General features: G+C 42.2%; 1 protein-coding gene across 13 annotated transcripts; it reads right to left on the reverse strand.

Moving 5' to 3' along the window:
• Nucleotides 1-6,408: 6,408 nt before the first annotated feature.
• mef2cb (myocyte enhancer factor 2cb) lies at nucleotides 6,409-82,840 on the reverse strand. 13 transcript variants are annotated; one of them, XM_037778238.1, is made up of 12 exons: nucleotides 82,586-82,840; nucleotides 73,248-73,380; nucleotides 48,393-48,621; nucleotides 37,961-38,164; nucleotides 22,552-22,695; nucleotides 22,238-22,375; nucleotides 19,644-19,830; nucleotides 18,791-18,838; nucleotides 12,980-13,152; nucleotides 11,472-11,601; nucleotides 10,472-10,607; nucleotides 6,409-10,216 (listed from the first exon to the last, which is right to left on the reverse strand). In XM_037778238.1, the coding sequence occupies exons 3-12, from the start codon at nucleotides 48,444-48,446 to the stop codon at nucleotides 9,874-9,876; spliced, it is 1,557 nt and encodes a 518-aa protein (XP_037634166.1). In that variant the 5' UTR covers nucleotides 48,447-48,621; nucleotides 73,248-73,380; nucleotides 82,586-82,840; the 3' UTR covers nucleotides 6,409-9,873. The 13 variants fall into 13 exon arrangements, with proteins under 13 accessions (XP_037634166.1, XP_037634163.1, XP_037634168.1 ...); XM_037778235.1 differs by having other exon boundaries at nucleotides 19,644-19,833; XM_037778240.1 differs by having other exon boundaries at nucleotides 19,653-19,830; nucleotides 82,586-82,839.
• Between the last annotated feature and the right edge of the window lie 61,339 nt (nucleotides 82,841-144,179).

Genomic DNA, 144,179 nt, shown 5'->3' on the forward strand with positions numbered 1-144,179 from the left:
CTTTGACAAACGGAACGCATTTACCGGTTTTCAGACAGAGGGGGGAAATGATTTGCTACATGCGATTCCCAAACTAAGTCTGGAATGAGGTCTATAATAAAAAGAAAAAAGAGGTTGGAAACACACACACAGCGCTTTTTAAACTTCATTCAAAAATGTTTGGATTGGTGTACACAGTATATATAGGCCCATATTGGACTCTTATGAATTTAACCTTGCTCCCAGTGGCCTAATAATCTTATAAGACTCCCAAAGTGGACTTACACACACACACACACACACACACACACACACACGCACACACAGCATAGAGAGAGAGAGAGAGAAGGGAAAAAGAAAGATAAGAGAAACACACAAAAAAAGTTAGAATGAGGTGACCTACTTGTCAGTATAGCCTACCAGTAGCCAGCTGTGTCTTCAGCTAATTCTCTTGGTGATGACGTACTTTTTTTTTGTTTTTGTGAATATGTTATAAAGATTTTTTTTTTGCAAAACGAGTTGGAGAGCTTTACTCTGCAAGAATACCACTTCTCTCTCTCTGTGTCTTTGGTGCAAGCAAATGCATCAGGCTATATACACCTGCTCTGTTATTTTCCACAATTTTCAGATATTAGAAAAAAAAATCCCTTTTTTTATTATTAAATGTTATTTATCAGAATGTCTCAGGAAAAAAAAAAAAATCATCATGTGACTGCAAAGCATCCTCTCTCTTATTATTACTCCCCCCTCCTTCTCTCTCTCTCTTTGCCTAATTGCAGGCGTATCCATTTAGATTCAACCGGATTCACGTTTTTTAGTTTAACAGCGAGGGCACGTTCAATGACGTAGACAAGCATATCAGGCTACGTGCAGCCATATTTAAATACATCAAGGCAATTAGCGCATCAAAATATGCAAATCCAGCTTACTACATAGTCCTGTCGGCTGCAGTCGGAGTAAATTCACCCCCACAGCACAGCCGGCTCTCGGGTGTTTGATTTTTACCGTTTTGAAAGCCAAAACACAACCTTGTTTGTGTTTTTTTTTCCAAAGAGGCTTCGTTAATGTGAACGGGACAGACTGGAGGAGAGAGATGAAGAGAAGAAGAAACCGCCCATGCGTAATGAGACGACTCCAGCTCCGCCATTCTCTCAATTCTCTCCGACGCCGTTGGCTGTGGTGTGCGTATTATTTTTAATATTGATGCATATTCAGTGGATAGATTTGCATTATCGCTCAGTGTTTTTATTTTAGATTTTGCGTTTAGACATGCTTGTTTATCCTGTTATAACGATGATATTTTATTCCCTACAATCTCAGACTTCATATTCAAATTGCATCTATAGGCTTAATGTGATGTTGTGACTGCAGTGATATCGGCGCGTAATTGTTAAGATTTTTCCTTAATCTGAATAATGTAAAGGCTCTGAATAGGCATATTTACAGCATGCATGCATGAACAAAGAGCTCTCTGGTGGTGCAAACAATAGAGGAGACTCAGAGGTATAACCCTGAGGAAGAGGAGGAGATGATATACTTTAAGATGGAGACAGGAGGCTGCTGGCTCATATAACAAGAGAATGACACAAAACTAATAACCAAAAAGTCTCCAGCCCCAGTTTGGTAAGAAATCCAGTGACGCAGCGCTGACATTTAGGCTGTCTCCTTGTGGTGTCCGTGCACGCGCCACAGGGACGAGCGTGCGCATGCAAGTGCAGTGCGTCTCAGAGAAATAGATCTACAATAACCAACATGATGTAAAAACAGAATTTCCATTCAAGTTTGTCATATTTTTTCTTTCTTTCTGTTTGACAAATTAAAGTCGCACTTATACTGCATCTGCAGAGAAAGTCCTCAATCAATCAACTTACCTCCAATTAACAAAAATCCACCGGTGCTGCTTGCGGTGATTGGTATAGCCTATAACTCACGTGCGACGTTGTCTGTCAAGTTGCTGGGACGTTTTTCCAGGAGGGTAAACTTTCTGGCATCATCAGCCAAGAAAGCAGATGCAGAAGTCCCCTATAGGCTACTCCCATCGTCATTGAACCTTGCTCTTAAACTGCTCGTGGTTCAGCACCATGTGGTCAGACTGGATAAAGATATTCAAAAGCCACAGGAGTCCGTTACCCATGTACCTATGCTGCAGCTCCTCACTCCAAAAAAAAAGTCATATTTACGCACACTTGTTGTGAAATATTAGAATATTACTCATAGGTCGCATCATCCTCTGTTGTTATATCACCCACGTTTTCATCACCACCTTAGAAAAAATACACACCTTCTTTTACCTTCAAAGTTAAGCCAAGCTCATAATGTGTTAAGAGTGTGCACTTTTGGATAAAATCAAACTATAATTCTTCCAATAAGATATATAGATATATATTTGTATTTTAAGAGGTCGATGAGAGGAGTTTTATTTATAGGAAGGGATCGGGAAATGTTTAACAAAACTAATGTAGCCTCTTCTTTCGATCATCTTCTCATTAAATAAAGAATCAATTCGTTAACATTCTGGGAAAAGGTGGACCTTCAACATTAGCAGAGGTCTTTACTCACCTTTTATTCTTTAAAACCCATTATATTTCTCTTGACCATATGACTGGACATGTCCAGAGTCTGTGATGGAGTTATAGAGAGGAGAGCAGTGCGCTGTTTTTCCAGTGATCCTCATCTGAATCATGAATAGAGACACAATTTATTATGGACATTCTCTGTGTTCCTGTTGATTAAACGTCTTGGTTGCAATTAGTAGCCTTTTGTGAAAGCGTTTTGTGACAATAGACAGCCACCAGGCCGCGTGTTCGAGTCCAAGAAAAAAAGATTCCAAACAGATGAGTTGAAAACAGCTGGACAAACAAATAAAACTGATTTTTTTTTTTTTTTACATTTCTATATTAAAATGCTCTAATTATGAAGATGTAATGTGAGCCAATAATTCGGCTACATATTTCATTTAAAACGAGGCAAGCAGAATAAAGCGTGGGCGGTCATTTTCTTTCCAGAAATCACCACAGTGAGGCAAAAAAACATATGTTAAAATACAATTTTTCCCCCCCAATTTGTCCAATCTGGAAATAGTATTTTGAAATTGGCGTAATGATACACCTCCAAATTAAAGAAGCAGCCATGCTATTTTTTTCCAACCTGTAGTAAAGGTGTGAGGTGTCTCCTGTACCATGCACTGATGAACACTTTTTTTTCCTTTTTAGGATCATTATTATTATTATTATTATTATTATTATTATTATTATTATTATTATTTCACTGTTTTTTTTTTTACTTCACATGACAGAGTAGCCTTCTTTTTACAATCGGATCTTAAACAATAATGTTGTAGATTTAAATGAGCAGGGAGGAATATTCTATATATATATATAGCACACTGACACCACAAATATTTGTGAATCAGTTGGTGAGTAGAGAGTACACACAGGCTTATTTATGTCTGTTCGATCTACATGGAAACAGAGATGTGAGGATGAGGAGGGTGAAGGTTAGGTGGGGTTCGACTAGACGACTCAATGGTGACATCTAGTGGTGAACTTGGAGACTGTTGATGATGGAAATGTGGCCATCAGGCTGCAGGTTCAGAATCAGAATCAGAATCAGAATCAGAATCAGAATCAGAATCAGAATCAGAATCAGAATGGTGTTTATTGTCAGGTGTTAGAAGTGAACACTAGGAATTTGCTTTGGTTTTGTTGGTGCAAGTTAAACAGTATAATAACAAAAGAATAGATAAATTCTGAAGTAAATTCATGTCTGAAGTAATTCAATGAAGTACATTGTACACCTGCTGACACACCCCACCCAAATTAATACGAGTAAAATTCCATAAAGAGTGCATGCATCTTAAAATACAGATGTGTTTTTTTTTTTTTTTGCTGAAAGCCTAAATTGCCACAGCCCAGTCATATAACATGTTATACCTGATCCTGCAGAATGCCGCACTAAAACTGGGACATATTCCTGCATGGCTATACTTCTATTACAGTTTAGGTTAAAACATTATTTATTTATTTTATTTTTATTATTAGTTAATTCAAATATGCTGTCTTGTTTTAAAAAAAAAAGAGATATTTAGATAAAGACTTTATTGTGCTTGTTTCTTTCACATTCTCTGATCTTCCTTATGTTTTTGATTTGCCTCGCATCTGTACATGCGTTTATTAACAAGAACTTGATCAGATTTAAGCGACCTGTTTGCCAGTTCAAACGGTGACGTATTTTTTTGCATCAGTCTGACCTTTTGAGAAACTGTGAGAACTGTTGTCACAATCGATTATTTCAGACAGATAATAAATTATTTTGTGCCTTCCAGTGACTTTTATCAGCCTTCTTCACCACAGGCGACTGGAATTAACCCTTCAAATTCACTAGAATCGTAATGCAGCCTATAATAAAGCAGTGGAGGGACTTCATGGAGTGAGGCCTAATTAAAAACCTGCAAAAAAACGAATTATAGTAGCCTAGTCCACCAAGACAGTTAAAAAGAATTTATATACTGCAGGAATATTGACGAGATAAAAAAAAAAATACTATAAACTCTAAACCATAAAACTCACTGCTTATAGCAGCATAGACACACAGATCCCTATCGGAATATTGCTGTAATACAGCAAATAAATATACACCGTTACAGTGATGTCATATAAACTAACAAATGAGTGTTGTAAATCTAGTATTATAAAGCGTTTTTAAGAGAATACTTTCTCCATTACAGCCTGCTCTAAACTGTAAAAATGATTTAACTGGAATTATGATTTCGTTATCTTCGATTTTGTGCACAATTACAATGATAAAGGTGCGTGTTTGTGTCTGTCGTTACATTACATGTGAGATAAAAAAAATAAATGTAAATTGTGTTTAATCTGCTTTTTTGAGGCAACAAACGTTATATCACATTGTTTTCTGTTTTGCGTGATTTTAAAAAGAAAATAATCGAATTCAATTAATATAATAAGATACTGAAAATGTACATAGGACTATTAAGGTTTCTTTCTGATGGAAAATCTCAATCCCAAATTAATAATTTAATAGGAAGAGACGCAAACACACCAAATAAAGCTGGAGTTTAATTGTGATTCATTTCGAACGAATTGCAGTTCTGTGTTGCTTTTACAACTAAAATTGAAATGAATCATTGATAATGAAACATGAACGTGTTTAAATGTACTTCATCCTACAGGTATAGGCCTACTTTTACAGGTACTTTCCATAAACACACCATAGCACACTTTTTTCTTTTAAAATAATTTAATGTAGCCTAATTGATGATTCAATTAAAGCGGACACACACACACACACACACACACACACACCGAGTTCATAAACATGTGTCCGAAACTGAAATTAATTTAGAAGATGAACGCATCTTCACTTGAAGCTCGGTTTGTCTTCTGAGGAGTCAACATGACACAATAAAGATTTGATTTGAGTCGCACCTGTTAATCACGTGAGCCTGCTTTTTCAAAACACATATGACGTATCAAAGATGCTAACGAAAAACAAAACAATTATCCCATAAAAATCATAGATATTATACAAATAAGTTGCAATAGGGATACTTTGGAGGAAAAAAACAGGACAGGCTCGAAAAGCTCCAAACATATAGCCTATTTTTGTTTTGCTTGCATTTTAATTTTTTTTTTTATCAGCTATAAATGATAAAGAAAAAGAAACACTTGATAATTTTTAGGTGAAGAAAAAATATCTAAACGCGAGCCATGCAGTCTAATTTTTATAATCAGTGTTTTCGTGTTGACAACGTAGTTAAATCACACCATCACCTCTTAATAAATGTGTAACTGTTGTTACTGATTATTGTATTTTCAGAAGCCAGAAGTGCGTCATCCACCGTCATTATTCTTTAATACGCAGTTCTGAACAGCTCCACTAGTTTCTGTGCGTCAGATTGAGATTGTTAAAGCTTCTTCTTCTTCTTCTCCTCCTCCTCCTCCTTCTCCTCCTTCTTCTTCTCATCATCTTATATGAGCAGATCACTGTGTTTGCATTGTTTATGAACATGTGTTTTTTCCCCTGTGAATGTAAGGTCCATGCATATTGTCTATATGGCATAATGATGTATCACTGAGAGAGAGATGATGCAACTGTAATGATAAGTGAGATAAACCTTGGCTTTAAATGTCAAATAAATGTCTTCAGTATGAATACTTATGTCAGAATGCCACATTTGTTAAATCTAAATGGAAAAGAAGCAAATGTGAAAATGATGCCTTTGTCATTATTTCAATGTCTTGTCTTAAAGTGGAGCTGCTTTATGGACACCATGCACTGATGGAAGATTTTCATGTTGATGTGTTTCTGTTTTTTGCTTTTTTGAAGTCTGCTCAATATGAAAGTATCCACCGTTTGGAGTTTGCATGCAGAAACAAGTCAAACACAATGAAATCACACCAAGTCACATCAGGATAACTAAGAAAGCCAGTAACTTTACTGAAATCTCTGCAAAATACAAATAGCCTTCCCCTCCAGTAGAGGAGACTTTTTATTTCATCCTCATACGTTTTTCACTACATACAGCTGAATCAAGTCCCTTGAGTTACAGAGATGTGGATTTAATTTAATACCATCTTAGTCTCAAGAGGCGACAAAGGCCAGCTTATGCCGCTGAAAGCCGCTGTCGCGTTCCAGAAAACATTAGTTCCAAACCTTCCCCCGTTTTCAGGTTTATACAAGCTACATTTGATACTACAGACTGACTTTTTAAGCATTTTTTAACATATTACTCTTTTTAAAAAATGTCTTTTTCAGCTTTTGAATACAACTTAAATAAACCACAAACACGGTGGAGCAACAGAGAATCCCATATGTGAATGTAGGGACCTTAAGCAATGGTATTACATGGTTATTACACATGGCTGTACAGGTGTATGGTCTCCCCTTTTCACTGTTATCAAAACATCAGCTGAGGTACTGCTTGGGTCAAATTTTGAGGTACCAACATTTAGTCTATTATAATAATGACAAAGAACAACTGATCAACAGGTGATGAAAAAGAACGCCTTCAAATTTAACAAACACAAGAAGAAGAAGAAGAAGAAGAAAAAAAACAAATATGAAGACAAGTTTTCTCTGTGTCTTTGGTTCAAATTGTTGTCAAAACTACACTCTAATCAACCGTCAGGACATGTTGGCATTATTTCAATCAGTGAGCATGATAATTACTGTGTGTGGTGGGCTTTGATCAAGTGGACAGCAAGAATGCGTCTCACATGATCAGGCCTGAATGATTCTACAAATTGTAAATACCAAATACGTTTTCCAATGCACAGGGAGACAAATGAGCAACAAAACAGGTGAATTACTGTGGTTTGGTGTTGACATCCGAAGCTACATTTGACTGACTGAAATTGAAATGTGAAACCAATTGTACATTTTTGAGCAAATTCTTTTTATTGTCTTGTTTCAATGCTTGCAAAAACCATAAAATGAATGTGAAAATAAAAGTTGAATTTTACAACACAGAAATGCCACTGGCTTTGGTTTTCTCCACACTTATGCCGCCTGAAACATCATGTTTATTTTTTTTTTCTCAACCTTTTTGTATTGAATTAAAAAAAAAAAAAAAAGAAGAAGAGAAGAACACCATTATAGAGGCTCTGCCCCTGTTTGACTACACAGACTGTATACAGTAACAACATAGTGAACCTGCATGAAATATGCACACAGAAATATTATAACACTTAAGTGACAGCAGATACGGGAGTGGGAGGCAGAGAGATATGTGGCTAGTTTCATTGTTTTAAAAAAGAGTAAATCAAAAACAGCTATTTATTGAAAATAAAACAATTGTGCTTCTTTCATACCAGCATGATCAATTTGTCCTTTTTGTATCTGACGCCAAACTGTCATGTGACATGTGGTTAAATGATTTGGAACCCTGTTTTTGAAGAGTGGAACATGAGGACGACGCCGAATCGAATTAGGTTTGCAAATGATTGGGGATAATTAATCACAATGCACTTAAATTACATTACATAAATATGATTCAAAAGAAAAATTGTATAGATTGGGCTTGTGCTAAGATTGTGGTGAAGATTTGAAATGGAACTGAACGATGCTAATGTCAAAAACAGGTTTTATGAGATTAACTATACAGTATTAAATTAGATAATTAAGGTTAAGAATGAAATATCTGATGCATTCAAATGCATCTAGATGTGGATTGGAGGGACAGTCATATTTCCTCATCAGTATGACAACCGTGTACATCATGTGTCAACATTTATTTCCGTGTCATCCCCAGTTCCAGTCTCATGACATTTTCCCACTAACAGGATGTGTTTTCCGCATTCAGGCCTGTCTTTTCCTCCGTCACACACAAACACACCTGGCAATGCTTTCCAGCTGGTTTTTAAGGTTAGACTAAATACACGCCCGAACAGCACCGCTCAGGGCTCAAATGAAACAAACCAGACAACATGTGCAACTGCACATAGAAACTCCACTAAGAAACCAACAAAAAAAAAATCATTAGTATATATATTTATATATTAGAAAGCTATACACAAGCATGTTAATTTCACAGATTTTTTTTTTAAAGAATCTTAATATTACCATTATTATATATAATTAGAAATACACGTTTAAAAACAAACCTCTACAAAGATAAAACAGTTCAGCAAAGCATTGGATCTCAGTCTGTTTTTCATGGCTTAGGGCTGCGACGCCCTTTCATTTCCCCCCTCTGGGTGAACTATCCGTCTCTTATTAGCAAAGCTATCAAAAAACACATTCTGGCTTATAGAAACTACAAAAAGCCACAAAAATGCTTTGCATTGTATTCCTTTCATATGAAAATATAAGCAAGTGTATCGTACAATTGTTTTTTATTTTTCCTTTTTTTTGTTTATTAATACTTGAATATTAATACTAGATCCAGAGTTTTTCTTGATTACACTAACGCAGCTCTCAGATCAAAGGGTGGTCCTCGCTCAGCTCCGTTCTTTAAGGTTGAGCGCTAAAATCATCAAAAGGTTCCACGCCTCTATAGCATCGGGTCGGCCTGTTTTACCTGTACAATCCTTCAAATGTTGCATAATAGCTTTTTCATTTAGTGAGTAAATAAATCTTGTAATGTCTGGCAACTTTTGACCCCTGACCCTCCCCCCCTTGACCCTCTATTTACATAAATACGTTGAACCTGCAACATGACATCATCTAATGTTAACACACATTTTTGCAAGGGAGAACTGCAGAGAAGGTATATAGCAATGAAACCGACACTGTACACATGTATTGTTTGTCCAACTCAAGTGCTAAGGTGTTTTCCATTGGACACACACACACTCTCATGTTAATGTTTTTTTTTTCTTTTTTTTGTCTCTAGTCACTGATATACCGCTGAGGCAAAGTGTAAGTACGTTTTATGAAACAGAGTACCTGACTATTTTTTTTGTTTATTTGTTGATATGCATATATGTACACATACACACACGTGTAAATATATATGCATACGTGATTCTTTTTATCCACACACGATACATATTTATGCATAGTTCCCCAACAAAAATACCCCCAGATCCCGAACCCAACCGACACCCACCCTCCCAAACCCCCCATTACAACACCCCACTGGTTTATATAATGTCAATATGTATAGCACACACACTCAGCAAAAAGAAAATAAAAAAAAAATGAAATTACAAACATATTTTTGAAAAGGGCTGTCCCTTTTTCTTTCCTTCAGCGTTAAAGAGATAAAAGGAGAGAGGCCATGGGGTCGGGGCGGTGAGGGACTCGTGATATCGAGTGAGAGGAGGAGGAGGACGGGAGCTGACTTTGGGGGTGGGGGGCATCGTAACGCTGCGTTGTCGGGTGGGGGCTCAGGGTAACTCGGGGGGCACTGCCGGGGAGAGGATGGAGCTATCATGTCGCCCATCCTTCTGAGAGCCGCACCCGTTTGATGGAGGGGCTCTCGCGCTCGTCCAGGGTGGGCCGGCCCAGTCCCAGAGGTGAGTGGAACTCGTTCCTGTGCTCGTCGCGGTCGCTGCCCTCGTGAGAGCTGCTACAACTGCTCAGGCTATCGACGGGGGAGCGTCCCGAGTCCTGGCGGGACGAGGGGTTCTGGGGTTGCGGTACTCCGCCGTAGCCCCCCGTGCTGCTGGTGCGATCTCTAGGAGGAGAAACAGGTTCGGACTTGATGTGCAGGCTTTGAGCAGAGGGCAGGGAGAGATTTGAACCCTGACATAAGTGAGAGCTAGAGCAATTTCTGTAGGAGGGAAAGGAAACGCAAAAAGGGGGTTACAGAGTTACAGAGCAAGAAGTGATTTTAAAGTCACACGCAAACATGCATGCAAGCATACACACACACTCATATTCATGAAAACAGGGAGGTGTGATATTTGTGTCGGACCTTGCAAGTGAAAGTTGAAAAAGGACTCAACAAATAATCTCTTGTGATTCGTGTGCCACATCATGCGTTTCACAACAACACAACACCTCAAATTAAGTTCAGTGCACTCACCCTAGCTGGCCGAGGGCTGAATGCTGCATGTTCTGAAGGTGTTGCTGCTGCCACCCGCTCATTGAGCCGAGGTGAAGGGAGCTGCCGCTGTTGAAGCCAGACAGGGAGGACAGGTCTGCACTATTCAGGGAATACTCTGTGTGCAAAACACACGGGGAAGAAAAGGAAGAGGAGGATGAAGATTAGAGGTCATTCACAGAAGTTGAAGCAAAGTGGCAAAGAGAAGGCAGCTCGGATAAATGCTGCTGTGATGTTACATGAATGTGTTTGTTGGTGTGGTGATAGCACCCTCTGGTGTTAGACCGTTGTATAACACTTACATTTGGGAAGTAGATTTCAAAAGAAACACTTCAAACGAGTCAAATAATAATTTTTACACTTGATTTGTTGTGTTATTTGGGTATAGTGCAGTGTAACTGAAACTATACTACGCTACATTATCTTAAACATATAGAACGTAATTAGCATATGTTATTGAATAGTACAAAGTAGGGATGCACTGATAGTGAATCGGATATTGGGCCAATACTGATGTATACTGATCAGGTATTGGTGACAATGGGGCTGATCTATTCAATTCAATTCTATGTTTATATACTATATACATTATATACTGACATTTAAATTCCTGTTTACTTTTTGACCAATTTGTTGCTGCAAAAAAAGGTTTACACTTGAATTGTAATTCCTGTTAATTTTAAAGATTTTACCAGCATGCTGGTATTTTAATAATAAATAAAAATTCAAAGAATGTATATCGATGTATTTACAGTGTAACATTTTGTTTTACAAAGTTTGTAAAGCAATGCTTAAGTCAAGCCTGATGTTGCCTGACACATAAAATAATGATCCCAGTCACTTCAACACAGTGAGGCATACAGCTTATTAATTAAACGCTATCGGATCGGTACTCCGTATCGCTCGATACCCAAAGACCAGGTATCGGGACTGAAAAGGTCTGATCGGTTCATCCCTAGTATAAAGATCACACAGTACGTACCGGTACCATAAGAAGTAGAGATGGCAGATGGGTAGCCGCCCATGCCTTGTCCTGGAAGAGTGGGAGTTGCTACTGAGACCACTGGGGTGGCCAATGACTGAGCAGACTGGGAGTTGTTTATTCTCTGGTTCTGTGACAGAGGAAAGGAAAGACACAGAGAGCAAGAGAGAGAACATGAAATCAACTCCCAGACAAAACAAACAAAAAACTGCAATAAACCAAGAAAGTTTTTTTTTTTTTTCTTTCATTTTCTTTCTTTCACTCAACAGATGCTGAGAGAATGAATGTGATGCCAACTTCTGGGGAAATTAATCACTTGACATGCGGCACGGCTGAACCCTGCCAACCCTATCATTTACCACCCTTTCCGAGGGCCCACTGTCGCTATAGTAACACCATCGGTCTCCAAGGCAACGCAGGGTAGCGACGGCAAGGGAGAGGCACTTTACTGTAGCCGAAGAGGGGAGGGTTTGGCAGAAAAATAATGCCGTTTTGATGCAAAATTAAAGAGTAGCCTACTCTTTTGTTGCCCTTCGTTTCTACATTCTGAGTAACAAACACTGCGATCTGTACGTGAGTGGCGTGAGAAGAAAAGATAAAAGGAAGGAAGGGTGGAGTAGATACACAAGGGCTGAGGCAGAAAAAGAGGCCAGGCTGCTTTTGCTCTGACACACCACTGGATGGCACTACGTGCCCTCACAAAATGTCACGAGAGGTGACATTGGAGCCTTCAGCAGAGTCAGCAACAATAAAGGTGAAAGTTACTCTGGAGTCGGGACCGCTTTTCTCAAAAATCGAGCTGTAATAATCTCAGTAGTGATGGAAAAAATGAATGCAAATTAAGACGTCAGACGTTCTACAAGGCACATTTTGACAACTATCTTAACCAGTTTCTTTTTAGTAAACCTTTCAAGTTTCAGATTTTAAGGCCCTTTTAAGGTTGTTTTGATTTCTAAATCAGAGTGGCAGTCTGACTTACCAATAGCAGATCGACATCCTCAGACTGACGGCATTAAAAGGGGGAGGGTAATAAATTCAAATTAGTAAGAATATAGAAGTGGTGGATCTAGGGATGGAGCTGCTGTAGGACTGAGCCAACGGACACAGAACTAAAAAAGAGGACGCTAAGAACTATTTTAACTCTACTAACTTAACGCACCTTAGAAAGAGAGGAGAAAGAAATATCAGGGCCTATAAGCGCCCACCTACGCACACACACACACACACACACACACACACACAGCAGAGGAAATATATCTGACAGTATATCAGACTTGGGCGAGAAGTAAATTTTTAAGAAGATGCCGAGGCACATGGGAAAACAACAAAAAAAATGTCATGTACCAAAAGTCACGCGTATCGCAAACATAACCTCATCAACCCAAGTCTGATACGGAGAGATGAAAGCAGGAGATGGGACATGAAAGGAAATCAACAATAGCAAACACACACACACCCATAGATAGGAAGATATACAGTAGGGAGATGGAAAGAGAAAGATTACTCACGATGGAGGGCATGTTGTTCTTGACGCCGGGGGGGATGAGCACACGTAGGTCAGGTTTGCGGTTGTTCATGCCTAAGTTCATGGGCGGGGGAGACTTGGCCTGCATGTTCTTGTTCATGCCACCCGGAGAGACCAGCAGACCTGGCGAGTTGCGATGGTTCCCATATCCATTTCCTGGGAGAACAGAGAAAAGGAACAGAGAAATATTAAATATACTTGAATATGTGATTAAACCTGCTTCTGAAATCCTGCTGTTCATGACAGTGGAGCCTAATGAAGAACTACAGGAATCCATTTGCTCTCATCTCTACTTCCTGCGGTAGACATTTTATTACTTCACCAGTCTGAAGACATATATAAATGGTGTTTTATGCACACTGGCGGGGGCAGATAGTCAAACAAGCGCACAGTTTTTTCGCCTTGATGATCACCACTGTTTGCTTGGCAGCCGTACAATGAAGGCAGGCACCCACTTGAGAGGACCTCACCCTCCACCTCTGTCACTGTCAGTTAAGGCTACATGTGCCCTGCAACAGCCAGCGAATCGTGTAAAAACATCTAATTACGGGTAGCAAAACCACAGAGGGATGGGACCCATCATTTGGCCATCAGAGCTAAACACATGTGTGGTTCTTCCAGACAAAGACCCTGCTTTGGGATTGCCACCAGATCTGCAGTCCCCTAAATATGGAGGGGCCAAGTGCGGCACCCGTTTCCTCCTCGAAAAACACGGTGGGGCGAAATCCCAGCAACATCATTAAAAAAAAAAAAAAAACGGAGAGTGGAGCATTCTTGCAAGCAACATAGTCTTTGTTTCTAACCCAATCCCGCAGGCTGTTTTTCCCCTTACTTCTCCTTCCTTCTTCTTCCAAGGGGTAGAACACAGGGCACTGTGTGGACGTTCCCACTTGAAAGACGGGCAGGAATTATACGTTAGACATAAATGAATTTCCTAATCATATACTCCGGGGGAAAATGAGTCGCAGATGTCTTCCTGGGCAATTTCCCTGCGCTGATCTTTGTTTAATTTGAGAGCGAGGTTTTTGTTGTTTGGAAATGAAAAGTCTCAAAAGCTCAATTTGAACAATCTGAAGAGTAAACGGCCGCTAGCGGTGAGAGAAAATGAGAAAAACAGTGTGTGTGAGACTGCCGGAGTGTGGATGTGTTTGTGCCTCTGCTGGCATGATGTGTGAGCATGTACAAGTTGATGTTAACAACGTAGACTTTGTGCGTTATTGTATGTTTTGCTGTATATAATTCTGCATGTGCATGATTTTGCATGAGCACCATTTTTCTGTCACTCTCAGTGTACATAAGCACAGTGCGACTTGTACGTTCGAGCCATGCATATGGATGCACGTGTGTGTTTTGTATTGGACCCTCTTAGTTCCAGTGTCAGTCTCACATTAGCAAAGAGGCAGCTGCCTCTTCAGTTTTCCCGCTCTCTCATTCTCATGGCTGGCCCTTTGTGAGATTGAGTGGGTGCATGTGGAGACAGATGAATGAGACCTCACACACACATAAAACACGCAGACACGCCGCACATATGCACACTTTGGTAAATAACCCAGCAGGAAGTACATCAGTGTTTCTCTACAGATGAATAAAAAAAAAAAACAGAGCTATAGAGAGACATTAATACACACTTTGGTCAAGATGACACAGACTTCATCTCGGTGACAGTTAATCAGACATCTGTGTATTGCCACCCTGTGGAGATGGCTGCAGTCCAGTCAATTATCTGCTAGACGGCTATGATCATGAGTGGCACAGGCCTGTCCTTAAGCACTTCAAAAGTAAAATCATTGGCTAATTAAGCTAATGAAGCCAGGGCTGTGACTCAAATCTTTCTATTCCGCAGCTCGATCACACTGATTTTAGGACAGTTGCATTCAATAGGGACACGTTGGCTCGACCATCATATCAGCCGAAGACATCCAGAGTTCATTTTCGACTCTCTTCTTCTAATGCTACTTTGCACGGTCGAGCTGCGGCACAGGCTGGCGTCAACCGTTTACAGGAAGCACCAAAATTAAACATAGCCCAGCCAGGAGGCTGTTTTGCTGCTCACACATTCATAGAGAACAACATCTGATCTGAGATGCAGATAAACAGCTTTTTGCTATTTCTGAGGTGTGAAGGGGACAGCTGAGGTCAAAGCTGAAGGATTGCAATCTGTCTCTGTAGGTGCCATGGTTACAAGTTAGCGTACTTGGAGATACATGTGTTTGACAAGCCACCCCTAGAGTCTTCATTCTCTCTCTCTCTCTCTCTCTCTGTGTCACACACACACACACACACACACACACACACACACAGACACACACAGACACAAAGGAGAGGTGTGGTTAAACTCATGTACATTTTACTGTTACTGAACAAATTTCTGATGTCCTGTTGTGGTCTAACAGGCGCGCTCCGTTCTATTCCCCATACACACACACTCTTCCGTTGCGGTTTGGCCAAATGTGCATTCAACCCTGAATTCTCCAACTGAACCAAGGTGTCACGCTCGCGCTTGCAACTTGTACAGTTGGTGCCAAGATTGAGACACACATTGTTTGATCTGCTGAACCTGACTCCTTGTCAGTTCTTGTACGTATGCTTTTTAGCTCGTGTTTCTGTGTGTTTTTGACCAGAGATGTCTTCGAGATGGAGCTTGTATGCAACTCGTTTGCGGGAGTAATTGGTGCGAGAGGTGACAAGAGTTTCCCGTTAATTCTTCGCAGCGAGCGAAGTGCTGATCGGAGCATATAGATGACAGCTACATAATTGCACAAATGGGAGGTGGGAGGTTTTTACAAGCTGGGGCCTCGGTCCGGAGCTCCCACCATCAGCTCCCTTTCTACCCCTTCACTCACGTTCTGTATCTCTCCTCACCTCGCGCTCTCTCCTAGCCAAACAAAGGAGTTGACAGATTGAACACATACGGTTTATAAATGAGCGAATGTACGCACGCACGTACACACTTCGCACAATATTTCACATAGAAGAGACATGATGACTCAGCCTTTTCTGTAACATGCCCTATTTGCACTGGACTAGAATTACCTGGGGATCTCGTGTGATTTAGACTTCACCCCCATGTCTGGGTTTCACGCTGCATTTGCACAGGATGAACAAAAAGCCTGTGTTTCAATTCAATTTAGAAGCCAAATCCCACTGATTATCTCCAGATATGATTGAAACATCTTCATGCTAATGCTGCAAAGAACAGGAACTCTTAAGTTTGTATCTTCTACAAGGGAAGTCAAGTACATGATATACTTGCAGTTCAAGTAGTTTAAAGTCATCACAACAGTGTTGCTAGGCAACTAACAACAAAAAATGGACTTCGCCTTGTTCCCTTAAAAAATAGAGAAGGATTTTATGCTTATTGCAACTTTTTAATTATTATAAACAATATACAAAAGAAGAAAATGAAAGTAACTATGACAACTATAGCTATGACATTTTTAAAAATGTCAGTTTGTGTCATGACTTGTGAAGCAGCCTGTTCAAATGGACTATTCTCATAAAGGTGGAAACCATGGAAATCACATACTAAGCACTACATACCCAACAGGCGTACTATCGTTCAACATACTTTTGTGTGTATAAATCTTTTCGGACGCACTGAACTGTAATTTACGTCGTCGCTTCCTGAGAGCCTCCTTGCCGGTTGGAGACGAGTAACCATGGTAATCCGAACCTCATGTGACCAAAACGCCTATTTGTGAGAATCAAAGTCTGAACCAATTTTAAATATATATTACGCCTAACAAAGTGAAATCTTACACTTACAGTTAAACTGAAGTGTTATTGATGTTACAGAGCTGTCCGCCAACGTCTGTTATGAACTTTGCATGTCACTACTGCATTGCATTGTGGGATATTTATGCCGCCATAGTGTCCAGCGTTGCATACTGTAATATTTCACAGTAAATAGTATGCAATTTGCGTACCATCGGTTTCATACTAAGGTTTTGGACATCTCACACACTGTTTTAATGTACTAATTATCATGTTAGTATGGAATTTCGGAGGCAACCCATGACTCCATGGCACCACACAGTATATAGCTACACAAGCCTACTGAATTTCCTCTAAATAAACTATCAAATCTCTTATTTCCACTTTTACCTGCATCATTGTTAGCCCGGAAAAGGAAGAAAGGAATCTTTTGTGAAAAGAAAAAATATATAAAACTGAGACAATTTACTGAGATGACTGTTGTTTGGTAAAATGTAAATAATCAGCGGTGGAATTATAACTTTACAGATTGAGGACACGGCAGATTCTCATGGGATTAAGACAAACTTCCTTCTAAACTACAGGTAATGCTAATTCCATGTGACTTGGGCTTCAGAAGCTGTCATTTTCTTTCTTTACAGACAGTGGAACCATGACATCTGAGGTACTAAGGAAGTGTTGTGTTTATGTGTATGCCTGAACCACACACACATCCACACACACACTCACAAGGCACCTCCTATGTGACTTAGGCCACTCATGAACGGGCCAGACAGCTACTTGTACAATCAGCTTATCAAAACTCACCGTGAGCAGAAGAGGAACATTAAACCCGTCTTTGTGGTGCCACAGCGGCTGGGCCACCTCACACTGAGTCACTTAGAGGAACATCATTAAAATGGCTGACCAAGTTCACAGAACACTTCCATCTGTGTTCCCCCCACTGTTTCTCCTTTGCACACATGCTTCCACCATCAGTGGATATTCATCACTGGGGTTCCCCCCCTCCCAACACACACACATACGCTCTTTCTCTCTCCCCTCTCGATGAGATTTAAGAGAGCTTTTGAATGGAATCTTTTAGCTCCCACATGACTCTCTCTCTCCACGTCGTGTTTTTCGCTGCTGCCGAGCGACGCGCGGCTCTCACAGAGCGCCTCTGTTCCTTTCGCCGCGGTGACACAAAGGCTACATTTGAAGCATGCTCTGCAGCACGCCGTCGTCGGAACACACGCCACAACAAATGGTCCTGTTGTGTGTGTGTGTGTGTGAGATGAGTGACCAGACAGAGAAACCAGGCATTGACCCTTTGTGATGTAGCCCTAGGGTCCAGACAAGGCTGCCCAGCTGTACCCCTCTGACCCCCCCCCCGCCCCACCACTCTCCATTTTACACTGTATGTCAAGGCTTTAAAATTTAACCCTTTAAAAGGGAGCCATAAACTTGGGCCTGACATGTCCTCAGGGACAAATCCATTGACACACAGAAGCTAACACATAAGATTCCTTACACATGTTCCTCAGACTGCTCCACTCTCCGCGGGATCATTATGGCATGGTGAGCCTCTCCAAACATTGAATTAATTTAGTTGCAGACATATGATAGCAGTTAGTGTGTGTGTGTGTGTATGTGTGTGTGTGCTCCAAATGGGAGCTTTGGGTGTTGTCATTTTGAATTTACATCCAAATCCAAGAGGCGGTAGACATAAAGAGATGGCTCATCATACAAGAAACAGACAAAAATCCAGCATCTCTTCTGACTGCCCGTCAGTCAATCTGCTGCTTCAGTATTTAGTGCGACTTTATTTCTGTTTCCCCACACTTGTTCTAGCGTTTTATAGCTGAACGCGGGCAGGATGTGTCACAGCCCCGGCACTGGGCAAACATTCCCAGATGAACTCCACGACCACTAACATCAACACATCATGGACAAAATCTCCACTCGGGTTTGGGTTACTATTAGTCATGCATTTTATGGCCCAGAGTGGGTGAGTGGGTGCCATGTATGTGTGTGTGTATGTGTGGGTGTATGTGTGTGTGTTCGCAGACAACTGTGAGCGAGAAGAGGAGGCCATTCTTACCAGCACTGGAGCCTGCGCCAGTGGTGAGGTCAGCACCCATGAGGCCACCTGAAAGATGAAAGAGAGCAAAAGAGAGAAAACCATTAGAGCACAGACACCCACGTTAACATCCACTCTGCCTCCTGTCTCTTACCTCGCTGGCCTTTCAGAAGCTAACTCGATTTAATCACAATCCACTGTGTGTGTGTGTGTGTGTGTGTGTGTGTCAGTGCATCATATGTGTACTGATACTAGAAGTAATACTGCGTCCCACTCTGAGCAACTGGACACTGCGAGTGGCTACATTAAAGCCAAGAAAAATGACACATTATTATTTTTAAGCCATGCGAGGTGGAAGAGAGGGAGGGTCCAGAGAGCGCGCGGTTTGGTGTGGATGCTGAGAGCGCCAAAACTCATATTTAGTTTGTGCTAGCGCTTCTAGCATCCAGTTGTAATGACAGGGTGAGGGTGTGGGCAGCAGCCTTTCAGACCAGAGGGACAGAAAAAGGACTTTGGACAACAATAACAAACCAACAGGCCTGATTTGCTTATGTCACCAGCAGCTCGAAGCCTATACATAGGGCCAGACATCCCATGTGAACAGCCTCACACTAAATCAAGCAGACTGTGGGCTGGGATTTAATATGATATTAAATCTTACTTTGGACAAAATACTGAGCAGGCAATATGTGAATATATATGAGAGGGACTTTAGATTCATTCACTGCTTTTAGGTGGAATACTGCGGGTGGTGGTCATAAAATAAATAATTTGATGTGTGTGTCTATTAGCATGATGTACACACACAGTTGAGAGGACAGACAGATGGGATGACAGCGTGTGCATGGGTGCTTGTGTGCGTGTGAGGAACTACCTGTGTTACCTGCACTGGGGGGTCTGTGTGTGACTCCGGGAGACATGCTGTTTCTCTGTAGGCCGTGGTGCGCCAGTGGCAACAGGTTGTGGTTGCCTAGGGAACCACCAGGATGGCTGTAAATGAGATTGTTCTGGTTGCTAACGGGAATGGACACAGACATGTCGTAGTTCGATGGGGGCACGGCCTGCTGGGAGAGAGAGAGAGAGAGACACAGACAGGAGTTTGATTAGACTAAAGATACGAGCGATAGCAGTGGGCGAAGAAACAGAAACAAGGAATGAACACAGAAAGAGGGAAAGAGAGAGAAACACTCCAGGAACACAAAGGAATTTAAAACTATCTATAGTCAAAGTAGTCAAACACAAAAGAAACGAGACAAGCCAAGTTCAAAAGTACAAATGGACAACTAACAATAGACAGCCATGCGTAGATGAATGGTACAGAGAACAAACTTAAGACTAAAAATACAAGACAGTATGGACGGTGGAGGGGAGCACTGAAATTAAAGGGTAAGCGTCTAGAAAACTCCTCTTAGAGTCGCTCAAATTGCCCTCAAGATGATGGGTTAGGTATCTTTCTGAAAAGGCCTCAGATTTTGCCGCTGACATGTTGGGACATTTGTCATAATGAAGGCAAAAAGTTGACCTTAGGAAATATTATATTGTGGCCACTCATTTATATTCCTGGTTTATTACATTAAATAAATAAGAAGGCTCTGGTTAACTGGGAGGAAAGCCAATGGCATCCCACTGTTCTAAAAGAGCTAAATAACTCAGTCTGTCTTTACTTCACTAATAAAAAAAAAAAAGTCTGCAATATTTCTTGCAAAACTAGCTTCGAGACCGGAGAACTGAATGCAATTAGGAATAATTTATTTGTCTGTCACATGGAGCGAATGCAAAGTGTTATTAAGGGGTAGACTCGGATCAGTCAGCAGTCTCATCAGGAACATGAGTAGAGGTAGCCTGTCGGCCCCAGGCGTCTAGTTTGTCATGTTTATTGTGTCACTTGGCAGAGGGGCTTAACCTTGGGAGTGCCCTGGAAGTGGTTGATCCTGCATGTTAGCTTTAGGAAGTAGAAAATAGGGCCCTAAATTACTGCCATGTGTCTCAGAGCGCATGGAGGGAGCGCATCAGGGGGATCATCAGCCTGGCTTACGTGGAAGTGGGATATGTGCCTTAGCGCTGCGTCGTCTTCTTCAGTTTTCTCCCTTTTGCTAATGTTCTTTTTTTGCAGGCCAAATATTATTTCATTGCGGGCCTCTGAACGTTTCGCTTTTACTGCAACTTTTACACAGCAGTGGGCTCGCCAAAAGCTATGGAAGCTTCCTTTTATAACCAGTGGAGGGGCTTGGTTTTATTTTTTGAAGACTTTCACTAATTTCTTCCATCTCGGATTCCTTGTCGGAGTTTTTATACCTCAAGACTTCCCTATATGCGGTATATTTTCTAAGAGTGGGGGAGCTGTCTCAATGTGCTGTTCACATTTTGCGTGCACACACACATCCCTTCGCTGTGGGTGTAAGGGCCCCGTCTGTAAGCTGTCCTTTAACTGGTGCCATCCTTCCTGTTTTCACTCATCTTCCCCCTCCGCCTCTCCCCCACAGACTCCTCAACAGTCCCCTGCAATCCAGAGGCCCAGTGCTTGGCAGCCACCCTGACCACACACTGAACTGCCACTTGTTGTGTGCAGATCCCCCCCCCCACTGCTGTTTCACCCCCATCCCCACCCAGCTCCGATCCCAAACCCACCCTACACCGCCAACGCCATCCCAGCTCACCAACCCCTGCTTTGCTTCTAACCACATCTCCCCCTGCTCCACACGGCCGAGACACTACTGTTCGTCTCTAAATGATCTACCATGGAATTATCTCTTTCTCTGTAAGGCCTAACCATTCCAATATGGTGCTTTCTGAGTGAAGGGCAGGCTCAGTTTACATAGAGCCTTTATTTTGTGGTTTCTGGCGGCTGGCTATAGATTAGATTCTTCTGTAAAAATAACACAATATAATATAAATCCAGCATGTCTTGACACATCTATTAACAAAGATGCTGTTAGATTACTGAAGAGGAGGCGAGATAATTGAGTTTAGTGAGGTACGGAGATATGCTTATAAGAGTTTTTTGAATGTCTGCTGCTGTTTCACTGCAACAATGCCTGTCCTTGTTGTCACGGGCGACTGAGCGCTGTGTTTTGGTGCAGGAAAAGGAAAAGCGCATGCAGACCACACCTCCCCCGAGAGCCAGGCAAGGCATTATGGGTAACGGGTTCAAGGAGGGAGCCCAGTAAGGTTAAAATTTGTCATGGGAGAAAGTCTGCAATTACTCCAGCAAAAATGCCTGCTAGTTATGGTTACAGTTATGTCAAATTAGAGGACCGCTCCTCAACTGTAATCAAGCAAAATCAAAGAGCTGTCATTCTTTTTCACTGTAAGTATACAATATCACTCTCGTCTTACTCTCACTCTCACTTTGTGTATTTAGTCTAGTGGCAAACAACGGTGGTTAGCTGGGTTAGCTCAACAGTCACCGGCCAGTCAGCATTCTGTTAGCCTGCCGAGGATGCGGCATAGCGTCAACCCAGTACTTACAGGTAGGTTATGAGTTTTGATCATGTGATCAAACTCCTCGTTAATCTGTTTGTATTTCTCCTCAGTGCGTGGGGTGAGGATGAGAGTAGACTCGAGCTCCGGGCTTTCGCCGCCTTTGTTCTCCTTCTTGCTTAACGCCTGCCAGGTTCCCACAACCACAGAGACGGACGGAAGGGGAGACACAGATGAAGGGACGGAGAGACAGATGACGAAAACACGGGGAGACGAAGACGAAGCGACAGAGGGGAGAAAAAAGGGGAAAGAGAGGAAAGAAAGGTGAGAGGAAGGTTCGGGATTTAACAAGAGGTACTTACACACAGTCTCTGTCTGCTGATCATCAGATCAATGTCCTCGTTTATTTTCCTGTACTTGTCCTCGGACTCGGGGCTGTGGCCGACCGAGTCGTCTGCGTCGGGGTCTGGGCTGTCACAGCCGTTTAGGCCCTTCTTTCTCAATGTCTGCAAACAGAGCAGTTGCACAACATAGTTGAAGGGCGTTGGGTTGAGGAACAGTGACCCAGGTGAACAGCTTGGGAGAGACACATGATGATGACCTGTGAGGAGGTACCCTTTAGAATCGATCCTGACAAAAGAGCAATTAGAGGAAGTTTGGAAAACCATTCAGATAAGTATATCTTGATTTAATTCAAATGAATAGATTTCCAAATGCACTTTTTCCTCTATGTTTCTGAGAAATTAATCATTTTGGCAGGCTCCATTCTAACCTCCATCAACACGGGGTGACACGAGGATACACTGGCTGCTTTGTGAACAGGAAAACATGCAGCTAAACATTCAAGATGGCACAAAGGATTTAATCGAATCCAATAACATAGACGTAACAAGTGATCGAGCTCTCGACCAAAAAATGACAAATCATGGGACCTTGAAACCTCATAATTACACAGGAAAAAGGAAAAGTCATAAAAGTTAAACATTTTATAGCCATAATCATCAGTGTGTCGTGAAATAGAATTAAAATACAGTTGAGGTGCTTGAGTTCACGACTGTGGTAAATAGCTGTGCTATTAAATGTGGCAGTTTCTGTTTTGGCCACCTGATGGCCACCTGCCCCCATTAGAGTGGCCAGAAAACAGCAGACAGGCAGAAAAGCACTGGCTCACCACCACTCCCTCTGAGCGGAGGAGAGACGCAGACAAAGAGAGCGAGAGCGAGAGAGAGAGCTGCCTCTGTCCCTTTTTTAGATATTGTTGACAACCATAACAACAGGGATAAGTTTCAGAGGACATTACTGTGTGTGATAGCACGAGGGTATGTTTGTTTGAGCAAGCAGGCGAGCGCCGATAGGTGCTGCGTTCGTTTGCCTCGTAAAGTGAGAGACAAAGACAGAGCGGAAGAGAAGAAAAAGTACAGTAGCTGACAGTTAGAGATCTCATCAAAGGCACCCCCCCCTTCCCTCCTCCTCTCCACCCCGCTTTCACTCTCCTCCTCCCACCCCTCCTTCCCTCTCTCCTCCTGGCTTTAATAAAGGGAGATTAGTCTACAGGAGGAATATCACGGGCCTGCTCCTGTCTGTGCAGTCGTCGCTTCACACTGCGCTCTCCTACTTTCATCTGAAGCTCCATATCAGACAGACGTAATTAAATTTACTTTAGCACACCCTGTATTTGATGCTGATCAAGTGTGTGTGTGCGTCTCTCTGTATATGTTGTAGTGTGTGTGTGTGTGGGAGGGGAAAGAGGGGAATGAGTCTGTGCATGTGTGTGTGCATGTGTGGGTGTGCGAGAGTGGGTGTTAGCGTCAAGAAAAAAAGAAAGAGAGACTGAGCAGGAGCAAGGAGGAAGATAGATGCTAAGATAAGTTAATCTCGGTGAACTTCTTCCTCTCATTTGTTTGTCTCCGTCAGCACTCACTCACGGTAGAGATACACGAGCGCCAGCTACTCCATCACAACCAGCGGCAGAAGTGACAGGGAGCGATCTGCCTGCTTAGAAAACAAATAACAATCCAGTCATCTCTCATGTCAGCACAACAAAGGCCTGTTTTGAGTGTGGTTTTAGTGAACTTAGAGGGCTCCTTTTGTGCTGCGCGATAGCTGTTTGATTCCTGAGGCGTCTCGTGGCGAGGCGAGCTACTGTAAGCGTGTCAACATTCGCTGGCTCTCCTCTTCTCTCTCTGAATCCTCGCTCGGCCCCCAGAGTGGAAATCTGGAATTCTGAATTTGAAAGCGTCTCTCACATCTCTGACAGTCTTCAGGAAATCACACCAAACAAATCAACCGCGGCGGTGCAGGAGATCTGACTTCTAACAGACCCACAGTGAATCAGGCACTCTTGCTCTATCAGAGGTGGATGAGTCAAAAGAACAAAGGGGTTGCAGAGGTTTAGCACGCTGTCTTTTTTGGCAAAGGCGTGAGATGTAAAACTTTTTTGCTGTTTCTTTTGTGTAGCTTCATTCTGGCCTTGGCGATGCATCATATCGAACTGACAAGAGCTGAACCGCTGGCCTTTTTCTGTTCACATGAGAATGCACGCAAGGAGGGAAAAAAAAACAACGTTTCTTCCTACTTGCACAGATTTCCACCACCTACTGCCGCCAGCACATGAGAGATTCACTTCCATTCTTGGAAGAACAGCGGCGGGGCATTGCTGGGAGAGGAGAACGAGGGCTGGGGTAAAGGTGACACCCATATGGGGTAACTGAGCTTGTGGTCTGGCAGGGGGTTGGGCAGCGGTTGCGTTGGGTGTTGATTGGGTGAGTGTTATATGACTTTGAAGCATGTGGCCCAGGCTTAGCTTTCCAACGGGGCTCAGCACATTGAGGGTGCGGTACAAGGACGGTATGCCACTCATCCAAGTTATGCCCACCTGTTTAAAGACATCACACCTGTTGCCAAAGGCTGACACACAACCCAACAACCAATCGGATCCGTCGGACCGCTCGCATAGCCATAGAAGGACCTCTCGCTCTGGCACTCTCCACCCTACCGCCCTACTCTCGTCATCCTATATATTTTCCCCCTTCTCTAATAGCCCCATTGCTTAATCTGTGCCCCGAATTCATTATGTGTTTCATGGCTCGGCGCCACAGAGTCATCGACTGCTGCTCCAAACAAGGCTTTGAGTCTCTTGTTCAGTGACATCATCACTATATAAGATGCATCAAAAGACGTACGTTTCAAAATGACGGAGAGAATAATGATCATTGGGAAAAGGAGCTGCTACCCTTACATTGAAAGCCACAGGAGTATGGGTACGAAGAGCTGGCATGGAAATAGAGTCTTTGGGGAATATGCTAATAGGATGAGGATTAAGCAAAAACACTTTGGTGCAGTTCACTTGTGCCAAGAATTCTATGCACACAATATTCACCCAAATGATCGTTCTCATATTGAAATTATTCAATTTCACAAGTAACTGAGATTTTCAGTTTCATAAAGAAATGCTCATTATTTTAGTCTAGCAAAATGGCTGCTGGCAGAAAAGGAAAACTTTTCAGAGAGCATTACTTAAGTTTATGGCAATTTTGTTGCCTGTTTAAAAAAGTAAAATTGTCACCGTTAATTAATTAATCATTTATTTTGTTATATATATCTTGATCAGACAATCAGATTATTTAAAACAAAAAAAACTAAGAACCAAACACAATTTCCTGTACTCCTGTTACAGTTTAACACAACAGAATAATGTGGATATGCTATGACGTGAGAAACCGGCTCATAAGAGAGAAAGATTGATGGAGAAAAAGGCTACAAACATCTACAATGTGAACAGTCAGCGGGCATGTTACAGAGAGTGAGTACAGTAAATGTGAGAAAAGAAGAGGGAAGGAGAAAAAAGACTGCAAAAAAGCTGTGTATGCTTGCTTGGCTCTGTGTCTTTCTCTGTGGCCCCTTTGGAGGCTTGCTCCTAATTAAACTCCTTCTTCATGACGCTCCCTCATGACTCGACTTGTCACAGGGCCTGCATGAAGCAGGCACAGCATAGACACGGCGTCCTACATATTTAGACACCCGTCTCATCGGTACCCTTCAGCCGGCCTAGACTGGGCTGGCCTAAGACGGGCTAGAGGACTACAGTGAGCGAGGCGACCTGGGCTAGATTGAGATAATCGGAGGTTAAGTGAAGCAGGCGTTGAGCTACGGGGGAACTGAATCATATTGTATATTGCTCTGTGTTAGTACATCTGTCAAAGATTTGCGTTCTCTGATGTTTTAATTGCAGGAAAAAAATCCAGCCTTGCACTCATTTCATAGTTTAGGGTGTGGGTAATAACTTCATGTTGCTCTTGAGAGGAACTGTGGAGGGTATTTGGGTGTGAATTCTGGGTGGCCCCAGGGGGTCTGCTAGGGACAGCTGACGCCTGCCCAGAGCTCCTGCCATATACCAGGATCCGTCTGCTCGGCATTCTGCCACCCTGCTCACCCTCTCTATCCCCCTATCCATCTTTCTGCCCCCATCTTTCTGTCTCAGTCTGCTGCTCAGTCTGTCTCCGTCTCTGTCCTCTTCCCCTCAGTTTCTGCGATTTCTACCGCGTCTCAACAGAAGCTGAGTCACAACATTGTTGGCTCGACGGGTGCATCTTTATTTCTGATAGATACGGGCTGGTTGATGGGTTGTGTTTGGAAAGAGCTTCACTGCTGACCATTCCCCTCTGCAGTTATCTTGGCAGTGGCTGAAGGGTACGACACACTCAATATTGTGTTTATGGCTATTGGCGACAGCCAGGCCACTGAATGTTTCTCAATGTCTTCAACCAAATGGCTGACAGCATCGGTGAAAAAAAACGCTCTGCAAAAACAGCCAGTTTATAATAGGCCTTTTATATCTGTGCCAACACTGTATGGTCTTCAGAATACACATAACTATTGTAAGCAAAACCCAAGACTTATGAAAGAAGATAGTATAGTAGCCGAGCACAAAGAGTTCCCCCCAATAAATGCAGCAGTTTATGGTTCACAGTATATTTCAGCAGTCGATGGAAAACAAGTCGCTGACAGAGGAGCACAATATAAAAGCATTAGTAACTGCGCCACTTATGGTTAATCATGTTTGATGTGCTGTTAAAATGTAATAAAATTGTACTGGTATAAACAGCTTTGCCTAGCAGGGTCTCAGCCTCTGTTTGTCACAATGTTAAGAACAGATTGATTCACTCTGACTACCAGAGACACTCCTTGACAGTATGCAAATTATACAGACCTGCCTTCAGAATGTGTGAGAATGTGTGTAGGCTGAGTGTGACCACAGAGTGCACCTACAGTATACAGTCTTTACAGCGACTGGTTTAGCACCTCAAAGTGAATCACAATGGAATTAAAAAGGGCTTCCAAATAATCTGCAAGAAAATGTCATCTAAAGCTAGGGGCTACAGTAATAAAGGCTTTTTAAAATCACACAATGTACAAACGTCTGAATGGAATACAGCAGGTTTAAAGTGGCAATCTTGAAGATTTTAATTTAAATAAATGCATATTAAGTCACTATCTATCACCAAATGAGGTAACGCAATGGTGATTGAGCCTATAGCCCACCGATGAAAGGATTGCAATATTTATATATTTGCAGTATTATGAACTGGGACTTTATCCAAAATTGCATAATACGCACTCCATTCCCAATATGTGTATCGTTCAACATACTTTTGTGTGAATAACCAGTAATATGCATCTTTTTGGACGCACTGAACAGTAATTTCCATCGTCACTTCCTGAGAGCCTTCTTGTCAGTTGGAGACGTGTAACCATGGTAACCCGAGCCAACCTCGTGTTACCAAAACAATTGTTTGTGAGACTGAATTAATTTTCAATATATATTACGCCTAGAAAAGTAAAATCTTATCCTTACAGTTAAATTGAAGCGTTATTGATGTTACAGAGCTGTCCGTCAACGTCTGTTATGAACGTTGTCGTCACTATCGCATTGCATTGTGGGATATGTATGCCGTTGTAGTGTCCACCGTTTGCATACTATAATATTTCATCGGAAATAGGATGCGATTCGCGTATCATTGGTTTCATACTAAGGTTTTGGACATACTAACAAATCTCACATACAGTTTTAGTTTACTAAATCTACTACTGCATACTAACATGCGTACTAAACGCATGTTAGTATGGTATTTCAGATGCAACCTGGGTGTCTGTGGTGACATTCCCGGAAAAATGATGTTGTATACACACAACAAATGGAACTATGCACACAACTCTGAAAACTTGAAGCTCATGTACATAGAAATATAATTTTAATATTCTATTTCTAAGCTCATGTATCAAGAAAAAAACTCAAGACTAAAGCTAAGCTATCTCTAGGCACTATTCCATGGTTTTTACTCAAATAGAAATTCTAAATCAATCATGACTGAAATCTTAAGCATTGTCACTTTAACCTAAAAAAAACATACAGTACATTTCCTTTGGCTGCACTAACTTACAAACCCAAGGCTTAGATTGTGACTGTTTTAGGGGGAAAAAGGTGACAAAAAGAGGAAAAGTTTGGAAAACCACAGGACAACAGGGAGCTCCCTTTTTTTTTTTACCAATTGACAAACTCAATTTCGTCAGAGCAGATTGGTAAAGAGCAATGTGGCTTAGTGTCAGTAGGGGTGAGGCAGTGGGGAGAAACGTTGTCCCTTCCCATCACAAATAACAAGATGGAGGTGGTCATGAAGTGGACCCGCTGTGGATTAAGACCCCCCAGCACCGCTGCACAATAAGCGCACTCGGGGTGGCCTTGCTGGCGGCACAGATGGGGGTAATAGCATGTTTGAGATGTGCTCTCGTTCTCCTTATTTCTATTTCTTTTTCTGTCTGTCTGGCTCACTCTTACTTGCTCTCGTTTTTGTCTCTCTCCCCCTCACTCTCTCTGTCTGTCTCTCTCGCTCACTCTTTCTTTCTCTCGGCTTTTCAGAGTGGAGGGAACATCAGAGGGATCAGGCTGGCTTAGCTTATTGGAAGCAGATGGCAGACCAAAGGCAAGAAGGCCACAGTTTCATGAAGCGTGGTTTGAACATGCCAGGACCATGTCGAGGGGCATGCCCATGGATGATGGCTACATGGTGTGTGTGAGGAGTGAGCATTTGGGGAGGGGAGATGGTTGATTTTGTAGGTTACCAATCTGAGGAATGGGACCCCCAAATCACAGCCTGTCCCTGCCTGTTTTTTTCCTTTTCAGTCATCATCTGTGCATCCCTATGCACTGGTTGAGGCGGCGTTTGAAAAACTATGCCTCAATGACTTGGTGGCTTTGAAGCCCCTTACTCCTGGTGCCCTGCTGCACTATAATCAGGAATCAAAGGCTGGCGTCTGGGATCCATCATCCCTGGCAAAGTGGTCGTGTGTTCAGTAATAACGCTGGCTAACTGTGGATGTAATTACTAGCTGTCTAGGGATTACTAGATTGACTAAACATTAAAAAAGGGAGCGAGAAGTAGAGCAAAAAATTAGAAAGAAGTGTTAAGAGAGACAGAAAGGGCTACTGTAAATCCACATTTCTCCAAACTGTGGCATTGCGATGGTGCATGTGCTAAAATCACCACTAAGAAGAGCCCGCTGCAGACGAGAGCCCACTCACAGACAGACAGTCTTAGCTAGCCAGTACGCGGCACAATACCAGATGGTGCAGTGTTTCCCATATGGAATAGACAAACACTAAGCACATGTCAGAATCCAACACTGTTTGCTACAGCAGCATCCCGGCCCCGGGAACAAAGTGGTCATTCACACTAGTCACTACACTGTATAATTACCCAGATAGACATTATGCGACACAATGCCAGCTCAGTGAAACTGGATAAAGAGGGCACTCATGTCTGCACCCTCAGCCTACCCATCTTCCATCCTGTCTACGCTCCAGTTGCATAATTCGCCACTATTCAAATGAGAGAAATGTCTATATGTATTTCTGATTCAACATAAAATCAATTTGTCGAGGCTAAATTGTGTGTGGAAAAACACTCTTATACTTGCTTTATATACTGTGATGCTATATGAGCAGTTTTTTTCAGTTATTCACACATGTCAGGCACTGTGACATTATCAATGAAGCCTTCAATTACATACTTTAAGTCATCATCAGATATTAAGAGCTCGGGAAAATGACTCCAGTTTTCTTAGGGTGGGTAAAAACTTCAAGTCCCCCGCCTCCAGCGCCCCTCTATTCCTTCTTTGTCCCCCCTCCAATCGTCACTTATCGTCTTTTGTCTCTCTGTCTCTTATCGCGTGGTGCCACAGCAGGAAGAGAGAGCCTGAGGGAGGCCTCGAGCAACAATGACCAGCCGGTTGACCTCTATACTGTGACCTTGAGTTTCCACACCCTGTCCAAAGCTGCAATCATGGCAGGGCAGGGGAGGGGTTTGAGGCCGGGGGGGGAAGCTCCAGGCAGGGCAGGGAATGCCATCTATAAAAATAGATCTTCATTATTCTGAATTTTCCACAAATAGTTTCAAAGAACAAGGCATCATTTCATCTTAATGGCTGGCGTGAATTGTTTTGGGCTGTGTAATGGAAAAGCCTTGCCTTTTTGGCAGCGCGGCCTCAGAAGTGGCCTGCCTTTTTCACCGCTCCACACCACAGGGACCACATATTGGCACATTTCAAACAGTCTATTTTTAAAACCCCCTTCTTGTTGTTGTGTGCGAGTACCTCAGACTTCCGCTTCAGCGTATTGACCTTAAAAAACACCTCTGACAGAGATCCAAGTGCTACTTAGTTTCTTGTCTGAGGTTCTGCTTTTCTGGGCAGCGGGCGTCTGATGTGGAATAAAACGCTGAGCCTGTAGATCATATGCATTATCTGTCATCTTGCTTTTAGCCACTCTTAAGAAGTGGAAGAGGCATATAGTCTATAAAATAGGAACTCAGTAAACTCGCTCTCTTTATGTCTGAGGCTGGCGCCGCACACAGATGTGCTCTAGTGTGCCAGCCTACAACTTGGAGCAGACAATGTTCAGCTGTGTGAGGAGATTATGACCCCTCTCACGGTTTATCAATGGTATCATCGGCTGATTAAAATGCACTTAATTCCATTGACATAGATAATATAGCTTTTCCAGGAATGTATTTTCACTTTAATAAAAAAAGTTGCTGAAAACAACCAGACAGGAAGCGTCTGTTTGGTAAAATGTGAGGGTAGAAAAACAAGTGAATTAAATAATAGACTTCTTTATCCAAGGGATCAAATGTTTACAGGCGCAGCGGGGTCTCAGATCAATGGTCTTATGCATGTGGTCGCTGAGGGGCAACTTCTTCATGGTCGGTCCTCCGAAAGGGAGACAGAGGCTGAATGAATACTCTGACACTTTGCTTACTCACTCCTCTGTTTCAAAAACAACCCCCACCCACCCTTTTTCAAACATGAGGCGGGGGGAGAGAAAGAGAGAGAGAGAGAGAGAGAGAGAGAGAGAGAGATTCCATGCCTATTCTTCTACCCTCTCCCAGCAAGGACCGCCAGCTAGGCAACTATTTTTAGCTTCACCACACACTATTTTTAGACCACTACCACTTTTTGAGGCATTTATTAGAAAAAAAAAGTACATCAAATAAGAGAGAACGTTGGTTGTGGTTGTTTTGAGGGCGCTGCTTTATTTTGACCATCTAACGAACTAGTTTTTATGTGGAAGTGTGAAGGAAATGGAGTGACTACACATGGATACGTTTCTGCTTTGTGTCTCGCCGCCCTTTTCTATGCATTAGAACAAACAATCTATGTGAAAGTCCAAACAGAACGACAGAGGACGTAGACGGGGTGTAGACGGGAAAAGGAGGGACAAAGGCGCGCCTCTGTTTGTGGAATTCACCACACTTTGAACACCGGAAAGATGTTTCACATATATATAAAATATGTGGTAGCTTGTTTATTTCCTCCACACCAACCTTAGAGCTTGTTTGCAACTCTGCCAAAGACTCCCAGAGCCAACTTTACCATTGTTGTTAACACTAAATATAAAGTATGAACTGAAGGTAGAGGTGTGTGAAAAGTTATTCACAGTTAAATAATTTCTCTCGCCCTCTCTTCAACACGTAATTCTCAACGTTGGCATATACTAACTCGCATCTTATTTCTTATTCTTGAAGATGTGCTGGGGCGTGTACGCACACTGTCATCAGTCTTTGTTTTAACGAATTGTGATACTGTTAGCTTTCCAATGTCACAAGGTTAATTTACTTAGTCAGTCAAAGAAGCTTCAGACCTTAATCCTCAGCTCATCAGGAAAAACAAGCCATGTTGCCGATCTCTCCGTCACTAGTAAACACTGTGGCACTGTGATCTCTGTGACAACCCCACCCCTTACCTCCAACCCCATGTTGCACCACATGCCCCCTATCCTAAAATCCTCAAAACGACTCCGCACCGAAATGACCGTGGAGATGTGATACGACTCCCTTATTTCTCTTGGATGCTGACACATGTCAAAGTCGCGCAGGATAAATTAGCGAGGGCATTCAAGCCAGAGTAATTATACAGCATTTGAGAGCCATGAGAAGAAGTCATTCAGTGGGGCCGATCAACACAGAAAAACTCCTTAAGGCTAATGTTCTCCACGCTGTTTAGAAACCAAATAAGCACACAGAATAGCACACATGCTGGAAAATATTTTCACAGGAGCGAGGCAGAACATGAGCACACTGGCACTTCAGAGAGGGGAGATCACATGTCCTGTTGACTTGCGAGAATATTATGAGAAAGCAGAGGAAAAAAGATGTTTGAATTAATAACGACGGGAATTTTTGAGGTAAACGACGGTGAAATCCGCCAAATTAGTCTCTGTAGTATTGAGAATATGTGGAGAATCGTGTTTTATTGCCAAGTGAAACATTGTGCGAGGCATGCAGCGAACTGGTGTGGATGTGCTACATTGCTCGTTTTCTTTTTTTTGCCATCTCCCAGACATACCTGCTTGATTTCTCTTTATGTTTCTTCATTTCCACTCCACCCCCTCTTGCTTTCCCCTCCCTATCCTCCCTCCCTCCCTCCCTCCCTCCAGTGGACTGTCACTGGGCTGAAATCACACCTGTGCTTCTCACACATCTCGGCACACGGGTGAAACATACGCAGGGTGAAACATGGCGAGGGAGCTTTGCTGAATCTCATTAGCCAAGCGGGTAGTCATTAACAGAATGACCTTTGGAAATAATTACCAGCCTTCCTCCCTCCATCCCTCTTTCCCTCCCTCCTTCCCTCCTCGCACTCATCCATCCCTCTGTCCCTCCCCTTCCCCCTCCCATTCAATAGTTCCTCCTAGGTGAGGACAGAGGGAGAGAAAGGAGTCGAGGATGGGTGGCGAGGCAGCTCCCTGCTGCTGCTGCTGCTGCTGCTGCTGTTTAAGATTACAGGGTGAGCTGAACTTTCAGATTAGGTTAATCTGCTGGAAATGAGATTGGCCAACGGCCTTTCCTCTGGCAAGTAGGCAGGTCAGCTCAGCACCAAGAGGCATGTGCCACTCCATGTGATACTTGAGCCAATGGCATCAGAGTGTGCTGTGCTGGCTGAGGTCATCACAATGCCGTCAGCTCCGCAGGGTTCGAGCCAATTGTCACCGTGTATGTACACACGCACACACCCATGCAGAGCAGCCGTTGCGAGCACACAACAGGCCAAACACTTTTTGTGCATGTGCACAATAGCTGGTATGTGCACATATGGTACACACAAATATTATAGCACTATCCAGGCATTGAGGGGATATAGCTGCCTCACAGCTCGCTCACTAACCCTTCAGTTGTTTCACAAACCTGTGTTCTTTGTTTCAACAGAGGGGAAAACAAACACATTGTGGAACGGGGATTTGGCACAGCCCAAGAAGTGTGCTGTTGGATTTGGGGCCGTTCAATCACAGCGAGAACCAGCCAGCGCCGCTTAGGTTTGGGCTTGATCTGCGATCATGGGGAGGGGGAAAGAAAGGAGTCTTTCATGTGCTATTGCAATTAACAACCCCCACACCGGCATAATAAATCACCAATAAGAGCTGAAAGTGATTGTTCTTAAGCAGGAATAAAAAAAAAGGGAGAGATGGATCTATTCTCTTTGTCATTTCCCAACACGGCTTCCCATTTCTCCTCTAATACCGTTCGCATGTCCAGGAAACCGGCCTGGCAGACAGCGAGTATAGGAAATCTATCTGCGTGTTTGACTGTTTTATCTGGAGCCAGACTCAGAGTGTACTGTAGACCTGCCAGGACGACACATTTGGACCCCGCTTGGACATCCAGCGACGGGAGGATCCGCCTCTGTGTTTGCTTTCATCGAGCTACGAGAGCCTCGATGAGCTTACATGTCTCTTTGAACAATTAGCATTAATTAAGTGGACCTCCCCGCTTGTTTATGTAACAGCTGATAACAGCGTGTAGTACATTTTTTATTACAGTCTCACGGGGGAGTTTAGATACCGCTGTATCCTGCATGACAAACGTGTGGTTTTGGATTAAATGAAGGATTAAAAAAAAAAAACAGGTTTGTTTCAGATTTGATAATTATGGGTTCCTGGGGTGTCACGTGTTGTGAATGTGACAATAATAACTTGTAGCCATTTTGATTAGCAACGCTTCTTTTGTTTTTACCACTTGTGCTCCGAAGAGGGTTCGCTTTGGTTTCTTGGTCTTTTGCTTTCACAGATATTTGTGGAAGTGTCATTCCCAGCTGAGACTGTTTTCAAGTGAGTCATCAAGACCTTCTTTACCACTCCTCTCTCTCTCTCTCCCTCTATCTCTATCTCTCTTTCTTTCAATCCCCCTATTTCGGTCTCTCACATACATACTCCCATTGACCCATCCATAGATTCGACCTAATGCGAAAGAAAACATCTTAGAGATTATGTATGTTCAAGGGAAAAACTGGATAAAAGAGAAGAAGAAAAGGCGTGAGAGGTAGAGATAGAAAAAAAGCCCTCCAGCCTCTTGTAAACATGCTGTAGCTAGAGAGGCTGTGCAACGCTCTCAGTGCCACTCTCTCAACAACGCTAATTATCAACCAAAGACATGCTAATTACATAGAGCTTTATTGCTAATGTAGCAGGCCTCTATGCCAGCCGCCCACACTCTGAGCTCCGCTCCCCTACCTCTGCCTCTCCTCCCACTACACCTTCAGGCACAGCAGCAACACAGGGAGAGAGAGATGCACGCAGTTTGTGTACTTCTAAAGACAACGGCTTTCTGCAAATTAAATATGTCACATATCAGATGTCATATTTAAGGCCTTATTGATCCTCCGTAGGGGGGGAACCTAGATTGCATCTACACCCGATAATCCAGCCCTTTCATCTTGTTCTTGACCTCCTCCTCATCATCCTGCCATCTCAACAGGAAGTCCGCTTCGCTCCTGCCTCTCCACCCCCCCCCCCCAAACTCAACAAACCACCCACGTTCCTGCACCTGTGACGTAGCCTAGCAGCGGCACACACATGGCTCGGCGGGAGAGATCCAACCCCCCCTCCTTCCTCCCACCCATGCTAAACGTGCTAGTGTCAGCCCTGTGGCCAATCCCGTTAGCACGCCACGGCTAAGGCTGAAGGCCTCTTCAGATCGATTTCTCCCGCTGCGACTCGCTCAGAGTCCTCCAGGGATCTCAGTGTAGGTAGCGCTCCACAGCACTCTCCCCCCACTAGGCTCTTTAGCGTCTTCCCCTGACACGGCTGTTTACACGTTAGCCATCCTCTGCTCTCTAATGGAGACACAGTTAAAGAGAGAGAGAGAGAGCTTCAAAGCAGGGAGCTCTCGTCACAGGCACTTGCTGAAACATGTGACAACTCTCTTCATGGGTTCAGCCGGGGCAGGGTGATACACCGACTATACGGTGGCTGAAGGGCTCGGTGCATAAAAGGATATCAGTGCTCACGGGCACACTAGGGATATGAGTGGATGCTAAATGGGTTAATGTAAATGATATAATGCACAGAGGATTATTTCTATCCCTTCTGATATACTTGGATATGATTAATTTTGCGCAAACTGTGCCAATTCATATGGATTTCTAATGGGGACACAACATAGATGTAAACATCTAGATTTCATGATTTAAAGTTGCACATCATACTATAACTATGACAAAACTGTCATGTTGTAAAAACGAAATCTAAGCTTACAAAGTTATAGCATCCGCCACATTAACAATTTAAAAAAGAGGCTCAATAATATGAGTTATAGGAAGGCAATAAGAGCGCATACTGCACTGCAAAAAAAGAATAAGCTGTCTCTAGTGTGGATTTATTTGTGCCTCTAAATACTGTCCAGGATAATGCACCCGGTCCATTCTCTTTGTTTTCGTCATTAAGGTCAGCCATACGTTGAGTGCTGCATCCCGTGATGTATGAGATACATTAACACACTACATATTTGACTGCACCAAATGGAAACGGTGATGGAACAAAAGCAATAATGACGACAGCAATCCACATTTATTTATGCTGTTTTTTTTTACCTTCAAACGTGACGTGAAGGAAGAAGTAATTATATAAAGGATGGAAAATAATGTAAGGCGAAATTCAAAAGGTTTGGAGTCAGGTGCAGAGTGCCATCTGGAATAGCAGGACTGGGCCTGTACACCCGTGGGCGGGCAACAAGCCCAAAAACACCCATATGAATGAAGATAAAAACATGCTGTTTGATCCTGTGTTAGACTGGCGAGCCAGCTAAGGGTTTACATTCATTATATCTCACTGGGTCCCCACTTTTCCTTTCAATCTTTTTAAATTCGGCAGATTATAGTGTTAGTCGATCGAACAAATTAACATTATGCTGCCATCAGGTGCCTGTTGAATTACAAACTGAGCATGCAAACACAATAAAAACAAGGGAGAACATATGGACACAGTCGGGGTTTTGAACTCTAAGCTGCCAAAATTCCACATGTTGGATATATTATTATTATTGGTTATTTATTACCATATATAGCCAACTGTAAAAACAAAACACGCAAAAAAAAACTCCCATTTAATGTAATGTTGCAAGGATGAAAAATGCCATCTGGATTTGCACATTTAACACAATAAGAGCATCATATTGCTTTAAAAATGTGTGTAACAAGCACACAAAGAATATACTGTATGTGATATTTTCATACAGTTGAAAAATATGATTCACTTTGTGGGACAGGTGCAGTGTAAATGTGTGTGCGCAAGAGAAAGGGATAAACTCTGCATGAATGCATGCATGTCTGCGTGTGTGTGGCCCACCGGGTTTGCCGGAGCTACAGTGTGAATGTTGCATAACAGGTTCACGTTGAGAGCTTAAGGATCCTGGAGGGTGCCAGCGTCATTTCCTGCTTGATCTACCTGCCTATTGGCTGGCCCGACAGCACTGTTTAACGTCGCTTTGAGCCACGCTAGCGACATGTGGCCAAAGCAAGTCAGATCAACATCCTCGTGTTAAGAGGCACATCAATGGTGACAAGACACCGCAGGGAATGGTCTGAAAGGTCCAGATCAATAATAGGCTACCACTTTTTTTTGTTAGAAAGTACACACAACACAAGGAGGCAATTTAAATAAACATATTCTCTTAAAAAATTAGTGATATACTGTGAGTCTTATAATAACTTTTTTCTTTAAAAAAAAAAGAAAAGTGATTGATATTGGGACCGAACCCTTGGGGAAGACTGACAAACTATGGGAGCAATTATTTCTTACACTATGTTAGGTGTGAAGACCAAAAGAGAGAAGTAAGGGTTGCTGAATGAGTCACAAATGCTGTAACCATCTGTCTGTTCGTGCGTTTCTGTGTGTTTGCATGCATGTGTCTGTGCGAGTGCCGTCTGCGTTTTCTTGCGACTCACCTCCACAATGTCGGAGTTGGTCCTGCTCTCGTGGGGCTCGTTGTACTCGGTGTATTTAAGCAGGACCTTGTCCATGTCTGTGCTGGCGTACTGGAACAGCTTGTTGGTGCTGTTGAAGATGATCAGGGCAATCTCACAGTCACACAGCACACTCAGCTCATACGCCTTCTTCATCAGGCCAAACTTTCGCTTTGTAAATGTCACCTAAAAGAAGGAGATAAGAAAAAACATATTCACAGTGAGGCATTGAATGTTCACACATACAGTGTCACGGAACTGACTCACCTATAATCACATCAATCTATTTTTCTGACTAGTAGTCATTATTTAATTATAGCAAAAAAAGTCCCCCGCCCTCAACACACTCACTCTGTAATGAGGGAATAAAAAGGGATCTGACATAACAACGTTTTCTCTTTAAAATTAGTAAATCTCGGGGAAACTGAATTAAAGGAAAGTGAAGTCTGCTGATGGTTCAACACCCCCGGACTGTAACAGTCCATCCACTATACCAGGAAAAAAAAAGAAGAAGAAAAAAAGAAGCTGGGCTTGTGTTTAAGGAACTGAAAATACTCTGTCTCAGACAGATAACGGTAAAGAACATCAGTTATTGCTTGTACATCAAAGCGCTCAGGGGTCCATCATGGAACATGTGTCGCTGTTAAATCGTCTCCTGAATGTGCTCGCTCTCCTGCTTTTACACAAAAGAAATACACATAACTATTTGAATCTAAAAAAAAATAGCTGAGGCATACTATTTATTTTTCTCACAGTGACATTAACACACATTGTTCAGTTGTTTTGTTGCCCAATTAACCGCCTCTCGTGGCGAATAACAAGCCATTGATATAAATAACAGACGGGTTCCCTGACTGTGCTTGAAGCTATTTGTGAGTGCTCAAATAATGACAATGCACTCAACTTAAACCACAAAAATGATCTTCTCTAATGGGGCTTTTTCTCTCTCTCTCTCTGGGTATGTGTGTGTGTTTGTGTGTGTGAGGCCCAAGACTGGTAACTTTAATAACACACGCATACAAGTGCCCACATTGTCAAAATAGAGCAGCCTCTATTCCTCTATTGTTTGGATCAAAACTAGAGCAGTGAAAGTGAGTTAATTTCAGTGAGCTGCACCTGGTTTCTCTTCCAAGCCATGTGTGTGCGAGCTCTCCGGCTGTATGGGAAAACGAGAAAAATGTGCCACACCGCCAGCTTCCTTCTCTGAGCAACACTGCTTTATTTTTTGTATTGAACTTTCTTTCATTTCCTTCTGTGACTGTGTGTATTATTTACATTGGAGATCTGTATTGACAAAGCTTTTTTTTTTTTAACCGAGAGGAAACAGTGCCAGAGCTGTGCCCAGCTGGTAGCTAATGATCTCAGTTTGTTGATTAACTGCATGTTTGTCTATTCTCTTCTGACACTTAAGTGGGCCAAAAAACACAGAATGAAAACCTCCCAACACTCAGTTAAACATGCTCTAGTTATAAAAGGCTTTAACCGTAGGCTATAAAAACCTTTACAAAGAGAGCCTTTATGCAAAGAAGAGATCTCTGTGTGTGGTACATCGGGGTAATGCATGAATAGATTTGCAGCATAAATCCATCATGCGTTGCCCTTCACGTTTTCTCTTTACAACTCCGAGGCCTGAAAGAGGAGATAGGGCTGAATGGATATTGATAGATAGTTTTGGATTTCCTGAAATCATATCTCCCAGGATGCACCAGGGAAATTGAATATCAAACTATCCCTCGCCTCCACCCTGTCTTTCTCCCTGTCTCCCTCTCCGCTGAAAACCTCGCATGAACCGCCGTATCCTGGACCAGCTCTAAAGTTTTCCAGTGATGTCATCGCGTCACGCCGAGATGAAAGGGACTGAAACCAGAGACACGGACGGCATTCTAGCTCCTTACAAACCGGTGTGTGCAATGTCAGGTTCTGTACCTCGGCACAAACACGCATCTGATTCACCGACGTTATCAGGAGAGAAAACTCCCCTGGGCTCTAAATACCATGCTGACATTTACACAGTCATACTGAAATGTGAATAAAAAAAACAAGCCTCGTTCTTAACGCCGTGAGATCAAAAGGCATCTTGTGACAATAAGATTAATTGTCATATCCAACCCAGTCTGAGATTGTAGCGTCCAAAACTGAAACGTAAAGCGCGCCCTAAAGGGGGGTCTGCCACCCTTACAACCGCAGTACAAACGAGCGAGCGAATAAGATGTCAGGACTGTAGGACAGAAGGTCAAAGCAGATTATTCAGGAACAGGACATGTAGAGTGTTGTCTTCCCCTGGTGTTTCGATGCAAAGGGGCACCGGGGGCAAACGCAGGACACAGTTAGCTGCCGGCCCCAGCTCCGTTATCACCCACTCGCTCAGCCACACGCTCTACTGGGGCCATTAATGTTTCAAAAGGTGGCACGTGGTGCACACACAGTGGGCTGGGTGTGAGTCCCAGAGGTCCAGAGCTAGCTGGTCTCAAAGGGGAGGTCCGCACACGCTGGCTCGGATCGCTCGCATATTAGCGGACCACTTGCAAACATCAGCACAACCACACACACATAGATGCATACAAACACAGCAGTGTTTAAGTTTTACACGGAAGACTCATTTCAACATGTAAAAAAAAAAAGCAGAGTCCCATCAAAGTTGTCTTTAAACGAGGAACTGTGCGCACATTTTTCCCACATATTCTCACATAGACTGACTTTAACAACACCACAGGAAGAGAGTGAGTGTGATTATGAAAAGCCTTAACTGACCAAACAATAACACCTACAGAAATATCACACCGCACCCCCACATCTCAATCTGACACGTACAACCTGCCACCTTCAAATCACATACATTACTAACGCTATGCACATACATCCATAAATACACAGGCGTATATGTGCAGTGCAAGCTTGATTGAACAACAAAAGCCCGTCTTGATGGTAAATGCTGGTGCAAAACATCATATGAGGGACGTGCTAATTTGTGCTGTACCTCAGCTATGCAATTTTTATGTTCAGTATTCAGTTTCACTGCTTGAGGTGACTCTGTCGTGACTTCAGAGGCCTCACATGATGCTGTCATGTGACCCTTTCAGCCCGTCAACGTTTAAGCTGGTGTTGTCACCACTGGCCTTTCCTGTTGCGAGCTCAAAACAGCTCTCGGCCCACACAGCAGCTGTAAACCGGTGCGCTGGACCTGTATTGGAGACGCGACTGCTCTGCTCTCTGAGTGGGTAAAAACAGATGCTGTGAATCAGCTGATCTAGAAACACTTACAGATATCTGACAGTGAAACACCCTGGATGCCTTTCCCAGCAGAGAACTGGAACTGAGAAAGTTATCCATTAGTGAAAAGGTTGTAGTCTATATTCAGGAAATAATCAAATATTATGACAATGAACTTATTTTGTAAGCAGCACAGTAATTATAAAAATGTACAAGTAAAGGAACTAATTATTATTTATCATTGTTTATATCTTATTTCCAATTTATGCTTTGAATTTGTTCCTATAATACCGATAATTCTAATGCGGGTGTATCGCCTTTGGATTACGTTGGACAACATCTTTTTCTTTCACTGAATGAGGCCTCTGTCCTTATTGTTGAACCAAAAAAACAACAACAAAAAAAACACCCTTATGTCAGTGTGGGTGTGATCTCCGTTTCCTTGGTCGGTGGGTGCTGTTAGACACACCACTGTGTTAATAACAGAGCATGACGTTACAGCACATTTGCGACGGTGTGTACTGGTAAAAGGGACCAGTGTAAGCGTGCGAGTGTGAACCCGACTGTGTCTTTTCACAGTAAATTGGTAACCAGGGTGTGAAACCTATCTTCACATGCACACACACACAAAAATACACAGGGAAGTTTTGTTGGCCGTTTTTAAAATCTGTTGACGTAAAGGCTAAATTGTGGCATAATGGGACACTTAACTTTCAAACTGTCATTGAATGCTTCTAGGACAATCTCTGTGGTTACAGGCTAAAGTTCTCAAACGGCCACTCTTCATGGGAAAAGATGCAATATATGTTTATGTCTATATGCATTCTGGCTCTACATCTACAGCAGAAAAGTCATTAAGAATTTTGGCCTGAATGTCTCAAAGTGTTCTTAAGTATTTGTGCTTGAAAACCTCTTAACTATTAACACTAACCAAATTTCACAACCTTCTAAGAGATAGCACAACATTTCCCTTAATAATTTGGGATCTTTTCATAAACTCTGTGAAGGAGACCAAAACACCCCCATCCCCCCCATCATATCTACTAATAGTTTGGCACATAATGAGCACTCACTCCTTGGGTATGCTACTCTTGTCATGTATGCCAGTGCTGTCTTTTTAACTTTTGATATTTCTTTTTAACCCCTACCTCCTACCCTCAAGAAGGCCTTTTGCCATGCCGCCATTGTAAATAAGAATTTGTTCGTTAATGGATTTGCCTGGTTAAATAGAAAAATTAAAAAATCACTCATACTGTAGGTATAAGCATCGCAAACATACACTGTAGACTCACAGTGACACACAAGCCTTATTTGTTCACCCTTATCCTCCTCCACAGCCCCATCCCAAGAGGGATACAGATGCATGCACACACAAATGCATTCAGACACACACCCCTGTAAACACCTAAACGTGTTATCATCACATCTCCTTTCACAGCATAGCCCTCTCTTTTCTACATTTTCATTCAACCCAATTTTAAATATTTTTTTGCTTTTCTTTCTTCTTTCTACATATGTATGTTTGTTTATATATAATTATAAGTATGCTATCACTGGAAAATGACCAATAATAAAAGAAAATATATTATAAAAATGAAATAATCAGTTCTTGCACTGCACAATTGACCTGTCACATTTCCTCTGGCATAAAAGGAGATAAACGCCCAGGATAAACAGAGGGACGAAGAGAAAGGAGGGATAGTGGCTGACTCTCTGCCACATGGGTGAGAGATGGGGGAGAGAAAGAGGGGAGGGAGGGAGGAGGAGGAGGGAGAAGAGAGGGGGCGGACGCACAGGAAGCACATTTGTATGCATTTCCTCTCATAACAGGAAGAGGCCAGTGGCTTCCCCTTCACAATGGCTTCGCTTCTGCTTCCCACCTCCTGCCTGCTTCCCTGGGGGAGGAGGAGGTGGAGGAAGAGGAGGAGGAGGAGGAGTGGAGAGACAAGCACCGAAAACTGCTGGTTAGCAAACCAAACATGGCCGTGCGGGGACACACACACACACACACACACACACACAGATGTCAGTCAGCTATGGAGCGGCACGATTTGTCTTGAGACAAACACTTATCCCATTGTCAGGGGCCAAGCAGGAAGACACGGGCTTACGCAAAAGGAATAAGAGGAGCCCGAGACCGGGGCCTGAACTCTGCCTCGCAGCCAAAGACGCTGTTAAAAGGGGCATTACGACAGAAGAGGCTTTGTCCCACCTCTAATATATGCTATGCTTTTCTCTCTCCTCAAAACCCCACTTATCATCCTTTTTCAGCGCGCCTTCATTATACAGTAGAAACAGAAGGCAGCGGACTCGACCATTTCTTCTTTCAGTGAATCCAATGTTTCCACTTTAAAGTTAAAAGCTAACCTGGGGAACTGATCGAGTGGCAGATTTTAGTTATAGGTGTCTTAAAATACATGCCAGTTTAGATTGTTCTTCTTACCAGACCAGAACTCGTAATTACATTTCAGGACAGCGCTGTAATGGCTGGCTGGGCTCCTTCTCTGTATGCTCCTGTTTATGCTTAAAAACCGCAACTGGAAAGGGATATGCCCACGGACTAAATATAAAAAAGTGGATGTTACATCGAAAGGCCCAAGTTAGTGGCCGGAACGACAGAAATAACTTTGTTGTCATTCATTTGAGGTGGATACACTTTTGTCGTGGCACCAAGGCTGACACTGTATACTTAAGGCACTTCGTTTTCACTTTTCACCAGTTTGTCTGATTGGTTTAAAACGGATTTTCTCACGGACTGTGGGTCCCCATGCATACATCTAATTGTTTCAGTGATTTCTGCTGCAGGAAGACCCTATTAACCCCGGTTTTCACTAAATGAAGTCTTCTTATGAAGGGGGAAGAGAGGGAAGGCAAATGTGGAGGGAAGATGTAAATGAGCTGCAGATTATGAGCCAGTCACCCAGTCATTTTTTTATAAAAAGTGGGAAAAAAAGCTATAAATTAGTGGCCAGTCTATAGCCTGTAAGCTCAAAAAACATATTTTTATAATCCAATTTGTTTTATGTATTAGGAATAATTCATAAAATGTAATTTTTTAAATTCAAAAAACACCCTGATAAATAAACAGACTTTTACTTTGAAACACATAAAACAACATAATGAGCACTATAGCGACCAAAGTAGGGCTGGGCAATATATCAATATTGTGATATGAGACTAGATATCGTCTTCGATTTTGGATATCATATTATCCTAATATGGCCTAAGTGTAGTCTTTTCCTAGTTTTAAAGGGTGCATTTCAGTAAATGGATGTCATTTTCCAAACTTAACAGACTTCTAGCTGTTATATTATTTGCTTTTACCAACTTAGTCACTAAATCCAGATTACTGATGATTATTTATCAAAAATCTCATATTTTGTGAAAGCACCAATAGTCAACAAGGACAAAACAAATATAGGCACAATATCGATATTGAGGTATTTGGTCCGAAAAAATTATGGTATTTGATGTTCTCCGTATTGCCCGGCCCTAGAGAGGAAGCCAGACAAACCATTATGACTTTCTAGTGACTGAAAGTTAGAGTTGAGAGAGCAAAGTGAACCAAGTGAAGAACATGTGAATAAGAACCGAAACAAGGCACAAGTTGAGAAAAGGCAAATGAGAATGACAACACAGCAGAAGCTTAGAGAGCCCTTTTCAGGTGAGGTCTCGAAGCGCCGAACATATGACAGGAGAGGAGTGCCACTCGCTGTGGTAAAAGAAGGAGCTGGTGGAAGGTGGCAAACAGGGAATTAAAGGAGGGGTGCAGGGGTGATGAGCTACCCTGTGGGCCTCATTATTTTCCTGCTGTTAATTTCTCTCGCACGTTTTCTCACCCCAGTGCTGTTGATTGGAGAGAAGTACGCTTTGTCGTAGAAACAAAAAGACCCCTTATTTCAGCTGCGGCGCAGCGCTTAACATGGCAAGGGGGAGAGAGGCGGCGTATTTTATCTCCTCCAGCCAAGTATGTGTTAGTGTGACTGTTGTTTGTGGGAGCTGGGAGATCCTGTTGTTTTTACTTCCTGTCACTGATGACCTGATCCATGTTTAACCTTTGGCCCTGGGTCCCTTCCCCCTTGAAAACCACATGTCCCACACAAACACACACACATACACATTTGCACAAACAAGTCCTCCTAAATTAAGCCCACTGAGTGTACTGGCTGGAGAGGTATCACTAATTAGAGCCAATTGCGGCAAATTAGTCGATCCCCAAGACCGACTCCAGAGAGATAGACGCGTTTTAGATGTGTACATGTGTTTACAAGCATGCATTTGTCTAAGCTGTATAAACAAGACACCAAATACATCATCTAAGTATGTGTCTGAGTGTGTAATCTGCTATGTCTCACCTGTGCATGCATCTTGTACTGTAGGTGTGTGTGTGTGTGTGTGTGTGTGTGTGCTAGCTGGGGCGAGAGAGTCTGCTCTCTGTGTGCAAACCCATGAGTTTATGGCACAGGGGGCTCTTTCATGTGCCCGAGGCTGGGAGAGGGTCTGAGTGGTCGGGGGGCTTGGAGCCAGGGCTTGCACACTGCTGCCCACTGTCCAGAGCTCCGGGCAGCCAGTCAACGCCAGGGAGGCCTGGCCCTTCTGCCCCTGCTCTGGGGAAGTGTTTCGGGGCCTGGGGGTGGCAGCCCAAAGTGGCCGCCCAGAGAGAGCCAGGCCCCGTGCCCACTGTGATACCGCCGCTGCAGGGCGGGCAGGGGCGGGGAGGCACTGTAGCTCCGTTGGTGGCAAGGTAGCGTTGACAGCCACACAGAGTGGTGCCGCTCCACAGAGGACTGCAGTATGAAGTGTGTATGCAGACATGTAAGAATCAGGGGAAATGTTACAATTATTTATTAATTATATTGATTTTTTTTGGGATTGAAACAGGAATTTTAAACAACTGTTGGACATTCATATTATGTCAATTAACTATCACTATATAGTTAGTAAAAATCATAAAAATAATATCAATCTGTTAAACACAGATGAGTTTTACTTAAAGCAAACCTTTTTAGACATAAAACTGTAAAAGTATGCAAAGAATGTGAGGTTATAAGCAACGCTATACAAATTCCTCTGGTGTTTATTTGGCTTGGGCTCTGGGACATTTCCTCAAAAAGGAAGTGAAAATATGCAAAGCCAAAGCTTCCGTTTTTTTTTGTTTTTTTTTTCAAGAAGAAAAATTGAAGTTTCTGTGTCTGTCTCCGTCTCTGTCTTGTGATGTCCGCCTCTACAAAACACGGTGATGTCATTTATTTAGGTCGTAGGTTGAATGACACTGAGTGGTATATACGCTCAGCATGCATGCGGTGTTTTCCACATGACCGGGTGACATCATATCAGCGGGGGACTGCTATTCCGACTAAAGCAAACAAACTAAATAAGTAATCTATCATATCAGAGATCAAAACAACAAAATCTAGTGATATATTGATTTTCCCTTCCCTGAACCCTTTCTCCCTGCTCTTCTCTCCTCCCTCCTCCTCTCTCTGTAAGTAAAGCCCGGATATCTCAGGCATCGATTCCCCTCAGGTGTCCTTCCTGTCTCCCTCTTTCCCTCCTTATCCGCAGGAGCCGGAGTGCCTGGTGCAACTGGCGGGGCCCGGTCTAAGGTGGGATGAGAGAGGAGGGCTGAGATAACAGCAAGGAGGAAGTGTGGGTGCTGCAGCAACACGATAGCTTTAGTCCTCATCTGAAACTCTGTGACCTCCTCCTTGCTCTTGTCTCTGTCTGCCTGTCTCTCCTTCAATAACAAATACATAAATCCGAATACAGAGCGCACAGGTACATACTGTCGCACGCCATCCCTGCCTGTTTATTAAATCTTTCTTCCTATGTATCTTTCTCACATGACTCTAAAGGCAGGCTGTTTTCCAGATGAGCACGCATGTGTATCACATACAGGAAAATCATGATTACCCTGAAGTGTCTTCTTTATCTCACGTACACTCACATCCTCACTCCTCTCTCACTATCCTCTCGTTACTTACACGTCACACTCAGTGAGACCGGTCATGACAGGGGGTCGCAATCTGCTTCAATTACTCCTCCAGTATCGATTCCTTGAGCCTTTTTTTGTCACTTTACTCTGGCCGCGTTACTCTGGTGTTTGATAAAGCACACTGTGAGAAACCGTTGTGGACTATTCTTGTCGGACGATAAAGACGTATAGGCAAAAGTGGCTCTGTGTGTTCAGACAAGGTGTGTGTGTGTGCGCCTGCGTCCGTGTTTGACCTGTGATCCGGGGGCCACGTTAGCAGCGTATGGATCCAATTGGGCTGCCAGGAAGCTGACAAAGTGTCAGTGGTCAGCCGTGCCACAGGAAGTGATCAATTGTGGGCCTCGAGGGCGAGTGAGAGAGCTCTGTCTCTATCTATTTCCTGCCACAGATGCTAGTGTCTGCTCGAATCACGCTGTCCACAATTTATTTCATCTCTCTCTCTCAAGTAATGCCAGCTGTTGTTAAAAAGTGTCTTGCAAGAATTCCATTGTTGCCAGGTTTGTTATTTGATCATTTTTCAAATGACTCTGTACAGTATCGCAGGTTTAAAAATGTATCTCTTGTGCTATGCAGAGGAAAGCTACAGCGGTCCTACTGTTACGGATTTAGCTCAAGAAAATGTTGTTTCAGTGTTTGTCTCCCAGGCTGCCCTTCATCTCCACCCTGTTGGCCCACTCCAGTGTGTCACTACAGACCATCCCATCTCTGTTTGGTTGTTTGTTTATGTTTTCTCCCACCCTGACTCTCCGGTGCTGCTACCACCCTCTTCCCGGTAATATTCCACTGCCTGTGAGCTAAACTGGGTGGCATGGTGTGAGAGGTTGGGTGTGTGAAGGGTGTTACAGTTGTGTGCAGGCCGCAGCCCTCAGAGCGGCCGGCGATATGCAGGATGGTTTTTGAGAATTACAAATGTTCTCATGCAAATCCTGTTTTGGAAAAATCCTCCCGGTGCCCTCACAGTGGTTCGTTAGATTGAGGGGGAAACAAACCTGCCGTTATAACTCGATGGAACTCTTCCACCCAAAGCAATAACTGTGCTATCTCCGCATACACCTCTCGGTCGCCCAGTTCACATATTGCCCAGACTCCCAGAAGACTTTCATTGTTGAGGGCTATGTGGGGTGTAGGGTGTTTCTCCTTCTTCCACCCTCCACCCCTCCTCTCCCCCACCCTCACACTCATCCATCCTCCCATCCCCCAGGGACTTACCTGTCTGTTGCGTTCATCCATAATCCGCGTGATCTGAATCTTTTTCCTCCCCATCGTCCCCGTCTCTTTCTTTCTCTCCTCTTTCTAAAGAACTTTATGCTTTCTTCTCTCTCCTCTTTCTTCTTCTTCTTCTTCTTCTTTCTCCTCACTCTTCTGCTCTTCCTTTATCTGTCTTTTTTTCTCTGCTTTCTATTTGTTCCAATCAACTCAAAGATTCCAGCATCCGTACCTGCAAGAAAGAAAGAAACGGGGGAGGGGAGGAGGAGAGGAGAGGATGAGCATTAAATGAAATGAAATATGGCAAAATACTGAGAGGGGAAAAAAAATAATAAAAGCGGCATCATGGCAGCCACAAGGGAGGGTGAAGAAAGACAAAGAATCTGTCAACAATGTTGTGAGAACCGCTGTGTTTTTCACTGTCGATATCATGCAAATCAGTTTTTGCATTTTTTTTTTCCCAGGCACAGACTATGAGAGGAGACAGCGCTGTCAGGATCTCGCTTCGTTCACAGAGAGTTTGACAGTGTTTTGGAAGTGCCGCTAACTTAAACGCTCTAATCACCAACACTGTAACATTACCTCCAGACTGAGAAATACATTTTGTTTCTTCCCACGAACTGCACTGTATTGACAGTGGAACTGCCACACACGGCTTTTTCTACTCTGCTCATCTCCAAAATGGCAGACATGAGTCGCAGGATAGAATACAGATGTAAAACCTGAGCTCAATCTCGCCATATTCTGGCAAAACAAAGCCGAAAAAAAACACAAGAAGAAGAAAAAGAAGTGCCAAGAGTGATCTTTTGAAACGCGGTAACAGGACGTTTTCTTGGAGACAGAAATCAAACAAAACTTCAACATGAACTTAATCCAGCAGGAGACACCGCGTGTCAATGAGAGCATCTGAATAAATGCACTTGTGTGTGCACGGCGGAATGTGTGTGTGCCCGTGTTCGAGGAACGGAGGCCAGCAGCTGATGACCTGGACTGCATGTGCGAAGAAGAAAGCCGCACTCCAAAAAGTTTGCGTGAGTGAGTGACCGTGTGTGCGTGCATATGTGTGTGTGTGTGTGTGTGTGTGCACATGTGTGTGTGTGAGCTTGGCTAAGCCCGAGCTCCAGTGCATCTCTCCAGAGTGCTAAAGTAGGCCAACCCAATCTATCTCAGGGAGGAGCAGAAGAACTGTTGTTGTGTTTTCTTTTGACAGTAGAGGTGATAACGTCCCTCGTTATGCAAATGAGCATCCCATTATTTAAGCTCAGTGCAATGCAGGGGAGCTGTCAGCGCCGTCACATAAAAAAAAAAAAAAAAAAAAATCCTCCATCTACCCTGCCTTTTTTTTCTCTACTTTCCCCTTCTTCTCTCTTCTCTCCTTTCTGAACCAGATTTCCGGCACCTGGCAGCACAAGCATCAGACATTGATGTGGAAGACGACACCGCTTCACCAAAAGACATGTCAGTCTCAGTCTCTCTCTCTATCACTCTCTCTTCTCTCGCACGCCCTTGCTCTCTTCCTCGCTCTCTCATATTCGCTCCTCCCGCACACATGCATGCACATTGTAATGCACTTCCTTTCCCCTTCTTTCCTTTTTTTTTGTCTTCCCCTAACCTGAATCCATGTATTTATTGAGTAACATGCATGAGAAAGCACAAGAAAGCTGCAAACCCCTGAGGTGAGCGCAGCACATTGCTATGCACTTGACCTCTTTGTGCTAGAGAGTAGGACATTGATAATGAAAGTGCGTAATAGGGACATCCAGGGATACTGTGTCTCTTAGTGACAGACGGAGGCCTGTAGCAGTAGTGCATAACTCTAGATCTTTTCATTTGCAACAGTACTATCTGCTTGGTTCTTTCAAAATGTTTACTTTAGTTAGGGCTAAGACTAGTATGATGATGTGGGCCTTTAGAGTCCATATGCAGAACGGATTTAGTAAATATATTCAGTTTTGAAGGAATAACATCACATCAATTATTGTGTATATTCTCTGCCAAAAACTTCCCTCACACAAAAATGGAAAACATAATGAGACAATACAATTTGAACAATGATGAAATACATGACAAAAAACTTCCAGAGTTGATGGTTTGGAATACGCCCACTTATGGAAGAAATGAGATACAAACATAAATGCATCATTTGGCAGTTAGGACAACAGCCGGACTGCACCATCACAATAATAATAACAAGATCTAAAATAAACTCCGTGGCAGCTCTGAAGAGGCTATCCAAAACATTTTAGCATTGCTCCGCGCAAACACACCCATCCGCAGACAGAAAAACAAAGAGCTGCCCTCTGCAAGAAAACAAAGAAGGATGTTGTCAGACAAACTGGGATTACAAGCCAACACTAAGGCGCTTGGCACAAGACAGCCAGACAAGGATATCAATCAAGCCGGCGTGCTTCAATCACCGGCTGACAGCATCATTCCCCCCTCCCAGTCTTTGTGCTCGATGCTACCCAGCCCGGGCACCGCTCCAAACAAGGAGGCGTTACCTCTGTGATCCCAGCCTCCTGGCCTCCACCTCCTCCTCCTCGTTCCTCCCACAGCCCGCTGAGCAGAGCTGAACCTCTCAATGTCAACAACCGCTGGGGCAACACCTTAGGCCTTACGTAACATTAACGCTAAGACTAAGCCCGTGTCCTGAACATTTAATCCCCGCTTTTGGCTCCCAGCAGCAGCCAACGCTCCCTGAGGTGAGGCTCTGCTGCCGCTTAGCCCCGTGTCGGCGCCTCCCCGCCTCAGCCGCCCCCTCCTTCCTCGTCCCTTCTCACTCTTGCCTCCTCTATACCTCCTCCTACACAAGTTCCCCTTCCCTCCGTCCCCACCTCTCTCCCGCCAACACCCCCCCACTTCTCCTCACACCCGCCCCCGTCCCATATGAGTGCCAGGCAGCTTCTGGATAAGAACTGAGCGCTGCCCACCTCCTCATCGGGCTGCCTTCCCTTCTCCTTCCTTCCCTCGTGGTGGTGGATAGAGCATCAGTTAACTTAACAGATTACCACTGAATCACTCAATCCAATTTAGCCTCATGACGCCAAGACGGCGAAATGGAGGGAAATGCAGGAAACAAGCACTGCTTAGTGAACACGGTCAAGTGGCACAGGGCGGTAATCCTTAGCAGGGAATTTTTTCACAGGGGGCTGACACTGACACCTGACCTTGAGAGGGCAAACGAGGTGAGAAAGAAACAAGAGGAGAAAATGAAGACAGAAGAAAGATCTAACGGGCTTGTACACATTAAGCCACTTTGCTAATCCCAAAGTAAGGCATGAGGGAAGAGGGAATGAGCTGTGGAGAATGAAGAATACACTAAAGAGTGTCTTTATCTGCTTCCGTGGAGTCTGACTAATGGTAACGCCTGACGTTCACACTAGCCCGGTAACTGGAAGGAGGGCTGGAGCGAGCGACTGCTAGGGTCAGAGAGCACGCTGGCGCCGATGCAGACAGAAGGACGACGGTCGCTCCTCTGCTCGTTTTTATATCCTGGGTCTCAACTCTCTGTGCGTTTGAGTTGGAGAGGTGACAATGAAAGAGAAGGAGAGCGGAGAGAGAGGAAAACAGAGAAATGGAGAGAAGAGAGGGAAATGGAGTGAAGCATAAAGAGGGATCTTTTTGAACAGGCACCAGGCCTCTCCAGGGGGAGGGGAAGAGCTGTACCCACGACCCTCCCATCTGTTAAGCAGACGGACGGAGAGAGAGAGAGAGAGAGAGAGAGAGAGAGAGAGAGAGAGGGATGAAGGTTGGGGGAGGATGGGAGAGATGGAGAGGGAGCAGCGATTCAGCACATAGATCTAATGAGCATTCTCTCTCTCTCTCTCTCTCCCTCCGAGTCTCAGAAGTGGAGCTGAGAGGACGATGAGAACATATACACTCAGTGCACCACAAGGCTTGATTCTAGGTCGCCTCTCTCCCAAGTGTTTAGTCACTAAAAACTAATATACAGCACACGGTGCTTTTTCACATTCTAATAGACGGTCTGCAGGGTGCTTGTTAATGTGGCTTTGTTATTGAGGACAGACACCGAAGACGACTTCTTTTGGATCAAGGGGGTGGGCGACAAAAACAGGAACTTTACCTTGACTCATGCTCGGGACGAATTTGTCATTTTGAAAGAGAGCTGCACAGTTTATTTTGCGAATGTAGAAGAAAACATAGATGAACCCTGGTTCCAAGAACAAAAGTTTGTGTGATTATTTACGCAGAATTTAATTGTGAGGAAATGTTCAAGTGAAACTGGCCCTCCTGTAAAAGCAGCGCGTGTAGATATTTTGCTGATGCCGATGTTCTCGAATCCTAATTCTACACACGTTATAGCAAATTGGGGAAGGTGATTTATCATGACAGGATTGGCGATGTTTTTCCAAGAAACCCCACCTCGGCAGCGCAGCCTCTGCCCATGGTACATCTGCAACACATTTGGTAATAGCATGTGTCCTGAAAAAAAATATATATAACGCCAGTATCCCCTATCCTCCTAGGAAATGTGGTTGCGAGGATTTGAAATAACATATTACACTGCAGTAAGTAAACCTTTTAGGAGGTGTATGGTACATTAAATAAACGCTCTCTCTTTTTAAATAAACTCCCATTTCCTTGAAGAGGAGGACGAAAAAAAAAGCGCTTTAATATGGTTTTCCAAATACAATCTGAATGTCAGTACACACTCACGGCGCTGCATTTTTTTTTACTTGAGCATTTCTGTCATGAGGAATTTTTTTTTCCTCGAGAACATTAAAGTTTTTTTTTTTTTACAGATGTGTAAATTTTTTTTGGAGGTTTTTCTTCTTTGTGTTTTTGATGTAGCTCAATACACGGTGTAAATGTGGATGCGTTTGTGTGAGCGCATTTATGTGCTTTATTTGGAAATAGTGATACACTGCACTTTATCTCCTGTCAGGATGGATGGAGACGTACCAGCAGGAATGAGAGGAGGGGAAGGATCAAGCAAAAGGAGCGAGTCGATGGCCAGGCAGGATGGGAACAGAAAAAAAAAATGTGTATCAGGTCTCATTGTGCCTCTAATGTCATTACAGGCAGTGACTCCTCTATGTGGCACGCTGCACTCCCCATCTGTCAGAGCGAGATAGGCAGGGTGACGAATGGCTATCACTGCTACTTCCCTCAGCCCCCACCGCCCCCACCCCCCCACTCTAATGTCTGTATCTTTTTTCGAGTGCTGAGGGAGACGAGTGACCTAAACCTGGGCGGTAGCCCACGCGTAGGTGGGCCTCTATGGCTCTGAATCTCGGCAGATATTAGGGCTAATTTAACATGTTAGCGGCTAAAGAGATTAGCAACATGTACATCTGGGGATTAGAGTGATAGTGGTGGATCATCTCATAATGTGTTCATTCCTTTTTTTATTTTCCAGTGAGCGCTCTAGCTAAACTTGAATTTGAGAAGCTGTGTGTGTGTGTGTGTGTGTGTGTGTGTTGGAGGATATGTCTTCACCTGTCTCTCTCCATTAGCTCATGATTTAGTCGGATCATTAGTGAGACAGAGACGGTTTTACATGTATTCTATTTTCAATCTCTATGCGCCTTAGAACTGCGACACCTGTCTATTGATGAGGAGGAGAGTGAGCCAATAGCCTGTGGTTGGCACAAGTTTTATACACTCTGTCAAGCGCTCATAAGTGTGACTGACATTACGGAACAAAGTATATTGTTATAAGTAGCAGCTCAAGTGCGACGAGACGAGCTCTAAATTTCTGTCCGTTCGCGGTTCAACCAATTTCTCAACTTAAAACTTCGTGCTTCAACTTTAAACTTAATTGATTTTCATACTAATGAGACTCTGCCAGCACTCCCCCCCCCCAACCGCCCTCCTCTTATCCTTCAATCCCACAGCTCTGCCCCGGGGTCTTGGAGGACAGAAAGACAGGAAACACACACACACACACACACACACACGGACAGCTCAGCGGAAGGATGTGACATCAGCAGGCACAGACAATCAAAGGTGCTAAAGGTGCTTCCTACCCTAAATCACACCGTTAAGAGGGAAGAAATTGGGAATCAAAATACAATCGGCAAGAGCAGATGATGAGTGTTAATAAACAGAAGCAATACGCTTTCTGAATATTAAATATTTTAGGCCTTACTTTGAGTTCCCTAAAACATAGTTTTAGCTTTATATGGCCATATACTTAGAGAATATATTTAAATTAAACTCAAAGAAACTTTTTCAATGAGGCAAAAAAAAACGTATTGTGAAAACACTGAGTTGAAAAATTACAAAACATAAAAAAATATTCCACCTATTATAAATTATAAAAACTTTTAGAGATATTGAACTTTGTATGAAGCATATTTTGGGGGTAAATACATCCTTGTGATTGCAGTGGCACAATATGTGATCAAAATATCAGCATAAACAAAAGCACCTTAGCTGCAACAGCTTTCCATGGCAACAGCAATCCAACTGAAACAGGACGAACATTTCTAAACCAAATTACACCGTTTCCATTGAAGGAGCAATCAGAGAAAATTCATCTGTTTTCAAAATGCATAAGAAACAGAAGCACTAATACAGGAAAGATGATGCATTTACAATTACTTATGACGTGTCAGCTTTTCATGTAAAATTATACACAATTGTCATTTACTGAAGTATTTTGTTTATTGTGAATTCAACAGTGCAACAGCTTTATTAAATTTAGTTGTTGAGTTTTTGTTTTTTTTGCCTCTGTGGCATTTCATTACGGGTCCAAAGAAAATCTGTTTTCTACACAAGGTCCTGTCTGCATGCAGCTGTATTTTCACAGGAAAAAATTATAACTTATTTAATTTCCTGTTGTTGATGTAAAACCCTTTCTGTTAAATTTAATGATGAATTTCGGGTATGTGTTTTTAGATGTAGATATTTTATCGCGTTTGAAGAGTTTTGCCAACTGTAGTGTGATAGTGTACGGTAGTAATGAGTGGGTAGAAATGGAGGCAGAGGAGTACGGAGCCCTGCTCTTCGTTTGGGCAGCTGCACGTCTCACTCAGCACCAGCAACACAGGGGCCTTGGGCCATCAGAGCCGCAATGGAGGCAGGTAGCCATCCGTCAGAGCCGGCGTGGAGACAGGTGAGAGCCGTCTTTCCATAGCCCATTGCTGACTTCCCCAAGGACAAAATGACTTGACACAATGCGTCAACCCCCCTCTCTGAAAGGAGGCCAAGGGCTGTAAAGCCGCAGCTGCTGGGCCAACGGCAGACGAGCAAGAGGGCACACACGTGAAAGCCGGGCGAAGCGATACAGACGGGGGTGGGATAGAGAGGAAGAGTAGCTAGTAGTGGTTAAAACAGGCATTCCCTGTCGATTGTCAGCAGCTTTGTGTTGTGACAGGGGCTTATAGCCATGAGTGATAAACAAATAAACTTAGAGGACCGCAATGACAAACTTGCCACACACATAGCCTTGTGCCATGCTGGAAAAAATGGTATCAGAAAAAAAAGGAGAAGAGAAGAAAAAAGCAGAAGCATAGGCGAGCCACAATTTGGAGAGGCCCCGGAAAAGGCTGGAATGAATCACCATTTAGCAAATTCAGTCTTTCCATGGCATGAGCATATAAGGAGGGGCACTGGACGCATTCAAGTATAGAGATAGAAAAGAAGATAGAGGAAAAAAAATGAAAGATAGAGCTGACACAGTACAAGGTCGAGTGAAGTTGGGCAGAAGGGTAAAAAAAAAAGAGGTTTTGAATATGGAAGTGGTGCAGATTGTGGTGATACGCACATCTTATGTTTAACCCAAATAGCTTCACTTAAGTTTCACTTTATTGACACTGCCACAATTTCTTTCACTTCTTCCTCTCTCTCTCTCTCCTTCTCTGTCTCTCTTTCCAGTCATTGTAAAGTCATTTATAAAAGCTGAGCCGCAGGTCATGTTTTCCAGTGAGTGTAAACCACCGTCTCAATGCACATGTTGCCCCCGCGCGCCACAGGACCCAGGTGTAACCGAAGGAACAGAAAACGGACACACACGAGTACATGACTGATCTATAGGTGCACAGATAACTCATCCCCTGCTTATCTGTTATGTTCATAAAACAACGGGGAAAAAAAACACTAATGAACAATGAGCCAATGCAGTGGAGTCGCAGTAGAAACCGTTCAATGAGTGTACCCAGCCCCCACAGGAACAGCCGGGAGTCATGTCACTAAGAACACAAAGCACTGACATATTCACCCAATTATGTTCCCTGCCGAGTATGACAATGTCTCAGGATGTTAGCGATGTTCTCCAGTGGGGGGGAGAAGGGCAGAGTGTGTGTGTGTGTGTGTGTGTGTGTGTGTGTGTGTGTTTGTGTCAACCGAGGCTAAGGGCTCGTTGCTGCGCGGGCCACGCTTACTTATGTTCAAGCACAGCAAACTTCCCCAGTACAGTCGCGTGCCCCTCCCTCACCCCGCGCCGTATCAACAGCAGACATCATTGTAAAAGACGATCCGCTGATGATTTCATCACCTCCTCTCCCCCAACCCCCCCCATACTCTTTCTCTTTGCCACAGCATTCTAATCACCCTAATTAAAAGCTTTGTTCATTTAGAAATCTCTGATGACAATTTGTTTCACTCTACCCTACAGCAGTGGTGGCTGTGAAGAGAGGAGAATTAAATTTGATCTTCTGACAGCAATTATTAAATGCTCCCTCCTGGCCTCAATTAAGGCCCGCGGGCTAATGCTAACATGGCTAACCCTCATGCAACCACGAGGTGCCGGCGCACTTCCCTTTTTTTCTTCACCGGCTTCGTTTTTTGTCACCCTATTTGCAGCGTGTACAGTATGTGTGTGTGTGTGTGCGCATGTGCATCTGTGCGTGACTATCAACTCGGTATGGAAATGCGTGCTTGCTTATGGGTCGTTGTGTGTGTTTGCATCTTGCTAAAAAGAAGAGGGTAAATAAAATGATTTCCTTTTTTTTTGGTTTGGTTTGGTTTGTTGTAACTAAGTAAGCATGTGGGTGGCAGGCAGCTCTAGGGGGGAAATTGTGGAAGTTACTATTTTTCCACGTCTCGCTTCGTCAGCAAATTTGCATTCCACAACGAAACTATTACTGTACGTGAAGTGATTGTTAAGCTGTGTTGACCACATCAAGCAAGCTGCTGGTGATCTCCTCAGCTTCTCTACTGTTAAGACTTGAGTTCAGTGTGCTGGGGGGGCCTCAACATGCCGGTATATACGTCAAATCAATAAAACAGACGTTTATCACAATTAGCATAACTCTGGGGCACACGTATCTTCAGGTTTGGCTGTGTACTTGTCTTAAAGCTAGGGTTGGTAATGTTGAGAAACTAGCAAGTGTACGCTAGATTTGAAAAATTATCTAACCGAAAAACCCAGCCCGGTGTTGCCAACTCTTTTCCAATGAAAGTAGCTAACAGCACTGGCTCCAAAAGTTGCTAAATTCGCCAAGGTCGGAGGTCACCAAGTCGGCAGCACTGACAGCCCGTCCCTTCACGCCTCCCTCCAAAGCCACTCCCCCACAATTATCATTACGAACATAAACATAATGAACGCGAACATGGCTATTGTTGGTACTCATGTGGAAGACTCCGGTGACGTGCACGCAGGCAGGCAGGTGGCTCTTCCGATTATTTCATTTGGAAATGATTGGATGGGTTTATTACAGTCCTGCGACAGCCACAGATACCAGCGTTTTTTCTTTATTTTTTGTCAGAACGTTTCTTTTCGAATTTTGGTTTGATTTTTTAAAGAGAATTTCGACAAATATATCAAAAGTGTTTTTGAAGATTACCAACCCCTAGGTTTAAAGAGAAAAATGAACCTTTAAAAAGCTGACAAAAACTACAAATTCCAGCTAACACTGAAGAACTTGGCCTCTCCCTGTAGTTGTGACACTCCAACAGCACTATGTGTCACGGTCACAGCCTTGCTGGGCTGAAGTGAGAGCCACAGCACTGCTTTGAGTCTATGCACAGCGTGTGTGTAATTTGCAGAGAAGTAGAAGGTTGCACACTTCAACAAGGATGTCCTTCATAGATTCGACCTTCTGTTTTTTTTTTTTCCTCTCTTCCTCTGGTCCCTGTGCTCTGCTAGGAAACCGAGTAACCTAGATCGTAGAATCGAGAGAGAGAGGGACTGTGACAGAGGAAGAGAGAGAGACAGAAAGAAGTAGAGACAGAGGTAGAGGCTGAGCAAAAGAAAGAGGAGGGCAGATTGAAGGGAAACAGAATTTGACACCCCACCTACCCACCCGACACTTAAAAAAAAACTAGGATGATGTCAGGTTCACACCACTTTTTTTCTGGTAACCACAAGCTGATTGTGCTGATTATTGGTGAGCATTGTTTCCCTGTTGACGCTGCGCATCATTAAACAGAGTTTGTTCCACTGTTAGTGTTTGTTTAAGCAAGACTGGTATAGTGTTTCCAGGCACTGTCTCTTCACCGCAGACACACAAACAATGTAAACTTGAGACACAAGTTGTATGCATTGCATCTATAATTGATGTTACTCCTGTGTTTTTTTTCAAGTCAAATACAAAGAAAGCAAATTAAATGAAAAAGCAAATGTATATTGAAAACTTTTCCTATTTTCTATGATGAAAAATGAAGACAAGGGTCTTAAAAATATGTTTTTCAGAACGTAGCCTGAACTACTCCCACAGTGCTCTACAGTTCCCAGAGGAGAGCTGGCGGTGCGGTGCATGAGGATAAAGGTTGTTGGGAGTTTGGAGGGTGTGTGGCGACACACGGTACCTACAGATCAGCCTCTGTTTAGGGGAGTGGCCCCACCAAGGCCAGAGCCGGGCCAGACCCAGTCCAAGCCTCTCATTAGTCATCGGCCGGGTGCCGCGCTCCTTTTTGGAGTGGTTAAAGGGGGGAACCGGCGAGGGTCTGGCAGTTCCACTACACTCCACTCCCAGCACCATCACAACCCAACCTCATCAAAGCGAGCGCTCGTAATTTGTCACAGAAAGCAGCCAATTAACATATGTTAAGGGAGGAGGGACGACGTGAAGGAGGGAGGAGAGGAGGGGGGGAGAGAGGGCGAGTGAAAAAAGATAGCGTATGATTAAAGAGTCTGCACAGCTGCACAAAATCAAGATGGCAAAGAGAGGTTTGAAAGAGACCTCAGACCCAGTAATCTGATAAAGCTTACTGTTACTTAACCCCAATGAGTGAGGGAGAGAGGGAGAAGGAGAGAGGAGGGGAATGAAATAATAGAGACAAACAAATATTAAATTACTGCTGTGAAGCTACATGCTTTGGCAGCGTGCCTCTGCTCTCAATATGTGGCTACAGTGAAGGCCACTGTATCACACGGAGATGACCCTCTCGCCAAAGCACCGCTGCTGTTTGACCACGCTCTATTTTTAGCCCATTGTGCTCAACGTAGTTCACAGTTTTGCTAAAAAATCTGCCACTTTTTTACACTTTTTTTTATCCCTAAATTTGAATTCCTGGTGCACCACGGCAATTTAGCTCCTTTCTCATGAAACAAAAAGGTGTTTTTTTTTCATTTTTCATTTATTTTTCCGTCGCAAAGTCTCAGACAAGTTGCTTACATTCTGACTTGTTTGTTTGCTTTCAAATTCTTGTTCCTCATGGTTTGGTTTTTAACATGCTGTGTGGTTATTTATGCATGTGCGCACGCCTGTGTGTCTGCGTGTGTGTGTGTGTGTGTGTGTGTGTGTGTGCACACATTTATATGTCTGTTACTGTTGATGTTGTTGTCGTAGGAACATCTTGTGAAGTGAGTTGTGTGATATTTTGCCTTGTTGTTGGATATGGTGGCAGGCTGAATGCATTAGCAGTGCACGGCGATGCCATTCTGTGTTCTGTCGTCTCTCAGCCACCTCTGCCTTGTCTCTCTCTGCCGCGACTGATCACACGGGTTGACAAGCAAGTTTGGGTCTCCGTCTGCCGCGCCATCCTTCGCATCCTACGTGGGCTCCGACTCTTTCAGCGAGCGAAATAAAGAGAGGCGGGGAGGAAGCTTTAAACAAATTTGAGTGATTTTGGAATTGTGCGTCAAGTCGTAGGGAAATCCCCCCCAAAAACAAAAAAGGCAGCAAAGTTGAACAAGTGTGTATTCCTAATACAATTATTTGAAAATAAATATTATTGTTATTTTGACTTAAAATCAGAGATGAACATCGACGGTAAAACCACAAATGGCCGACAGAGTAGCATACCCTACACTATATATAAATCATGACTGTTTCTTTTTTCCTCCTCTTCCTCTCTCTTGCACTCTTATCCTCGCCATCAAGCATCAATCGTTATTTATTTATTTTTCCTATTTGGGAAGTAAAGGGCTAGAGTGGAGGAGCGGAGGAGTGAAGGAGTGGGGGATGGCGGACAGAGGGGGCGGCAGCGGCGAGTTGCGTTTGGTTCACAAGGCTCGCTGCTCGGTTGAATTTTTCTCTTCTCTTCTCCTCTGCGTTGCGAGCTGGTGGTTCAGTGAAGGACCTGGCTGCCTGGAGTTCCCCCCCCCACCCTCCACTCAAATCCCTCTGCTGCGAGCACAGCTGCACCGTTCACATAACCTCGCCTGCCCCCTCCTACCACCCCCCCTCCCAGCTAATGATAGCGGAGCACGTCCCCTCCACAAGGCAACAGCTTTTTCCACTTCATGTACATACACACAAACTTAGCGAGCACGCACACGAGATCAGCGGACACGCGCGCACAAACTGGCGGGCACAACATCTCCCCTTTTTCTTTCTCTTGGTTCCTTCCCTTCATTTTTTTCTCATATCATTCAATTTCTTCCCCTTCTCTTCACCCTGAGAAAAGTCCCCTGGCCTCCTGACCCAAAGAAGGCCTGAGAACGTTACCACCCCCCACACACACACAACTCCAAACTCCCGGCTTTTCCTCCCTCTGCACAGCGAGTGACCTGCATCACAGCTGTGTGTGGGAATTTGTACGGGTGGGTGTGTTTGTGAGAGTGTGTGAATGTATGTATTTGCACATACCTGCGCACGCCAATATTCACACGCCTGTACATCGCCGTTTTACTGCATGTGTTATACATTTACTTGCAGATTTCTGTTGTGTGTCTATGTAAGCAGGAGGAAGAGGAGGAGGGAAGCGAGGGCAGCTCTGGGCTCCTGCTGCACCTACTGTGCATTATCCCAAATAAACAACTCATTACACGTGTACTTAACCAAGGGGAGCTGGCGAGCAGTGCGAGCTAATCCCCGTTATCGTTCTTCCTAGCGTTTCTCTTCCGATTAGGCTACAGGGGAGAGGAGAAGGTAGGCTGCTTCAGCGCAGGAGGAGGAGGAAGAGTGAGGAGGAGGAGGCGAGAGGGAGAGAGAAGAAAGAAAAAAGCATTTGAGTTAACTTCCCACAAGTGCCTTTCTTACTTATAGTATCCCTCCTCGCTCTATCTTTCTCTCTCTTCCCTCTCCTGCTACCCTCTTGCCTTCTCTCCTTTCTTTTCCCTGTGGATTTTGCACTGCTCTTCCTTGTTTTCGACCATCTCTCAGAACTGGGTCATCGACAGACTGTGCGGCAGCATTTTGAAGAACATGGGAGGGAAAAAAAAGCGTGTTCTTTCTATGAGAACAATCCAAGGCTTCTTTAACAAGTAGCCCGCTTATCAAATTAAGCTGTCAAAAGCACATTAATAACAGGCAGCACAATTCCCTTCACAGAGAACGAGGGAAAAAAAAAAAGGCAAAAAAAAAAAAGGAATGATTTCTCTTTCGCCGTGTAAAGAGACAGTCCACCAAGGGCAGTAAAGCTTTTCAAAGATTTCTCCCTCTCTCTATCTCTATTTCTCTCTCTCTCTGTCCCATTCTTAATGTGATTACGGGGCCCCTGTTATGAGGGGCCAAGATGTAGAGTGCCACTCATTTAGAGGGTGAACAATATCTCGGGCTGGGATGCAGCAGGGATGATGCTCATGTTTAACACAATTACAGGCTTAACATGTGCTTTTTTTTACACTTTCTAGACACTCCACTTGTGCCGGATGACAGTTAAACAGATAAAAGAGCATCTCAGGGTGATAACGCGGATTCAATACCAAATAATTAGATGGTTGGATGTAGGAATACGATGCCCAGTAAAGGATAAGAGGAATAAGATACAACACTGTTATCCACCCACATAATTGAGACATTAAATATGCGTTTGACCCTGGAAGATCTGAACCTTTTCATAAATAAATAACAGGCTACAATAAGCCAATTCCACCCACAAACATCATTCGTCAGTTTGTTCACACATTCTGTATTTATTGAGCGCTCCATCATTCCAAAAAACACTGATTATACCCTCAGAAATGTGGCATCCCGTAAGAAAGTGAGAGCAGAATGTGAGGGAAACAGTGTACACTGACGCAAAGAGAGAAAGTTAACACTCTCGGCGCTGTTCACATGGCATATGCCTGCGACGCAGAGACAAAATTAACAAGACACCTCGGCATACAGATGGCAGCGAGGAGAGAAAACCACCCTATGACCTTACACTCGTAGACTAAGTGTCGGAAAAAACACACTTCTCATTTTGAAGACGCTCCATTGTGTTTGCCATCTTGACACTCCTCTTAAAGCCTTGTACTCTGCTCAGTGGTTGTGAAAAGAAATTAATTTTTTTAATCCATACTTTACTGAATCTGACAGTGTCAGCTAGGCTGCTCATGCTGAACTGCAAGCCCTTTCGTGTTTTACTCCAGAGACTGATTCTCTCACACCCTCGATTTGAGTCCCATCCTGTTTGCTCGGCCCCCCGAGGGGGCTGCTCTGCCCCGCCGTGGCCCGGAGTGGGCCGGCCGGCCGGCGGTGGATGGATGTGACGTGGAGGCACTGGGACTCTGCTGGAGGGAGGCTGGAGCCACGACAGGTATCCCCCGCACTTCCTCAGCTATTTATAAAAACCATGAGTCCAGCACAGGGCCAAAAATAAGACGGGAGGCCATTTTTATCCCAAATAATAAAAGGTGGCTCGCTCTTTTACACACGCACACCAGGAGCGTAAAAATATCCACCAACACTGCACAAGAATTAACAACAGATACTAACAAAAGTGAAAAGCTCCTCACTAGACAATGAAACCATCTCTGTCCTCCTATCGGGCATGCTCAAACGTGAACATTCACACACACACATACACACCAGACAAAAGTCAATATCAAGGCTGAGCTATTTCTGTAGAGAGCACTATTTAGGAAGTGTGGGCTGGGTGCCAGCATTCTCCTCAGTATCGTCTGGGCGTCATTGCACTGCCGCTGTTATACAAACTCACCTCTTTCCTCTCTCACCCGCTCCTCCTCACCCTTTCCACCAGGCCCCTTGCTCCATTGTCAGTGCTCTCTCTCTCTCTCTCTCTCTCTCTCCTATACACACACAAGGTTATTTGTTTTTCCACTGGGTCGAACCACAGTGCCAGGTGAAAGCATCTATTGGCAGGATAAAGAGAGTGGCTGGTGTGAGATCACAAGGCCCCACTCTGCCCAGCAAACCTTGAAGTGAAGCGCCGGGCTGGAGTTTCAAACAAAGTGCCCCCTCATTCATTATACATGCAACTGCACTGAAAATCTCCTTCCGCAACACCATCTCTTCTCTCTCTCTTTCTCTCTATCTTCCTCCCTCTCTCCTCACATCGGCCCTCTCCTTTTTCTCTCTTTTTTTTTCCAGACAGAGCATCCATAAAGTATGAATAAAATTAATGACATCACGAGCTGCACTTTGGAAGAGCCACTGTAGGAAAAAGCCATACATCACAGGGCAGAAGGAGACCAACGAAAAAAAAAAAAAAATTGACAGAGAGAGAGGGGAGAAAAGGGGTGTGTGTGTGTGGGGGGTGTTGCTTCACCCTTCTCCACCCCTCAGGGCACTTCATATTGCTGTATGTTATTGTGTGTTATTAAGTTTGATTTCAGCTGAAAAGTTTGAGCACAATTCATTTTTTTCTCTCTTTTTCAAATCATGTAGCAGCAACACCCCTTTTTCTTTTCTTTGTCCTGCTTACTGTTTTTTTCTGGTCAGTTGAGTAATGTAAGAGTTCAAAACAGTCCTGTGCGGCGCATTCTTTTACAGGCTGGCCTTTGGTGTGGGAATGGCACAGATGACAGTGGAAAAGGAACACTGGTGTGGACTTTGGCAGGACACCGCCGCCTGGTTAAGCTGCGCGCTGCGCAGAAGAGAGGGAGAGCACTGAGCGCGGATTCTTACACTGTTTCTCGACTTAGACGGTGTTAACAGCATTTTCAACAGCGCGGTCCCCTCGGAGTTGAGCAGCGAAACCTCCTGATGTTTCAGACTTTGCCCAGAAATCTGAGACTCTAAAATGAAAAACAAGCATCGCATTTAAGACTGTAATATTCTTCCTTAGAGCAGGGAAAAAAAAGTTGGATTTATCAATCGCTCCGCCTATTAGTGGCAATTTAGTGCGACACTGTTTCATCACAAGAGCAACATCACACAAAAAGCCTGACTGGGTAAAATTCGGGTCCTTATTTCCTCTGAATCTAAAAATACGCGACAGCAACGTGGAGCTCTGCAGCAGCGTGGATGGGGAGCGGTGTTGGTGGTGGCAGCGGCGCAGATTGTGGCAGCCGAGTGAGCAGAGGGTTTCAGATGGATGTGAGCTTGTGTGAGGCCAAGGCACAGAGCTACCTCTGTGCGTCTCGCCGGACTATGTTGCAGAATGACTCGGCTATGTTGCAGTCGTGACAAAGATAAATTACAGCCACTGGAAAACATTTCTGCTTTTTTTTTTCTCACCCTTCTCCACACCTCTTTTCTTTTTTTTTTTGGCATTGGGTGTAGTCCAAATGTGTGCCACACTAAAAGGAGATGGCGGAGGGAAGGGGTTGGGGGGCTCTCTGAAAATATATTAGGGGGGTAGGAAGTTGCCCCTCACCGTTCACATGTCAGGTAGTGTGTTTTATGATGGAACAAGCCTTCTGTCGCCAGATTTATGCACATGGACAGCAAACACTTCTCCCTCAAACTCACTAAAAAAGGATTCCCAGTTAATTCTGGATTTAACGCACAACATGTTCAGAGCAGGTATTGCAGATATACACTGCCTGGATTCTGTCTGTTACACTGCGACTGAATAAAGATTACAAATTTCACAGGAAGGCAACTAAAGTAAGGTGTCTGCTGGGGAAGTTAATAATCTCATTTAAACGCGTTCATTTCAAGAGTTAAGTCTCGCTGCTGGGGCATTCAGCCTGATCTGAACCGTGCAATGTTTAGACAAAAGAAATCCAACCTCTGTTCTACTCTAAATGTTTCTCTTTGTCTTATCATTCAAAGTCCTCTGCACCCTGCACTCCTCCTGCCTGCTCGCCTCCCAGGACTCTCTCCCTGTCCAAATATTGCAGGCAGCAGGCCTCAAGTATGGCGAGGTGTTCTGGGTGTCTCTTTAGGTGGGCTGCAGCTGACGATATGATTGTGTGGTCAGCGGTACATACTGAGCACAAGACCACCCAGCAGGCAGCTGCCGCCATAATGACCAACAGGCCCGGGGCAGGAAACAGGAAACAGGAAGAAGAAGAAGGCAGGACATCCTGTTCATCAGAGTGACATCACAAAAGCTGCACTCTTTTAATGAAGAATACCAGATCAGATCTGCTCTTAAGTCACCTAAGCTCAAATGCATTTCTATCTACGTTTTCTCTCTGTATGTGTGTGTTTCTCCGTCTTTCTGCGCATCTGTCTTCTCAGTTTGCCTTTTCAGCCCTCACACTGACACTGTTTTCCAGACTGCTCCATCATCCCAGACATCAAATCCTACCCTCCTCAGTGTGAGAAGAAAAGGAGAGAAAGAAATACACGCATTTTCATTTGAATATACACCAGCGACAACCTCACAAAACTCGGAAAAAAAAACACAAAAGCACAAACATTCCGACGTGCAAACAGACGGAGACAAGACACGAACTTGCACACACACACACACACACACACACCTCCCAGACACACAGCGCAAACTGACAGACAAACACACAAAGAAACAGCAAACACAAAGCACAGCACAGCCAGAAGTCTACTTTATGCAGAAATATTCTAAAGTGTGTTTTACAATACAATTAAACATCAAAGGCGGATATATTCCTCTGTGATCTTTAACACCCCAGTGAACAAACCCCACACACCCCCATCCACTTACAGCGTACAGAGAAAGTTGCTGAACGTCACCGCTAATTACTAGATAGAGACAGAAGGAGACTTTGCATCATTATGCAAAAACCGGGACATATTCAAATATATGCATTCAATGCACCGTAAACCATTCAAGGACTGTGTTATTTACTTTAGATTATTATTTTAAGTTTTATGAGTAATTGCAGCTCTTATGAAGATATACAGACAACGCTCCTAAGGCTAAGAAACATTTGGGTAAACATTTCTAACAGTTAGGACAAAGAAAAGGAGATCTGTTTCAAAACGAGTACATAAACACATGGCGAGGTTGAGCCCTACGCTTTTCATTAGTGCTATTAAAATGTATGAAAACCAAAAAAGAGTTTTCCTCCAATGTAGCAAAAGAGGGAACACCTGCCTTGTGCAATAAACAAGAATACAACAAGCCCTTGAGTTATTGTAAAACTTAAGTATTTTCATCTGCTTATAAACAGACAAGAAAAAAAGTTATGGCTTAACATCTCTACATTATTTGTGTCAGATAAATTTACTAAAAAAAGAGGTTATCCTTATTGTATCACATCTGGATTTTTTGGTGTTCTCTATTGAATTTATTTGACAGAACGTAAACCAAAGCATACTGCGTTATTTACAGGATATACAGGCACGTCTCTCGACAGTTCCTTATATATATATATATACGTGTGGTAAATAAGATTCTCTACAACTGACTCTTATATTACCTTCTCATTTGAGCCAAAGGGCACAGACTCCAATTACAGCACTTCAATATCTACCTGCAGATCTTGCCAACCTGCAATCTGCAAATGAGTGTTTTACTCGCATTTAACTGAGCAAACTCTGCAAACCCCTTCCAAAATATTTGAAACCATTAGAGGAAAAAAAACAACTTTAAAGCGTGGCAAAAAAAGCGGCCATTAAATTATTTGCTTAAACATAAATGCTTCTGATGTTTCCATTAAGAATAATGTTTTCATAGAAGGAGGGAATGTGCCTTCTGTACAGTATTAAACGTCTATGCTCTGAGGCAGCACAGTGGTATACTTTACTCCTTTTTTTAAATAAGGTGCACTGATTTTAAATAACTCATTAATGAGTATTATATTAGACATTTATTATGATTAAAGATATAAGCAATAGGCCATGCTGATTTAGTCTGAGCACCACTTTTAAAAACACATGGCGAAACCCTGACCATGGCACACAGTGTGTCCCTTCCCTTCACTTAACTAAAGCTCCACTGAGCCCCTGGTGTACAGCAAAGTGCCCTGACAATCGGCTCAATGCCCTGGCCAATCACAGGGACACGTGACCTCCTAATCCCTCTCTGTGTGAAGGGGTAAGAGTTTGTTGTCAGTGTTGGTTTTGTGAATCAGCGCCCCCAAAATCCCAAATGATTTGTCAAGAGGGAGAGGTCTTAAGAGAATAAGAGAAACAAAAGCAGTGCAGGCCAGATAGTGTGGGTGTCGCTGTGTGCATGTGTGTGTGTGTGACAGAAAGACAGAGAGAAAGAGAAAGGAGGCAGATCCATGGTTTTTGCCTAAGCATGTGTGTGAGTTTGCATGCGACTGCGTGCATGTGTGTGTGTGTGTTTGCACAGGGTCTCTGAGATTACAGAGCTTGGCTGACAGAGTCCTCTGTGTGTAATCGTGGGTCCACATGCGAGCGCTCACCTTCCTCTGAGCGGATTAACCTAACGCTAAATCCCAAGAGAGCAACAGGCCAGACAGGCCACACAGAACAACTTCATTGACGATGGGCAGGAGAGGGAAGGCCATGTGTAAAAATCTTTTTAAAGACTAATACACTTTTAAATATGTTTTTCATGAGTAAACAACTTGAATAAAACAACATAAAGGATTATATAAAAGTAATGGGACAATGCACAGGGCATTAAAATGTAAAAAAAATGTACCTCAAATGTTGCATATACTTTATGTAGGCTGGTTTTTTTTTTAATTGAATTAACTGTGAAATGTAAGTGACTGAGTGTATGCAGTACGCTTTTCACAGAGTCACAAATTAGGTTGATATGCTGTAGTAGCAGCAGCAACACTTGATCACTGTGCCTTCAAAATATCTCACTAATAGACTCTTTCAAATGTAATAGTTCTTATATATCTCAAAATGTGCTGTGAATATTTTATCACTTTTATTAATTTGGAGAAACTGCAGCTATCTCTACATTAATAGCATTTTTTTTTTTTTACTTTTAAAATGGACTGAATTTATTTCAGTGATATAATTGCTGTTTAACTTTTCAAATTCACAACCATATGGGTACAGATATTAACATGTAAGCTTATATTAATGAACACAGCCCAGTCGGTTCCACAATCTGTCTAAAATAAAAATTAAATATACAGTTTTTTAAATTTCATAACCATCGTGTGCACATTTCATCAGTGGGCCTCGTATCCACACTTTTTGAGTACAACACAAATAAATCCAACTGGATTTCTAAAAGCTGCAACCTGTGAAAGTTGCCACAGGTTAATTATGGTGTCATTATTAATCCTCTCACTGCAACAGGTTCAATCGAGCCACCCGAGACTGAACTAAACTCACTGTATAAATATATCCTTCTCGTTGAATCGTGGAATAAGTCTAAACAACCTCAGTCACAAAGTCTCAGAGAAGGAATTATAATTCAGCCTGAACACACCAGATCTCCTCTATAACACTGATTTACAGTACTGTTATGACTGTAATAAGAAGTCTGGCAAACTGTGTTCTCCTATATTGTAGTTTGGAAATATTTACATCATTCAGTCTTTTTCTAATATATTTCTGAAAGTTGCCAAGTTATACTGATTTAATGTGTAATAACAGCATAATTGTGATCATTAGTGCACCTCAGTTTACACAAGGATTACATATCTACAAAGTAAATAAGGCCATAATACAGTATGTGTAGTGTGTTTCCCTGCATTGTGTTGCTCTAATTAAACTAATTATCTGAAATTTAAAAACTTTCTAACTGTACACATTTTTTTTTATTTTCTATTATCTTGGGAGTTTTTGAAGTTTCTTATCATATTATTTTGTAAAATTATTTCCATTAGGGCACATTAAACACTACATTTTAAACTAACAGTGTAACTTTTTCCTGTGTCATCCTCCCATAGAAGAGAAGAGAAGACTGTATTATGGGATATTATTACTGTAAAGGAGGGCAGCGTTTATTCAGTAGATGTGCGCCTGCATGTGGACACGAGAAAGCTCCACAAGGTCGACAGGAACAGTATAACACCACCTTAAAATACGAAACTCCCCCTAATAACAGGCCATAAACAAGCTATTTGATGTCAGCCTGTTAATTATATGACAAGTCGATCAGAGGGTCCCAAACAAATCGATACACGCAGTTAGTTACTGTACTTAGTTGAAGGAAGGAAGGAAGCGCGCATCAAAATAGACCCTCAAGTTTTCCCCTCAAATACGGATCATATGATGCAACGTGTCTTCGTGGATGTGTTTGGCGGAGGAAAAGTGTGAGCTACTTACTTTATTTCGCGTGAAATCTTGTCCCGGTTGTGAAGTGTTAAAAGGAGACAACAAGCCGGTGAGTCCGCCGGTTGTTTTGGTCCGGCCGACTGACAGACAGGAAGGCTGGATGAAGCTGGCTGCTGGAGCTGCTGCTGGATGTTGGACGGACTTCGCGAAAAAAGACGCACTTAAAATCCAGGAGCGCAACTTAGCTGAGGACGTCGCCGGGAGGAAAAAAAGTAACCTACAGTACGTGGTAGGAGTCTCTATAATGTCAGAGACAACTACTCTCTCTCTCTCTCTCTCTCTCTCTCTCTCTACTCCCTCCCTCCTTCTCTCTCTCTCTCTCTCTGGTCGGACAGTGTCTGCTCAGGAGGCGGTGAGGACGCTTCGCCTGGTTTCTCTCTCTCTCTCTCTGGAGCAGTGATGGTGATGGTGGAGGTGGAGGTGCTGCTGCTGGTCTATTACTGCTGGACTGTTCTGGATCTTGATGGTGATGATCTGTTTCTTCTGTTCCTTCCTCCACAAATCCTGACCGAGTCTTTCCCCAAACCCTCTCCTCTTCCTCCTCTCTCCCAGTGCGAGGAGAAATAATCGATTTTTTTTTTTTTTCTTCTCTTCTCTCTTTTTTTTTTTTTGACTCCTGAAAAAAGGGGGCGGGCTCACATCTTCTCCCCAACTCTACTTTAATGAAAGAGGCACGGCTCTTTTAATGCTTTATTATTATTACCGCTCCATGCAGCCCCCACGATAGAGTGGACGCACAATTAAGTGCTCAGAGAGGACCACTAGAGGAAGATGATGGGGGGATTGTGTGCTTTAACTAATGAACCAACGGAGAGCGCTTTAAGCATCTATAGACAGGCTAAATACAGCCGACAAAAGTTGAGGTTTTTGTTTTGTTTTATGCAGGAAAAGACAGAAAAAAAGCAAACCTCTCCACTCAGGGAAATAGTAGAAAGAACCTATCTTATTCTCTTATTTGAAGGAAAACTAGATTTTAAGACTTGAATGATATGATATGCTTCTTGCAATAAAAAGTCAACTCATACATCTTGTTCAGTAACCCCCAATATATCATTCAGTTCCTTCATTCTGTGCAACATGAATGTGGCCTGTTTTATGCAGAAAAAGACATGAAAAAAGCAAACCACTCAAGAAAATAGTAGAAAGAACATATCTTATTCTCTTTTTTTAAGGAAAACCAGATTTTAAGACTTGAATGATATGATATGCTTCTTGCAATAAAACTCATCTTGTTCAGTAACCCCCAAATATTCAGTTCCTTCCTTCTGTGCAACATGAATGCCTCCTCAGTACAAACTTTCCACCTCCTGCACAACGCCAATCATCCTCCAGGACCCAGCCACTATCTCCTCCAGATAAGCCCTGACACAGACAGTAAGCATGGGGGGGAATTACCCAGTCCTTTATCCATCCAACCAAATGATTTCAAAACATCCACTCTATTAGTGTGAAGATAACAATTAGAACAGCAAGTTTGCCACTTCAGATAAGACGCAGACAGGCAGTCTGAACAGAGATGGATCCCAGATAGGCCTTGTAATACTGCGGCTTCTATTATACTCGAATTATATGGGTGCTATATCAGTTTAAAGAGCGCTTGTCTTGAATGGAGCATGTTATGCTCTAATAAAACCATCAGGTCTCACTCTTGAGTATATAGGGCTGTGGTTTGGCAAGAATCTGGCAATACCATACGTGTCATGATACAGGGGTATCGATTCAATATATTGCGATGTATTTCGATACTGTAAGCAAGGCGATATATTGCGATTTTTTAAAATCTAATTTTAGGAAACGTGTCATAGTTTAAAGAACACACCATCATATTCACAAAATCTGAGTTTAAAAAACTTTTTTATGCAATCAAAGCAGTGGGATCTTTATTTAATTTGCAAAGATATGCACCCTGTCGGTGTATGTGCCCTCTCAAAGTAGTGCTATGATGTTGGATGTTACAGTGATTGTATTAAAAGCAAACACAGATCCTACTGCATAAAAAAGTAAACTTTTTTTACTCAGATTGTATGTATATGGTTGGTTGTTCATTATACTATGACAGTTTTCCTAAAATTTGTTTTTTAAAATTGCAATATATCGCCTTGATTACTGTATCGCAATATATCACAGTATATTGAATCGTAACCCCTGTATCGTGATACGTATCATATCGTCAGATTCTTGCCAATACACAGCACTACTTTGAAAACCCATATACACTGAGAGGGTGCATATGTCGTTGCAAATGAAATAAAGTATTGACTGAGTTAATAATTGCATGTTAACTAGTAATTAAAAAGTGTGTTTTTGAGAATTGATACAGTATCACACAACAAAATATCACGATACTTGATATTTTCGATATTTTCTAACACCCCTATTACTAGTTTTCATCAATCCATCCTCAGAAAAAGAAAATAGATAATCCTGGGTTTTGATAAACATGAGTGTTAGCAATCTTTTTGTGTGGTCAGAGTTTTGATAATCTTTAATCTTCTACTAAAACCGTTAACGGACGGTTTTGCTACCTAAATTCTCCTCGCCGGGGTGAAAACAGATCGCCACTTTTGCTGAGTTGTAATCTCATCCTCACCTTCATTGTATTGGAAGTAATGCACCATCCACTTTTTTACTGAAAATGTTAGTCTAAACCCACTTAATAAACTTTTTTGTCTAAATGTAGACAAACAGCGAAGCTTTCCTTTATGAGCTTATAGCTTTGCAGCACACGCCTGTCACTAGCAGACTGCGTGAAGTGTAAGTGGACACCAAGCAGCATCCTAATCTTTCCCTTCCTTTTGAAGTTCACCTGTGATGCATAAGCCATGTACGCAGCCAGCCAGTCACCCAGTCAGTCAGTCAGGGTAGGAAATGGCGGGACATGCAGTTAATAAATAAATCAAGCTGGCTAATCTGCCTGACGGGCGGACATTACAGCCTGTAATCGAAGCCGCTGGTGTCTGATGACTCGGGATACCACCTTCACATCACCTGACCCTTTAATCTTTAATAGCGTTTCCTCTGGCCCCCCAGACCTCCATAATAATAATCAATAAGGTGCAGTCTGTTAGACACAGTGGGTTCATAAATGCAACATGGCAGATATCAATGGCATCACATATCAGCGTGTATGACACATTCAGATTTGACACCCTTAATAGACAATTTCCTCCCTTTAAGACGTCTTAGCTACTGGCAAGTGCATTAAATATGACGTAAGGAAACCTATGGGTGCCTGGATGATCGTACATACCACGTTCAATGTTCCTTCGTCACCCGTCTTGCGTGCCCCTCAGTCTCGTAGCTTTCTGTCTGCTGTCTGTCAGCGATTCATCGGAGAGGTCCTTTCAGTGTTCACAATGCTTGAGGTTGTCTTTGGTTGGCACCTGGGAGGAGAAGTAACATAGGGAGGCGTGAGGAGGAGAAGAAGAGTGAACCCGCCAGTGAAATGGTAATTGTTTGCATGCACTTTGCACATAGTGAGCAGGATCCATGAAAACATCTGTGTGTGTGTCTGTGTGTGTGTGTGTGTGTGTGTGTCCATATGAAGTACAGAGAAATAAATGGGGGGAGGTGGATTGAATACATTTGAATGGTGGAAAAAATCATTAAACGAGGCAAACACTGGCTCATGCATATTCATAAGTGACTGTCTGACTTGTCTACAGGGATAAACTTATAGTGAAGGCATACTCACAGCCTCATTCTAGGCTCACACATTTAATGCAAAGTAGGGAAGACCTACTGTATATTTTGCTCTTGAGACTACCAAGAGTGCATGCATCTGCGGCTAAATCTGAATATGATAGAAACAAGTCAAAGCATTACAGCCAGATTAATGTTACATTGTATTATGCTGTTCAGAGTGTGTCACATTATGCCTTTTACAGCTGATAAATTTAGAGTTAGGTACACAATAACTGTGTGCAAACAAGCAGAGCGTGCCGTAGGTTAAATATTGTAGGTTGTGGCATTTGTGTTATCTTGAGCCAAATTATTTCTCCTTAATTAAAACAAACTTAGTTTCTTGCTGTCTGAAAGTTTCTCACTAACACTAACTCATTAGCTATTGTCCCTCCCTCCTACACTTATAGAACATGCTATTCTGAACTTATATTCTGATGTGTGTGTGTGTGTGTGTGTGTGTGTGTTCAAGGGTGGGTTGACAGTTTCATCAAAGCCCGATGGAGAAAAATCAACAGTTTGCCAATACAATTATGCAATTTCCAAATATGTCACAGTGTATACACAGACACTTAAGGCTTTTGGGTAAATGCAATTTGGTGAGGTTTGGCATCAGCTGTGCTTAAAAAAGAGAAGAGGGGAAACTGCGACTGCACGTTAAGTCAAACACATAAGTGCGGTTTGCTGATATTGATCTTGCTCGGATTGTTTCTTAAGCCTCTGCTGGCAGTCACTTCACAGAGTGTGTCACACACACACACACACACACACACATGTAAAACAGCTCGCCTGAAAATGTGTTTTTTTTGTGTAATGGAGGGGAGAAAGAAAGAAAGAAAGAAAGGAATGCCTCTCTCAAGCAAAAAAAAGATAAACACTAACACATTTCCAGGGCAAACAGGAACAGCCCGGGCTCGGTGCAATCTGTTGTCGATCACGCTCACGTGAAAACACAATCTGCCTGTCACAGGAGATGATGTTGTCAAGCGCCGCTCCTGAGAATTAGCTCAGTGCTTATTACAGGAGCACTACGAAACACACGGAGTACTTGTTGTATGTCAGATATGTCTGAGGACGCTTCCAGCTTTATTTGGTATTTACCGCTTTCAGTCATTCTTCCTGCGCTCGTTCCCTAATGAATTTGAGAGACATTTGGTGCTTTGACACTAGATTGATGCGACATGATGTGACGACCAAAGCTTCACAGGGGTTACAGGAAGACCTGCAGGCCAATTTAACTCGCAGGCTCAGCTGGGGACCTATAGGTCTGACTCCTGCACGTGTGTGTGTGTGTGTGTGTGTGTGTGTGTGTGTGTGTGTGTGTGTGTGTGTAGGCAGGGTAGACTGATATGGTTGTTTGAGGGGCAGTCCCAATACCAATATTTTTAGACTGAAGTCTTAATACATCATGCTGAGAATCAATTGGGATACTATGAATAAATATATAAATTTTTATTCTGAAATGTTAATATTGACAGGACGGAGGAGTCTCTGAAAAAGCATTTACACCATCATGCATCATTAAATTACATTTATCTGTAGGAAATACAGGGAACAATTACATACGCCTGATAAATAAATTAAGAAATAATTTACAAAAAAGTTACACACATAACAATTAATGCATCTATAAATTGTCATATCAGCATTTGTCTATATCCATATTTGTATAGGTCAACATCAGCCTAATAAATCATATCAATCTTCAAATGTAACAGTGTGTCTGAGTGCATAATGTACAGTATGTAATACTCTCCAAGAATGTCTGAGTGTTAACGACATCCATATTGTACAGGACCTGATCAGCCCGAACATCTGGGTTCTGTTCTCAGGAAAAACATGCTGCATTTTAGAAGTAATCTCACACTTTGTAGGAGAGATGTGAAACATTTCCCTGCCGATCCGCGTCTGGTCTCTGTGTAAGTCATCTAAAGCGTTATATTATGATTCAGAGCTCCTTATTAATAAGGTTTATAATGAAACTCAGAGGGCAATATCATCGGTAATTATAGTTGCAAGAATTGTACCACTGTACAGTATAATTAGGGGAGCAAAGGTGAGAAAATCACTTTTTAATTAACTGAAATCATATGTCCTCATATTACAAAATATATAAAACAAAGAAATTCAGGATTCTGGGAGAAGTATTTATTTGTACACTCAAATGAGCTTTTGTAATATAAAAAGGTGACGTTCCTCCTCCTAAATTTGAATTTCAGGCAATATTACCTTGATAATTCTACCACTGAAGGAAAGCAGTTTTTGAGTCAAGACCATATATATTAGCGCCCATGTTATATGTAAATTAGGGCTGTCAATCAATTTAAATATTTAATCGCGATAAATCGCAAATTAATTGCACATTTTTTATCTGTTCAAAATGCACCTTAAAGAGAGATTTGTCAAGTATTTAATACTCTTATCAACATGGAAGTGGACAAATATGCTGCTTTATGCAAATGTATGTAGATATGTATATACTGTATATGGAAATCAATTAACAACACAAAACAATGACAAATATTGTCCAGAAACCCTCACAGGTACTGCATTTAGCATAGAAAATATGCTCAAATCATAACATGACAAACTGCAGCCCAACAGACAACAACAGCTGTCAGTGTGTCAGTGTGCTGACTTGACTATGACTTGCCCCAAACTGCATGTGATTATCATAAAGTGAGCATGTCTGTAAAGGGGAGACTCGTGGGTACCCATAGAACCCATTTTCATTCACATATTGTGAGGTCAGAGGTCAAGGGACCCCTTTGAAAATGGCCAAAACTGTTTTTCCTCGCCAAAATTTAGCGTAAGTTTGGAGCATTATTTAGCCTCCTTCGCAACAAGTTAGTATGACATGGTTGATACCAATAGATTCCTTATGTTTTGTGGTTTCATATGATTATCTTCACTCTAAATTTAAAACTGAGCCCTCTACAAACTAAAAATCAAGTTGCGTCAATGCATTAAAGAAATTATTGGCATTAAAACAAATTTGCATTAACTTTGAAAGCCCTATTTGTAAAGATAATGTATTTGGAAATGTTGAACGAGATAAGTCACCTTGGAAATCGCTGTCAAATACCAAGTCTTGCACTTGAATGCTTATTTAAATACAGTCATCTAATTTCTTTTCATCTGTATCGCTTTAAACAAAATGAAAGAAATCACTCTACAATGTGCAGATTTTTGAGTTGGACATTAAATGATCCCACATATCTCATACCCTAAACCCACCTCAGTCATTTCAACTGTTAAATCTTTGGTTAGCTGTAATTCTTGTAGTTTAGAGAAAAGCAAAGAAAAAAAAGTCCTGTCTACTTATCATTAGCTGCTGTGTTCCATAATGGCATGACTCATTTTTCAGTGAAACCATTCCGAGCCTTATTTTCAATAACATGGTTTTTCTGTGCGGTTTGCCCATTAACTGTGTCTGGCCAGCAGTAAATTCACTGTACCATTTCATATATTTCCTTGTCCTTACAGTTCAGCTTCAGAACAGCACCCTGTTGGATCAGACCATACAGAACAGACTCCAATGCAATAACAACAAAGTCAGAAAGGCCTCTGAAACTATAACCGGACATGTAACGACCCCTCGCCGAGCAGTGTCAAACGAGAGGCGCGGCGCTGGTGATTTGCATGTGTCGTGTTTAACCAACAGTATTCTGTCTGTACACCTTTTATGCATTATGGATGAGGCACAAGCTGAACAACAAGCTCTGCCTTTGTTCTGCCTGATGCTCCAGTTACATCATAGGAAAAGCCCCATGGTCCTGTGACTGTGAGACACAGCGCCGCTGGCCGAGCTGCTGATCAGACCTGTTGCTTCTCCACTTTGTTGTACTATCGTGTATATGTGAATATGTAGACACACAGATACACACACTCACTCACGCTTACAGTGGTGCCTGATGAGAAAATCCACACCGACTTTTGTGCTGCATATATGAAACTTTAAAATTAACAACCACACTATACTGTCTCTTAAATTTAATTAACAATAATAAATTATTCCCACAAGACAAACATCCAAATGATATTTTGATATTTAGATGAAAAAAAACAGCTGTTGACTACATATATTATTTAATTATTCTGGCTTGATATCAGCAGATTAATAATTTTGATTAAACTGTCAAAACTGCTAACTGATTTTTACAATCAAAATGCTTTAATGTCATGTATGTCATGTATGTGACAGGTGCCATCGGTGCGCCACCTGCTACATATGAAAAGCACATTTTGCCTGTAGAGGTGCATTCAGGCACTGCCGTGTAATTAAATGTGCTGCCTGCAGGGGAGCTCTGCATCCTTCTCAGCACAGAATGAATTGGTTTACCACATGGGTTAACTGGAGGTATCCCCCATGCAAAGTTAACAAGTTTTTAACACATTATTTTAATTTAGTGGATATCGTATTAACATTTTCATTCAGAAGAATCATTTTATTTCAACAGAAATTAAATATCAGTAACCATTATCCCACGTACAAACATTTCAATTATTCTTATTTCAATTTACTTCCTTTTTTATTTTAATCCCTGACACTGGCACTCCTCCTCCTCCTCCTCCTGTGTCTTATGCTCTACCAAGTGTAATTGCTGGACCTTCTGTCTGTATATCAGGGGCTCAAAGTTCTCTTTGTCTGCACTAGATTGCTTCATGCGAGCGAAGAAAAAAAAAGAAACCCGCTTTCTGCTAATGATTTTTCCTCCTTTTGAATGATTGGAAAGTAATTCCCTATGAACTGCTCCAACACAGGCACAGTTATTTCATTGTTCTTGCTGCCCTTTCTCTAATTGTGCTCATAAAGGAGAGATGCCAATGTTACGCCGGTGTTTCCTGAAAAGGTACAAGAGCCGTGTCTAAAAGTGAAAGTGTTACACTTGCAGAAATGAAATAGATCCCAATTTCCGTGATCAACATGTTAAAGTTTAAATGATATGAATCAAGAACTGTTATACCCCAATGTAAACTTTTTTTTTTTTAATTCAAGTTTTGTTCCTCAGCAGAAAAATGACAGGACTGGTTGTTTGTTCAATGTTTCCGTTTACCTGATCTGTTGGTTTAGACGTTATGTTGCAAGTGGCTTTGACATGAGAGACTGCTGTTTGTTTCCCATTTTCTACAACTGTCAACATTGGTTTCCTTTAACCATGACCGCGATAGTTCCCTAAACTTAAGCGATGAAACAGCGTTCTTTTTAAATTCAAACCACCATCTTTCCCTAACATTAACCAACTATGTTTGGTGACTACACCTAACCAAATCCTAACCATAGTGGTGGCTGTTTAGATAACAGTCATATGATATTTTATGACGTGCGTTTAGAAAGGCACCAACAAATTGATACCAGATCAGAAAACGCTATTGTAGGTCGTTTTGGAAGGCAATTACAATGTATGTGGTCGGTTAGTTTAGAGCAGGGGTGCCAAAACTTTTTTCCCCTGGAGGGCCAAAACTGGAACTTAATGGTGGGCCACAGGCCAAAAGTAAACACCTATTGTATTGTTAAGATGCAAAATGGTGCTAGGATCCCAAGTTCCCCTAATATTATTTTAGCTTTTACATAGTTAACCCCTTAAAACCCACCTGCTGATACAATTGGGCTCATTTCCAGTCATACCCAATTTATGCAATTCCAATACTGTTTTGGGACCCCAACACATCATTTTTAGAATAAGCGAAAATAACAAATTACAGATTTATACTGCATTCCAAAAACTACGTGTGTTTATCATAAAGTGGGCATGTCTGTAAAGGGGAGACTCGTGGGTACCAATAGAACCAATTTTCATTTACATATCTTGATGTCAGAGGTCAAGGGACCCCTTTGAATATGGCCAAGCCAGTTTTTCCTCGCCAAAATGTAGCTTAACTTTGGAGCATTATTTAGCTTCCTTTGCAACAAGCTAACATGACATGGTTGGTAACAATGGATTACTCTTACTTGATAACCAAGCCTGCAACAGCCTCCGAAAGACAGTAAAGTTGGACAGGATCATCAGCGATCCCGTGGGCCTTTTAGTAAAAAAAAAAAATTGCTAAGATCTGGTGGGCCAAATCGAACCTGATGGCGGGCCAACTTTGGCCCACGGGCCCCACTTTGGGCAGTCGTGGTTTAGAGGATATATAATCTATCATCCATCATTTTACTTGTAAGTCATTTTCTATAGCTGTAGTAACAGTGATATTTTTATACTTGATCTTTTGATCACTATTTTACAGATAATGTGTTAGACTGATCTGTATGCCTTATTACATTCAGCTATAGCACAAAAGCCTACAGTCATCACTGTTTCCAATCCCCATAGTAACCATTACACAGCAGAAGTCCCTCCTGCAGCTGTTGACCTCAGCCAATCCCCTTGACAATTAAAGATCACTCAGCATGGCTATGCAACTTCTCCCACACTCTCAACAAGCAGCTGATAGCATCTCACTGTGAAGAAAAGCAAGTGCAGCGGAATATAATGTGTGTCTAAATGAGGCTTTCCCAGCTCTGATGCGCGATAGCGAGGCCTAGCAGCGACCGTCGGCGCGGGCCCCGTGTTAACGCGGCGGAGCTCGGCAGACGAGCGGCAGCGTCTATAAAGCTCTTTGTGCCTCCAGGATCACCCCCGACTCATTCTTATTCAGACATGATCAGAGGGGAGGCAGGCAACTGAGATTAGCTGCAGATCAAAGGAGCTGCCTCGCGCCAGCACTCATGTTTTGTAGATTTAGGCGGCCCCGGCGCACAGGCGTTGTATAGTGGTGGCAGAGCGTCATACTGTTTTTCTGGCCTCGACAGTGCTCAAGGGGGGTAGATGGGAAGAGAGTTTTCATATGGGAGGCTGGACTGCTGCTGGAAATCTTCCAAAATTAAATAATAAAGACAATAGAAGAGAATGAAAAGGAAAAATAAGAGACAAATTACTGTAAGCCATTACAGTGGAACAAACTTGTACTTTCATGCCATTGCAAACTGCTTCCATATCTGCCATATCTTGGTTCTGTGATAATTTGTTTTAAAAATGAAATGCACTCTCTAAACTCAATAGCATCTGGATCAGTGGTGCCCACCAAATAACCATGGAAACTAACTACTACCCTAACTACTGCCATGCTTTCTGTCAGCGGCTGTTACAGAATAAACAAGCAGAATAACCTTCCTATTCATTTATACACAAACACCAGTGGAAACCTCCAAAAGCATTCGGATTTAATTCCTCCAAAAACTAAACAAGCAGTAACCACAAATCTCTTTGTCTCCATCACATTTCAGCAATGTTTCATGACATTGAATGTGTGCCTCTTCCTAACTTTGAACACATTTTGATTTCATCTATATTCACATTTCAGACATTAAACGGTGGAGATAAACAAACACCCTCCCCCCTGCTATTCATGCTGCATAAAAGAACAGCAACAATGAAACTAATAGCAGAGTGTGAAGGTGAAGTGACAGGATGAGGAGAGTTTCAAAGGCGGAGAGGCAAACTGCGTAAGAGCGCTTGCCACCCTACAGAGAGAGAAAACAACGCGCTTCCTCAACTCCGCTGACCATCAAAGCCGTGGAATTCAGGGGCAGAAAAGCTAATAAGTGAGGACTGAGCGGTTCCTGTAAACTGGGTCAAAGTTTCTCAGGTCCTGTCTGTTTGGGTTAATAGCAAGAGAACAGTAAGTCTCCCCAGGTATAAAATAAAGGACATGAGTGCTACTTGTCTAAATACATGTTTTAAATCTGTTCATTTACTCTACTTTAGCTTATTACAGTTCCGTTTGCTCGTAAAAGGGTGCAATTAAAGTGTTTTTATGTTCATTATTAGTGTTAATAGCTGTGTTAAAACCAAAATCAGAATACAAATTTACTTGAAGAATGAGGATATCAAGTTCAGGAATAATATTACTCCTCTTATTTCATCCAAAAGCTACAGTTAAATCAAATGTCGACGGAAAGTGTCCAACAGAGTCATTCACCACTCATTAAAATCAAACAAAGCCTTCGCTTTAGTATGAAATTCCCTTTGGTTGTTTTAGGACACGTGCCCTACAGTAGAGACCCTTTCTAATGTCTCCATTTGGCTTGGAATAAACCCCTCTCTGTTCATTCATTATGACAAAAGTTTTCTCCTTTGTTTCAAAAGTTTGCCCAACATGTCTCACTTAAACACGGCACTGCGTGACACATATTGCTACTGAAGTGTGTGGTTGCCACTTAGGTAGCTACCTTGAGGGAGTGAGTCATTTCTAAAGCAAACAGCATGTTAAGGCCGCGCACTTTTCTCTCGCTGATAATTCCAGATTGTGCAATAAGATGTTCTGAGCAATTACCCTTAAAAGTGCCAGTAACCTAAACTGACTGTGAAGAATTAGAAGCAGAGGAAACAACACAATATAAAGTTCCACTTCAGCGACTGAAACCATTCGTCTTGCCTGAGAGAAATCAAAATGTAGACTTTTAAAAGTTAAACACACACAGTTCCAGGAGCCGCGATAAGTGATTCCCCCAAGTGCTACGCAGAGGTGATTGGCAACAGCTGGGACCTGACTCCTCCTTCAGCTTCTCTGGTGTCTTTCGACTTTGTCAAGAGCAGGAAAAACTCAAAGTAAACACCAATTAAGTGTCTCTTTTGGCCTTGTTCATCGTCTTTTCTGTATCAGGCTACATGACAAAGACATCATTCACTAAATCCACCAAGGCTGTAATGAAACAATTAGGCAACGGCACTTCAAAATAAATTTCAGAACAGTTCAAATTGAGCAGATCAAATATCAAAATTATGCCTTAATCTGTTAAACATGTCATGACCCACTGTGCAGCGTACAGTTTTAAATCCTGACAGGTTTTCCACCGACAGAATGAGATTCAGAGGAGAGGGGGGGAAAAGGAAGGGAAAAAGGTGTACTGTGAAAACTCACCCGTGCCGTTTCTCTGCTTCCCAGGAAGTTACACCCTGCAGCACCAGCTAAGGCCCAGCTCAATCAAAAGATTCAAAAGTTAAAAAAAGAAAGGAAAACAAAGGAGATAGTTGACAAAAAGAAAAAGAAAAAGAAAAAATACCAACAAATTGCCTAAAATAAATGTCCTGCATGTGATAAAGCCAGACCAGCTGGCTTTGAATAGAAACCCCCGATTTGGGTTGTGTGTTTGCCCACGATCGCTGTCTGAACTGAAACCGGGTCTGGTTCTTTCCAACCACCCCCCCCACCCCACTGTCCCAGCTGAATCCACCTGCCCCCATCACTCTGGCGTAAATTTAGCCTTCTGAGGGATCAGTGACACCCACTCCCCCCACCCCAAGCACACACACACACACACACCCTAGACCTTTGTCAGCACTGGCATATATGCCCTGGATTACTGCCCCCCCAAGAATGCTGCCATCTTCACAGTGGCAAAAAAAGACCCCCGCCCCTTCACACATCCACAACTCAAAACTGTATGGACGACATTCTTCCTCTGAAACAGAGCTGTTACATGAGGAGCTAAATAGATATCCATACTTTGCACAAACTTTCAATGGCTGTGTCCAAAATCACTCACTACCGAGTGGACTATATAGTGAGTTCGTCATTTTGTATTGCTGTCTGAATGTCTCGTGAGATTTATTATACCCTCTATAGTGGACTCAAAGTATCCCACAATGCATCGTGAAAAGTAGTGGACAACAATGGTCACTAACCGAGCACTATATACCATTGTAAGGTTTAGAAGTTAATTCATATATTTGAGTTAAGTTACTAAAAATATATTTATAATGTTTACACAGTTAATTATTTACATATTTATGTTTACAAGATTATTATTTACATGTTCAAATATTTACGGCAGCATCTTTAAAATAGTATATAATAGTATATATATAATAATAATATCTTGAATCTGCCTGTAAGTGTCTTCCTGACATTTACCTTAGTCCAGGTCCTTCTGGCCTCTGATTGGTTAGTTCTACGACATGTGAGTTAGGAACAAGGAAGTGGTGGTTGTTGTGAAACTGATGAAGCGGGAAGAACAGTAAAGTGGCTGCTAAAAAAGTTATCCGTCTCCATCCTGCATGTTTATTCTCCTAAAGAGTGATCCATCACCGCACAACGAACTCTCACGTTACACCATCATGCATTGCGCTGAATTAAAAATGGCAGACAGACGAGAGGAAAGAGAGCAGCGCTGTGGCGCCAAAATAATGTATTTAATGTGAGCAGAGCAGCGCATCACAACACAACCGCCTATTGCCCCCACATTCAAACCAGCCGTTAATTCTTACCTTTCACAATAAAATCCCTAACGTTAGACATATACGCTGCATCACTGCTTACCAGGGGGAACCTAAATTCACATTTTGCTAAGAGACTCAACAAAATAGCTTACCTAGTAGCTATTTATAACACACAAAAATACATGTCAGTATTTATTATGAATGGTCTACCAGCAGATGTCGATCTGGCACGTTTTAATTGTGCGACAGCAATGACGTAATTAACGGCGCCGATAAAATTACCTGAGTGTCTGAAAGTGTTTTCATTTTGCCGATGAGCTCATTATATAGTCCTCTACATAGAACTCCCTGGATAGTGAGTAGGGAGTAGTGAAGGAATGAGTGAATGATTTCGGACACAGCCAATGTGTTTCCTTAACCTTTCTGTAAACGGAAAAGACACGGGCCAGATCTCTAAGACTAGGACGAGATTAAGAGCTCAATTTAAAGGTTATTATTTCTTTAATTTGATGACCTAGGGTATCACAGCTGCAAAACATATTAAATAAACTTTGCTGTGCAAATACCGTTACTCCTTTCATAACCACCGTAATCTACGTGAATCATAAATAAATTACCCGACGGAAGAGATTAGCCGGCATTGATAGCATCTTGTCAAATGTCAAAATACCAGGTGCAATGGTATACACCTATAATTTGGTAATTATAAGCTCATTATAAGCTCTACAGTCTTGTTTTTTCAAAGAACCACAGTGCCCAGGAAATGTCAGTTTTTCATTAATACCTGATAAAAATCATACATCTCCATCCAAGAGAAAAGTTTCCCTAAGCTGAGTGTAAGCCATTTCTCCTTGTAAATGATACATTCAGGAGAATGTAAGCATCAACAAGCTTAAATCGTAATATCCTCTGTGACTGAGAGTTGTGTGGGGGTGGCACAGGGGTAATTGTGTTTTTATCAAGTATTTTCCAGTCAGGGTCTTATACCTGATGCCAAAATGTAATGTAGATAATGACACTGAATCACACAGCCAAATTAGTGTTTCATATATCCCTCTTAAATCAAGCAATCTGTGAATGTGGAGATTGATGATATAAAGGAAAGATGAGTAGAATATAGATTAGCATTTTCCCAGAATACATCCAAAAGAGCAAATCCACCGTGAGGGAGATAAAACAGTGGTGTTCCCTTGATGACAGTGAAATATATTTTGCATTGATCCGGTTGTATTGTTTACATGTTTCTGGGCACAGGTAATCAACTAATCGGTTTATTTTTGGACATTTCTGACTACCTGCACCCCTATACGTTGAGGGATCAGTGTCTGCCCAGTCTTTGTGATGACCTCATGGACAGGAATTCAGTGATCTTCTGGGGGTGGGGGAGGAGGGGTGGGGAGTGGATGATGGATGTTGGTGGGAATTCATTTAATTATGACATTAGGGGGAGGATTCAGTGTCTTGATCAAAGTTTTAATACGGTGACGTGATCTGCGCTGTACCCACAAAGCTTATTGCTTTTGATACAACAGAGCCTGAATTTGCATGTACACACACATCCACATTGTGCTGCATGCATTCATTTTTAATGGCTTGTGTATTTTGACTAAAGACTTCCTCTGAATACGCTGCCCTGCCAGTAGGGGCCTGGTGAGAGGGCATTTTTAGCTCTGTCTCCCTTTTAATGGGGCTTGTGGAGGGACTATGTAAAGAGACAGAGGACTAAAGCATGGCTGTCTTTTTATGAGTGTGGCAGGGTCAAGAAGGAGAAAAACAGCGAGCGGCATGGCAGTGTGTGGCGCGCCGTCGACCACAAGAACCAGCGAGGCTGCGGTACAGTCAGTAAACTTTAAGAGTACATCCTGTCCTAATCGAACCAGGACTAGCCCGTCCACCAAAACACTCAGTTTGGTCTGAGGATTTTGTGTAGCTTTACGTGTGTGTTCATGCATGTGCATTGTACGTGTGGAATTCACTCATTAGTGTACATATGTGTGTTCATATTAGTGTGTCCCCGAGGGGGGTGAGGCCGCGTGTCCGCTCCGTGGCTCACAACACCGCGGGCCACGCCGACGGTGAAACACAAAGTGTTCTGTCAGCTGAGAGGTGACAGGCTATACGCTCGACAGGAAACGTGGCACGGCGTCTCCTCTGAAAACTCCTTTCACTCTGTTTTATTTTCGCCCTTTTTTTTTTTCCTGTTGCTTTATCATTAAATCATCAACAGAAAATTAAAGTAATTATTGTAATGAACCCACTGACAGGTTTATGTAACTCTGGGTGGATTTATGAGTGCTTCTATAACAACTCTATACAGTAGTCCCGGGGGCAGCCCTTGCAGTCTGGCTCGGAGGAGCTGATGATTAGGAGAATACATGCGTGTGTGTGTTAGTTTTCTAAATTTCTTTTGAAATGTTAATAATGCAGAATACCATTGCTAAAAGTAATGCATGAATATATGTGTGTGTGTGTGTGTGTGTGATCCAGGAGGATCATTCCTTCTTTTGCCGACAGTGCACCGCATGGCGTGAGCTGACTTCAGCGTGTCTGCCCAGCCCTCCGCTCCACACAAGGTCGCTCTGTGTGTGTTCGGCCTCGGAGAATGAGGGGAGGCCACGGCGCACAATCACCACTAAGCACATACCTTTCTGCCCCACAGCCCCACCAGCCCCAGACACAAACCCAGGGGCTGTATGTTTATCAAGCGTCTCCGGGCAAGACTGCTGATTTAGGACCGCTGCTCAGGTCCCTTCAAACCATCGTTTTCATCGCGAATCACTCTTGATGAAAACGGATTCGAAGCGCTGACTTTAAATCAGCACTCAAAACCTGACATGCTTGGTAAATACCAGCCGAGGCCTTAACCCAACCCGGACCGCAGTAGATTAACGAGGGTTGACCGAACCGGTCCTCTGGAGCTCTATCCTGATGAGCTCTGTTGGTTTTATAAGAGGCCCCCTGTGACAGGATCTGATAAAACACAGCAGCAGCAGGAGGAGGAGGGTTTGAATGAGAGCTGGAGAGTACAAGAGAGAAAGATTGAGAGAGACAAGGACATAGAGAGATTGAGAGAGAGCGCAAGAGAGTGAGAGCGAGTCCACACCTCAATCCAAAAACAATATTTTGACTGAAACCTTACCCTCTCCATCTGGCTCTTTTGAAGGGTGGATTATGACTGGTGCCATGGCTAACTCTTTATCCCACACTGTTCCTTCTGTACGGCCACTCTGACATTTTTCCTAAAGGACAGTTGTACAGGAAAGAAACGTGAGTCCTGTGACTACTATCCGAATATAAATCACACACACTTTTAACTGGATGTGAAATAAATACAGGCAATATACAACATATTTGCTGTATAGAAATATAATAAATATCATGAAACATAAGAGGATTGTTAGTGGCAGAAGAAGCTCCCCTCCTTTATTCCCATACTGTGATTTTAACTATGGCCTAAGGCGCCATCTTTAAAGTGACGGGGGCGCTCCAATTGAAACATCGAAGATATTAGCAAAAGAGTAAGAAAGGGCAAAAATAGGATGACTTCCTGATTAGCCTCATTTCATAAGCTTTCACAAGAAGATTGGACCAAACTCGCAATATAAAAAAATGAACACTTGATTTATTAATATTCACACTTTAATCACTGACGTTGGATACAGCGCAACGACATCATTCAATTAAATCTCAATGCTTTTATTTTCTCCTCCTATTACTCGTTGAGTATTTTCACCCCTGAGTAAACCTCCATGGCAGATGTTTTGACTTGAAAGCCAATAAGAGCTGAGACGATGATGAACTTGTGATGCCATTTGAACCCGACTAAACTACACACTGTACCATGTTCAACAATGCCATATTAACTCAGTATATGATCCTGACTTCCTTTGAACATACGCCAAGCAAGAAATTGCCTATTAGTGTATTTTTCAAAGTAGGGCTATATTTAGCATCAACGCATAAGGAGTTGATCCTTAGCTTGTTGAATCAGAGCATTGCATACTCTACTATCACCACATAGGTTTGTTGTGTCAATGCATTTAACTATGTAGACCATCTTTGTGTAATAAATCATTCAAGTTGTATGTAAACAGCTGCTGTAGGTTATTGAAATGAAAGTGGGAAATCGTTTAGTAGTACATTTACTTAATGGACTGTGCATTAGTACACATGTGTACCATTAACATTATATTGTATACATTATCATGGTCTGCACAGTACTTTCCTGTCTCATGATTACTGTCGGTCCATATGGCGAACCTCTTTGTTGACCACATGAAGAGCCTTAAAATATATGGGAAATCTCACTCTCTTAAAGAGGACCTATTTTCAGGTCCATACTTGTATTTTGGGTTTCTACTAGAACATGTTTACATGCTTTAATGTAAAAAAAAAACGCTTTATTTTTCTCATACCGGCTGTGCTGCAGCACCTCTTTTCACCTTCTGTCTGAAATGTTTGCGTTCCTGCCCCCCGAAAAGCCCAGTTTGCTCTGATTGGTCAACCAAACCAAACTCTTCGGACTCTGTTCCAGCTCCGCTCTAACTAGCTTTGTTTTAGGGCGTACCAAACAAGCGGTTATGCAAATGTGTTACTTGGTGACATCATCACGTTATGGAAGAAAAGGCGGGCAGACACTGTTTCCGTGAGCACAAAATCCCATGTCTTTACATTTGTTGTCCAAAATAACAAATCTTTTTGATATATGTCAACAATTTTCACTATTTTTTTTACATATTTCAGATTTGTTTAACCTTTTTTGCAAAGCTATTTTTGATCTGAAAATGTGTCTATTTTTACAGTTTAGGGAAAATAGAGTATAATCATTTTGGAAATATGTTTAAGAGGGTTGTGAAAGAAATGAATGTAACGACGGAATCAACATTTGTATGTGTTTAGAGTGAGGAGAAACTAAACCATTGGTGATGTGGTGTAATTGTATCATGTCAGCCTACTTCATGGGTTATTGACGTCCTCCGAGGGGAGGGAAATCATTCGCTCTCTTCATTTCTCCTCATTACACACTTCACAGGAAATTCACACTTGTTTTCCAACCTATTATTTCTGTGTGTTTTTGTAAGTGATATATCACATTGATGGCTCATTTTCAAATCCTCTTAAATATGGGCTTAGTTGGTAAACTCCCAACATCCGATTCATTTATCACTTTCAACAGCTAAGGGTTTGTTTTCTGTGTCTGTTTTCATTAGCAAGTCTCACAGCTCAAATTTCAGAGTTCTTTTGTTGTTTTGCTTCAACATATGTGTTATGTGGATAAGAAAGTTTCAGTTGACCCTATAGGTCCCTTGGAGCTAATTCAAACTCAGGATTAAATGCTAAAAACAATCTGCACCTCAGTTTGAATAGAATTTCGGAAATTTTGACCTTGTAAATATGTGTTGATGTGAGCCGACTGAATTTTAAAAATCGCAAGATGCGCAACATTTGTTAAAGGTGCTGGAGAGATGTCCTGGCCTACACGTCATATTCTACAGACTTAAGAAAACATCTTTATTTGGTACAGATCTCCGCACAAATCACACCATAATCATTTTAATATGTTTTTCAGTGAAAATGGGAATATTGATTTAAAAAATATCATTGCCTCTCATATCGCAAATCATACTGTAATTGCAATATCAGTCAACATAATTGCAACTGAATAGAGTGAAAAATTCCCAATCTTTGTTGTAATTTCCAGATGTCACATTGGAACATTTGCATCTTAACAAGTCAGAAAGAGATTTGATATGTCTATTCTTGTTGTGCACACCTTGCAATATTCCCAGTAATGTAAATTTCAAGAAGTTATTAACAGTATTTGTAGTACATGCAGGGATGTGAAAGTCTATGATGGCTGAGGTATATCTATACTTTGAGATCATGATGACAACGGAGAATAATGGCGGAAACACACAAAGCATCGGCGAAGTGTGGCTTGCCGCAATAACTACATTTTTTGGCGGCTGGGAGGCGTATTTTTATGTGTTTCAATTCTTTGTAACATAGGTCAAAATGTCACAGGAGTCACATTATCTGTTTACTGATTGGCTGCAGGAATTCTCTGGCCGAAATTCGCCGCCAAAAGTTAAACCACCCCCAACTTTTTAGTTTACCGCACTTAGCAGCAATTTGCTGAGTTCGGAGTGGCCAACACAGCTTTCCATAGACATCGCATGGCAGCTCGCCGCTTCTTGGTGTGTTTCCGGCGTAACACTCACTCATGTTAAATGTATGACATGAGAGAGAGAATACAGTAAAACAGCCACAGCCTGCAGCTCACGGCAGACCAAAGCCTGAGGGAGTACAGCGCCTCGGTGCCCAGGGAAAACAAAGTCTCAGGCCAGAGGTTTAGGGTGTTGCCTGGCTCTTCTGTCAACTGCATTTAACATGACAGAACACAACTCTGACTCAGACCACATAGATAGAAAACTTCTGACTATGTCAGGGGAAAAAGTGATATGTCAGTCGTTTTATTGTGGCGTATTGTATGACTGCCACGCATGCAACGGAGTGTAAGTCGGAACTTGGTTAAGAAATACTGATTTTTTTTTTTAGAGCAATTGTTGATACTTCATGTACAGTATACACCCAGATTCACTAGCATGAGGTAAGCAAAAAAAAATGTTGTGGTGAGCTATCTGCTGAAAACTGGAAACTCCAATTTTGCGTATTTCTCTCAGAAAATGAGAAAAAATTAACACCTTTATCTGCACACATACAATTACTTTCCTTGCCTATATGCTGCGAGAGATATACTTAAATTCATTATGACTACAGACTTGCTAAATTTGTTTAAAAAAAAAAAAAAAAAAAAGTAATAATCTCAAAGAAAAACCCCAAACTTTATTTGAAGGGCATCATTAGATATACATCTAGTATTGAATACAGCTAAATAAGGTGGGACATCCCTGTGTCAGGCCATGTCGTCCCTCCACTGTTGCATCTGCGTCTGATTCATATTTACATTTCTGATTTATATTTCGGAGCGCAGTGTGATATTTCTTAAATTAGCGTCTTCATTAAAAGGTGTCTTGTTTCTTCCATTAGATGCTGTCATGGTGGCAGTGCTGTAATCTGTCTGATGTAAATCCTCTCTGCTTTGTGGTGGCTCTGAGTAAGGAACTCTGCAGGGCTTATACGCATGCCCGCCAGCCATATCACACACACACACGCACACTCACACATCCTGCAAAGACACACATAGACGTTTACATAGAGCACACACACACAGACCCATACACTGTGACACACAAACTACACATGCATACACTGACACTGTATGCATAGGTTCACACGGAAAGAAAGAGAGAGCGAGTCTTGTCATCCACCTGTCAGGAGCGGTAATCATTTCAAAGTGTTTCTCTCTGTGGCCTGTGCTACACGCCCTCCGTGTTGAACACTGGAGAATAATCATTTAAATGTCTCCCAATCAGCCCTTTTGCCATCTTCAATTACACCTTTCCACCCTTACATTTGTATAATTTTCTAATCTAGCCGAGGCGTGGGGCTGTCAAATGTGCCAGAGAAAGCAGCAAAGCGCCGCCAAAGACTGACAGATGGATCCACCAAGATGGAGAGGCATGTCTCTCGATCTTCCATATGCCCTGGCACTGCTGGTGGATTATGGTCACATCCGGCTGGATTTTCACTATCATTATTGGAAATGCTAGTGGTTGTTTTCAGTCTGTTGACAACCATGTACTTCTTTATACAATAAAAGCACGGCAGAAATACAAGCTTGCTTGCTGTAAGGCTCAGGATGAAAAATAGCATGTGATCAAAAAGTGACAGAATAGAAAATGTTAATTTCTTACCAGACAGTGGTTTAGCATTACGGGAGTTGACTGGTTATTCCCACCTAAGTACTGCAGTGATTACTTGCAGCAGCTCTGATTCTACTCGGTATTGATTTTCTGTCATTTCACCAGTCCAGAACTTTGTGTAGAGCTACTGAGGGGTAAAAGCATTTTGAAAGGGCAGCTCTTGGTTGAGCTTAGTTTCTGGTAGTGCTGTTCTGAGTAGATGGATGTGGAGTGCCACTATAACCCTTAGTCGTCACCCATTAGTGCCTTAGGTTAAAGTGCCCAACTGCCCACCACTCTCCTAACTGTAGAAAAGCACCTGAAAGGACAGTGAATGGTGCCGAGCACCTACGGATTTCTTTCTTTTTCTTCTTTTATTTCCAAAACTGAAATTAATTTAAAAAATATACACTGCATGACTAGATACTTTATAGCCACATTTGCTCCCTTTCTCACTTTCAATTGTTTTTAAATGTATTAGATTATACATATACTGTACAGTATAAGGGCTGCAAATTAGTTTTAATGCCACAAATTTCTTTAACACATTAATAACGCAACTTGTGAGTTTTTGTTGTGGCGGGCTCAGGTTTAAAGCTAGAGTGAAGATACTGGCAGCATATGCAATTTAAGGAATCCATTGGTATCAACCATGTCATACTATCTTATCACGAAGCAGGCCAAATAACATATCCAACTTACATTACATTTTGTCAAGGAAAAACTGGCATGGCCATTTTCAAAGGGTTCCCTTGACCTCTGACCTCAAGATATGTGAATGAAAATGGGTTCTATGGGTACCCACGAGTCTCACCTTCACAGACATGCCCACTTTATGATAATCATATGCAGTTTTTGGGCAAGTCAGCACACTGACACACTGACAGCTGTGGTTGCCTGTTGGGCTTGAGTTTGCCATGTTATGATTTGAGCATATTTTTTATGCTAAATGCAGTACCTGTGAGGGTTTCTGGACAATATTTGTCATTGTTTTGTGTTTTTAATTGATTTCCAATAACAAGTATATACATACATTTGTATAAAGCAAGCATATTTTCCCACTCCCACATCGATAAGAGTATTAAATACTTGACAAATCTTGGTACATTTTGAACAAATACAAAATGCGCAATTAATTTGTGATTAATCATGGACAATCATGCGATTAAATATTTTAATTGATCGACAATATATATATATATATATATATATATATATATATATCTAATAGGTAAAACATAAAAGTCTCTCATGACGTAAGATACCCCTGCAAAAAGTTAAACTTTCAGAAGCATCATTAGAAGGAATGAAAATGTAATCAGTGTGATTGCCTGGCAGTGACAATTTAAATAACATTTTAAATGCTTCTCCAAGGACAGAAATAAGAGATCAGTGGCAATCACTGCCACAGTAATTTCCAAAGACTGGTCAAACACACACTCACATACACTCAGAGACTGATTTGTTAAAGCAGCTTTATTATGAACAAATGTGATGCTTCAGTTCTGCTGGCAAATGAAACAGCTTTGGCTTGTGGTTTTCTGACTCATTAGACTAGATTTAAGAGATCTGTTAAAATGGAACATGTGTCCTTGGTTTTGACTCAAATACCTGATCCAATCCATCGGCTCTCGGAGTGAGCCGGAGCCAAGGCCAGCACATCAAGACACATTTATCTGCTCTGAAAGTGTGAATGGAGAAATACACAAAAGCTCTCCTTCCAATGGAAAACACTTTCTATGAAACACATACAGACGTAGGCACAATTGTTGGTACCCTTCCGTTAAAGAAAGAAAAACCAACAATAGTCACTGAAATAACTTGAAACTGACAAAAGTAATAATAAATAAAAATTTACTGAAAATTAACTAATGAAAATCAGATATTGTTTTTGAATTGTGGTTCAGCAGAATCATTTAAAAAAACAAACTAATGAAACTGGCCTGGACAAAAATGATGGTACCCCTAGAAAAGATGTAAAATAATGTGACCATAGGGACATATTAAACTAAGATGTGTCCTGTAAATAGCATCACAGGTGTCTTCAAACTTGTAATCAGTCAGTCTGCCTATTTAAAGGGTGAAAAGTAGTCACTGTGCTGTTTGGTATCATGGTGTGTACCACACTGAACATGGACCACAGAAAGGGGAGAGAGTTGTCTCAGGAGATCAGAAAGAACATTATAGACCTTCATGTTAAAGGTAAAGGCTATAAGACCATCTCCAAGCAGCCTGATGTTCCTGTGACTACAGCTGCTCATATTATTCAGAAGTTTAAGGTCCATGGGACTGTAGCCTACCTCCCTGGACGTGGCCGCAAGAGGAACATTGATGACATATTGAAGAGACGGATAACACGAATGGTAACCAAAGAGCCCAGAACAACTTCCAAAGAGATTAGAGGTGAACTCCAAGGTCAAGGTACATCAGTTTGAGCCAAAGTGGACTTAATGGAAGACAACCGAGGATGACACCAAATCATAAAAAAGCGAGACTGGAATTTTCCAAAATGCATATTGACAAGCCACAAAGCTTCTGGGAGAATGTCCTTTGGACAGATGAGACAAAACTGGAGCTTTTTGGCAAGTCACATCAGCTCTATGTTCACAGACGCAAAAATGAAGCATCCAAAGAAAAGAACACTGTACCTAATGTGAAACATGGAGGAGGCTCGGTTATGTTATGGGTCTGCTTTGTTGCATCTGGCACAGGGTGTCTTGAATCTGTGCAGGGTGCAATGAAATCTCAAGACTATCAAGGCATTCTGGAGCGAAATGTGCTGCCCAGTGTCAGAAAGCTTGGTCTCAGTCGCAGGTCATGGGTCCTCAAACAGGATAATGACCCAAAACACAGCTAAAAACACCCAAGAATGGCTAAGAACAAAACATTGGACTATTCTGAAGTGGCCTTCTATGAGCCCTGATCTAAATCCTATTGGACATCTGTGGAAGGAGCTGAAACATGCAGTCTGGAGAAGGCACCCTTCAAACCTGAGACAGCTGGAGCAGTTTGCTCACGAGGAGTGGGCCAACATACCTGTCGACAGGTGCAGAAGTCTCATTGAGAGTTACAGAAATCACTTGATTGCAGTGATTGCCTCAAAAGGTTGTGCAACAAAATATTAAGTTAAGGGTACCATCATTTTTGTCTAGGCCAGTTTCATTAGTTTGTTTTTTTAAATGATTCTGCTGAACCATAATTCAAAAACAATATCTGATTTTCATTAGTTCATTTTCAGTGAATTTTTATTTATTATTACTTTTGTCAGTTTCAAGTTATTTCAGTGACCATTGTTGGTTTTTCTTTCTTTAACAGAAGGGTACCAACAATTTTGCCTACGTCTGTATCTGTAATATCATATACCTGCATTAGGCTTGGGCGATATGATGAGATTATCGTTTAACACGATATTGGTTGGCCACGATAATGGTCCTCACTTGTCCATGATAAAGAACAATATTCAATTAAACAACGGCGGTTATGAATTTTGCACTATATTCAGTCTCTCGCTTTCTCTTCACAGCATTGTTGTAGCGTATCCAAAAGTAACAACATGCTAACATACAGCTGTTTTGTGTTATGGTGGTTGTATAAATGTAGGCCTGAAGTGCGGTTAAATTGCTGGTAGACCACCTGTTAAGACAGGTGCGTTAGGGAGAGTAAATAGTGTTTGGCCGCAGTGAAAATGCAGTTTTTGAAAGGCTAAACGCCAACAAACATGAACTAAAGCAAAATATTTAATTGGATTTGGATATGATTACATCTATCTTTTTTCAATACATTTGGACTTTTGGACTAAGGACTGAGATAATTAAGTTAATAATTATTTAAGAGAGAGAGAAGTCGGGCTACTGTACCAAATGTTTCTGTAAGTTATTGATAATAATTTGAATGTCAACGTTATGAATGTAGCTTCGAAGCTTCAAATTATTCGGTACAGCCCTAGTAATTACCCATGTACATTAGCCCTAACCCCAGCAGGAAAGATGTCCGCTCTCGTTTGCAAAAAGAATGCCAATGCGCCTATTTGGCGATTCTTTGGTTTTAAACCCAAACGAAAAAGGAGAGCCAGAAAACATTAACGAAGGGATTTGTAAGCTGTGCGATAAACAAGTTGGGATTGAAGATGGAAACACCACAAATCACAATGACCGGCGCACGGAAGAGAAAGTCTTGGCTCGGTTATCCGTTATTCATTATCTGGATATCGGCTGGCTACACCAGAACCCCGAAATATTGTCCATTGCCCCCAGAGGCTAAATCGTCATCAGGCCAATAGCCGATGGGTTCCAAGATTGATCGCATTATAAAACATTAAATACTTGAGAGATGTAACACGCCTAAATAAAGCTATTTGAAAGCCATGAGGCATTGTATGTATGTACTACTATAGTCCTGCTTCCCACTGATTGAGAAAAAAAGCTCGATTCAAGTGTTTCAGTTTTCTCCGAGCAGTCAGAGCTCCACTTTAAATGTTTACCGTGGTCTCAAAGTTTTGATCACAGGCTCTTGTATCAGGAATAACAAATGGTATAATGGTCACGGCTGGTTGTGTCCTCATCACTACTCACTACTTACATTTCATACACAGGCAAGAGAAAGAAGAAGGATGCAAACATACAGTGCTGTATCCATGTGTCAAAACGTATACCAGCTATAAAACCTGACAAATTAATCATACAAAAACTGAACTAAGTTAAACACCTTACATGTAAACATGTTTGACTGCCATCTACATTCATCTGTCATGTCAAGATTATTCAAATAAATTAATTGTGCGCAATTGCATTTTCATAAACTTGCAATTTTATAATTAATTTTGTGCAATTAATCAGTGTTTAAAACAGAGTGTGATTTATCATGATACTCTCCATTTGGCAAACATCAGAGAGCCGCTGTAACTACAGCATAAACTCACTATCTCCCTCTGGTAAACATGTTTATTTCTCCTCTTGTATTCAGCAGGGTCTGTGTACCTTTCTGAAAGTGGAGGACATCCACTGATATCCTTTCCTCTTTCATTTTCTCCCTCTGAACTCCATTTCCTTCAGCATTTGATTAGATTCCAAGGAGCAGGTTTTGGCTGCAGCTTTACAACACAGATGTGACAATTTAATAAGGCAAACGCACGGTCCCCCCCATCAGAAAACAGTCCTTTTGTAACCATCTGTTGAGAGTAGTTTAAATCGACGCTCCATGTTATACTTAGTGTCAGTCCTCATTTCTCACAGGCAGTTTCATATTGCGGAGTGACGGGTAGAATTTCGCCATCGTCTGTGTTTTGGTCAAAAAGTAAACAAAACGACGGAGGATATCTTTGCTTTTGGCTTAAAATAAAAGGCAGACTAGGAAAGAATAAATGTAAATAGCACTTCCAACAAAATCCATCTATGGCTGACAAAAGAGAGACAGAGAGACAAACACTGCCTAGGGCCACTTTGCACAAAGTCTATGACTTCATTGATGTCATCCTCATCAACACTTCAATTTTTTCTCACAATACTCCTGTCCTCAGATCCCGTACACATGCGGGCTTGGGTTATCTGATAGATAATGCTTCCTGTCATAAGCCTTGTTGAACAGCGCTCTGTTTGAGGACAAGTAGCTGTTCAGATTTTCCCAACTGGACTTCTGACAGACACTTACACAAACAGAAATGCAACACCCCTGCATCAGATTCCTCACCACGGCTGAAGAAAGGAGTGAGAGGGAAAGAGAGGGAGGGAAAAACAGACATAGTGTGGGCACTAATACATATATACTGTGCAGTATATATAAACTAATATAAGATGATGTTGTTACCTGTCTATTCAGACACTGAATCAGTGCAGTGATGAACATTTTGTTCGCACAGTGTTCAAAACACCCTCCGACTGGCTATGAATAAGAGTCATCTGTCAACACTATTTTCAGACTCGCTCACCAGCGAGTATCAAAACTAAACCGGGCTTTCCTCTCAGAAACCAAGTCGACACAAATCACACAATATAATCTTTATGTTTAAGGACAGCTGTTCTAAATCCTTAATTGAAAGTAGGAACCAAATGAACCATGAACATGAGCACACAGAAATGTGAAGTAATCCAATGGAGCTGTTTTATGTGTTAAGGCGTAGCGAGGCACTTTTATGCTTTTCCAATAATGTAAAATGACACTAAAACAGCAAAACCAATGTTTAACACTGACATGTGGAGGCAGAATATTGTTCTTTAGATACATTTTACATTGCAGGGTAGTCATAGTGACTCATCGAGATACTCGGTCTCCTGCTGTTTAGCACAAAACCTGTCAAGTGGTGAGTGTTTTTTTATCCATATATTCTTAAGCTTTACTTGCAATTCAACTCAGTAGCAAAATAAGGTTCTATTTCCCATCCAATCAAAAACTTTCAGTAATGTGTCCCGATTTTTAAGCTTTTGGCTTGTTCCCGACCTCCAATTCCTAAATCACGTCTTTGAGTAGTTTGTTCATTGAGGCCATCCGTAATGAGAGCACCAGAAAGGAAAATTATGTCACTTTTTTAAAATTGAAATTTAGTGTGTGCAAGGAGGTAAAATTGTGGGTTTGCAACTAAGTGCAGCACTTGGCTGGCGAACAGAACTTTTCTGAACTTTTTGGTTCTGGTTCACCTTCACCAGACACACGGGCACATCAATGCATGTAACTGTATTTTAGCTGTGGCTTTTCACTTTGATTTTATAGCGTTTTGCGATAAATTATTGTTTTCTTTTGAGGAACACTTAAATGGCTGTAGAGCTGCAAAAATGAATAGATTAATTAGATGATTAGATGTCAGCTATTTAATTAATCGGCAACTATTTTGATGATCGATTAATCAGTTTGAGTATTTTTTTTTTAAAGAAAAAAAAGCCAAAATTCTCTGATTCAAGCTTCTTAAATGTGAATATTTTCTGTTTTTTTTACTCCTCTATGACAGTAAACTGAATATCTTTGAGTTGTGGACAAAACAAGACATTTGAGGACGTCATCCCGGGCTTTGGGAAACACTGATTGACATTTTTCACCATCTTCTGTCTTTTTTTAGACCAAACAACTAGTTGATTAGTCGAGACATTAATCGACAGATTAATCAACAATTAAAATAATAGTTATTTGCAGCCCTAAACAGCTGCTCCCTTCATGCCTTACAAGCTCCTCCATGCAGAATGGGGTGGAGGTGGAAGTGGGTGGAGTAACACCTTAACTGTCCTGCTCCTCTTCCGCTAACACACTCTTACACTAACTGTCTCTACTCAACTTCTTCTTTCTTTCTGAAGAGCTAAAATATGCAACATATATTACTGGGTACTGTCCATATTCTAAGATACGTTTGTGTCTACAGTCGTGCTGTGCTGGGTATTAAAAATAGCAATCGCAAAGTACAAATTCTATCACATTTTGACAGTACATCCATGTGGTATACGGGTGTTTAATGCTAACAAAATAGATTTAATCATGATCAAAATGCATTATATCGACTATTAACATGGATTGTAGCTTATAAAAATGCTTTATTAAACTATTTGGGAGATAAAATGCGGCTGTTACAACATATGATCTCGTGGTGGACGCATCATAGACACCTGCCCAATATCATGCAACCAAATACAATAGCTCTGCCACACACTCTACCTTTATGATATACATTTATTTGTAGGACTGGGTTAGAGAGGTGTTAAAAAAAGTCATTTTTACATCTCCAACATTTTTCACACGACGATGACATAGTTACATTACAACACGTACAATATCATCTGATACGGGGAAGAAAGAAGGGAGGTGCTGTTTGTAACCTGCACCCACTGTTATTGATCTACTGGTCCTTGATTCACACATTAAACGAGACAGGAGATCACAAAAGGAGCTAGGATGTGCTACTGTGTACACAATTTCTCTATATGATGGCTGTTGGAGCACATCAGTGATTCTTGAGTGCACTCTGACTGAAAACCAAGCGGCTAATAAGAAATGCCTGCACACACCCTGAACTGAATACCATGGGGTTATTAAAGCACAGTGTGATTATCATTTTTTTAAATATATATATATATCTTAAATATTTTGGTAATTTTTGAATGATGATTCACAACTAAAAATTCACGTGGGGATGAGTTTCTCTGTACAGTTATAAGTATGCACGTTAAAACTGTGGTTTTAAAGTATATTGGTACTAAATGTGCACACTAAGTGTTTACCATAGAGTAAATACAAAGAGCTCTGCATACCGACTTCACATTGCTCGTATAAAAGCAATATCACAAAACAAAACATGCTGCAAAAACAAGCGCACAAACAAATTAACATTCTGCACGGATTCAAAAAGCTGAAAGAGCAAAAGACGGGGCGGAAATCATCTGCTGGTAATTGTCTCAGCCAAACTTCCTTCTCGAGCTGAAAAGCAAGGGCTTGGACCTTGGACGCTGCAGCTGATAAGGCTTTGTGTGGAGTTAGTTATTTTTTGGGGGAGCAGTGCAACCCGACTAAGAGACTTTATTGATTCAAATTAATTAATCCACTTATAGAGGAAGGGGATTCTGTAGCTCTGGAGCGACTTAAATAGTCCACACAAATTAAACTGTAAATTTGTTGCCTTTAATGATATTCCCAAGTAATTGAATTGCAGGAATGCTTCAAAATATGTGGCATTAGCATGCAAAAACCATGTGTTTTAGCAATGGATAACCCAAATAAATTTGATATTAATTAATTTTTGATACGGTTCAAGCCTATTTAGTGTGATTGTAATTACCAACTCTGCGGTGAAGTAAAAGCATGTGGGTTTAGTGAGGAAGAGCAGATAAAGCTAATACAAATTCATGTTTCAGATGTTAGCAAATAATATACATAAAAAATGTATGTGAAAAGAGGGTGCATTTATCACTGAAGTACATAATTTCAATTTATATAAGAATTATCAATGCAACATACCGAGATGTGTTTTGTTTAATAATTCCACTGCTGTGCACTGAAACGGCAAGCCAGTATTTGAGATGGTGTTGCGTATTTTCTTAACTTTTTTTTAATTTATATCGTGAACTTGGTCTGGCAGTGAAGGTGTAGGTGTCCCACATTGCTTCTGTTCCTCTCTTTTCCTCCCTAATACTTTGTGACAGCCGTACTACAGCATCCTTGGCTAATCCCAACAGGAAAAGCATAGATTAGACATTTTGTACCTGCACAGATGATTTTACATGCACTCCATGACAACTGCCACTACCCATGCCAAAAAAAAAAGTGAAAAAGATAGACACGGTGGAAAAATAAGTACGACATAATTATCCTTTTCTAATTTACTGAGTGAACTTGGTGAGATAATTGATGCAGCGTTGTTCCTTGCACATCTGTTTTCCGTGACACATGCCACAATGTGTATATGCATCTGTGTATACGTGTGAGTGAGTGTGTGCAGGCATGCTTCTGGCTTGAGACAGGTGAGAGTGCCTTCGCACCTTTGCTGTGGATGTTTGTCACACACAGAAACACATACACACTGCATGCAGAGAGCAGTGACACACATGCTTTAGTTAAAAAACATCATCCCACCATTATGTTTATGAATACAGTTCGCATTGCATATATTGTGGAGCTTACACTAAAGTTTGAGCTCTGCAATCTGAATACAGGCCACAGTTCTAACCATATTAAACCCTTAAAAACGTTTTTAAAATATTCCCACATACCACCACTTATATAATGGAGATTAAACCATACATTAAAATCATATCGCTTGTAAATTCACATGTATTATCAACTATAACGAACACATTAAAAAATATATTTGTCATATTTGAAATTTTACCAGGAAAAATATATATATTTTTTTTCCATTATTATTTCTCAGTGTAGGTCAAGGTTTTCCAGGAAAGTGAGATGCTTGTAGGATCTTCTGGTTTCCCAAGTTGAAAATTTGGCCAGGAAAACGACTTGTGTGTTTATAGCAGTAGGGATGAGGTAGCTGAGGTAACTCTATAAGGTCCCCTCATCAGTCCTAACTCCTCTTGGACGGTATCTTGACCGTTGTCACATTCATATCATCTGAGCTAGCTTATGTTACTGTAAAGTATGATAATATATGCTAATATAAACAAACTTTGGGTGCTATCGTTTGCAACTGTGAATAAAAAATACACTTGTATACCTCGGGTTTATAATAACACGTTAATGCAAATTTGATTTAACGCCACTAAGGAATCCGTTGGTACCAACCATGTCATACTAGCTTGTCGGGAAGGAGGCTAAATATCGCTCCAAACATATGCAAAATTTTGTCGAGGAAAAACTGCCATGGCCATTTATAAAGGGGTCCCTTGACCTCTGACATCAAGATATGTGAATGAAAAAGGGTTGTATGGGTACCCACGAGTCTCCCCTTTACAGACATGCCCATTTTCTGCTAAATGCAGTACCTGTGAGGGTTTCTGGACAATATTTGTAATTTTTTTGTGTTGTTAATTGATTTCCAATAATAAATATATACATATATTTGCATAAAGCAAGCATATCTGCCCACTCCCATGTTGATAAGAGTATTAAATACTTGACAAATCAGATAAATAAACATATTGATTAATCGCAATTAACTATGGACAATTATGTGATTAATCGCAATTCAATATTTGAATCAATTGACAGCCCTATTATAGACAAAAACATTAGAAAATCTAGAAGGGCACTCGGAGAGCGCAGACCTCCGCCAAGTCCAAATGCATTATATCACAATGTTAAGGTTCTATTTACGACATTAGGAACATTAATATAGCAGCAAACAAATATCTAAGATATAGTGGAGTAATGTCTACCTGAGCAGATAAGTCACACTCGCCTTCATGTCCCATCAGCTAGCTAATCACCGCCGCTCTGCACTGCACTTGTACCGCGATTATATACAATATACTGTATATTCTCCTTGTGTAAATTGTGTACAAAAGATCTATGATTTCAAACAAAGTGAAGAATTCTACAACATCTTGTCGACAAACTTGAAACCTTTTCTTGGCTGCAACAAGCAGCAGCCATATAGAAGATGGATCCCCTCCAGATCTACATATTGACACTTACTGCACCTGCACTGAACATTAATTCAAAAGACCATTATCAGCATGCCATAAAATGGTTAATATTCTCATTTAAAGTATGTTTTTTTTTTTACCAAATGGAGATCTTTACTCCTAGAATAACTTCATCAGTTAGAGAAACTCAAAATCTGATTACAAAGTTTCATTTTAACTAACTAAACAGTCATTCAATTATGGGCAGGCAGGAAAGTTTACGCTTTCTTTCTCAAACAGCTTTTTAATGTTCTCATCTCTCAAGTATGATTTGTCAGATATGAGTGTAAAGTAAAAGTGTGTTTCATATCTATCTCCATCATGAGTATTGGAACGATTTTATATAATCCTTATTGAGATGTTGCTGCATGCTTTACCTGGAGATGCTGCGTCGAACCTATTTTTGCCAACGCTGAATCACAGTTGACGGTATGCCATTACGGCAGATGCAACAGGATGACCTCCCCCAGTCAAAGCTTAATCCCCCCCTCTTCTTTAAAAGGACCCTATGGTGAGGGCTAATGAAATGCAACTCCTCTCCAGCTCCCCAGTGAGTTGAAGAGGATTTCTCTGATTGAAAACTTCCTGGAGGTGTCTTGCTTGGTTTGTGAAACGTTGTAATTACTGCTGGGGGTCTCCTCCCGCTCTGTTTGCAGGGGGGCTGAGCAGCGTTTGCTCGCGCTCCAGGGTTCTCCCTCAGTTCAGCACACTTAGGCCCGTCTAATTAGAGTCTCTGCCACGTCTCCGCGCTGCTGTCTACATGCGCAGCTGGGGACAACCCCCAAATCACGCTGTGGCACACAAACGCTCGCCGACCCATGTTCCGCGAGCAACAACAGGCGACACTCCCAATGCGTTGGGAACATTAGCTCCTTCCCTCTCTATTTCTCTCTCTTTCTCATTCATCCCCTCCCTTCTCCTCTTCATCCACCACCACCTTCAGTCCTCTTTTTCTCCATCCTTCTTTTTTTCCCTTTGCTTTGTTCTCCCTGTTCCTCCTCACCAAGCTCAGGCACAGCAGCTACAAAGAGCCCCACATAGGAAGATGAGAGGGAGCAGAGAGTGAGGAGGGTTCAGATGCTGCACAGCGCTTGTGTGCCTCGTACGTGTGTTTGTGTTTCCGTGTGTGTGAGAGAGTCTGAAAGTGTGAGGCGGCAGGAGATCGCCAGGGTAGTGAGAGTCGGTAGTACACCCGGAGGCACTGAGAAAGAACAGAGAGAACACTTGCCCCCCCTTCAAGAGCAGTTGTTCAACCCCCCGAGGCGAGGTGATGCAGGGATGGGGGGAGCAACGAAGGGCGGAGAGGTGGCAGGCAAAGCTACACTCGTCTGCTTTTCTCTTTCACCTGTTCACCTTTACAGTCTCTTCAAACTCTCCCCCACCCGTTCCTTATACCCAGTGGGTTCATGCAGACTGGTGGTGTAGTGCTTTTTTTTTTTTTTTTTTCTCACTTCTCCTTGTCTCAGATAAAGTTGAGAAAACACCAGCTGCCTGTATACTTGCAAATCTATAACATACAAGCAGATGTGCTTATCTCGTGTACAGGTGAAATTCCCATGGATGTGTGCGAGCGTCAGTGTGTGCGTATGTGCATTGAACATTAACACTCAATATGCCTATACTCCATTGCAACGCAAATACACTCCTACTGTCCATTTCCCTTTTAACCATTGAAGTATTTAATTATACTCAGTGGCTTTTGGATCTAGAGGTTTTTTTGCAACAAACCTCACCTCCTAAACCCAGAGAGAGGAGGATGTCGTCCTACTCTAAGGCTCCGTGTTCATTATGTATACTGCTTGTATGTTTCCATGTATGCATGCGTGCGTTTGCGTGCGAGTGTGTTTGCGTCTAATGAGGCTGTGTTTGCTTCGATCAAGAGGGAGGGATGCATAAACACGGACGGGAACAGCGGTGTTTGAGTCACATGAAACAGTGTGCAACGTAGAGCATGATGTACCCTCTGGGACTCGTTCACACACATACACACACATACTGCATGCAGAAAAACACACATATAGATTGTGCATCCTAGCATCCTAATCAATTGGGGGAAAAAACAACACAAACCAAAGAGCGGCCATGTTTTGAAGAGGCCCTTGTTCTGATCATTTGGAGAATATATAACGTATGTATATGCATGTGTATTCATTTTTCTCTCTCTTATCTATATATATGTATTATTAGGGCAGTCAATCGATTTAAATATTTAATCGCAATTAATCACATGATTGTCCATAGTTAATCATGATTAAATGCACATTTTTTATCTGTTCAAAATGTACCTTAAAGGGAGATTTTGTCAAGTATTTAATACTCAAATATGCTTGCTTTATGCAAATGTATGTATATATTTATAATTGAAAATCAATTAACAACACAAAACAATTACAAATATTGTCCAGAAACCCTCACAGGTACTGCATTTAGCATAAGAAATATGCTCAAATCATAACATGGCAAACTCAAGCCCAACTGGCAACAACAGCTGTCAGTGTGCAATGTGATTATCATAAAGTGGGCATGTCTGTAAAGGGGAGACTCGTGGGTACCCATAGAAGCCATTTTCATTCCCATATCTTGAGGTCAGAGGTCAAAGGACCCCTGTGAAAATTACCGTGCTTTAAAGAATTTAGTTGTGTTAGCGTATTATTATCGTGTTAACTTTGACAGCTCTATACTTGTATTGAGAAAAAATGAGAACAAGAGGCTGGGGTATAATCTTGCACCTGGAGAGTTGAGGGAAGTGACCATGTCTACCACGTACACTCTCAGTTCTGCTCGGGCTTTTCTTCCATTTCTCTCTGCCTCCGTCTCTCATGTTTGAGAACACACACCTGCAGCCAGCCTCTAACCACGCGCCATGCTTCAGTAATCCGCTGACTCCCTCTGATTTACAGCTTTATGTCTGGTGAGTAGCCAAAGAACTCCGGCTGCCTGGTAACTTGACACTGTGGGGCATTTATTGGACCCACTCGCCTTCACCATATATACCATACCAAAAAGGACGGCAACAAATAACTTGTGTGTCGTGGTTGGGTTTTCTGACTGAAAGACTATCTGTGTGAGTGTGTGATTTAGATGACAGGAACACTGAAAAGTACCTCACTTTCACACTGGTGTAGTATGTCCATAGGCAAACTTGGGAGTGTCAGTGCTTCCCATTGCTGGAAATACAAAAGTTTCGATGTTATCCAGTATTTTTCGGAGGCATATTTGCCGGTATTTTGATCAGGGATGTTGTAGTGAGGGGAACAGTAGAACAAAATAAGCAGGGCCCAAACATGATTCATTTAATCTGCACTTATATTTTAAAATAAATCATTATTCTTGCTGAATTAACAGTTTGACATCCAACTCTTTGTGTCTGAAACAATATTGGAGCCTCTTGGGGCCCCTCCCCCCTCTCTAAGAGCTGCAAATGGTTTAGTCCATCCCTGCACTAAGGTCAGACATACATTAAAGATTTTTGATTATTGTTCTGATCTGTATGCAGATATGTAACCCTCATCCTACCAACCTATTTAACATACAAAGACTACCGTCTGGGGTCGACCCATGAATAAACTACTGTAAGAAACAACCATCACAGCAAAATGTTGACTTATTTCTTCTCAAAATATTATCGGTTATGTAATTAATGTCATCTGAAGAGATTATTCATTTAGGAAAAGTACAGTTACACAAATTAAAACAGAAACAGAAAACAATTATATGAAGTCATTAGATGATTTTTTGATTGACAAAGTCATGGAAAATTGCAATGATAGAATAAAGCACTATTCAGTCGGTTGCTATTCTCAACCAAGTCGGTAAGTCGCTCTTTTCAGTCGGTCACTCGCTTGACCCAGTCAGTCGCTATACTGTACAAGGACTACCGTCTGGGGTCGACCCATGAATAAACTACTGTAAGAAACAACCATCACAGCAAAATGTTTACTTACTCAAAACATTATTAGTTATGTAATTAATGTCATATGAAGAAAACAAACTGACAATTATTTTAGGAAAGTTACAGTTAATTTGCATATTATGTAAAACGAAAATAGAGCCTGTGTGCCCCAGGACCCCAATACATAGGTATTTTTAAAAAAGCAAGATATGAAGTCATTAGGAACAACGTGATTGACAAAGTCATGAAAAATTGTATTGATAAAACAAAGCACCTGTAAGATATGACAAAAAATGTATACTTCTGGGGTCTGCGAGGACCCCAGTTGGTAGGATGACGGTTAAACTCAACTTCCAGGCAAACAAAAAATGAATACAGTTTTAGTAATAGCATGCAGATTGAGCCTGGCAAGCTAGCATTGCTATAGTTAGCCTGCTGATAAATTAAGCAGCCTCTCCCTCCCCCCATTTTCTCATGTTACCAAGGATGTGAGACAAGGTGAGCTCTTAAAGTGGTGACTAAAATATATATTAAGCAACCACTTGCAGCAGTTAACACTGAAAGGAGATTTACATCTAAATCAAGAGTGAATACAACTCGCTGGTACTGCAAAATGTGACTCCAGTGAAGTCTTATGACATTTTTATTTATAAAACAACCAAGGAAATACTGTTTTAGAATAATATCTGCGAGCAAATTTCAAAGTTTAAAATATCAGAGTGATATGTGAATAAAATGTGGTAGATATGCGGTATTAAAAAAATGTAAATTCAGTTATTAGTACATGCATGATGGATGTATCAAGAGGAAAAGTGGGCCCACTGACACAACATATCACAGGGCCCCATGTTTATTATTATTAATTAAAAAGTAATTTGAAAGAAATGGCATATATAGATGTTGTTTTAGTGTTCATATTCAACATTTTGTAACAAAAATCTCTTTATGATTTTTTTGTTGATCATATCTGACGACAGCAAACGGTTACTTGTATTTGTGTGAATATAAAACATTAAAATAAAACGAGAATTAATAAAAGCAAATGATGTCTAAAATTATTTTTTCGCCCAAACACAACTCCCACTCTACTTGGACTCTTCTCCCTCATGATTTCACCAGTAGCCTAACACTGTCATTAACACTGTCAAGAGAGCAGCTCTTAAAACTAAGCGTGTCTTGCTTCTTCCCTCCGCGGTGGAGGCCGTGCGGATGGAGTTGTCATCAGTTTAGTCCTCGCCCTTGTTTTAACACATCTCCAGGGATCACTGCTTCGTGAGCAGACATTTACATTTACTCTTTTTACACAGATTTTTTTTTTTTTCTTCTTCTTCTTTTCCTCTTTAAACTTGTTTCTTGGCAGGTTGACCTGTCGAGAGGAAGCCCACGGTGCCTCTCAGCCAGTTGAACTGCGTTCAAAAGCTGTTAGAACTGTGTTCAAAAAAATGCCTCCTCTGGTTTCAGCCTCTGGGGAGCTCAGAATACTCTAGAGAGCAGCTTTTCTGTCTACGCCAAACTTGAGAATATAAAATATAATAATAAAAAAATAAATAAAAACGTTGAAAAAGCAAAAGGATGCATTTGAGAATTTTGAGTGTTAAACAACATTTTGTAAAAAATATGTCAATATGATAATATGATCATATCACCGTCCCTTCCATCTTGGCGTTAATGAGATTGTGGCTACATAGAACTGTATGCTTTCTATGAACAATAAATGAGAGAGTGCTAACGTGAAGCACATCTGTGGAAGTCCTTGATGAACAATATAAGGCAAAGACGGTCTGTTGCAACAAGTCTGATTATGTTAAACTGGCCTTAAACTGATACTGATGTAAGTGCCGAGTTCCTCAAGGCTAGAGAAATGAAAATCAGTCATGGTTTGTGAAAGAGGGAGTATCTCTATCGCCTTGTCCTCAAAAGCAAAGATAATTGAATGCAGGCGATCATGTGAGCACAATCTTAAAAAAGAAAGAAATGTATGTATACAGTGCCGTATATCATACACACACACACACACACACATATATATACATATATATGCCGTATAGGCGCACATGCGAAACACATACACATGTTAAATTGACAACCAGCTTAACTAAGCGATAAAATGTACAGTATGTTATATGTTTGTTTGTGAGACGGAAAGTGAGGATCAGACAAAGAGAGCGCTGCATGGCCTCCCATCTCAAGGAGGGAGAGTGATACGACTGAGAAAGCAAGAGGACGTGGGAGGCGAGCGGGTGGGTGAGGGGTGAAGGGGAGCCCATCTAAACTCATTTCGAAAATCAGAACTTCTTTTCTAAAGTCAGCATTTCAAATCAGAGCGTGTCCCCTCTCATTTAATGCATCATTTTGCGAAGTGATAAATTTGTGAATTAGACATACATCCTTTTTGCTTTTAAGATACTGGGCCTCATAAGGGAGGGAGCAGTGTGGAGGATTTAAGAGCGTTTCGCCGTGTCAAACATTAAAACCCACAGGGAGAGCATCAGCACAATTAGACCGGGGTGAAGGGAAGAGAGGGAAAAAAAAAAAAAATCCACAGACAAAATCAGGATCTTAAGAGCAGCGGCGTTATTCGTCTGTACAGTAACGTGGTTATCTGTCGCGGGTGATCCTTTTAAACGCTTCGTTTGCAGGGATAAAAGCAGAGCGGAGGAAATAAACTTAGTTCTGCCTCCAATCTGCAAATCCTTGGTGGTCATGGAAGATGATCCCAATTTGCTTCTGAGCAGCACTGTCAGATCTCACAATAATAAATAATTTAAGACTTTAAGCAGCAATTATGCTCGATAAATGTGTAAAGCCTGTAGACCACTGCTTGCCATAGCCAGACGATGCTCAGGCTCCTACCAAAATACACCAGTCGCTACTTATGTCATAGCCAATAAATCACACAGAAAGGTTAATGAGAAATACGGGATTTAATGTCAGGTACATTCCCAGAACCTACTGCAGGTCTTTAAGTGTATATAAAGTTCATACCTGTATTTATTGATCATTAATAGATGAGTTGTTTGGCCTGGAAATACAATTACCAACACCTTTTCAAATTGTCAATATGTTGACCCCGGGCCGTCTTTAACAGTTCAAAAAATATGCTTAACATTGTTTTATCAACTTTATACTTAATGCCTTTCCCTTATTTTATAACATAAAATTATTTCTGACATGTTTCAGAAAATGATGCATTAATTCTATTTTGGGTCTCAAAGACCCCAGCTGTAAATTTTCACATGCACACTCTTTTTCTCTCATTGGTGTTGGCGGTACTTTTTACGCACATCCAGAATCACAGAAGAGTCTATTTGGATCGATGTTATTGGAGTTGTATAACAGTTTGTTCATAAGAGGTCAAACAGGATGTGCGACCTAGCTGGGGTCTAACTGACCCCAAACATAAGTAATGTCACTATGTAAGATTACATACTCAACTTTCCTTTGTCAATGAATAACTATTTGACAAAATAAAATGTTTTTTTTTGTGTATTGTTGTTCAACAAAACATATAAAACATTAAATATCTCTGTTTGACGTAATAACAATGTTTTATATCACAATCAAATGTGCAAACCCAATTTGTGCCAAGTCAAGCAGTTAGCACTTCAATACTCTTCTTTGTATTGATTTTTAAGAAGGTCAGAAGATAATAGAAAATATTTAAAGTAAATAATAAAATGGTTGGATTTGCAGTAATAATTATTATATCTATATACATACAGCAGCAGGGTCTGTGGGCTGCAACTAACAATTATTTTCATTACCGATTCATTTTTTTGAATTATTTTCTCGATTGATTGTTTAGTCTAAAAAAAACATCAGAAAATAGTGAAAAATGCAGATTACAATTTCTGTGATTTCAAAGTCCGATTGTTTCTCTTGAAATGGCAAACACGCATTGATTTAAACTCGGGCAGTCAATCGATTAAAATATTTAATCGCGATTACTCACATGATTGTCTGTAGTTAATCAGGATTAATTGCAAATTAAGCACACATTTTTATCTTTTCAAAATGTAACTTAAAGGGAGATTTTGTCAAGTATTTTATACTCTTATCAACATGGGAGTGGGCAAATATGCTGCTTTATGCAAATGTATATATATATATATATATATATATATATATCATTGGAAATCAATTAACAACTCAAAACAATGACAAACCCTCATAGGTACTGCATTTGGCAAAAAAAAGTATGCTCAAATCATAACATGGCAAAGTCAAACCCAACAGGCAACAACAGCTGTCTGACTTGACTATGACTTACCTAAACTGCATATAATTATCATAAAGTGGGCATGTCTGTAAAGGGGAGACTCGTGGGTACCCATAGAACCCATTTTCATTCACATATCTTGAGGTCAGAGGTCAAGGGACCCCTTTGAAAATCGCCATGCCAGTTTTTCCTCGCCAAAATTTTGTGACAAGCTAGTATGGCATGTTGGTGCCAATGAATGCCTTAGGTTTTATAGTTTCATGTGATGTCAGTATCTCAACTCTAGCTTTAAAACTGAGCCCGCTACAAAGCCGATCAATTAACCAAACAATGAGGAAGTAAAGCCAAGGGGAACAGACCACAACAAAATCAGACAACTCCAACAATACTGATTGACTGAATCACCTTCACACATCACTGACAAGTCAAGGCTGACACTTTGGTGCGGATATGAAAACTAGTGATGTCATGCACCTCACAGTTGACAACAACAAACAACCTAGGCTGTAATTATTAAGGTGTGTGTGCATCTGTAAATTAATTAATTATGCAACGATGATTAATAAATACATGCCAGAGCGGCATTAAAACAAACTTTTGACTACTGACAAAGACTCCCTGAAACCGTGAAACATGCAACTTCAGATCATTACACACCCAGTTTGGATTGTAACCAATAAACCAATCAGACAAACAGCCAAGTAAACAATAAGTAGAAACGATCTGAGCCAAGGCGAGCAGGGAGATGGGGCTGTACTAGTTTCAGAAGGCTGTGCTTAGGTTTGATTTCTCTCTCTGTGCTGTGGTTTGGTCTCTCATGAGCTGTCTGCCTCCTCATGTTTGCCTTTTGTTTCTGCTAAAAAAAATTTGCCAAATCATCAAGTCTCCTCCAGCTTCCACGGCTGCTTAGGTGAGACACTAAATGTAGAACAATAATTACACAATTTAACAATAAAAGGATGGGAAATTACTCTCTACTGCTTAACGTGTTTGTTCTTTTTTTTTACGATGTAATGTCATTCGATTAATCTTTTTTAGAAACGTAGATTTGAAGTAAACCTTCCCCCAAATCATCATTAGTTGCTTTTCGCGGGAAGAAAATAGCGCCAACGCAGCATTTACATTTATTACTGACTGGGAGCATTTAATTCCAGGATGTGAGTTGTGAGGTCTGTTACACAGCATGCTCATTTTCATTTTTAGGCTGTCGAAAGCTGCCGAGGGAAACAAAGCCAGGGAGCACTAGAAAAAGAGACAGATACTTGGGGAGAAAGAGAGGCTATAAGGTTTAGATTTTGGCACAGGCCTCTATTTACCTAGAAGAGCCACTGTGTCCACTTGGGCTAGATATTTGGGTGGCCACTGGAATCCAGTTTGTGAATACCTGCATTGAGCCACTGGGGCCGAGGCAATGCTGCGAGGCCACGGACAGACAGGAGCCACTGGTCACCACAGTTTGAACACGGTGCCCTCACGCTGTTTGCTCCTCCGCCGCCTCCTGTCCTGTATGGCCAGCGCTGTGTTTGCTCTTGCGTGGATATGAAATAGCAGCAAATATGATGTGATGTGTGGAAAGGAGTGCCACCTCGCAGGAACCGAGACGCATGTTTATTTTACTTTATGAAGTTTTTTCTTACCTGTCTGTGTTTGTCTAACTCCTGACAATCCATGGTGGAAATATGAATGCAGACGTGTGTCCATAAATTATTAATCATACAAGGTTGAGTGTAGTTTAATTTGATTTTGATGAATTTTCAAATGATATCCCACTTAAGTAGTATGTAAACATTCTGGAGATGCCTTGAGCCAAATGGTGGCACATAGAATCTTATTCTGTTTCTTATTTTTTTCAGATTCAAAAGATCATTTGCAGTTTCACATTTAATCAAATCAAACTAACTGGCCAAAGTGCAGAATATATATATATATATATATATATATATATATATATATATATATATATATATATATATATATATATATATATATATATATATATATATGTAGACAAATATAAAAAAAAGAATACATCCACAGAACCTTTAGAAAGGTGCTGAATAAAAGTATTGCTTTTCCTGAAAAAAAATTATTATGACTGATTAATAATTTAAAAAATTTGGCAGGTCCAAAATGAATGTTTTGTTTATCTCTGTGGAAGATATCTGACGTCTGGTTCCCATTTCTAACAAGGCTTGTGAGCAAATAGTAAAACAACGTTGGTATCACGTGGTGTCTTTGGGTCATCAATCAGTGTGGAAAAACAGATAAATAGCTGAGATTGACGGTAAATTCCAGGCAACGACTTGTTGTGAAGTAAATGCAATGGAACGGGGGAGGGAGAATGCAACATCTAGTGGCTGAATGTTATTAATGTTTTCAATTGTACCTTTAATTCAAACAAATAACATCTATACGTCATGCAGTTTCCCCACAATGTTCACCGTCACTAATCGAGACAGCTGGTATATTTTCCTCACAGACATAAAGACTTCTTGTCTAAACAAATAATTCAGTAGTTTAATATTAAACAACTGTTAGTTCAGTGCACAAAAAGCATCACATACAGTAATTGTTTCCAGACAATAATGACTACATTTGCTGCAGAAGTTGCACCAGTATCTTGCACTAAAGGCTGACACAAACGAGCATTGAGCCCGAGTATTCCTGGAATACCGTGGAAGTGGCCACAGGGGTACGAAGAGAGCGGAGACAAGCGTAGAGGACTAGAGTGTAGGGGTTTGAAAGAGAGACGAGGGAAAAAGAGAGAATTCCCAAAGACTTAATTCTCCTTCGTTCTCTTTTCCAGGCCAACAAGGTTTCTGCTTTCCCTATCGTTAGTAACGCCGGAATCCTGCAGTGAAAAGTAGAGAAATGAAATGGCATTATACGAAATGGCATTCTGACACTACGCGCTGTCGACAAAATCTTTTAAAGTTAACAGGCCATATAATTCATCCACTAAAATATTAGTCCCTTTCCCACAGGCTGGGGTTAGTCATGGAGAGCTGGAAGGGCTGTTTGCTGCGTTGTGTTGTGGTGGGGGCCGAAATAAGCTCATTATCAAATTTCACTCCGAAACTGCCTCATTTTCTTGGATGCATGAAATGCCCTGTCTCTTCTGTGAGGCTGGCTGGTAATGCTGAGTGGCAGGTACTCCAGAACAGCGCCAGGGTCCAGTCTGTCGCCAAGGTGATGACGTTATGGCAACCAGCTGTCAAACGGCTGGATAACCGCCGCCGTCGACAAAGACGCTCACCAGAACCAGCTGCTGCTAGCATTACCACCAATTAGGAGTCAGGAGCTGGGTGCCTGTCGGAGGAGACGGAGGCCAACAGAGAACGGGGGAACAACACCATCACTGTCAGACACACGGCTACGACCACTGAGGGACAACAGAGCTGCGGTAGGAGAAGAAAAACAGACAGCGAGGAACACTGAAAATGAATTCCAGTGACGGTTGCTTGCGGTTACTAATTAATTAGGGAACTTTGTCAACTTGTTCCATGAATGGAAGTGATAGAAAAAGCAGAATCTGCCACATAGGCTCGCTGACTTTTGCATTTTGGATTTGTGTTCCTGAAACACACCAATCTCCCTTCTATTCTTTGATTATTTATTTGACGCTATAGGATCGAGAAACAGACAGATAGAAACAGAAGCCTATACCACCTGAGTCATCATTGCCATCAACAGTGTGGCGTTAGGCGAACATCGAAGTAATGAGAGGGAACAACAGGAAGAGCCTTGCCGTCTGGCTTTTGCACAGCATCGTTACAGCAGCATAAATGTCCTCTGAACATGAAGAGCTCTGTTGTCTAGTCAAGCATGTTCTGAATGGAGAGTAATTTCATGTCCTTGTGTAAAAGTATACCCTATTGTTTGAGAATTAAGCACAGCATATAGGCCTGTAATTATACCTCCACAATAGCGGGTTTTCAGAAAAGGGCTGGAAATAGCATCGGAGGGTTCCGGTCTGAGCTTCTACAGAACTACAGAGCTATACCAACGGGCTGACAGACTGTAAAATGGCAGAGAGCAGAGAATAGAATCAGAGGACGTTTTTACTGCCTGTGGATTGGAGGGGGCCGCCGCCATTGTCCAGTAACTTCCTGATTTGCACTGTGGTGCACGGTTTATAAATGTGGGCACGGCGCTATGAAGGCTATTGTTAAAGGCGAGACTATTGTAAAGAGCGTTTAGAGGCGAGGGCATCAGGAAAGAGAAAGAGAGAAAAAGTCAATAAGATAAAAGAGGACTGAATTTAACGAGGAACAGAAACAAAATGTAGAGAAATAAGATCCCGTATCAGTCCCACTCCTTAGCCGTTTACTATCCTGAAATAACATTGTGCTTTTAGCCCAATTTCATAAGTGAGCCGCCTGGCATGGTGCCTAACTACCCAGCAAATAGAGGGAATAATATCATTATATCATATACAATACAGGGAAATCCCAGTGGTGAGCAGACTGCATGAGCAGCTGTCTGATAGAGACAGTAGGCATGCGCACGTCTGTGTGTCTTTATGTGTGTTTGTGTGCATGTGCTGTAAAAAAAAAAGCGTGGGGAGTGGTGTACAGTAGTCGTGCATGTATGTGTATGTGTGTGTGTGTGTGTGTGTGAGTGTCGTCATTGACTTTGGCTTTATAGCAGGCTCCCGGGCAGTGCTTTACCTGGGACCTAATCAGTCAGTGAGCCTCACTACCTCCCGGGACCTCCCAGCTGGAGGGGGGGATGTGTGTGTGTGTGTGTGTGTGTGTGTGTGTGTGTGTGTGTGTGCGTGTGTGCGTGTGTGTGTGTGTGTGTGAGAGAGAGAGAGGAAGTCTAAAGGGGAGGCTGCAGACGGCTGTGCTGAACAGAGCGGCCTTCTGGGAGCCGGTTCGACCCCGCCTTCTCAGTTTCAGTGCCCACGGCTCTCTCTGACTGGCCACAGTCAAGGTGATCTTCTCTTCTCTTCCACAACACACACACACCTCCACAGGTACACACACACACACACACACACACAGGGACAGACAACGCAATACAGACAGATTGAAATGTCACTGTTGCACTGATGTACAGGAGGTAAATCAAACTGTCACGTACTGCTCATTCACACCCACGCATACCGCACACACCCAAAACACAGACGGCAGAAAATTGCTGAATGGTGGCAAATAAGGTCATATAATTCCTTTCCGTGGGCAAATCTGGTTTGCGCCCAAATTTCGAGGGGAAATGACCCACACAAATTAATCAGCCATCAGCGTAACTCCTAACTGCTTCTGACAGTATTTACAGGACATGGCAGCCTTTGTCTGGAGCTGGGAGCGCTTAGCGCGGCCAGGCGGCGGGCTTACTCGATGAGGAGATGCTGGACGTCGGCCACGCTGGGCTTTCGAGAGCCCCCCGGGCCTCCGTCCCTGGGGTGAGCGCGGGTTCAAGGGGAAACCGCGTACCAGTCAACTGCCAGTCCAAAAGCTTCCAAATGGCCAACCTCCACCTGGAGAATCACTTTATACGGAGAAAAAGAGGCGACGAAGTGGAGAGGAGGAGACCAGGGAGAAGAAGGATGGTGAGGAGGAGAGGGAACATAGCAGGTTGCCATGACGAGGAAAGCAGGGGAATAAAACACAAACAGAGGCGGGTGGCACCGGGGGTTGTCAGCAGCGAGAGCAGTGACAGCTTCCCTGGCATGCTTGGCACCCTCTGTTTGCAGAAGTCTGGTGGACAGAGAAATTCAGACAACTCTCCTCTCCTACAATACAGTCCCACATCATACCACCATTCTCTCCTGTTTTCATTGAAACTCGAGCTTCTCAGTCTCCTGTCTAATATAAACTGTGTTTTGTGGTACTGTACCTTTCCAAACTAATCCTTCACAGTCATGGTCCACTGGTTGTGACAGGAAGACCACCTGTGGCCAGGCAGACTGTGACCTAAATGGAGCTTATGGCAGGTCAGCTATAGCATGTGTATGTGTGTGTGTGTGTGTGTATGTGTGTGTGTGTGTGTGTTCAGGGGGAGGGGTGTGTATCTGTGCATTCATATGCAGCCTTGTATTGTTTCAAAGCTTGCTGTATGTTTGCATGTGTAATGTGTGTATGTAAATTTGATTTTCTTTGTATATCACAGGCTTTTATCAAATCTGTTCTCCCGGCTCACAGATGGGCCCGCCGGATAGCGCTGGAAAGACAATAACTGCCGAGGACGAGCCGACACACTGTGGAGGACCTGGCAAAGGAGAGCCGGCTATTTGTAATGGGGGGAAAACAAAGATGATATAAGATTTATTGAACCAACACAGCAGAGCAAATGAACAACAAATGAACGGAGCTCAGTGAAGGATAAAATAACACAGTGGAGAGGAGGCGTCCACAAACAGCAGTAAAAGCAGTCCTGTATCGATCCGGAGCAGCAAGCCCTGCCAGCTACTGCTACCTTCCTCTTTCCAGGAAGACTGTGCACATACAGGATAGACCTTAAGGCATCTCAGTGTACTCTGTTTGTTTGTTTGTTTGTGTGTGTATACACAAGTTAAAGAATGTGTGCATATATTGCCCTCAGTGTGTGATCACAGGGAGAGACAGTAGGTCTTTTAGTTCACAGATGTGTACTGTACATAAATCAAAGGACCAGTCTATACTATGCCTGTGTGTTCTCATACAACGTGTTCTCACACAACGGTTCGTATGATATCTTAGGAAAAAGTTATTCCTTCTCTTTCGTGTCAATTACCACTCGTTTCATACATAAAGTCTTTTCAAAATAAACTTCCATCTTCACAGGAAACAACTTCCTTCAGTTTAGGCAACACAACTACTTAGTTAGGCTTAGAAAACAATCCACTTGGTTAGTTTTAGGCAACAAAGGTTTAGGAAAATATCAACTTAGTTAGGTTTAGGCAAGAAAACTACTTTGTTAGGCTTAGGAAAAGATTTGGGTTAAAATAACTCCGGAAGTGGCGTTATTTAAAGGGACTGTTTGTAAGAATCAGAAATGCTTGTTAACAGCGGCACCTGTGGTCGTTGAGTCAACGAAAGTCAGCGCCCTGTTGCTCGGGCTCGCGCTTGTGCTCGCTCTACATAGACATGAACGAGCATCGCTCAAAACAGTGAGGCAACACACGTCAGCTAAAGCCACAATATCACTCTATATTTCACCTGCTTGGCAGTAATGTTAGCTGAACACACAAAGGTCTCTCCATGAATCACAGCTGATCCTCGTTTTGGCTTTTCCTGCCTCAGCATCCCGACCGCGGCCGGAGGGAACAGGGAAGACACCGGAGTTTTGGTCGGAGACGATAACGTTTCTCGCTGCGGAGCCCCGTCACTTCACAAGACACGGGAAACCTCTGTTGGTCTGGAGGAGCTGCAGCATTTATTTCTGCACAAACGTCCACTGTACATTCACTAGATATTCTCAGAGCTACTTACTCTTCTGCAGTGTGGAGTGTGCGCGCATGCACGTGATAGTGGAGCGAAAGAGCGAGAACGAGCGTAGTGTGTGAGTGAAGGCAAGCAGGCAGAGGAGCAGAGGAGCAGAGTACAGCTCTACTTTTCGTAGGTATAGCTATGTATGTGTATGAGACCAGCCTGGCTATGTATATGAATGTTATATAAAGTCACTCACAAGCACTTTGTACATAATGAATATCCATGGCTGGACAGGCCTGCACAGTATTGGTTGACACACAGTACAATCCCGATTGCATATGAATTAAGTGGAAGTGGGTTGAAATGTCACAGTGCACACAGTGACTCAGTTAACCACCTGGAATATATGACACCACGTCTCCTCTGGTGAAGACAGGACATCCCTGGCATGGGGGAACTGGGTCAAGGCTGAAATATTCATGGTGTAGACTCGATCATACACACACACTCCTACACACTGGGACAGACCTCAGAACTGGGAGCTGCCAGCCTGTTGCTGGGGCACAGAGCTGAGCTGGGGCAGCTTCCTGGTTTGTGTGTATGTGTGTAATGTGATCTGTTGTCAGGAGATAAGGTGACAGCAACTGGGTACACAGACATATCCATTTTAAGTCTGCTCGCTAATATGTGGTCGCCAACTCGGCCCAAACCCGACAGAGCCCGGGGTTATTTACATGTCCGTGCCAGTTCAGGCCCCTTTTCGTGTGTATAGCGATGGTTTGGGTCAGGTTTGGGCCTTAAATATTATTATTACACATCACATGTTACTATTAAACTCACTACTGTGGTTTTACTGTTTTGAAATAGTATAGGGGAGGGTAATAAATGTCAAAATATTAATAACATTGTGGAGGGTCTTGCTTAAAAAAAAAAAAACCTTCACTACTGACTTCCCCTCATAATAAGTTCCATACCCTTCAGCAGTACTGATTCCTTTTCTTTCTGGAACTAGTTTTTCTCTTACGTTGCAGTAACAGTACTTCCTTGGACAGTTGCTGTCTTAACTAAGAGCAAACATGGCTCTTTAAAAGGTGAACTCTGTGTAGCATGCACGTATGCTGCTGCTGTTCCAGTGTCCCCGCCTGCGTGAATGACGGCATGTCACAAAAATACTCCCCGTCGTCACCGTGTGGTATTTTTTTCAAACACAGACAGTATACCGTGCAATTTAAAAGCAATTCCCAGGACGGAGTAAAATGGACAAATGGTTAAATATGACAAGGTTTTTTATTGCATATAGACAAAGAAAAAAATAGTAAGTAAAACTTTGCAGTTTCTTAAGGTGAGTGGTAACTTTCACGAGAAATACTCATAAATACTACACTTCATATGCACTCGAACTGTGACACATTATAATGAGACGACAGTTGTTTCTCCCACGCATTTCATGGCCCCTCTATGGATCCCTTACAGTGTGTCAATCAGAAGCCTTTTAACATGCATTTATGTGGAAGATACCTACAGTGTAAACTCTTCCTATTACAATATTAAGAAAATGTATGCATGAGATATTTCATTCTGAAACCATAGTTTCCAAAATAACATTCGGAAAGCTGGAGATTTATAATTTTCTCCCAACTAGATTTCATGGATGTGAATGGCATCAACTAAGGGAAGGCCGGAGGTGCAGGCCGAGGTTTTATTTGCAATTTTCCAGTTAAAAGTCTGGATAAAACATTTGACTAGTGTCATTATTTAGGTCACCTCTCGTTGTTCAACGTCAAAAACAACATATCATGAGCACATGTTTGTCTCTGCTATCACTATTTCCTGCAACTATAACAGGAAAGTGGGTTTGCAACAAAAGTTTGCATCAACACCATCCGCAGCACTGTACCATCACATCCTTACATTATGCAGTAAGGTTTTTAAACATCTTGTTGTTTCACCTCGCCTGGTGTTCAGTATGTTCGACACTGTAAACAGATGTTATCGCTGTACAGGAATAAAGTTTGTGCTTCCCAAACGCCACGGTGGAACAGAAAGAATCAGACTCAGCACTGTTCCTACCTCTACTTTACACCCGACACGCACACATGCCACACACACACACACACACACACACACACACACACACGCAGACGATGAACCGAGAACACAGCCCCGGCACAGCGGCACAAACAAACACACTAAAAATACAAACTACGCATATCCAAACACTCCCACTCCTTAATGAGCTAGCACTTTTAAGAAAAGACTCCGCCACAACTCTATACCACACACTGATACCTTGAGGAGAACTCGCGATCGGAAGAGACGAACAGAAGAAAAGAAGCACTCTGGGATATGAAAGAGGAAGAGAAAAAGAGGAGGTGAGAGGAGAAATCAAAAAGCGCCTGGAGAGAGGGAGGAGAGCAGGAAGAGTAAAGTGTTGCACCTCGCTCCTCATATCTCTAAGGGAGATGATAGAGGGGATAGGAAGAGAGGGGGGGAAGGAGCTGGAGCGGAGGGTGTCTGGGTGGAGGAGAGGGGGGATGGCGGTGTTGGTGGAGGAGGGGTGGTGGTGTGCTGTCGCTCTCGGCAAACAAGCAGGTGAGTAAATAGACTCATGGGCGTAAGGGGTGGTGAAGGTAGGTGAGGCAAGAAGGGGGATGCACAGATGCTGTTGAGCTGAGGGGAAACTCAGCTGTTAGGGCTCCATCTAGAGACCCAGGCCCTATATGTTGATGAAACTGGCGTATCTGTCTCGTTTACACACACACACACACATCGCCCGGCCTTTGCATCCCCCCCCCCCCTCCTCCTTGCATCGCTCTCCCATCAGCACTTCCCCCGCTGTCTTCAAACATCCCTAACAACCCTATTCTCCATCCTCCAACCCTTTCTCACCCACTCCCGTCCTCCCCAGCCCTGCAGGCCCTTAACCTAGCTCTCATCTTCCTATCCCTTAAACCATCCCCCTCCTCTCTCTCTCTCTCTCTCTCCTCCATCTATCTGTCTCTCCCTCACTCCCTCTTTTCACTCCCCTCCTCCTCCTACCCCCTCCGCCGATCATATCCCTTGGGTCTGTGCACTGCTGCTCGGCTGATGAGGGGGAGGATATCGCTGCCAGTGCTTTGATCCTATGAAAGCTGATATCCAGAACAGAGCTGCAGATGCCGCCACTGGGCACCCTGGCATTTGAACGACATGGCTCAGTGTAAAGCCTCAGCGAGGAGGCCATTCCCCTATAGCCTGCCAGCTGGGAACGTTAAGTCTAGACAGGTGGAGCTGGGCTGGTATATAGAGCCGACCATACCTGAGAGGTTGCATGCGTGGAGAACATAGCACAGCAACCTGGGCAACATGCAAGTGGTTGGCATCAACTGATTTCCTTTCACAGAACTTTGTATGAAGTATGCAATTACTATAATGCATGTGACATCGCATTCAAATACTGAACTACCAGGGGTGGGAAGAAAAATCGATTCACTTATATATCGCAATTTTATTTATTTATTTTTGGTTTTGAAATAGATTTTTTAATGCCAGAATCAATATATTTGCTGAATTTGATGGGAGGGTAGAAGGAAGTTACCGTTTTTATTGTTGTAGTCTGAGTAATGTGACGTCAACCAGGAAGTAAAAAACAGCGGAGGGTCCGCAGGGATACGTCTTGCACTCTCACATATTAAATCCAAAGTGGTAAATAACCACACATACAGTAAATTATGGAAACACTTTGGGTTTTGCACATTGCCAAGAAAACTAATTTGCCACTAATTTGTGAAGGAAAAAATGTAATAAATAATGCCTGACAATGACTGATAAATTTGACTTTAGGACATCTCTGACTACATACATGCTGATAATCAAGCATTTTAATGTATTAATTTAGATGTTTTTCAAATTAAAAGTCCGTGGAAGTGTATGATTCACATTTTTTCCCATGGTCTAGTGTTGAAAAAGTTAACAAGAATCGCAATACCTGTAGAATCGCAATACTTAAAAATCACAATACATATCAAATCGGCACCCAAAGATCATGATAGTATCCAATCAAGAGATAGGTGTATCGTCCCAGCCCTAAAAATTACCAAAAAACATTTTAAAAATGAGTGTTTACGAAGTTGTTGAAATCAAATCACTTTCATTTTCTTACACTGAAATACAGTAAAAGACATGCAGTAAAAAATAGCATCACTAGCATGGGAGACTATGTAAACAGACAACTGGGTGATATATAATTACCCTCTTTGCAAGTTATCCAGTAGCTATTTAGTGTGATTCAAAAGAACAACAAACTATAGAAAAACCACACTGGGATCACTGCTACTGTTCCCTTAACTATCCAATAGCCCGACTCCAGGGCATTGTAGGCGCTCAAGACTGGCACAGTGCGTATACACAACCCATGCCTTCTTTTTATGTTTTATGTTGCCCTAATCTAATTATAGGGGGCCATTTTCTTTGTTGTAGTTTAAACCGATTTTATGAGCGTTTGATTCCTTCTTGCGGGCTTGGGCGTCCGCTCCCACCCTAAACTTCTCTAAATACTGCAGAGTGCTGATCAGGCAGCTCGAGACGTAACGTTAACTGAGGAATGTGCAGCCCGCTTAATTACAGAAAGCCCCGTGAAGAACACAACGCCTTCCGCCCAAGCGCACTCAAAAAGCAATTTCTGTTATTTTACTCAGTGCAAGGCGAGTGATTTCTCTATTTTGTTTTACAAGCACAACCAAAGGAAGTAAATGGGCGCTTAGCACAATGTAGATAAAAGATAATACAGCCCAGCAGTGCCAGGCAAAGAAGACTAAACATGTTTGTCAGGGGAAATAAAGAATATACTAAATCATGGTGGCACCTTTTGGAGCAGGACATAGACAGTATCTATTTAATTTACTCAAACCTTCATGTGGGAAACGCTGAACTAAAATAAACTTTAGTGGAATGACACATAATAATCATGTATTAAAAGAGTGTTAATGGAAAATATTCAGCTTTCGACAGACTCCTATAAGTGTCTAGCTGGTTACATCAAAGCAATTGTGAAGAAAATAAACAATTAGCCATGGACTGGGAATATGTTCATAAATAATGGATTCCTTTTCTCTCTTAGAAAATAAGTTCTGCAATGAGTAACCTTATATAGATCTAAAAGTTTCATGCTGCGAATTGACACACAAGATATTAGCCTTTCCCCCACAGGCCACCACAAGGGGAGAATAAAAGAATGCCAATGACATTTGTGAATAACCAAACAACCAGTGAGAACTTAGGAGCAAGTGAAGCAGCAGCATTAGAAGTCGTGATATAATTGAGAGAGGAAGAAAAAGCGCTAATACAAAGGGAAAAGAAAGAGGAATGAAAAGGAAAATTAATTCGCATCTCTTATTAAAAGTTCTTTGTTTTATGTATGGGCGGTTTTTGGTTTATTTTTCATCCCGCTGCTTCAAGTTTCACAGAAACTGTTTTTCCTCATTTCCAGGATTCATCAAGGCGAGATTTCAATTTATAATGTACTTTCAAATAAAGTTCAACCCCCCCCCACAGACACACACACACACACTCATACACACTCATACACACACACCTCTGAGCTCCATTTACAGCAGGTTGTCACAGTGTTCGGTGGGGGGATGGGGGAAAGGAGAGCAAAGGAAAAAAAGTTTCCAGGCTGTCCATCACTGAGCTATCAGAGAGTTATCTGTGCCAGACGCCCACCATCCTCAGCAGCGATACAGAGACAGCATCCAGGACCTCAGGACGCCGCGGGAAACACAGCAGGACACCAAGAGAGGTGTGACAACGTCACTGGATGCAGCAGGCGCAGAACGCTGAACACACATGTGCGCGCGCACACACACACACACACACACACACACACACACACACACACAATGGATACACGTATTCCCGCACACACACACCGAAGGGAGACACAAAGACGAGCACCGACACCATCTGATATTGCAAAACTATCGCGCCTACGCAAAACAGACGCCAGGAATACTGTAAGACAGATATCCGTGATGCCATATCATATATGGGCATTAATTAAAGTTACTTGGAAAAACAATACTTCTGAACTACAGTATATCAAAGCTGAAATTATTATTTTCCCCATGTAAGTAAACTTCAATTGGCATAGCTTCTGTCGGTACAGTACATTTTAATCTAATAAAAGAAAGAAAGGTAAATAATTTGAAGTACATAATGAGATGAGAATGACTTTATATTATTTTTTAATCTAACAGTATGTTAAAAAGAGACATAAAGAGGGAAGACAGAGAGAAAGTAATGAAAGGGAGAGACTTGTTAAGCCACCCTATGTCCTGCCAGTATTGCACCACAAGAAGAAGAAGAAGAAAACAGAGACAGCGAGTCCAAAAATCACTTGGAAAAAAAGCCAGCTATGTTGTTCAATATTTGGAAGTCTTGGTGACTGTCTGCTCAAATATTGCCCCGTGGCTGTTGGGCTTGAGAGAGGAACAGAGTGGCAGTGAGACTGACAGTGAGATCTCTGTCAGTAGCCAACACTCTGTTTATCCGTCTGTCTGTCTGTCTGTTTATCTGACTGTCAAATTATCCCTCTCAGCAAACAGCTCGCCGCGAGCTGAATGTAAATAACACGGCCCATGTCGGTCACGTGAGCCAGCTGGTCGGGCTCCTCTTTGGTCAGCGGAGCCGTCACGCTGGTCCGCGTTCAAAAGGAAACACGCTCGGTTATAGTTGAAGTGGTAAACGGGTTTTTTTGAGCAAATTTTGGGCTATTTTTGTGATGTGGTTGGTGTTTAAAATGCATATTAGGGGGTCAATTTACATTACAGGTACACTGCCTGTACTATACCCTATGTAAGTAAGGTGTCTATACATTGTAAATAGAGTATAACAAGTATATTACGCACACAACAACGGAAAATGACGATACAAATTGATGGTGTATGTGTGTTTTCCTTGGTCTCACCTGAACATTACAGGCCTGTTCGCCTGCCATTTTCCCTCAAGCCACATGTATACACAACAAATTACACAGGTTAGCCGTGTGAGTGACAGAAGCTTTCATTAAAATCAGATCATCCCGGATGAAAATATCCTCTGTTGAAAATCTCGATTCCATGCGGATTATACAGCAAATATACAGCGCGCAGACATAAACAGACACATATCAGCGCATTGATTCATGAACACCCTCATCGTTGTCAAAATGATCTCTCTTTTACATCAAAGAACCTGCATCGACGTCTCTCTCTCTCTCTCGTCAGCTTTTGAGATAAATGGTTTCAATACACAGCACGCCAGAATCCATTATGAATGCCTTTACAAGTGATTGACATGGATTTAATGCACGGGTCATATTCAAAAGAACTTCAGTTAAAAGGGTTGGAAAAAATATGTAAACAAGGACTAAATTATTTTTATACTTAAAGAAGTAAAATAGTCACCAGCTATGTGCGTATTGAGCATAAAATCCCCTTTGATTTAGCTTCAGGAACAGGAGCTTTTACTGACCAAATGTCTTCTTCACTCAGCCATTTGGTCTTGGATTGTCACTGTTTGTCTTACGCACTGCCTGAAAAATACACAAGCAGAGGTTTTGACATGTGTAAACAGACACTTATATGTACGTCCCTAACAACACTTGTCCAAATGACTTTAAAAGCCAAGAGGAGTTCCCACCCATGTAGTCCTCTTCCAGTTCAATGTGTGAGCCAAAACCTCTCGAGGTCCAGACGTACACCGCACAGCAGAAAGAAAACACTGTGCAACTGTCATGTCATTAATAAAGTTGCTCTTTTGAAAACTGAATAAAAAGTTTTTTTTCCACAAATGCAGATTGAGGATGACTTCACAATACAACATTCACTTGAGAGCCAATATCCAACCGAGATGATAACGGAGACATCACCATTAGAAAACTTGCATACGTCACTAAACAATATCACTGAACAATAAGTTAAGGAGCTATGATTTGAACAGTACAAAGAGCGCCTTTGTGTGTGTAAAATATGGTGCTACAGTATAATACACTTGTCACGATGACAAAAGGAAAAAGTCGGCACTCTAACAGAAGATTTCACATTTCTCTGCAGGTTTCCATGCGAACCGCGACCGACAATGACACATTTGCTTCATTTTAGCATTATCGACTCTCACAGGATCCTCTGAAATAGAGAACAAAATTATACAGTCTGGCTCCGCTGAGAGAGGCAGACAGAGCGACGGTCAGAGAAGGTGAAAGGGGAGAATGAAGCAGAGCAGGAGTCGAGGAGACAGCCCCTTTGACTGAGGCCTGAGACCTGGTACCACCCAGAACGCACGCCAGAGTGCTGAAAAAGGGCAGAGAGAGAGAGGGACCAGCATCCGACCACTTCACAGGAGCGAGCAGGATGTTTGGACACAGCTCTGTACTTCACAAACACCACTGGAGCCTGAATCCTCCGCTGCCACCATGTCAAGGCCGACTTGCAGTATTGGCTCAGACAAAATATATGGATGTCTGTGTGCTGGACTCCCTACCTATCTATGTACATCAACAGACCTCTATTTACCAGTGAGACTCACGGCGGGGCTCGTCTGTCAGTGTCCGCGCATGATTATGTTTGATTATGTGTCTGGACGTGTATATATTAATGAAATACAGATTTTGATTTGTATGTGTTGGTATGCATGTGTGTGGGTATGTGTCTGCATACGTTTATTTGTGTGTGTGTGTGTGTGTATATGATGGAGGAGGAGAAAGGCGGCGTGTGGAAAACTAGTCCTGCTCGGAGCCGCGGCAGTCTGAACCTGTGCGGCTGCCAAAGAAAACTGTGGTCGGAAGAGTCTGCTAATAGAGCATGAGGCATGTCACCTGAAACTAGAATCATCTGAAACCCAGAAACCACAGCAGGCAGGCATCTCCGTGGTCCTCTATTAAAGGGCCGCCAGAGGCCCTGGGTGCGTGCCACCCTCCCACCGGGGTCCTCCCATTAGCTGGGCCTCTTCCGTTCGCGTGCCCAGCTGCACCATGGGACACCTCGTCGCGTTAGATGCGCTATTATCGCCTGTTCCAACATCTGAGCTCACCTTACCACAGTTTCCCCAGGAAGAGCCGTCACGCGGAGTAGGAGACCTGGTGAGATCCCGGTGAGTTACAAATCCTCGCATTCACGCCACAGATTTACAGTAATGTGCATACAGGAGCACATGTGAACCGACATTTTTACTCAGGCACTTAGCACACGCGAGCGATCTCACATTTAGACGTTGGCGCTTCTCTACACATACGCACGTCTGTTGCGGCGCGGACTGTAGCTAGACAAGTCAGAGGTCGGCGGTCTGTGAGAGACAATGGTGTCTTTGTGTGAAGGCTAGGTATCTACATCTACAGGACATTGTGCCTATTCATTCACATGGTCTCATGGCTTTCCCACCTGTCTGCCCGGCTTCTTTCGCTCATCAGAGTCGGATTTATTTCAGCGGTCATATAACTGTAGCTTTTAGCTCAAGAGCTCTTTTTAGTTGTAAAGCAATAATTCAGATGAAAAGGAGAAGCTAGTTCAATGTCTGGCTGTAAACATACTTGCCAACCCTCCCGATTTGACTCCCATTTTTCATTGCCCTCTCCTGGTTTCCTCATGGGATCACAATTCTCCCATATTTCTCCCGATTTATGACACATTTTCACACTTTTTTTTGTTATCAAAGCCTGTTTCTGTCACTTTACAGCTACACCAAATGTTATTTCCTGGCGGAAGAGAGCTGCTCACGACACAATGCGGTTTGAACTGCGCTCGCCACTGGGTTCAGCGTGCAGTGCCTGAAGTTGGGCTTTACTCGACGCAGCAAAAAGTCGTTGTGGCGTGGCACAAGCCATTGGAAATAACAGGTATCAGACGGGTTTCAGAGCACAGTGCTGCCGTTGTCGCGTTGTGTCTGAAAGGGCCTTCAGTGAGTGAGAGATGGAGAGAGAAATGGAGAGTGTTAAGAGAAAGAGATACTCAAGCAGGGACAAAAAATGAATGAAGGAAAAATGATGAGTATTAGTTCATACCAGAGATTCACGTAAGTTGACAAATTATTCTGTATTCTTTCCTGAGAATTCAAAGTAAAACAAAGTCTCTGAAACTCAAATTTTCCTGGGGGAGGACCCCTACAGCCTCCAGGTTTCGAAATCCTCCCTATTTTTGAGCTCTCAAGGTTGGCAAATATGGCTGTAAAATATAAAAACTGTCTCATCAAAGTCCCATTTTCATCAGTATCTGTTTATCGAATCATGTATTGCTATCAGATTTTTATCTCGCAGAGTGAATACTGGAGCTTCAAAGACTTTTCTTTCAGTCGTACATTGTCAGTTGATCAGTTGAGGACCTCCCAACTTGCCGTAGTTTTGACAATAGAAATTACCACTTTCAACCCACAGGAATCACGTCTTTCTAGGCAAAACTTCTTAGACGCAAGAATGCACACATCTCATCTTAGCGCACAGGTGCAATAAAATGAATCCCCGCTGCAAGAGTAGCAATTTGGTGACAGGCTGTGGGTGGCGGGGAAGACGAATCGTGTCAATGGCGGCCATTAAAAAGGACCACACACTCTCCAGTCACTGGCGAGGCATGATGGATGATTATCTCAAGGTGTGACAGGTGCTGCGATGGTGGGGGAGCGCTCGCTATCCTTCCCTTTCTGCCCCCCCTCCTCCCTTCTCTCAGCGTATCTTGGTCAATGCTTTAACACCCCACTAACATGACTCTATTGACACACTCCAGATAGCGTCTGGTGGCTAATGAGTATCTGAGTGCCTCTCTCTCTCTCTCTCTCTCTCTCTCTCTTTCTCCCTCCCTCTCTCTTTCTTTCTCTCTCTGCTCCTCATCTCCCTGTTATCCTCTTTTCACTGTCAGAGCAGTACAGTCTGGCCTATCTCACACACAAAGCCATTAGAGCTCGGCTGCTCACACACACATGCACACACACTTCATAGAAAAACACACAAATGTTCACATATACCAAATATCTATTTGCATTGAAATAAAAAATAATTTATACATCAATATCGAGTATCAATGTGTCTTATATTCTGTAATAGTATAACTAATTAACTTATTGCTCCTCAGGAGTGTCTTTTGTTTGAGGAAACAAGTTGGTGAGAGCTGTTTTTTCTGGTTCACTCACAAACCAGGAAGTTTGCGCCGTCTTTAACATCTGACCCCGGACAAGAATAAATCACTATGTACTATATCTTCCCCAGTGACGGGGAGTCAGGGGAGTTTCCCCAACGGAAAATTAAAATATTTAGGAAGCACAAGGATAACAACTCCCAGTTTCAGACAAGTACGACATGGGTCGTCATTGTTTGTTTGCCATTCCCGATTGCACTGTGATATCTTAGCAATGATAACTCCATTGAGAAACTGAATCGTTTTAATAGACAGCTGCGGTTAATCTCGCAGTGGTGGTCTGGCAAAGCAGAGGGAAGGGCATTTGCTTGGATTAGAGGCGTTGTCAGAGGGCATAAAACAAATGGCATCCAATTGTGTTGGCCTTTTGACTTGTCAGAGGCAAATTCTCAATACTGATGCTCATTGATGCCATTAAATTCATTACTTATATCTTTATTTATTTATTTCCTATGCTTTCTCTTAGTTTGCCACCTTTTTTAATTTTCTTTTATTATTTGTTTTCTTCTCTCCACATTTCCACCTTACAGACTTCACCCAAGACAGACACCAACATCCACTTGTTCTCTCATTCCCTGACAACATTTTGTTAACTGGCCGGTATCCACTGTTCTTGTTGTCCTCTTGTTGTTCTGTTAGTGTATTGTCTTTTGTCTTGCAATAAAATTAAAAATACAAATTTCATTAACTTTGGTGATTGGTTCAGCCTCAACATTGAACAGTGGATGTTTCAATGACTAATATCAAATAGCAAAAGACGAGCTTGCAATGTTTCAGTTGGCTTCTATGTATCTAGATTAGTGCCGGCAGAAATTGCATTCGAATTGTGTAAATTAAAACTCGCAACGCACCGCTGAACCACTGAAACCATGCAGGACCATTAAACAAATGATTTGTTGAATTGTTTCAGACACTGAATTTTTATGGCACTACATAAAATTAAATGCCGTGCCTCGAAATTTAATGTTATTATTTTTTTTTTTAATTTTAACTCTGAAGTGCAATTTCAAGATCATTTTTTTCCAGAATTCACATTTCTTAATTCGTATTGCAGTAGGCTTGTCTGAGCCACTCAGCCCTGAGTGTCGACTGGAAGGTAGCCATCTCCTCCCGGGCTGCCAACAGTGGGCTCACAGTCTTTGGCCATGTGGCGCCGAGCCTTGCTCATTCTCCCTGCCAACGATCGCGACACATTCTCCTCACTTGGTGAAAGAGTTGCAAATCTTGTCATTTGTGTTGGACTCCCGGACGTCTAATCTCACACCTTCAGCTTGGACAGCAGAGGTCTGGAGAAAATTTAAACTGGTCAGATTTTGCCAGGCCAGTGTTAGCATCTTGACGGAACTTCCTGTTTCTGCAGTTTGAGGCAAACAAGGCAAAATAACGTCGAGCTATTTTAGCTTCAAAGTTGCAACTTTTGTGTTGATTAATCCCTAGTGTGGACAGTCACAGTGTCTTTCCTCTGCCAAGAGCTTCTTTCTATATCAGGACACCTTGACGTGCATTGTCGTGCTTACATCTCTTTCCAGATTTACTGTAACTCATGGTTAGGTTAGTTTCACCAGATATTGTACAACTATAACATGTGTAATGGTTTAGAGCTGTGGTTAAACTGTTTAATTAATTGAATTAATGCCAGCCTATACATGAACAGGAGGGTACTATATGCCTTTCACCCTTTGTTTACAATTGTAAAGACATTTTGTATTAATTTCATAGTGAAATTAATCATCTGATTTGATTTAAATGATTTGCATTTTCTGGGTTATTCAATGCTTTTTACATCCAAATACATAGCATTTATATTTCAATTGTTTGTGCGTTGCGTTTGTCCGATAAGCAACCTGATATGTTTACTGTAAATGTTTCTCATTGTTCCATTTAACAAGGTTCTGAAAATGTCATATCAATAGCTACGCCTCCCATATAATTTCTCAGTTGTTGTCAATCTCAAGTTTAAAGTTGCACTGAAATAAACAAATAAATCTAACCTCTAATTATACGGCAAAAAAAAAAAAAAATGAAGTAATTGCAATGCCCTATTTTGAAAAAAAAACAACAAAAAAAACAAAAAGAAGAAATATGAAAACAGCCAATTAACATGAAGAAAAGACCAAAAATAACACAAATAAATACAATACGTTCATTAGTCAATGTTGAATAATGGCTTTTAAGAAAAAGAAAATGTTAATCCCCAGACAATAAGATCCTTCTGATACCTTCATTAAAGACTTCTTCCCTGCACTGTATGCTAATGAGATGTCTTAGTCATATTATTATTTGGAAAGAGAAGATTTTAATTTACATCTCCTGAATCTCATGAAGAGGAACAGGAGGTATTTTGGATTATGGCCTGTCAACCACAGACCTGTCTTTAAGGGTTGCTTATATAGCTCTGTTTTGGTTGTAGTGCACAGGACAGACCTTTTAGTTAGGTGACTCCGGCTTATGTATGTGTCCTAAATGACCGTGTTTGTCAGGAGTTATTATTTGTATGTGAAATAGGGTTGTAAGAAAATATCAAAAGACATGAGTATCGTGATATGTTTTATGATACTGTATCGATTCTCACAAACAATAATCGATTTTTAATTAATAGTTTACATGCAAAGATTCGTGGCAGACAGTGGCTCAGATCGCACAAAAAGTAGTGCTGCTATGATGTTGGATGTTACAGGGAGAGACTGTGATAAAAGCAAATGCAAATCCCACTGTTCTGATTGCATTAAAAAGTACAAAGAAAAAACCTTTACTCAGATTTTCTGTTTATGGTGATGAGTTCTTTATACTATGACAGTTTTCCTAAAATTCGATTTTTTAAAAAATCACAATATATCGCCTTGCTTACAGTATCGCAATTAATCAAAATATATTGAATCGTAACCCCTGTATCGGGATATCGTATTGCCAGATTCTTGACAATACACAGCCCTAATGTGAAATGCAACACTCAGTTAGTCAATAAGTGTGATAGATAGACAGATAGATATACAGTATAGATAGACAGATATACAGATAAATAGATGTGCTTTAATTTACAAGCAAAAATGATATGGTACTGTACAATAGAGAATCCTCCGTGGCTACTGGCTGGCTGGATTTAAGCCATAAGGACAGACTGTGAAATAAGCAGGGCCCCCCACCCCCCACCCGACCCTTCCCTCTGGGCTGATGGTATCTCCCTCACTATATCAATTTCACTGTTACTGCCCAAATTTCCAGGCTCTGTGAAATGGTCCAAATAGCGTTACAAATGGTGAGAGATAAAAGGGTTAAACTAATTGCAGTTAGATAGTAATAAAAGTGATTCTTTTTTATTCTATGTCTACTATGCAAGACCGTCTGCACTATATCCTCAATAATACCCCGGCTGATTAAACTTTTTCCCTCGTCTATTTCATTATTAAATGAAACATAGCCCTATAAGACACACTGCTATTGCCTATCTCGGAAGAGAGAGCATTCGACATGCTAATTTTGAATTATCACACTTACAGTATGCGCCTTATACTCAAAAGATACATGCCCACAACTATCTCTCTTATTCCCTAGTTAACAAATCCTATTGTGTTCTTGGGTTTTTAAATCAATTCCACTGACAAGACGTGACCAATCTGGAGCCACATACGTATATATTTCCATTCACAATATGCTGACACGGCTTTGATTTTCGTGGATTCAGACGTTTTTACCGCGTTTTAATCCCAGGTCTTTGTTTAAAGTAGTCCGTCAAATGTCAAAGGCAACATTGGAAATGATAGCTGTCATCAAACTCTGCTCATCAATGATTCAGACTCAAACTACAAAGAAAAGGTAACAGAACAACAAGCTGTGCGGCTCGTGATTTACTTTTCTGTTTGTATGTTTTTAATTCATACTGTAGCAACAAATGGCAGTGAATGGAATTTACAGTGCTGCTCATTTGTAATTGCCAAAAAGTTGTCCAGCTCCCTGACAGGCAAATATTGTGTTTGTAATAAATGTTTTTAAAAAAAAAATGTAATGAATCTATATTATTTACAACCAGATGTGAGTGACAGGAGGGCCGGTAGGTCTTTGGGCAAACAAAAGCCTTCGCAACCTGGGCCCGCACACTCTGCCAGTGCTGTCAGTGTTTATGTAATGCTGGGCAAAAATCCATTATGTCAAAACTCATTTCCTGTACAAGAAAACTAAACAGGACCTGTCTAAAGAGGGAAGAGAAAATGGTGAATATTGCACTTTGAAAAATTGATTCAGCTTTCCAGACCTCCACTGAGTAATGAGCTCGCGAGAGAGACGTGGCTGGGTACATACAGGTAGTACACTATGTCTGTACAGCACTCATTAGTGTTGGTGAGAACAAAATATTACACGTCTGCTGAGTTACCTATGGACAGTGTTGCAAAAACAGTTTTTTCCTCTTATTGGGTTTCTATATTTACATTGTAATATTAGTTTCAATATTTGATTTTTATTTACAGTATTCTAGCAGAGCCTCGCGTTATTGTGATACCTGATGATGTTGAAGTTTGCTTCTAATCTTCAGTCCAACAACAAAGGAGCTGTCACATTGCAAACATTTCAGGAACTTACCCACCTCAAATAAACTTTTTCGATAGTTCCCCAAACAGAACTAATGACCTTGAAAGGAGAGCAAATTAGCAAACATACAGAGCCATCTGTGTGCCCCGCAGGCAGGCGAATTATTCCGTCTTTGCCAAGGTAGTGTAATGAAGCTCGTACATTTTACATGCAAATCTCTGCCTAATCTTACTCCTCTCCCTGCCAATGTCTCCGCCAAATAAATATATAAAACCCAATTATGATTTAATTAATAGAAATCTACCGTTCCGTGGAATTGCTACTTTGGCTGGGTCGACTCCGGGACTTGGGCGTATTAGTTGCACCGTTAAACCACTATGCGGCTTCGTAGTGAAGCCTCATCAGCTCTTTGCTCTTCAAACAGGCCCCCCGGGCGGTACAGGAGGCATCCTGAGGTCTAAGCACCACAAACCCACCGACCCTTACAGTCGAAGCAAGACAAACCGCTGGGATACTGTCATTCCTGCGTGATTCCCCCTCTCGCTCTTTCTTTCTACTGCAGATGCACAAAAGATATTTGAAGTCACATTCGCTATAGTGACCTCCAGAGAGCTCTTGTTCTGCATCGCCCTGTGTGTGTGCGTGTGTGTATGTGTATGTGTGTGTGTGTGTGTGTGTATGCGTGTGTGTGTGTGTGTGTGTGTGTGTCCTCTCATTCTCTGTCAGGATGAAGAGAGCGGACATGCTTCATTAGCCTCTCAATGGCAAGGTGTTATTAGAGCAGCCAAAATCCCAGAGACACTGTTTTTTTGCCTCTTCCCCTACCAGACAGAGGACAGCAGATTCACACACACACAGACACACACTTATACAGTATGCGCATACAGCGTTTTTTAAACTTTGCTTTTACATCCAGAGTCACTCACTTCAAGTGAAGCTCCGACTTCCTATTTCAATCTGCATGACTCATTCACTCAATCAGAAGCTGCAGGCAGCTCCTCCAGACAACTGTGGTTTTCCACCTTAAATGACTCAATTTTCTTGACGACATAAATGTGACTCAGATGAACCCCAGCACCCCCCTTTTTCCAACTTACACACACATTATACGCACGGTTTCGACGCTCGCACATAAATGTACCTACATGACAGTTTTTACACACCATCACACACACACACACACAAAGTTTATCCCGGTCTGTTCTCTGGAAGTCATCCACTAAGTGCCCTGGATCTGGCTGCTCCTGTGTCCCCACTGATAGGAGGCCACACAGCTTAGCACCACCGAGCTGGCCTCTGCCACGCCAGTCAAGTGTCTTGCCCGTACAAGGACATGCCTTTGTACCCCCGCTCAACCGTCCCGTCCCGTCCTCCACCCTGCTCCGACCTGACCTGCACACCCTTTGCCCCGCAGCCTAAATGACTGGGTTTCCCTGTAGGCATGGCGAGGAGGAGACGATGGCTGCCGTACAAAGCAGAAGGATAACTGCGCTATACAGGAAAGCACGCTGTCGCCTACATCTGAAATCTTTCGTTTGTGTCACTGCGAGACGCATAAAAATCCTGACACTTTGTGTTGGAGGATGGGATTCTTATTCTGTCAAACGGTATAAGCTTTGACTTCAGAAAGGCTCTTCCTGATATCTGCTGCTGTCTCCTCTGGTAAACAGCATGTAGGCAGTAAGACAAAGACTCGCACACTTCTTCTTCCTTTTGTCTCTCTCTGAATTCCCCCCCCCCCCCCTCTTTGACAGTCTCTGTCATTCCCTCTCAGCTTTCTCTTCGTCGTGTTTTCCCCTCTTTAACTCTCACTAGGTGTCTAACCTGCCTTTCATTCTCCCTTTCTGTCTGCTCCTTCCCTCTCTGTCTCAAGCAAAGGGATCCAATGACTGATACGGAGTGATTTTCCCGGGACTGTGGGGATCGCGGAGCAGCTATCAGGGCCTTTCAATCTCCACGCTGTGGAGGGCGATAGCAGGATCCTAATGGGCCTGTTCTATCAGCGAACGGCTGGTCCCTGCTCTGGAAGGAGACAAGAGAAAGAGAGAGAGAGAGAGAGTGTGTGTGTGTGTGTGTGTGTGTGTGTGTGAGACTGATCATTCTGACGCCTCCATCTGATAGCACTGGAGAGGTCCCCTGTCAAATGATACAGCGCAGGCTCCCGTCTTTCTCTCTCTCTGTTTCTCTTTCTATTCAGCTCTTCTTTTCTCTTTTTCCGGCGGCTCATATATTTGCCATCCTCAAACGTGCATTCTCCTGTGCTCACTGATGTCCTTCTGAATATGAACACACACAATACCGACAACAAAAACTTAAATTGGTACCCATCTTACCACCTACTTCACCTTTCCTCATTTTAAGTGTAATGCTGTAAATTCAAAATTTGACAAATACGCTATTTGTATCCCCTCTACAGCACAGAGACAGCCACTTATCCCCCCATAAACACCTTCCACCCACTCTCTCTGTTCTCACTTTGCAGCAATTATTAGGAGCTAATAGATTTGCAGTGTTGCCATTCGGTGATCCAATTACTAGGATCTCCATTAGCAATTAACTTCTAGCTAAAAATAACAATAATGCCAATTACATGCACACTTAATCACATAATCAGCATATTCTGTCACTACACAGTTATTGTGATTACCTCTATGTTTCATGAATTGCCTTGCCAGAGGGACGAGAGCACACATCAATGACAATTTTGATTACATGAGAATTACAAATGCAACATCGTGTGCGACAATAATGAGTGGGCCAGAGAGGCCATTCTCTGGTTCCTAAATTGATTTCTGGGGATGACAAAAGAGAACGGGGTTTGGTTTTTGTAAGTGGATGGACTGTAAATTAATTGTGAGCACTAAGCTGACAAATGTTCATAGACAATCAAGCAATATTTTCATATTTTCTCTGATTTGGGTTAGCTGCTCACATTCCCAGTCTGTTCATAAAATGTGCCTTTATTCTTGCCAGAATTTGGGATACAAGATGGTCGGAAGAATAGCGTCCAAAATATACAAGGAAAGTTAAAAGCTCCAGTTGTCGAGGCAGGCAGCTATTATCTCACTGTTTATAACATAAAAAGCTTGTATTTAGTTTAAAGTGCACAGAAGCCAACATACAGCCGTTAACAAATAGACTCAATATTTCATTTCTGGCTAAACACCGATAAAACTGAATGTCTACAACATACAGGCTTAGCACACTGCAGTATTTTCACTGTAAACACGACCGCTGAAGTAGACGTGATTCTTGTGAGTTCCAAAATTTGCAAATATCCAAAAGTTACTTCATTGCTGTGTACCCAAACGTTGCACTGTCAATCAACAAATGTTATATTCTAAGGTTCTATTAGCTTCTACAGTAGATGTTGTCCAATTGCACACCGAGTCTGTATTTCTCATTTTAAATTGCCGCTCGTTTAAAAATAAATATGACCTCACGTTGTGTCAGTCATGTTTTCATACCGAAACTTTCGTCTGTCATTAAAGTTTTGGGAACAGGACCGATTTTCTGCACCGTCCGTGCAAACGTCATCATCCAAAATGGCATCTGATAAACATTCCCTTCATCTCCAAGCATAAAGCACTTTACGATAATTAAATAAAAGAATACAGAGCTGCTTAATGTAGGTGATTGCAGAACAGCTTGGAATCGTGGATGATAGCAAAACAAAGGATGTAGGAAAGATTAAACAGTAGTGATTGTGCTCTAGGCAGCTAAACGATAGCTTCTTACTAATGTCATTCATTCATTAGCCCTGTTCGGGATCAGCGCTATCTATTGCACCCACGGCATTAATTCAGTTTTGTCTTGTATTGCGAATTTCGGCAACGAATACAATAATAAAAAGCATCGGACTCAGTGTGCAAGATTTCTGCGAGTAACTTTTTATCAGATGAAAAATACAAACATGGTGTAAAGGTCTTGAGTGTTCTTAATAAAGCACCTTGCTCCCTCATATTACTTACATGAATGATGCCAAATATTATATTTTTGGTGAACTGTTGCTTTAACAATGATGATACTGTTGGCATCACACTACTCACTACTTTTATAAAACTTTGAGACATTAAAGTTCTGCTTGTTGTTTTAACTGGATATACCCCAGAGATGGGTTTGATATTTCTAATCTGGTCCATATGGGACTTCCCCCTGTCCACTTCCCAACAGTTTGCATTCTGACCATGGGTGGCACTAGCAGGGGACCTGGTATGGGAGCAGAAGTGAGACATGAGCAAATGGGAGATGTTGGTGGTCTTTCCAAAGTCTTACCAGTCCTTGTGGAGGTCTTATACTGTACAGAGAGGTTGCTGCAAGACAGACTTTGATATGTGCCCAGTTTCTATTTGTCCTGAACTCTGCTGTTGCCCTTGTGACCCTTTGTTTGTGTCATTTATTTAACATAGCTAACTGCATGCATTGCGAGTGTCTCCACCCTATCAGTCTCTAGCACCGCCTGTGTGGGCCTTTACCGACTCCCACAATCACACACATACACAGGGGACATGGAGTTGTGATGCCTTTTATGGGATTGGAGGGATGTGCGGATGGACGGACAGACTACAGACTAAATACCTCGATGATTCTCAAACACAAAGTAGCCTGTAGGTCACTGTATGTCTGTGTTTTTTTTTGTTGTTGTGTGGAGCTGAGTGTGAATATATGTGCTTCTAGATGTGTGTGCATCTGTCCGGAAAGTGTCTCTCTCCACGAGCTACTGTGTGTCAGCAGTAGCAGCCATGCAGGCCCCCCTGTGGGGATTCTGGGAGTGAGCCTGGTGCGTCTGCATGGTGTCTGGTGTCTCTGCAGTAATGACCAACAGGTGTGTTCTATTGTTAGCGCCTGCAGTGTGCTGTGTTGATGGGAGAGGAGGGCACAACCATACACGGCTACAAGCACTTGTGCAAGCAAGTGTGTGACTGCATGTTCGCCAAAATCACATCCGCCACCGCTTTTTCTCCCCTTCTTCTTCTCGTCTCATCAAAGGCGTGTGATCACCGCGCCCAAAGCAGACGCCGTGTCTGTCGCTGTTTTGGCCTCTTACTCATCCCATGCCCCGGGATCAAAAGATACTTAACCAGTACCAAATACTTTTCCCTGCCAAAGTGTGGCCTTTGATTAAAGGTTTAGCTTTGGACACCGTGTGAGGGGCGGTTATGACGGATACACGCTTTCAAGAAGCCGCCGGGGTGAAACGTTTGGGAATGTGTGTCATCTGCTTTCGGAATGTGAAGATACGGGGGAAAGCATTCCTGGTGGCAGGGTTTAAATTCCTCCACCCAGACTTGCGTACAACCAGACCAGCCCAATGGTTGCATCTGTCCTAGAGGTCAAACTGTTTGTAGGGCTCGCTGGAATGTGAGCTTGTGCATAGATCTACTGTAAACACAGAGAATCTATTCTTACTCTGTGATTTAATATATAATAATGTACCCTTTCTCTTGTTTGTGTTAAGAATTTGTCAGATGGACAGATTCTTTAAAGCAATACTTATATGTTCCATGTCACTGCATATACCAACATTCAAATTACATTGCCCTTTCTTCAGTGTAATTACCCTGCTATTACGCAAATACACTGGTTTGCATTTAAATGAGCGTTTCCTTCTTTTTTTTTTTTTTTATAATGTGAAAAGTATGCTTTGTTCGTAAGCCATTTGAGCCAGTGGGTGTACTGTGGTAAAGGCCAGTGAACCGGGACTGGGAAGTGGGTTGTGAGACAAACGAGGAAGCCAACACTGTTGGAGTAGATGAAGTGGCAACGGGCTGGAAGCTGGTGTGAGAGGAAAGAGCAGAGGTGGAGGCTGCAGCGGGGCCACTGTAATGGATGTAATAGGATGGCGTGGTGTGGTGTGGTGGCACCATCCAGCCACAAAGAGAGAGAGAAAGAGTCTGTCTGAACAAGCGGACTTGGTATACTTCTTCTGTAAATAGTAATAGAGCTGTGGTAGCCTGCCTCCCTGGTCCAGTCAACTTTCCTCCCTCTCTCTCCCTCTCTCTCTCTCTCTCTCTCTCTCTCATCACCAACATGTGCTGTCTGGTCGGGACACACTCCATCATTCAAAGGCGAGTTTATTAATAGGCCCTGAGCAAACACAGTCAAGTCTAAAAGTTTCCTAAGGGCTGTGCCACAGGCTAGAATTTCATAATGGGATAATAACATGTATGGATTATTACACATCCTCTTTATTTATCTGTAATAATATTAGCCCCAGCTAAGACATGTCACTCATTATGAGTGGCAGCTCGCAACATTGTATGGTTTGTCAGTGTGGAAATGATTTGTGTCAATATGAGAAGCAAGAGGACTGAACAGTGAGGTTGTGTGCCCTGCCAAACGGAGAAGAATGGGTGTATTTAGTAATGGCTCTAATGTGGAACGGGCATTTGTTGTGGTTATTAGATCTCAATCACCTTATCCATCTACTCTGAAATCACCACTTGCACTAAGCTGATACAGTTTAAAAAAAGGGGAAGGGGGAAACCTTCAAAAGCATCCACAAGAATCAGAGGAATTTCCCATTTTGCATGAAAGCAGCAGGTTTGCTTCACCTCATATAATTTTGGGTTTCGGCCTGTAAATAATTTGAAAGCCCCCATTTCAAAGAAAAGCCCTGCCGTGCACACACGTCATGCTGTGTGCACGGTTGCATGAAATAATAGCAGTTATTTGGTCTGCATCATTTAAAAGCCAAGCCATTCAACGTGTAATGTATTATTATAAGATATGAACAAAAAGCAACTTCAGTGTCTGCTACTAAAATGTCTGCAGCACCTGTGGCAGACTTTAAGCTGCAGTGGGTAGAAATGGAGCAAATATGATTTATAAAAAATAACTTTTTTTAAAACGGTCAACTATATACTGACGGTGGTACATGAGACTGGTAATCTGATGGCGCTCCTAATGGCATCTGCAAGATCATTTCACAGAACGGAGGATAACAACCAATCAGAGCCCAGTTGCTGTCTCTGAGCAGCTGTCAATCACTCGCAAACTCCAATCAAACGGTCAAACTAAGCAGCGCTGATCAAATATGAATCATATGAAACATTTGAGACACTAGATACAAAAGGCATGCAATCATGCTAAAACACTATACTACACAAAACACTAGATTTTTTTACAGCCTGAAAACAGAGCCATGAGGAGGTGAAGACGTCTAGTTTTCTCTCAGAGCATTTCAATAACAATATGCTAAAAGGTTATTATGAATTTTTTGCCCAATGATGCCAAACATATTCTGCCTACTGCAGGTTTGAAGTTGAAGTATTTTCCCTAGGACAGCTGATTTTCACTGAACTCCATTGTCTTAAAATTAAGTCATACGGTGTTGATGACTGAGGATAAGAGAAGGACGTGGAAAAGGAAAGATAAAGGAAGGTAAGACACAGTAGTTCCCACACGTTCCAGACAAGAAGGCGCTCCACCATCATGTCAAACCCACATTCAAAAACACGCCAAACATCAAAGGTTCTGTGTTTACATCAGAGGAAAGGCAACCTTATTGTTACGTCTCTTCCTTTGACCCTGATCACGATCTCTGCCACAGAATGAAGGCGGCAGACCACTGTGTTCCCCAGCCGCCACAGGACTGACCGCTGCCCCCACCCAGGCAAACTAGACAATCCCATAAGAGCTGGCTGGATGACTGAGCCAAAGAATGAAGCACGCTAGTCCCAGGGGAAGCCAACCATCCCTGGGTGAAAATCTTGGACTGTGACCCCCCCTGGGGTTGAGAAGATCCAGTCTAGACTGGAACTGCTCTCTGTGAATCCAAAGACTCCGATACACAACGTTCCCATTGCGACCGCTACATTAACACTGACCACTATGACTGTTGCACCCAAGCTGGATTACATTTCAGCACACATGGAGAGTGATTCTGCAATATTCTCTCAGTTTCATTACATTGAAATCTTTACACTCCAATTTCAATGTAAAAGCCACAAACGTAAGAAACACAGGCCACATTGTCCGCTTGCCTTTAGTTTTTCCTGAAGACACGCACCCGATAACCTGCAATTACTGCCGTCACATGATCTTGAAAGGGATTGGGTACAATGATACAATCCCAACAACCTTAAAAGGTTAGTTTTGGCATGGTTGTGTTGTAGTTTGTGGTTCACAGTCAGGTTGTAGACATAGTGGGTTATTAATCTAAATATACACATGATCCGAACCATACTGATGTTCACTCAGAGAGAAGAAAATGTCCTTATTCTTTCTTATTAACACGTGTCCATGTCAAAATCCTGTCTTTTATGGAAGACTTTCCGTTGGAAGAACATAATGAGACCCAGGCTTGCTATACTGGAACATATATACCTCTATGTTAAAATAGTCAGGCAATTTGAAAGCTAGCTAAAGTGTTCTTTGAGTTGAGAGTTTATTGTCGACAGCAGGCCAGCAAACACGAGTGAGGTTTTGCTTCTTTTTTTTTTTTTTTTTGAAACGGGGGCAAGAAGCTCTGTCGTTGTCTGACCACAGGAATCTGGCCATCCAGGCCGGCCCCTCTAATGTGGCCCGCCACCACAACCTCATGCATTCCAGAGCGCACAAACATGTTGACCAAACGGGACTCATCAATCCAGATTGCTCCAGCACCCAGCTCTTAAACATCCACGCTGTTTTTCACTTGTTCCCTTTCACCAAAACCACCTGCCCATCGGGCCAATATGGTTCTCATTAAGCTGACATCATTCTCAGCACACCATTTCCTCGAGCCATGCTTCATTATTTCCCGGTAAACGTTCGGAGTGATAGGCCTATAATTTGGGGCCTAAACAAAAATACAAACTCCAAATTAAAAAGAGAAGAGAATAATTTGTTTTTTGACTTAATTATGTCAAATTGTATTAACAATGTTGTGTGAATCAACTTGATCTTGTCATTTCTTGACTGCGCACAGATTTGTTCCAAACAATGTGGTGAAATGCTCGGCACTGACACACCAGCCGTCTCAGGCATTGTCAGAACAATTATATTCCGAGTGCAGATGATAGTTTGCACTACAACTAACAGAAATGTGTCAGCAATGACGGTGATTAAGGTTGCTGGATAGGGTCAGCCTTCTTCTATCAGGGAGCGTCAAGCTCCTGTGATGACTCTCACATCAGGGCGTCTGAGCGCCAGCATTCCCATTCTTCTTTCAATTTGATAGCTAATCAATGAGGGGCCCGGAGGAGGACCAGCTGAGTTCAGACGGAAGGATCCTAATTGAATCTGACAATAATTTTCACATATTTCTCTTGCTCTGTCTCAGATGCCATTAGCGACATCACTGTGATAATAGTTGCCATGACAGCATGAGCAATGCTCATTAATGACCTGGCTGGTGGTAATGTACTGGGCCATATTTCCCTTTCCTCCTTCTCTTTTTGCTTTCTTTATCTTTTAACCTTCTCTCCTTTTAAGATTATACAAAGACTTTTCAACACAGAAACGCTCAATCAGGAATGCATATTGACTGAATATTATTTTTCCTTATCTATTCCCATGTTTGGCTATTTTCTGGAGTGGACATAAGAGCGTCTTAAGTGTGAAATCTTTATGTACAATAAAATGACTTAAACAAAGGGTCTGGGGATCATTTTCGCTGTTGATACAATCCACCAACCACAGTCTCCACAGCAAAGTGGCTCATGTGGACAACAGCCTCCATAAGGATTCTATTCTTATGCTCCGAGCGCAACAGAGCAAAGTCGACGCAAAACAAACATCTGTTGTGGACAGGGCTGTGTTTTCAGTGTGGTCTGGAGCCGCTTAACGAGAGCCGTGGACAATTTCCCAAGAGGCTCGGGAGGACAAACACCTCCTCTTTTACTGAGGACAAACGTTTCTGGAGGGGACCGCGTCCGTCTGCGCTCACTGTAAACACGAGGGTGTCAGGAACCAATGTCACATGCGACTGGTGGGGGACTTCCGGCATCGAGGGCCAAGGAGGCAACCACAGAGGCACTCTGTGGAAAGAAGCAAACAGCTGTACGCAGACACACAAACACGCACGCTTGCACGTACAGTACATGCACGCACGACGCGCATGCAAGTTGTCACGGTGCAAGGCAAATAACAAAAAACTGTACTAAGAAATTAAATTATTGTAAGGATTTAAAGTCATCTTTCACTGAGCAGTTACATTATCAGTGTGACTAACAGTGTGCTGCCAGTAAAAAACAATTACAATGTGCTGCTGAATTGGGGAACTGAGAATGTCGGTCTCTGTAGTTCATGACAAGCCAGCATTGAGAGACCAAACCTTTTCAACTGAGATCAACACCCTGGAAACAGCAAATGCAGAGAATAATATCAAATG

This window comes from Sebastes umbrosus, chromosome 8, assembly GCF_015220745.1.
Source record: "Sebastes umbrosus isolate fSebUmb1 chromosome 8, fSebUmb1.pri, whole genome shotgun sequence".
Taxonomy (NCBI): domain Eukaryota; kingdom Metazoa; phylum Chordata; class Actinopteri; order Perciformes; family Sebastidae; genus Sebastes; species Sebastes umbrosus.

What these genes read in the sequence shown, in the direction of transcription:
- mef2cb (XM_037778235.1), bottom strand. Translation starts at nt 48,446, where the DNA reads ATGGGGAGGAAAAAGATTCAGATCACGCGGATTATGGATGAACGCAAC. An exon ending in TCAGCAGACAGAGACTGTGT is followed by an intron (nt 22,376 to 22,551) that starts GTAAGTACCTCT and finishes GGAACCTGGCAG; the next exon opens with GCGTTAAGCAAGAAGGAGAA. An exon ending in AGAACAACATGCCCTCCATC is followed by an intron (nt 11,602 to 12,979) that starts GTGAGTAATCTT and finishes CCTCTGTCACAG; the next exon opens with AACCAGAGAATAAACAACTC.